This window comes from Megascapheus bottae, chromosome 7, assembly GCF_031878675.1.
Source record: "Megascapheus bottae isolate mThoBot1 chromosome 7, mThoBot2.hap1, whole genome shotgun sequence".
NCBI classification, from domain to species: domain Eukaryota; kingdom Metazoa; phylum Chordata; class Mammalia; order Rodentia; family Geomyidae; genus Megascapheus; species Megascapheus bottae.
The window spans coordinates 35,616,392-35,758,806 of NC_143515.1; the positions used below are offsets into that span (position 1 = coordinate 35,616,392).

Genomic DNA, 142,415 nt, shown 5'->3' on the forward strand with positions numbered 1-142,415 from the left:
TACCTCATCTTTATACTATTTGAATTGTATTCCATGGATGAGCAGTAGTTACTAAATAAAAATACAAAATTAAAATCTCACAAAGCCTCAAATATCAATCTATGAAACAGAATAGTGATGTTACCAGCTTTAATAAACCAAGAGCTTCCTTTGAAAGGGAAAAAGAAAAGCTTGTCAAAAGCTAATGGATGCAAGATTTAGAAATACCATCTCACAAAAGAAATATATACAACTAAAACATTTTAAAAATACCCTCATCCCACGATACTAAATAAATACTAAATATATTTTACCCAATCAGATGGAAGGCTAAAAAATTATTATATGTACTATTTGGATATGTTTGCAAAATTGGAAAGGCTTATATTTTACTGATATACAAATCAAAACCCTTAAAATATATTCATTTATCTCTCTCACTCAGGAAATGCCATTTAAAAACTGAGCCTGAGGAAATGATACGTAAAGTACAAAAATATATATGCAATGACATAGCAGGTGCAAATACCTGAGTTCAAACCCCAGTACTAAAAACAAACAACAAAAAAAGCTGGACATTGTGGTTCATGCCTATAATAAATCCCACTTACTTTGAAGCAGAGAAGATTGAGGTTTGAGGCCACAAGATTACCCCCCCCACTTTTCTTTCATTTGCCAGTCTAACACTCTACCACTTGAGCCATAGCACCACTCTGGCTTTTTCTATGTCTGTGCAATGGAACCTGGTCTTCGCGCATGCTAGGCAAGCACTCTACCACTAGGCCAAACTCCCAGCTCCAGCCATGTTTTTTGCTGGTTACTTTGAGTCTAGCAAGGTTTTCTGCCCAGGCTAGCTTCAAACTGAGATCCTCCAGATTTTAGCCTGAAGAGCAATTAAGATTAAAGGCATGAGCTACCAGTGTCAGGCTTAGAATTACACATTTTCAAATTTAGAACTACTAAAAATTAAGGCACAAGAATTTAAAAAAGGGAGATGGGGGAGAACGATGAAAGGGGTGACATCAGTAATGACGCACTATACTTATAGATTGATATATTGAATGGTAACCCCTTCGTGTAACTACTTGAAGATAATAAAATAGAATTTAAAAAATCAAGGCATATTTTAAAATCTATGTATGAAAAAGAACAGATCAGCCAGGCACAGTGGCTCACACCTGTAATCCTAGCTACCCAGGAGGCTGAGATCTGAGGATCGTGGTTCAAAGCCAGCCTGGGCACTAAATTGGAGACTTTAATTAACCACCAGAAAACCAGAAGTGCACGTGGCTCAAGTGGTAGAGTGCTAGCCTTAAGCTGAAGAGCTCAGGGTCAAGCCTCACAACTGACAAAAAAAAAAAAAAAAAAAAAAGGAAAGAAAAGAAAAATGAACATTTAGGGAGAGTATTTAATCTTATAAAAATATGTATCAAATATAAAATGGGTAGAAATATTACTTTATTGGGAAAACTCACATCCAAATTACTTTGTTTTTAAAAAAGTCCTAACAGTATTCAAAAAGAAAACACATATAGCTTTTATAGGAATAAGGACAAATAGGGGCTGACTGCCCCAAATGATATTTCCTCGGGGGGAAAAAAAGTAACATTTACTTATCTTCTTTTGAGAAAAGTGAAGTGTGAACATCATAAATAAGATTTTTCTTACTTTATAAGAAGAACTGAGATATTGTTTTTGATGTATATTAAATACAGAATCCACAAGATGAGGGGAAAAAATCATTCTTCAACGTTTCAATTCTCATGCAATAAAATCCAAAGGTCTGTTGAATCCACCTTTTCGATTCATGTACTGCCTATGATGAGAGAACAGATATTAATTTTTTTAAAAAATCTGAACTCCTCTTAATAAAAAAAAATGCAACATACTTCAGGGATTAAACTGTCTTTAAAATGTCAAAGTCAAAGCCATGTGTGATGGAACACTTCTATAATCCCAGTACTCAGGAGTTTGAGGCTAGCCTGAGCTGTATAGTGAGACTATCTAGGGCAGAAACAATTCAAGGGTAGTATACATTAAGAGATATTTTCCCCCCTCTGTTATCTCCCTGCCCCTTTCTTCCTTTTTTTCCTTTTGTGGTGTTAGAGATAGAACCAGGGCTTCACATATACCCAAACTCAAATTTTATTTTTAAAACAGGCTCAAGTCTTTGGACTTATTTAAAATCCAAGCTGTGGTGGAAATATCCTTTCAAATTATTTGGGAAAATTATATAGACTTAAGTATATATATAAAGCCGGAAACCGGTGGCTCAAACCTGTAATCCTAACTACTCAAGAGGCTGAGATGTGAGGATCGTGGTTCAAACCCAGCCCAGGCATAAAAGTCCGTGGGACTCATCACTAATTAATCACCAGAAAACTGAAGTGGTGCTAAGGCTCAAGTGGTAGAGCACTAGCCTTGAGAAAGCCCAAGGACAGTGCTCAGGTCCTGAGTTCAAGTCCCAGAACTGAGGGAAAAAAATAACCAACAGAACTGGGCGCCAGTGGCTCACAACTCTAATCCTAGTTACTAAAGAGGCTGAGATCTGAGGATCCAAATTGATTATTATCTTCTATTAGCTATCAAAAAGCCAGAAATGGAACTGTGGTTCAAGTGGTAGAACACTACTAGCCTTGCACAAATAAAAGCTCAGTGAGGCTGCGAGTTTGGCCTAGTAGCTAGAGTGCTTGCTCTGCACACATGGAAGACCCAGGTTTGATTCCTCGGTACCACATAGAAAAGCCAGAAATGGTGATGTGGCCCAAGTGGTAGAGTCAGTGCTCAATCCCTGAGTTTAGTCCCCAGAACTGGCCAAAAATAAAAATAAAAAATTCTAGGCCTAACAAATGTGAATCCCTGAAGCCCTGAGTTCAAAATCAGCCTGGCTTCAGCCTTCCTGGCTCTTGCTTTCTTAATTTACTAAGAATTCAGTGAGGCACCACAACTGAGAAAAAAGAAAAAAAGAAGGGGAAAAAAAATTCAGTGAGACTTCAAGTATGAATTGGTTTATTCCAAACCTATAATAAAAATAACAAAAGACTATTCACAGTTGAAATCTTCACATAATCAATCTAAATAAAGTTAAGATGGGGTCTATTTCAAATCTGTACTTAAATCAAGGGAAACCAAAACTTCCAAGACCAGGTCACACTACTCCTTCACTCACTCATGATACATGGTCTCACTATGTAGCCCAAGACTGGCCTTAAACTCTCAATCCTATGTCTCCAGAATGCTGGAATTATAGTCATGAACCACCATATCTTTTTCTTTTACAACCCATACCTAAAACATTTAAGCCAACTATGTTCTAAAAACTATTTGCTCACACATAAAATGGAAAAGGAGGATAATACTTCATTGAAACAACAAACGGTATGGAGAACTGCTACATTTTTGTAAACAAACATGTTTATTTAAAAAAAACTCTAAATATGAAATTTCATTTAAATTCAAGTATAATGATGAGGGCTATACATACCTATACTTCCTCTTCTGAGACACATTTATGGCATAGGCATTTACAGAACCATCTACCTTCTTCCCCTGGAGAAAACAATACACAGAAAAATAGTAAGGGAACTATAAATGCTTGGATCGTTGAGATGTATCACATGGACAGTTACAAGGCAAGAACCAGTTAAGGAAAGATAGCCCAATGAAGAAGAGCTTTTCAGATCCCATGATCTATTCAAATACTGCAATTGATCATGTTTCTATAGTAATGCATGAGCAATTAACATAATCAAATTCACAAATATTAATGGTACATGTATTACGTACAAAGCATGCTGGGAACTAGAGTAGCAGAGTCTAATTTTCTTGGTCAAAGAATTCTTTGAGGGCCGGGAATTTGGCCTAGTGGTAGAGTGCTTGCCTAGCATGCATGAACATCCAGGTTGATTCCTTGATACCACATACACAGAAAAAAAAGCTGGAAGTGGTGCCCAAGTGGTAGAGCTCTAGCCTTGAGAAAGTCTGAATACATAAAAATTGTGAATATTATCTCCAGAAAAATTCACATTTCCATAAAAATTAATCTTAGCTCATAATATTCTCAAATCATAGATGGAACCATTTTCCATATATCTAGATCTTCTACCTTGCATAAATGACTGATTTTACATTTAAATCAGGAATCAGAATACAGATTAATAAACATTCAAGTTAGGTTGTTATCTCCTGGACTTTCTAATGTGGTACATAACCCCCTTTTAATTCTTTTACAACTTTTGATGCAGCCCCATCTGTTCCTCTTGCCTGATTTACCTTCCCTGCTCCCATGCAAATGTTAAGTATCTAGTCATCACCCATTGTTCAAGAATTAATTCAAAAGACCCCAAGTTGCCAGGTACCAGTGGCTCAGACAGCTACTCAGAATGTGGGAAGTCTGTGAGACTTCTATCTCCAATAAACTACTCTGAAAAAGTTGGTGTGTGCCTCTGTGGCTCAAGTGGCTGAGCGCTAGCCTTGAGTACAAAGAGGCTCAAGGACAGTACTCAGACCCAGAGTTCCAAAATTTAAACCCCAGGACCAGCAATTAAAATAAATAAATAAATAAATAAAGAAAGAAAGAAAGAAAGAAAGAAAGAAAGAAAGAAAGAAAGAAAGAAGTACTTTCTTTTCTTTTCCTTTTTTTTTTTGTGGGTTATAGGGCTTGAACTCTGGGCCTGAGTGCTATCCTTGAGCTCTTCAGCTCAAGGCTACCACACTACCCTTGAGCCAAGCCCCACTTCCTGTTTTCTAGAGATAAACTCAGGTCCTTTTGTGCCCAGGCTGGCTTTGAACTGTGGGCTAGCTTTGAACTGCAATCCTCGATCCTTGGATTTCAACCTCCAGAGTAGCTAGAATTACAGGGCGTGAGCCACTGTACCTAGCAATACCTTGTATTTTCTACAAATAAGAAAATAATTCCAAAAAAAATAAAAATAAAATAAAATAAAAATTCCAGGCCAGAGTGCTTGCCTAGCATGCACTGGGTTCAATTCCTTGATATCACATTCATAGAAATGGTCTGTGGTGCAAGTAGTAGAGCGCTAGCCTTGAGAAAAGACCCCCCCCTCAAAAAAAAAAGTTATGTCTCCTTACTCCTAAACTATACACTGTACTCTACACTACCACATAAGTGACAAAAGTCTTAGAGCAGTGAGATTATCCACCCCACTCCATGAACAGCTTTATAAAGACAGGATCAGGGAAAGTCAACGTTTGTACTAGGGTTTTGAACTGAGGGCCAAATGCTTGCTAAGTAGGTGCTTTACCACTTAATCCACACTTTCAGCCCTTTTCTCCAGTTATTTTTCTAATGTAGCCTCATATTTATGACTATTCAGCTTGGGACTGCTTCCTCAGCAGCTGTGATGACAAGTATACACCCAGTTGTTATTGGTTAAAATTAAATCTGGCTAAATTTTTTCCCAGTCTAGCTTCAAACCTTGATCCTCCTGATGTCTGACTCCCAAGTAGCAAGTATAATGCACCCAGGCCAAAGTGGATTTTGATAATTAAAAACAACAACAAACACAATTTCTACTAATCAAATTAAGTGGAGAAATATAAATTCTAGGAAATAAATTTTCAAAATATATTCTTTATAAGCTGGACGCTGGTGGTTCACACCCATAATCCTAGCTACTCAGGAAGCTGAGATCTGAGGATCGCAGTTCAAAGCCAGCCTGGGCTCTAAAGATTGTGAGACTCTTATCTCTAATTAACCACTAGAAAACTGGAAGTAGTGCTGTGGCTCAAGAGTAAGGTGGTAGCCTTGAGCTGAAGAGCTCAGGAACAGCACCCAAGCCAGAGTTCAAGCCCCACAACTGACCCCCCCCCCAAAAAAAATGTTAAGAGATTATAGCCAAGGGTGGTGGCTCTCGCCTGTAATCCTACTCAGGAGGCTGACATCTGAGGATCAGTTTCAAAGTCAGCCCAGGTTTAAGGGGTAGGACAGTAGGTTTTTTTTTTTTTTTTTGCCAGTTCTATGGCTTGAGCTCAGGGCCTGAGCATTGTCCTTGGGCTTTCTCAAGGCTAGCACTCTACCACTTGAGCCACAGCACCACTTCTGGCTTTTTTTTCTATGTATGTGGGGGTGCTGAGGAATCAAACCCAGGTCTTCATGCATGCTAGGCAAGCACTCTACCACTAGGCCAAACTCCCAGCAGTAGGTTTAAGCTAAAGAGCTCAGGGACAACACCCAGGTCCAGAGTTTAACACAACCAACCAAAAAAAATAATAATAATAGTAATAATAAAACATATATTATTTCCATACAATCTCTTTTCCTTCCATTTCTTCTCTCCATACCCTTCAATCTCTTCCTTATTTCTCTCCATCTTCCTATCTCTCCATTTTCTCCCTTCCTCCATCACAATCTCCTATTCATAATCTCTCCTTCTCCCTCCTAAGTGTCTGTAGTATGATGAAGGCTAGACAGAATTCTCTCCAATCTATCCCCATCACCCTCTGAACTACGAGACATTCTGCAGCTGCCCAATATCATCTTTACCTACCTGGCAGCCGACTTCCCATCCTAGTAGTTCCCTTCCATCCTATTATCACATCACCTAGGCCCCTCAGTCCAATGCCTGGGCAGCACTGACTCCCATATCCCCGGTACCTCTCGACTCCCTTCTCCCATGTCATCTTTCACTTGTATGACTCAGCTGTTCTCCCTACTTCCAATCTAAACTATCTTCCCATCTATCCTCCATACTGTCATCACAGTCTTCTTTCTAAAATATACCCAGAAGCTTGTCATTTGGTTAAAAAAAAAAGTCAGGTAGTGGCTCACGCTTGTAATCCTAGCTACTCAGGAAGCTGAGATCTGAGAATCCAGGTTCGAAGCCAGCCAGGGCACAAAAGGACCTGAGACTCTTATCTCCAATTAACCACTAGAAAATGGGAAGTGGCTCAAGGGTAGGGAGGAAGCCTTGAACTAAAGAGCTCAGGGACAGTGTCCAGGCCCCGAGTTCAAGCCTTATGACTCATTAAAAAAAATTTTTTTTTAAAATCCTTGCTTCTGGGTGACACTAAAGCAGCACTGTACTTATAACCTGACTTATGGAGCTGTAATGTCTTTGTATAATTACTTAATAATAAGTCAACTATTTTAAATCCTTGTTTCTTAGCCCCAAGACTCTGGAAGTTGAGTCAAGAATTAAAGATTTGAGGTCAGCTTGGGTGACATAGCAAGTTTAAGGAAAACCTGGGGAACACAGACCCTGTCTCAAAAATAAATGAATAGAATTCCAGGGCTGGTGGCTCATGTCTGTAATCCTAGCTACTCAGGAGGCTAGGATCTGAGGATTCCTCAAAGCCAGCCTCCTCAGGAAAGAGACTCTTATCTCTAATAAACCTACAAAAAAGGAAAAGAAAAAAAAAAAGCTAAAAGGAGCTTATGTAGTATAACACTAGCCTGGAGCAGAAAACAACTCAGGCCAAGGACCAGGCCCTGAGTTCAAGCCCCAGGACTGGCAATAAATAAAAATTCCCTTGCTTCTTCTCCTCATCTAAATTCCTTAGCATGACTAAGGGGTCAAAAGCCCTGCAAGACTTACTTTCTATACCTCCTTGGTAGCCTCAATCACAGTCGTAGTCACCAGCCTAGAAGCATCCTTCAGTCCATTACCAAATTTGGAATTCCCGCAACATACCATGTTCTCTCAGAACCTAAACAGCACTCTAATCTTACTTTACTTGGTTTATCAACGCATCCTTTTTTTTTTGTCCGCCATGGGACCTGAACTCTGGGCCTGGGCGCTGTCCCTGAGCTCTTCGGCTCAAGACTACCACCCTACCCGTAAGCCACAGTGCCCCTTTCTGGTTCTCTAGAGGTTAACTGGAGACAGTCAGTCTCACAGACTTTTAGTGCCCAGGCTGGCTTTGAACTGCGATCCTCAGATCTCAGCCTCCTGAGTAGCTAGGATTACAGGCAAGAGCATTTAGTGCTCTACCCATCCTTTAAGATCCAACTCATACATTATCCTTTGCAAAGTCTCTGAATTCCAGTGGCAACTCAGCGCTTCCTTTGCTGTGCTCTCAACGTCTCCCCAAAAGTTACTGTCTTATAATCATATAAAATTGTAGCAGTGGGAGAAATTATAATTACATTCTCATTCTCTCTCTCTCTCTCTCTCTCTCTCTCTCTCTCTCTCTCTCTCTCTCTCTCTCTCACACACACACACACACACACACACACACAGGAAAACATGACAGATACAATAGGTAAATATAAATCAAAATGTTTAACTGGTTGCCTGTTTTACTTACTTTTGTGGAGTCAAAAGAAGCAAATCCCATTAACTTCATCATTTCTATCTCTTCCTCAGTTTTTCCCTCTAAGTCTTCTTCTACAAATATAAATGATCAGATTAATAGAAGTTTCACCTTTTCAGCAGAGAAGATATAAAAAGAAATCTAAAGCTGGGCCCTGGTGGCTGATGCCTATAATCCTAGCTACTCAGGAAGCTAAGATCTAAGGATCACAATAAAAAGCCAACTCAGACAGGAAAAGTCTGTGAGATTTTTTTTCCTCCAATTAATTACCAAAAAACCAGAAGTGGAGCTATGGGTCAAAGTGGTAGAGTGTTAGCTAGCCTTGAACCAAAAAAAGTCAGTAAAAGCACCCAGGCCCTGAGTTCAAGCCCCACAACCAATCAAAAAAAGATTCAAGAGAGACTGTGCTCTCTGTGAACCTGAGGTAAGATTAACCTCACAAGATGTGATACTATCTACTTAGTTATGAAGATACTTCCAGATTTTTCTCCAGTGGATATACCACTTGGCAGATATGGCCACTTGTCACTTGTCCCCAATAATGCTAAACTCTTAAGGCAGTTCATGAGAAGGCAACAAGCTCTCTTTCTCTAAGGAGAATTTCTTAAGCAAATCAAAAAGTTCCAAATGATTCTGATCACAAATGCCTGAAGGACTAAAGAGGCAAGAGAAGAATGCAAAAGAAACAAGTGCCACTAAAGAGGATGCCATCTGTGCGATGATTAATCAAGACGATTTACAGCAAAAGGAACTAGAAAAAAAAGTAAAAATGTTTAGCAAAACACTTAACTGTCAGTATTCTGAAGGATTTTTCAAATCTCCATTTGTTTTGTTGAGTACCAACAAAATTATTTGATAATAAAAACCGAATTTTCTCACATTTCTTTACTACTCTTCCTAAATTAGATCAGAAGCACTAGGTAAGCAGCAATTCATCAAGGCACAATTAAAACAAAACCTCAAAACTATATGCAGGGCTGTGATTGTGGCTTAGTGGGAAAGTATCTGCCTAGCACACATGAAGCCCTGGGTTCAATTCCTCAGTACCACAGGCATGAAAACAAAAAACACTATATACAATGAGCTCTATAAAAAGCTTAATAATCAAATGTTAAAAATTATACTTTTTTTTCTTTTTTTGCCAGACCTGGAGCTTGAACTCAGGGCCTGGGCATTGTCCTTGAGCTTTCTCAAGGCTAGCACTCTACCTGAGCCAAAGTACCACTTCTAGCTTTTTCTGTGCATATGGTACCAAGGAATTGAACCTAGAGCTTTGTGCATTGATTTGTGAACACTCTTATAGTAAGCCACATTCCTGGCCCCCCAAAATTATACTTTTATGATTTAATTATGACTTAAAATATCTAAACAATGTAATTTAGCTACTAGCATTACCAGTAATCTGACGTTCTTTACTCTTTGTTTCTTTTGTTTCTTTCTTTTCTTCATCTCTTCTTTCTTTCAGTCGAGAAGGGGAAGGAGATGTGGATCGATGACGTCTTGGGGATCTAATATTTATAAGATGTTAGAAACTCATGTATGTGCTGAGGGGTGGCACACCTTTCTAATTCCAGCATTGGGGAGCTCACATAGGAGATCCCAAGCTGGAAGCCACTTAGGGCTACTTTAGTGCGATACTGTCTCAAAAACATAAACAAGAGGCCAGGAGTTTGGCTGGTGGTAGAGTGCTTGACTAGCATGCACGAAGACCTGGGTTCCATTCCTCAGTACCACATACATAGAAAAAGCCAGAAGTGGCGCTGTGGCTCAAGTGGCAGGGCTCTAGCCTGAAAAAGCCCAAAGACAGTGCTCAGGTCCTGAGTTCAAGCCCCACAACTGGAAAAACAAAAACAAAAAGGCAACTCTATCCATCAGTGCTGATACACATGAGCTCCTGAGAAAAGGCTAAACAAAGGCAGGCTCCAGAGAACCCGCAGTGCTATGCTCATCACAGGTGAGGCCCAGCATCAGTCCACACTCAAACTGGTGAGAAAGCAGTAAAAAGCATGGCTAGAGCTACAATTTTTCCCCCATATATATATATATATATATATATATATATATATATATATATATATATATATATATATTTTTTTTTTTTTATTTTATTTTTTTATTTTTTTTTTTGCCAGTCCTGGGCTTGGGCTCAGGGCCTGAGCACTGTCCTTGGACTTTCTCAAGGCTAGAACTCTACCACCTGACCCTCAGCATCACTTCCAGCTTTTTTTCTATGTATGTGGTACCGAGGAATAGAACCCGGGTCTTCGTGCACGCTAGGCAAGCATTCTACCACTGGGCCAAACTCCCGGCCCCTCCCCCATATATTTTTTATTGTAATTAATAGAAGGGTAACATTACATTCGCCAGATGGAAGGTGCATTACTTCACATACATTGATACCCTTTCTCATGTCTTGGTCCCCATTTAGCTACAACATTTTTTATGAAGCAGAAAAACTTTTAAGAATTAACCTCAATTTCTCCCACAAAAACAACTTATAACCATTGGTGCCTATGGATAATCAATCCATGCAGCTGGGAAAGATAGGGGAAAAGATGGAAGATGCACTGTACTCACAATATGACTTGTTGAACTGAAACTCTTTTGTACAACTAAAAGATAACAATAATTAAAAATTTCTTATAGGAAGAATCCATTTCCAAAGTTGTTCTAAAACTCCCCCTTCCCCCTTATTTTGTCAGTCTTGGAGCTTGAACTTAGGGCCCGGAATAAGTGTCTCATGGACTTTCCTGCCTGGGCTGGCTGTGAACACAATCCTCAAATACTAGCCTCCTGAGTAGCTAAGGATTACAGGTAGCAGCCACTGATGCCCAACCAAAAACTTACTTTTTAATTAAAAAAAAGAACTGTGGGGCCGGGAGTTTGGCCTAGTGGTAGAGTGCTTGCCTAGCATGCATGAAGACCCGGGTTCGATTCCTCGGTACCCCACATACATAGCAAAAAGCTGGAAGTGGTGCTGAGGCTCAAGTGGTAGCCTTGAGAAAGTCCAAGGACAGTGCTCAAGCCCTGAGCTCAAGCCCAGGACTGGCAAAAACAACAACAAAAAAAAGTGTGTGTGTGGGTGGGAGGGATACTGGGCTTTGAACTCAAGCTGTGTCTCCAGTCCTTTTTCACTTTATTTTTCAAATAGGATCTCCAGCTTTTGTCCTGAGGTGACCTCTTACTAAGCCTTTCCTACCTACCCCTCCCTCATAGATGAGATTACAGATGCTTGCAACTACACCTAACTCATTCATCAGGAAGAGGTCTCCAACCAATTTTCCAGCTGGTATTCCTGATCTCAGTTTTAAGAAGAGTTGGGCAGGACATGGTGGCTTGCACCTGTAGTCCTAGCTACTCAGGAGGCTGAGATCTGCGAATGCAGTTCAAAAAGCCAGCCCAGGCACTAAAGACCATGAGACTCTTATCTCCAATTAACCACTAGAAAACGGGAAGTGGCGCAGTAGGGTAGCCTTGAGCTGAAGAGCTCGGGGAGAGTAACCAAGCCCAAAGTTAAAGTCTCCCACAACCAACCAAAAAAAAAAAAAAAAAAAAAGCAGCAATTATAGTTGTGAGCCACTGAATCCAGTCTAAGATCTTCAATGTTTAATTACATACGTCCATAAATTACCAGTAGAAAGCTAAAAACCAACAAAAATTCAAAATATCTATTCTTGCCAAGTACCACACTTGGTTTTTGTTTTTGCTAGTCCTGGGCTTGAGCTCAGAGTATGAGCACTGTCCTTGGGTTTTCTCAAGTCTAGAAGCCTACCACTTGAGCCACAGAGCCACTTCTGCCTTTTTCGATGTATGTAGTACCAAGGAATTGAACTGGAGTCTTCATGCATTCTAGGCAAGCACTCTACCACTAGGCCAAACTCTGGGGCCCCTACCACACTGTTTTTTATCCATTAGTCCTCATTCACAATTCAAGAAAACTATCATGTAGAATATAATTAACTTCTTCCTCAAGGGTAAGATCAGCTTCAGTGGATTATCAAGCAGACCTACTCAGGGAGCTGAGTTTTGAAGACTGCAGCCTCAAAGTCTGCCCAGGTAGAAAAGTTCTGAGACTCTGACCTCCAATAAACCAACAAAGGACCAAAAATGTGGCTCAAGAGCTTGAAACTGCCAGATTTGAAGGAAAAGAGAGACCACAAGCTGTGAGTTCAAGCCCTGTAGTGGAACAGAAAAGAAAAAAAAATTGGGAAAAAAAGTCTCTCCATTTCACAAAACTGTAAATGATCAAGCTCTTTGCCCCCCCCCCCCCCTGCCGCCAGTCCTGGGTTTCAGGTTTCAGCTCAGGGTCTGAGCACTGTCCTTGGACTTTCTCAAGGCTAGCGCTCTACCACTTGAGCCACAGACCGCTTCTGTTTTTTTCTGTGTATGTGGTACCAAGGAATCGAAACCAGGGTTACATGCATACTAGGCAAGCACTCTACCACTGGACCACGTTCCAGGCCCTATGACCAAGCTCTTTGCTCCAGGCCCTATACCCAAGCTCTTTGTAGCTTTGGGGTAAAGCTTCGGTTTCTGTCCTGACCTGGAGCGCCTTCGGTGTGGGGACCTTGAGCGGCTTCTTCTTCTATCTCTCTCCCGAGATCGTGACCTTTCTCGGCGCCGGCGTTCCCTCTCCCGGGATGTGGACCTCGACCGCCGACGTTCTAATAATCCAAACACACACAAATTATAGAGCCAGAGTACCTTGAAAAAAATCTACAGCTGTGCCAACAGAAATAGTGCCAAGGCACTTTGACTCAAGGAAAAATCACAATAGAAAAGTAGTACTCTGCTACTCAGGAGTACTACTGCAATCTGAGGACCTCAGTTTGAAACCAGTCAATGCAGGAAAAGCCTATGCGACTTATGTCCAATTTGCCACCAAAAAAAGAGAAGTGGAGCTGTTGCTCAAATGGTGGAATGCTAGCCTTGGGGGCGTGGGGACCTAGCAACTGAAGCCAAGTCTCTGGCACAGAAAAAATAAATAGTACAAAGAAACAAATAAAGGGCTGGGAGCATGGCCTAGTGATAGAGTGGTCCCCTAGCATACACAAAGCCCTGGATTTGATTCCTCAGTACCACATACACAGAAAAAGCTGGGAGTGGTGCTGTGGTAGAGTGCTAGCCTTGAAAAAGCCCAAGAACAGTGCCCATGTCCTGAGTTCAAGCCCCAGGACTGGCTAATAATTAATAATAACAATAATAAATGAAGTCATAATGAAAAGCAACACAAATTTTGAAGCTTATTCAAACTATTAGCATCGGAACAAGAAGGTAATTATAAAAGGCTACTAAGATGATAGTTTTTTTCATAGGAAATCCAGTATCTGTCTCAGATCCTATTAGCCACACTTGGAGTGTTCTAGAACTCGGCTAAAAAAAAAAAAAAAAAAAAAAGAATACTCACTAGTTGAGGATGACACAAACGAACCAAGGGCAGCACCAAGGTTCTAAGATCTAACGGAAGCCCAGGTTATTCACATTTATAGGGGCACGAAAAGACCCACGGTTCCGCTCTCTGGGCTCAAAATTCTGAATCCCGATTTCAGAAACCGGGCCTGGGTACTTAGCGGCCCCCTATGGGAGGGGCACGAGTTCTCCCGGCAGTGCTTCGAGGTAGGGGCGGTCACCGCTAACGAGCGGGAATTCGATCCCGAGGCTCGACGATGTGCGCGTGGTCGCCTAGAAACTACGAAAAGAACTGAGGTCCCATTCTAAACCCAGCGGCCAGAGCACCGCAGAGACTACGGGGGAGGGTGACGATTCCGGCGGGTAAACAAAAATCAAACCAGCCCTGAAACCAGACGGTGAGGGCTGGCGGCCGGCCCCAGGCCCGCTCCCCCCGCGCTCCCGGCCGGGCACCGAGGAGCCCGCCCCGCCGCTCCCTTGCTGAGGAAAACATGGGGGGCGGGAACGCGCTTCCACCCTCGCCCCACGCCAACGGCCCACGCCTCCGGTCCAGGGGCCGGACTCACCCCTCCGCGGAGAGCGGCTGCGACTGCGACCCATCCGGATTCCCACCGCGCCTCGGAACGCCCCGGAAACGGCGGTGCGACGACTTCCGGGGAAGGCGGGCCCTCAGCCTCAACCGCCGGCTGGAAGGTGTGGTGGTGAATCTTCGGGGTTCCGGCGCCTAAAGGATCCAGGCCGCGCCAGCCGGGAGTCGTCTTGCCGCAGCCGGGTCCTGAGTGTTTGGGCCTCTCAGCCCTGAGACCTTTGTAGGAACCTCGTTGGCCTTTCTGCTCCTCCTTTCCTCTTTCTGCTGTCACTCTACTAAAATGTGCTATTTGACCTGGGTACTGATGGTTCACGCCTTTAATCTTAGCTACTCAGGAGCCTGTGAAATTCCAATTAACTACCAAAAGAGCCAGAAGCTGTAGCTCAAGAGGTAGATCACTAGCCTTGAGAAAGCCCAAGGACAATGCTCAGGCCCCACGTTCAAGCCCCAGGACTGGGTGGGTGTCAGTCATGGTGCTTGAACTCTGGGCCTGGGTGATGTCTCTGAGCTCTCCAGCTCAAGGCTACCCCTTGAGCCACAGCGCCACTTCCGGTTTTCTAGTGGTTAATTGGAAATGAGTCTCACGGTCTTTAGTGCTGGGCTGGCTTTGAACCTTGGTCTCAGCCTCCTGAGTAGCTAGGATTACAAGTGTAAACCACCACACCCTGCTGGGGCTTTTTTCTTATATGGCTACTAATCTGCATTCATGAGCTCTTTATCTCAAGGCCAGCACTCTACCATTTTGAGCCACAGCACCATTGCTGATTTTCTTGTGGTTAATTAGAGAGTTTCATGAACTTTAGTGCCTGGGCTGGCTTTGAACCACAGTCCTTAGATCTCAGCCTCCTAAGTATCGAGGATTACAGGTGTGAGTCACCAGGGCCCAACTTAGTTTTATGTCCTTTAATCAGGTGTGTAGACTCTGTGTTTGTGTGCGCTGGTCTGGGGCTTAAATTCAAGGTCTGGATGTTGTCCTTGAGATATTTTTGCTCAAGGCTAGCACTCTACCACCTGAGCCAAAGCTCCCCTTCTAGCATTTTTGGTGGTTAATTGGAAATGCGACCCACAGGCTTACCTGCCAAAGGCTGGCTTTGAAGTGAGATCCTCTAGAGTAGTTAGAATTACAGGCATGAACCACCAGTGCCTAGCTTATGTGTGCACTTTCTTCTTCACCATAATAAAAACATTTTTTTCTTTTTTTGTCAGTTGTGGGGCACTGTCCTTCGACTTTTCTCAAGTTGCCACAGCACCACTTCCAGCTTTTTTCTATGTATGTGGTGCCAAGGAATCCAACCTAGGTCTGTGTGCATGCTAGGCAAGCACTCTACTACTAGGCCAAACTCCCAGCCCTTCCCTCCCCCGCAAAAACCATTTCTAAGATCTCTGCCTTTTCCAGTCAATTCATGCATCTCTTCTGTGCACCCCACCCTCCAACCCTTGGCAAACTCCAACACTTTCCATACCTATGGTTGCCCCAAGCCGTTTTGGAAATCATGTGCCATGAGAACTTTTAAAATTAACTTTTTTTCCCCTTTTTTTCCCCAGTCCTGGGCTTAAGCTCAGGGCCTGAGCACTGTCCTTGGATTTTTCTCAAGGCTAGAGCTTTACCATTTGAGCCTCAGCACCACTTCCGGCTTTTTGTAAGTATGTGGTACCAAAGAATCGAACCCGGGTCTTTGTGCATGTTAGGCAAGCACTCTACGACTAGGCCAAACTCTCAGCCCCTAAAATTAACTTTTTAAATTCATAATGCCCTCAAGATTATCTAAGGTGCTGTGGGTATTAACCAGTAATACGTATAATAAGGATATTCTACAGTATAAATGTGTAGCAGTTTAACCATTCACACATTGCTTCTTTCCAATATTTTGGTTATTACTATTATAACTACATGCTGTGAATATTTCTATAGTGTTTGTTATGTCCAGTAATGCAACTGTGTCATATGCTAAGGAGATGTACAGTATTATAAAAAAAATTGCCAGGCAGTGAGTTTGGCCTAGTGCTTGCCTAGCATGCATAAAGACCCAGGTTCAATTTCTCGATACCACATACATAGAAAAGCTGGAAATGGTGCTGTGGCTCAAGTGGCAGAGCTCTACCCTTGAGAAAGCCCAACGACAGTGCTCAGGCCTGAGCTAGGATTACAGGTTTGAGCCACCGTGCCCAGCTCTGACTATGGAGTTTTGAGAACGCTATATATTGTTTACAAGCTCTTTGTCAGACATATGATTTGCGAATAGCTTCTCACAGTAGTTCATGTATTTTTTTTTTTTTGCCAGTCCTGGGGCTTGAACTCAGGGCCTGGGCACTGTCCTTGGATACCTTTTGCACAAGGCTAGTGCTCTGCTACCTGAGCCACAGTGTCACTTCTGGCTTTTTCTGAGTATGTGGTACCAAGGAATCAAACTCAGGGCTTCATGCATGCTAGACAAGCATTCTACCACTAGGCTAAGCTCCGGACCCCTTTTCATTATTTTAACATGGTCTTTCACTGAAGTTTGATTTAGCTTTACTTTTCTTATAGGTTGTATTCTTGTGTGTGTGGAGGGTGTGGAGGTAGAAGAGACTGCAAGGCTAAAAGCAAGGGGAGATGTAAAGCAAGGCTAAACTTATAGGCCCTGGCAAAGGTTTACACTGAGGGTTGGTGGGAAAGAATCAAGACATGTTTACTCATAAAAACTTTGGGTAATGTGGAGACTTGATTCATGGGAGAAAATACACAGAAGTTTGGTACAATCAATCAACTGGGTTAGGATCTTACTCTGTTCTGTGCTATTATTGAACACTATAAACTTGTTTAGAATGAAAACGAACATTTCTCACAGTTCTAGAGACCAACATTTGGTGAGGGTCTACTTGTATCATTATGTGGAAGAAGCCATCATAGGACTGAGAAGGAAGGTGCCATTTCTGAAATATCACTAACCCATTCCTGACCTAATTACCTCTCAAAACTATGGCACTGGCTGGGTGCAGTGGCTCATGCCTATAATCCTAGCTACTCAGGAGGCTGAGATCTGGGGATCTCAAGGCCAGTCTGGGCGCTAAAGTTCATGAGACCCTTATCTTCAATGAACTACCAGAAAACCAGAAGAGGTGTTGTGGCCGAAGGGATAGGGTGGTATCCTTGAGCTGAAGAGCTCAGGGACAATGCTCAGGCTCATAACAGACCAAAAAAAAAAAAAAATCAAAACAAAAACTATGGCACTGGGAATTAGGTTTCCAGCAAATGGTCTTTAATGACAGGGGCTTGTATAAGAATGGTGTCAGTAGTAAAGGAGGGAAGTGGTTTGCTTATGATACAGTAGAACTATAAGACTGATTTCTTAATACAGAGCATGAGAGCCTAGTTTAAGGCTAGCATTCTACACTCTACCACTTGATTTATAGCACCATTTTCAACTTTTTCTGTTTATGTAGTACTGAGAAACTGAACCAAGGGCTTCATGAATGCTAGGCAAGCACTCCACCACTAAGTCACATTCCCAGCCCCAGCACTATGCTTTTAGAAGGTACAAAGAGTAAAGAACCTCATATGCTGTGGTAAGAAAAAAACAAAAACAAAAAACTTCCCCATATATGATAGCCAAATATAAGATTAAGAAATGCTGGGGCCAGGAGTTTGGCCTAGTGGTAGAGCATTTGCCTAGCATTCATGAAGATCCAGGTTTGATTCCTTGGTACCATACACATAGAAAAAAACAGAAGTGGTATTGTGGCTCAAGTGATAAGGCTCTAGCCTTGAAAAAGCCCAAGGTCTTGAGTTCAAGCCCTAGGATTGGCAAAAAAAAAAAAAAAATTTGAAAAAAAAAAAGATTAAGAAATGCAGCAGATTAAGAAATATACCACTGGAAGGTGGATATAGTGGTTCACACCTGTAATCCTAGCTACTCAGGAGGCTGAGAACTAAGGATCGAAGTTCAAAGCCAGCCCGGGCACTAAAGATCCTAAAAACTCTAAGACCCTAAAGACTTTTATCTCCAATTAATCACTAGAAAATGGGAAGTGGTATTGTGGCTCAAGGGGTAGGGCTGTATAGTCTTGTGCTGAAGAGCTCAGGAACAACACCCAGGCTCAGGGGTATGGTGGATGCCTTGAGCTGAAGAGCTCTGGGACAGTGCCCAGGCTCAGAGTCCAAGCCCTGACCTGCCAAAAAAAAAAAGAGAAAGGACAGACAGACATTGCTGGGGCCAGGAGTGCAGCCTAGAAGTAGAATGCTTGCCTAGCATGCACAAAGCCCTGGGTTGGATTCCTTGAAACCACATAAAAAAGACCAGAAGTGGTACTGTAGCACAAGGGTAGAGTGCTGGCTTTGAAAAAGTCCAAAGACAGTGCTAAGGCCCTGAGTTCAAGTCCCAGGACTGGCAAAAAAAAATCACTATGCTATGTGTTACAGTCTAAAGGGGAAGATGGAAGCATTTACAAGGTTCCTTTATGTAAACCAAGAAGATGAGTTCTGAAAGGCTATAAATAATTTATGAACATGTTACTGGGAAAGAAAAACTATCAATAAATTTAAAAAGTAAACGTGGTCATGAAAAAATTAGAGAGTAAATGAATACTAAGATAAATCTTGGTTTGTTCATTTTAAGTAGGATATTATTTATTCTTTTTCCAAATGGTCATTTATTATTTGTACAGATACATAAAAATGATTCCCATTTTTGAAAACATACTAAAATATACATCAACCACAGACATATTCATTCTGCCTGACTGGAATGAAAATAAGCATGGCTATTTTCAAAGTAGCATTAAACGTAAGAAGCCAACATATATAACTTATGAGTTACCTTTCATTTTTGACAAAAATAAGCTCTCCGTTTACATTAATGCTTTATTTTCAGCTTCCACATTAGGTCTTCTAGCTTTATATACATTTACTATGAAATTCCTATCAGCATGTATAACACAAAGGCACTCAATCCAGAGGTTATGAAGTCCTGAGCTTAGGTAGGAAACAGAATTCCCAACTAAAGTTTGAACAGAAATAATCCTAAAGATCAGATAACATGAAAATGTTTAAGTGTAGTATCCGGTACACAAATAATTCACAACAGAATAATAAAAGTATACACAATGTTCAAGATAAGACCAAGTAAAGGCAAAGGAAAAATCCTCTGAATCAAATTAATTTTTCCCTCAGTCAACTTTATTTAAAGGTCTACAGCTGATATTTGCTTTTGCTTTTGTTGTTAAATCCTAAGAACGCTGAACTTAAAAAAAAGTGTGAAAATGTTTAAGTTTAAAGAAGTTTCTCATAATAACCTCCCAACCATGGAAAAGTGTTTAATGGCTAAATGAAGCGGTGACTGGAAAGCTACTGCAGGAACTACATCACGGGGAAGTGGAAGGGCAACTTTAAAGGCACCAATGGAAAAGCATTTATAAGGTGAGGAGGTGTTCAAAGAGCTGAGCAAAAGAAAAAGAAACTTACAGATGGCTCAATGAGGCTTACTAACATTAGGCAGGACCACAGTTTAAGCTAAATATCATCTACTGTTACAAAGCAATGTTGAGTTTACTTACAGCAATTTTCTATTGATGCTAAATTAAAAGCAGGAATTGACATCTTTAAAACATACATGGTTTAAAAATGTTTTCTTATGCATAGAAATGTAATGAGGGTAAAAAATCATCTCCATGTTATCTGTACAGTACATAAGGCCTTTGTCAATGTTAGTCACCTTAGGTGTGATATCAGTAGGGCCACTGAATTAAAGCTGGCTTAACAAAAAGTTTTCAAAGTGCTACTGTTTCCAGCTGAGGAGATCCTCAATTTTCTGGATTATCTGGGTGGCGATTATTTTCAGTTCTTTTTTCTGGTGATATATACAAGAAATTACAGCAGATATACAAAGGGAAGACCAGAAGCCTGCTGTCCAAATTCATCACCACTTGTTCCTGTAAGACAGATTTGTTGGTTTAATGACAACTAGATAGCAATATTCTATCAAAAATAAAGAAACCAAGATGGGCATGGTGGCTCATGCCTGTAATCCTAGCTACTCAGGAGGCTGAGATCTGAGAATCAAAGGTTCAAAGCCAGCCCAGGAACAAAAAGACCTGAGACTTTTTTTTTTTTTTTTTTGCCAATCCTGGACCCGAGCTCAGGGCCGGAGCACTGTCCTTAGACTTTTTCAAGGATAGACAGAGCTCTACCACTTGAGCCTCAGCACCACTTCTGGCTTTTTTCTATGTATGTGGTACTAAGGAACTGAACCCTGGTTTTTGTGCATGCTAGACAAGCACTCTACCACTAGGCCAAACTCCCAGCCCCTGAACCTGAAACCCTTATCTCCAATTAACCTCTAGAAAATGGGAAGGGCAGCTTGGCTCAAGGGTAGGGCGAGAGCCTTGAGCTGAAGAGCTCAGGGACAGCGCCCAGGCCGAGTTCAAGCCATATGACCCACCAAAAAATAAAAATAAAAAATAAAATGTTTTTAAAAGAAACTAAGCTATTAAACTGAGTGAACCAAAATAAGTAGTATGGGAGTTTAAGGACCACAGCCTCCATCTCAAATTGCAGCCCACTAGGGGTGGGGCCTTGTCACATCTTTTCCTTGTTGGGAAAAATGGAGACAGAGGGGCTGGAGTGTGGCCCCTTTGTGGTAGAGTGCTTGCCTAGAATGCACAAAACCCTGGGTTCCATTCCTCCATACTACACAGAAAAATCTGGGGACTGGGAGTTTGGCATAGAGTATAGTGCCTATGTAGCATACATAAAGACCCGGGTTTGATTCCTCGGTTACCACATACATAGAAAAAGCTGGAAGTGGTGCTATGGCTCAAGTGGCAGAACTCTAGCCTTGAGAAAGCTCAAAGATAGTGTCCAGGCCCCGGGTTCAAGCCCCAGGACTGAAAAAAAGAATCATTATTATTTGCTTTCATTACCAAACTAAGGAAATGATAACAAAACCAAGAAATAAATACACTATTGGGCACAATATTGCTGAAGGAAGTCAAATGGGCATGTTAGAATGCAGTTTGATCACTAGAAAAATCTATGTATTAGCATGAATTCTACTTAGAATTTACCCTTTTTTTAGGTAAACAACTACTGAATATTTATTTTTAAGTTTTTATTATAAAGGGGATATATCAAGGGGTTAGAGCTGCATTAGTCAGGTAAAAAGTACATTTCTTTTGGATAAAGTCACACCTTCCTTCCCTTGCTCTTTCAGTTTTTCCCTTTCAACCCCACCCATAAGCTGTATAGTTCATTTTCAATATAGTGTGCAGTGAATACAAACTTACTTGTTGAATTTATCTTTAAAGTAGAAAAACATAGGAAGATACTTTCTACTTCCACTTTCTGAGTGCTAAATGAAGGGACGGGTGCCTTTACACATAATTTGGAGCACACTACATAGATCTGTCATCTTAGAAGTCTACTGTGCTAGAGAAAAAAGTGCTCAATACTCAGGAGTTATGCAGTCTGCTATGAATAAACAGGTTCACAGGTTTCTGAAGATGATGTTGGATATAATACAATCATTTCCTGATAGGCAGCTTTCCTCTGCCCCAGATCAAAGTGCTCTTTTGTTTTTGCTGTCCCAATTGTCCATCTGTCTGTCTGTCTGTCTGTCTTTCTTTCCTCCCCTCCCTCCCTCCCCTCCCCTCCCCTTCCTCCCCTCCCCTCCCCTCCCTCCCTCCCTTCCTCTCTCTCCCTCCCTTCCTCTCTCTCTCTCTCTCTTTCTTTTCTTTTCTTTCTCTCTAACAGTCGTGGGGCTTGGACTCTGGGCCTGGGTGATGTCCCTGAGCTCTTCAGATCAAGGCTAGGCCCTACCCCTGGGCCTGGGTACTGTCCCTGAGCTCTTCAGCTCAAGGATACCAACCTATCCTTTGAGCCACAGCTCTACTTTCAATTCTCTAGTAGTGAATTGGAGATAAAGAATCTCCCAGTCTTTAGTATCTGGACTGGCTTTGAACTGCAATCCTCAGATCCAGCTTCCTGAGCAGCTAGCATTACAGGCATGTGTCACTGCGCCCGGTTCCAGTTATGTTTCTAACGGTGCAGTGTCCTCCTCCTCTGAAGTGGGAGACCAGCAATGCCTGCACTGGAGTTGTTTTCAGAGATGGGCTATCTGCTTACACACAGTGGAGCATTGTGCAGATGGGGCCCACCCAAGTTAAGAATCCAAGCACAACATAGTGCAGGGCACTGAATGAATGCTTCATAGTTACTTTCAAAAAGTCCAACAACTTTTCAAAAATTGCATTATTTTAATGTGAATTCTAGCTCAGAATGTTCCTGAGGTTTTATTTATTTATTTTTGTCAGTCCTGGGGCTTGAACTCAGGGCCCGAGCACTGTCCTTAGGCTTTTTCAAGGCTAGAGCTCTACAACTTGAGCCACAGCACAACTTCTAGCCTTTTCTTTTCTTCTTCTTTTTTTTTTTTTTTTTTTTTTGCCAGTCCTGGGCTTGAGCTCAGGGCCTGGGAGTTGTCCCTGAGCTCTTCAGCTCAAAGCTACCACCCTACCTCTTGAGCCACAGCACTACTTTCCATTTTCTAGTGGTTAATTGGAGAGAAGAGTCTCACGGATTTTCAGTGCCCAGGCTGGCTCTGAACCCCGATCTCAGCCTGAGTAGCTAGGATTGCAGGCGTGAGCCACCGCGCCCAGCCCTCCTGAGCACAAATCTTCAGTAAGATAACAGAAGCCTACCTGGTCCTTTTCAAGTGTAAGTATCTGATAGCCCGTTGTTCTACTACAGATTAGTTTTCCACTGCTATCAAAAGAAGCCAACCGCAATCTGAAATTAAAAAGTAAAAAATAAACTCATGATTTGTAAACCCAAATTTCTGATTTTTAACCCAAAATTGATTGCTTTTTTCATTTCAATATTTTTCTTCTTTATATTCCTTCTCTTATCAGACTTTAAAATCCTTTCAAATTGTAAACTAATCCCATTCATATTATTCTGAAGTATAAAATTACTATGTTATGTATATGTAGCATAAAATTTACCATGGCAATTATTTTTGTAATGGTTCTGTGGCATTAAACATAGCTTGTTTTGCCCCTACTACTCATCTCCAAGACATTTTCCCTTCCCAACCCTGGCAACCACCAGTCTATTTTCTGACCCCTTAAATTTGTCTTATTTAGGTTAAATAATAGAGTGGAAGCATATAATATTTATCCTTTTGTAACATGATTACTTAACAGTGTCATTCAAGTTTAGCATATGCTGATAAAACACTTCCTTCCCTTTAAGGTTTTATTACATAGCTAAGAACTGGGATTACAGGCATCATCATACCTGACTTCCCTCCCTCCCTTTCCTTCCTTATTCCCTCCCTACTTTTCTTCCTCTTTCCCTTCCTTTTTGTTTGAATTCAAGACCACAAATTCTTTCTCAGCTTGTTCACTCCTGACTGATGCTTTACCAACGGAGTCATGCCTAAAGCCTGGCTTTTTGTTGGTTAATGAGGCTGGCTTCAAATTGCTATCTACAAGAGCTCTGTTTCCTAGTGGCTAGGATTACAGACATGAGCACCAGTCCCTGGCTCCTAATGGATCCTTTTAAAAAAAATTATTTTTCTTTGGCCAGCCCTGAGCGTAAGCTCAGGGCCTGAGCACTGTCCTTGAGTTTTCTCAAGGCTAGAACCCTACCACTTGAGCCACAGCACCACTTCCAGCCTTTTCTATGCATATGGTACCGAGGAACTGAACCCAGTCTTCGTGCATGCTAGGCAAGCATTCTACCACTAGACTGAACTCCCAGCCCCTTTGTTTTGTTTTAAGGTATAAAATACTCCATTGTACATTTGTTACCATACTTTGGTTATCAGACCTGCAATGGACATAAACAGATTGCTCTGGTTACTGTAGATAATGCTGCTATGAACACAAGTATCTGTTCAAAGAATGTAAACTTATGAGGTCCCAGCACTTAATCATTCTGTATATTATCACTGCTGTATAATCAAGGTTTTATTTTCTATTTTTCCTGTCATGAGAGTGGGGAGGGGAACTCTCCTCCTACCTAAATGCTATGCTCCTTCGAGGCTGTAAACTGACAGATCCACTACATGGCTGATTCAGTGTATTGCGTTTGAAAATGATGTACCGATTTGTATAAGTTACAAGTAGGTCAAAGCCGAAATTAAAACCTGTCCACCGCCAGCAGTACTATAAGACACAAAAGAGAGATTTCACTTTATCACAATTAGCAAGTAAAAAATAAAGTTAAAAACATTTTCCCCTCTAACTCATTCCAAGTATTTCTCTAATACTTTTTGCTAATGCCATTCCCTTAAGGCTTCCCATGCAGGTCACTTAGGCCAGAGAAGCAGCCTTGGAATCCTAATTCCTTAAGTTAGTTACCTGGTATGATACCTCTTTATGGTTTCCACACTACAATTCTACCACAAATATGGCTTCCACTGCAAGTTAAGTAACTTCAGCTTAGGAGCCAGGAGTCAGGATGGATGTAATAACTCACTAAAGTGGTGGCTAATGCCTGTATTCTCATCTACTCAGGAGGCTGAGATCAGGAAAATAATGGTTTAAGGTTAGGCTAGGAAAAAAGTTTGTGAGACTCCACCTTAACAGATGAAGGTGTGTGCAGTGGCACATGACTGCCATTCTAGTTATGAGGGGAAATGTAACCAGAAGGTTCCCAACCTGGGGGGAAAAGTGAGACTCTATCTCAAAAATGACCAAAGCCAAATGAACTAGGGTTATGGCTCAAGTAGTGGTGCTCCACTGCTTATCCAGCAAGCATGAAACCTTGAGTTCAAACCTGAGTAGTTCAAAGCCCTCTAGTTGGGCACCAGTGGCTTTCAGCTACTTGAAAGCTGAAATTGTAAGGACTGGGGTTTATGGAAACCTGGACCTGTATGGGAGACCCTCTCTCAGACCATAGCTCAACCAGGCATTACAGGTGTTTCACACCTGTAATTCTAGCTACTGTGAAAGCTAGCTGGGCAGTAAAGTCCATAATACTCTTATTTTTAGTCAACCACCAAAAAACTGAAAGTGGAGACCTAACTAACTCAAATGATAGAGCACCAGCCTGGAGGGAAAATGCTAAAAGACAGACAGACAGACAGACAGACAGACAGACAGACACACACACACACACCCCAATCCCAGCACTGGCACAAAAGAAAAGTACAAAAAGGAGATATGCCTCAGATATATGAATGCCTGCCTAGTGAGGCAGGCTCTGAGTTTAAACCCCAGTACTGAAGAACAGCATGAAACAAAACTTTTCACTTTAAAGTATCATTGGGTTATTTTAAAATACCATCATGAGGTTCCAAGTTTTCTTTTATATCATTAGCTAAGTAATTTAGAGCATTAGGGATAATATACAGTGATCTAGGGCAGTAAAGATAGGGCTTCAGGGTTTGATTGACAACTTGAATTATGACATTAATTCAATTTACTGTATGCCACGCTTTATTCTAGGCAGTGGAGATCTAGCCCTGGTAGAATTTATATTCTATCACAGGTGACTGTGTGTGGAGGGAGTAGATAACAGTACATATGGAACAGGAGAAGAGAATGTCAAGAAAGAGGAGGATGGCTTGGAGTTGGGAGCTGATGTAAACAGATCCTTAGAGAAATTGAAGAGGTTGGTGAAGGAGCAGAGCAAGAATCATTCTGGGGTAAGTGTCATAGATAAAGTGAAAAGCACAGGTAAAATATAGGAGGATCTTATCAGGAATAGTAAAATACCTACAAAGCTTTAAGGAAGGCAGGCTGCTTTTTTTGGGGGGGGGGCGAGCGGTGAGAGGGGCAGTGGTGACAGTCCTGGTGCTTGAGCTCAGGGCCAGGGCTTTGCCCTGAGCTTTTGTGCTAGCATCTTTACCGTCTGAGCAACAGGCCTACTTCTGGCTTTTTTTGGTGGCTAATTGGATAAGTCTTACAGACCTTCCTATCTGGCTGGCTTTCAATGGCAATCCTCAGATCTCAGCCTCACCAGAGCCCACCAGAGCTGCTCTTTTATTTATTTTGTTTGTTTTTAGAATTTATTAACATTGATTTTTACATCATATTTCAAATGACATGTTTAACAAACAAGTGTTCAAGAAGGGAATCTCTGTATACAATCATTGGCACTTAGTTTTTAGAACATAAAATTAGGCTAAGGGTTTGTATATCATAGATACATATTAATTTATGAAATAAAACATTATGCCTATAGAGTCATAATTTTTTTTTGCCAGTCCTGGGCTTGGGCTGAAGGCCTGAGCACTGTCCTTGGACTTTCTCAAAGCTAGCACTCTACCACTTGAGCCTCAGCACCACTTCCAGCTTTTTTGTATGTATGAGGTACCGAGGAATTGAACCCAGGTCTTTGTACATGCTGGGCAAACACTCTACCACTAGGCCAAACTCCCGGCCCTAGAGTCATAGGGTTTTGTTTTTTGTTTTTTTGCCAGTCCTGGGCTTGAGCTCAGGGCTTGAGCACTGTCCTTGGACTTTCTCAAGGTTAGAGCTCCACCACTTGAGCCTCAGCACCATTTCTGGCTTTTTTCTATGTATGTGGTACCGAGGAATTGAACCCGGGTCTTCGTGCATGTTAGGCAAGCACTCTACCACTAGGCCAAACTCCCGGCCCGAGTCATAGGTTTTTATGTCTATGTAGTTATGTTTATATTTCCAATCTACCATGTCCATAGTATTTTATGTTTTTGTTTTTTTGTTGGTCATGGGACTTGACCTCTGGACCTGGGCGTTGAGTTACAGTGCCACTTCTAGTTTTCTGGTGGTTAATTGGAAGAGTCTCACAGACTTAGTGACTTTAGTGCCCGGCTAGCTTTGAACCATGATCCTTAGATCTCAGCCTCCTGGGTAGCTTTGATTACAGGCATGAGCCACTGAGCCTGACCTAAAGACTTCTTCTGAGAGAAGGTATGAGTCATGCCAATCATGTTTAATGTTATGATATTTAAGATAAACCCATTAACAAGGAGTAGGGTTTAACCATCAGTTTGGCAATAAGAGAAAAAAAGGAAGCTAAACGTATAAACAAGGGATCAATTTTAGGATGGAAAGTAAGAACAACAAAGAGGGGCTTAAAAAATTGTTGGCTGCTGGGCGCAGATGGCTCACACTTGTAATCCTACTCAGAAGGCTATGATCCTAAGGATCACGGTTCAAAGCCAACCCGGGCACAAAAGTCTATGAGACTCTTATCTCCAATCCACCAAAAAACCAGAAGTGGCACTGTGGCTCAAGGAGCAAAGTGCTATTCTTTAGCTACAGAGCTCAGAGACGATGCTCAGGCCCAGCATTCAAGTTCCATGACCAAAAAAAAAAAAAATTGTTGGGAGTCCAGGTTCTAGAGCAGGGATAGGGAATGTCTGGCACATGGGTCATATAAGGTCAATGAAGTCACATAGCACACAATTAACATGTATGTTTTTCATTGGTTGCTCATGTCCGTTTGCCTGTACTGATCATTTTGTATGGCCTTTGGATGATGTTAAAATATCCAAATGGTGTTTGCTAGAAAAAAAAGGTCTCCCATCGCTGTTCTTGGGGGCACAAGAAAGATATAAGAGGAGGAAGGACCTATAAGTAGTTTGTATGAGGAGACCTTTTGAATGTGAGAATAAAATCAGTGGTACAAAAATTGAAGACATTTTGCAGGAGTATTTGGTGCATGGGGTAAGGAGAACATAAGCTCACTGGGGAAGAAGGGCAGGGAACAAACTGAAATCACCAATGCTGACAAGAATAAGGATAAGGAAATGCAGTGGGCTCTGTGCATGACGGCAACAGTACGGCCAGCAGAGGTGTTGCAAAGGCACTTCCTTCAAAGGAGCTGTGGTTCAATGCAAACAGAATAACCTTTAAAAATTAAAGTTCAGGATGGAGTTGAGATAGAATGATAGAGGGGTGACAGTGACCAAGATGCATTATACACAGAAACTGACATGCTGAGAACAGCTCCCCCTTCACCAGGGAAAGTCACTGTCCTTAATTTTAGTATACAGTTCAGGAGAGAAACACAGGAGGCAGTGAGGGAGGAAGGGGGTACTCAAAACTAATTAGGCAGATCAGTCAAATCAACCTATCGATAAGATAACAGATATCGCAGCCAGATAATCTTAAACATCCCAAAGATAATTGTTAATGTAGGTAGCAATTATTTTCTAATGCATTTAAATTAGTATAGTAAGAATCACAATCCATACTTACTTCACCATCTTTGGCGAGCTTTCTACCACATCTCATGCTATTTCCTTCTAGTTCTTCTTTATTAATTTCTTGAGGCCTAAAATAATATGCAAGTCATGAACTTTCATAGGAAAAAGGCAATTAGGAATTGAAAAGGAATGGCAAATTAAAAAGAATAAATATCCTTGCTAACAGATTTTTAAATAATTTCTTTCGATATAAATAAAAATAAAGCGTTGGGCACTGGTGGTTCATGTCTTTAATGTTAGCTACTCAGGAGGCTGAGATCTGAGAATCGTGGTTCAAAACCAGCCTGGGTTTTGGAAGTCCATGAGACTCTTATCTCCAAGCCAGAAGTGGTGCTGTGGCTCAACTGGTTGAGCTCTGGCCTTGAGCTGCAAGAGCTTGGGGACAGCATCCAGGCCCAGAGTTCAAGCCCCACGATGGACAAAAACAAAACAAAAATAAGAAAGTATTGAGTTGCAGTATAGCTAAGGGGTAAAGGGTCTGGCTAAGCATGTACTTAAGCCCTGGGTTCAATATACAGCACTGTAAAAAGAAAAAAAATAAATAAGATGTGAGCCCAGCACGGTGGCTCATGCCTGTAATCCTAGCTACTCAGGAGGCTGAGATCTGAGGATCTGAGATCTGAGGATTGCAGTTCAAAGCCAGCCCATGAGACTCTTATCTCCAATTAACCATTAGAAAACCAGAAGTGGCGCTGTAGCTCTAGGGATAGGGCAGTAGCTTTGAGCTTAAGAACTCAGGGACAGCGCCCAGGCCCAGAGTTCAAGCCCCACAATGGACAAAATAAATAAATAAAATGTGCTGGATGTTGATAGCTCAGGCCTGTAATCCTAATTACTAAGGAGGCTGAGATCTGAGGATTGCAGTCCAAAGCCAGCCTGGGCAGAAAAGTCTCAGTGAGCTTCTTATTTCCAATTAACCCTCTGAAAACTGGAAGTGGAACTGTAGCTCAAAGTGATAAGAGTGATAGTCTTGAGCAGAAGAGCTCAGAGACATTGCCCAGGCTCTGAGTTCAAGCCCTACAATCCCTGTCCCCTGACCTCCTGCAATCCCAAAATAACTTTAGTATTTCAACTGTTTACTTAACTTCTATTATCATTATAACCCAGTCTAACAAGAGCAGAGGAAGAAAACAATCTGAGAATTCTATTTACCAGAAAAATAAAATACTGAAAAAAAAATCTAACTACTACTAAGTAAAAGAGATTAAAATCTCTTATTTCTGTAAGATGTGACTTAGTATCACCTGCCCCTGATGTTGCTTATTTCATATGCAAACCATTTTTCTTTTGGCTTTTTTTGTTGGTTGTGGGGCTTGAGCTCTGGGCATAGGCACTGTCCTTGAGCTCTTCAGCTCAAGGCTACCGTCCTACCCCTAGAGCCACAGTGCCACTTTGGTTTTCTAATGGTTAATTGGAGATAAGAGTCTCAGAGTCTTTAGTGCCCAGGCTGGCTTGGAACTGAGATCCTCAGATCTTAGCTTCCTGAGTAGCAAGGGTTACTGGCGTAAGCCACCAAGTCTGGCTCCAAACCATTTTTCTTATTGTCTAATTCTACAAAGTCAGTATCATATAGGGGGAAAAAATTGTATAATTTTATCTATTATTCTTTGATCAGCTCCTTATTTTTAAAACCTTTTAACCAGGCCAGGTACTGGTGGTTCATACTTGTATTCTGAGCTACTCAGGAGGTTAAGATCTGAGGATGAGCAAAAGAACTCAGGGACGGTGCCATGGCCCAATGTTCAAGCCCTATAACAACCAAACAACCAACCAACCAACCCCTTTATAATCAACTGTGAGAAGCACTTATTTCAAGTTGTAATGATAAATGTCACTATCAGTTTGATCATTCCAAATGATAAGAGCAGCCCACTATGTCCATTCATGCATTCAACTCACATATCAAGCGCGATAAATTGGGAAGAAAATTAAGACAATAAGCAAATATAAACATGTCTGACATCAGGGAGCTCGGGGTGGCAGGACTAGCCATAACTAAGGACTATTATAATGTAGAATAATTCATGATGCTGATGCCTGAAGTAGGCACGACTGTTCTCCCAGAGTGGAAGGAGAACAGCCCTGCTGAGTGGGAGCCTCTGGGGTGGAGGAGGAATGTACGTTCTGTGCAGGGGGAAGGAACACACATAGAAGGAACAGTTGCCTGTTTCTTTCTTTTCATTTACAAAAAGAAGACTAGCTGGGTGTGGTGACTCACCCTTGTAATCTTAGCTACTCAGGAGACTTGAGATCTGAGGATGGAGGTTCAAAGCCAGCCTGGGCACTAAAATCCATGAGACTCATCTCCAAAACAAGGAAGTGGTGCTCAAGGGATAGGGCAGTAGCCTTGAGCTGAAGAGCACAAGGACAGTGGCCAGGCCCAGAGTCCAAACCCCGCGACTCACCAAAAACAAAAAAAAAAAAAAGAAGAAAAACACGATAGAAAACAACAGAGTATCAAACTGAAAAAGAATGCCATCCAGCTGGGACATAAAATGGACAGGTGAGGAGTTAATGCTAAAGGCATCTGGGGTAAACTCTTGATGGTTCCCACTGGCCAGCCTAATAAACTTAAACCTTTCCTGTTGGTAATAGAGAATTCCCAGACTTTTTATTATAAAAAAACTACAATTATACTTTATAAGTGGGGTGCCAGTGGTTCATTCGTGTAATCCTGGCTTCTCAGGAAGCTGACATCCGAGGATCCCAGTTCAAAGCCAACCCAGGGGCTGAAGTCCAAGAAACTCTTATCTCCAATTAATGACCTGAAAACCAGAAGTGGTGCTGTGGCTCAAGTGATAGAGCAGTAGCCTTGAGCTGAAGAACTCAGGGACAGTGCTCAGGCCTAGAGTTCAAGCTCCACCACTGACCCTCCTCCTGCCCCCCTCCCCCTAAAAAAGAGACGTTAATTTTTAATTTTATTTTTTCCCCTAGGAAAAGTCCAGAGAGTAGCCACAGGAGGTAGAAGGTAGTGTTTCTTCAGACTGTCCATTTCAAGGAGCTGTTGTAAAGATCAAATTTAATAAATGGGAAAGCAATTGTCCTGTAAAGTATAATACAGTAAAAGAATGAATTATTAATTTTTTTTGCCAGTCTTAGGGCTTTGAGCATTGTTTTTGAGCTTTGTTTTCTTCCTCAAGGCTAGTGCTCTACCACTTCAGCTACAGAACCACTTCCGGCCTTTCTGTGTATGTGGTACCGAGGAATCAAACCCAGGGCCTCATGCATGCAAGGCAAGCACTCTACCTTTAGGCTATGCTCAGTCCCCCAATTATTTTCTTTTTTTCTTTTTCTTAAAGTCTATTAATATTTTGTTAGGGAGGCATATGCTTGTAGGGAGGAGGGCATCCATAACCAGATGGTTTTATTTTGTTTAAAGAGCTTTCAAAATCTGTTTGATACTTAGAACTTGACAATGCACTATAATATGAAAGTTATCCTTACTTATATAAAAATCATGCTTAAGAAAGTATTATTCTAAGTAATATTTGAATATGTCAAAAGAAAATAAAAATGTAAGAGTAGTTCGTGAAACCAAGTCTATTTTCAATTTGACTAATGAAGCAAGCAAAAATTCAAACATTTTTCATACTAAATGACCAGAATGGTATTTCTAAGACCTGTAATGTTATAAAAATACAAGAAAAAGTTTGATTATATGATCTTTAATAATTTGAAATTTTAATACAATACTGATTTTTCACTATAATGAATGCTTTTAAAAATTACAAAAGCTTCTTGCTGTTTTTCTTTTTTGGACTGTAAATGTAGCTTAGTGGTAGAGAACTTGCCTCGCACGTGTCAGGCCCTAGGTTCCACTTTCTGCCCCAAACTTTTTTGTGTTTCTTTAAACATTAACAATAATATGATGTAATATACTTACCCCACTTCACTATCTTGTTCTGCCCGGAGCATAGCAAGCCACTGCTGTTTATACACAGAAGCCAGCCATTCTAAAATATAAACATTAATTAACAATAAATTGAAATGAAAGAACAAATAATTTAAATAATTGTTGAAACTGTTTTCATTTTAAATGCAAACTTAAAAATAGCAACTTCACAAGTGTGTACCTATAGGAAGCAGAGAATGAGAGAGTGTGGCTCAAGGTCAGTTGGGGATGGGGCGCGAGTTTGGGAGTCTCCATCTCACCTAACAAGGGGCTACCCATGGTGTCATTCCAACTATACAAAGAGCATAAGCAGGAGGATTACAGTCCAGAACAGCCTGGACAAAGACTTGAGACCTATCTGAAAATAAAGCAAAGAAGTTGGATAAGAGGCATAGCTCAAGAGGTAGAGCTCTGGCTAGCAAACATAAGACCCTAAGTTCAAATTCCAGTACCACAGAACAAAACAAAAAACTCAAAACATATAGCTAGTCTGACATAGTGGTATATGTCTGTAAACCCAGTAACTCAGAGGTGAGGAGAGAGGACTACAAATTTAGGACCAGATTGGGTTATACAGCAAGACTTTATCTTGTAAAGACAAAATACACAAAAAACAGGCAGGAACCTTATATTTAACAAATGTATTAAAAATATGGCTTTATGTGAATTACATATATTTAAACTAAGAATTAATCTGGGGTGTCGGTGGCTTCACCTGTAATCCTAGCTACTCAGGAGGCTGAGCTCTGAGGAATGCTATTCCAAGCTAGCCTGGGCAGAAAAGTCTGTGAGACTCTTATCTCTAATCAGAAAAAGTCATAAGTGGGTCCGTGACTTTGGCCTAGTAGTAGAGTGCTTGCCTAGCATGCACAAAGATCCATGTTTGGTTCCTCAGTACCACATACACAGAAAAAGCCAGAAGTGGTACTGTGTCTCACGTGACAGAGCAATAGCCTTGAGGAAAAAGCCCAAGAACAGTGGTCAGGCCCTGAGTTCAGACCCCAGGTCTTGCAAAAAGAAAAAGTCAGAAGTGGTGCTATGGCTCAAGTGGTACAACATTAGCCTTGAGCAAAAGCAGCTAAAGGACAGCACCCAGGCCCTGAGTTCAAGCCACAAGACCAGCGACAGGGGTGGGGATGGGAGGGGGTGCAGAATGGGACAGGACATGAGATTTACATCCCTAGACAAAAGCATAAAAGAATGTGCTGGCATTTAATAATTTTTTCCCACAGCTTATATTAACTTTCATTTGTGAACATCATTCCTAAACTGTATTGTCCATTTTTACCAAAAGTTTTCCCTCCTTCATTAAATTATCTAGAAAGAATTCAGGTTCTGGGCCACTGCCATCTCTTAACAGAAGTGTCAATCTGCAGTCACATAATACAAAGGCCATGGAAAGCTGTGCTCTGTAAGAACAGTAGGAACTAGGAACAGGGAAAGGACGGCTGAATGAAGCTTCAGGATTTACGCAGCAGAAGACTTGGTGATGAAGGCAATTGTGGACGTGACCTATCACGATATGCCATGAAATCAAGCCTTCTGGGGAATTAAAGAGACAGGGGAGACTTGAAAAACTGATAAGAAAATAGGGCTGGGAGTTTGGCCTGGTGGTAGAGTGCTTGCCTAGCATGCACGAACACTCGGTTCAATTCTTAGGTACCACAAATATAGAAAAAATTGGAAGTGGTGATGTGTCTAAAGTGGTAGGGCTCTAGCCTTGAGAAAGCCCAAGGACAGTGCTCAGGCCCTGAGTTCAGTCCCCAGGACTGGCAAAAAAAGGCGGGGGCTTCAAATAGGGCCAGAACAGCAGAAAGGGTAGGAACATGCTGCTGAGATTTCTAGCATAGCCTGATAATTCAAATTTCTGAGACTGATAATTTCTGGGTTGTAGCCAAGGTTGAAGATATTCCCAGGGGTGCAAAAATGAACCTACCTAGAAACCAGATCAAATACCTAGGGGGCAGAGTGGCCAAAGGACTGTTCCTACACATAAATTATGTCACTGGCTGAGGAGGAGGTAGCACTCACACTGAGTATGGAGAATAATTGGGGTTAGGAGAGAAAGGACAGAGGGTCAGCTCTCATACATATTTGCTAAGGACACAGGGTTAGGATGGACAATCTGAAGTCCTGGTCCTGCACCATCAGGATATGACAGTCCTACAGAGATTAGAATCTTAGAGAGATTAGATAGAATCTTCTGGAAGGACTGAATAAATGGAGGGAAGAATGAAAGACCTTGAGATTTTACTGACCCTGATTCAGAGCAAGTAATACGAAGGCATGGGAAGAATGGTATTGAGACAGATCAGAGATGTGAGAGTGGAGGAAGTGTGACCATGAGAATATGGAGGAGAAAAAAAAAACCTTCAATGAGCTGACCTGAAATCAACCTAATTATAAGAAATAATGGAACTCAACTGTGGTAATTTATTTTTTCTCTCCTCTTCTTTCTTCCTTCCTTGCGTCCGTCCGTCCGTCCGTCCGTCCATCCATCCATCCTTCCTTCCTTCCTTCCTTCCATCCTTCCTTCCTTCCTCCCTCCCTCCCTCTTTTCCTCTTCCTTCTTTTTTAATAGTGTTGGGGATCAAACCCAGGATTTTGTGCTTGTTGTCAAATGCTCTATTACTGAGTGGTACATCTAGTCCCCAATTTGCTCCAGATTTAAGATGCAGTCCTACTGACCACATGTATCAATTTTGGTCAATAATGTGAGCTATGTGGCTGTATACAACTGGGTAATTTTTCCTTGTGTTGGGGACAGAAATCTGCAGAGTGGCATATAGTAGGCAAGCACTTCAGTGTGGTTATGGGTTACTAAAGCAAATCTTTTACAGATACCACATAGTTAACTTGGAAAACTAAAAGCAGTTGTTTCAAAAGATTTACATTACAAATATCAAAGATGTACCTGATTCAACATATGTAAGATTTTAAGAAAAATAAAATAAACAAATTAAAGGATGATTAAATTTTTTAAAAAGCATTTACGACTTTTAAATACATCAAGTCTGTTTGTTCATGCCAGTCCTGGGGCTTGAACTCAGGGCTCAGGAGCTGTCCACTTGGGTAAAATTCTACTTTTGAGTTTCTAGTGGTTAACTGAAGATAAAAAGACTCATAGACTTTCTTTAGATTCTTTTTTTTTTTTTTATTTTTTGTGGGTCATGGGGCTTGAACTCGGCCTAGGCACTATCCCTGAGGTCTTCAACCCAAGGTTACTGCCCTACCCTTAAGCCAAGCCCCACTTTCCCATTTTCTAGAGGTTAGTTGGAGATAAGAGTCTCAGGTCCTTTTGTGCCCAGGCTGGCTTTGAACAGCGATCCTCAGATCTCAGCCTCCTGAGTAGCTAGGATTACAGGTATGAGACACCGTGCCTGGCCTCATATACTTTCTTGTCTGGAGCTGGCTTTGAACCAAAATCCTCAGACTCAGCCTTCTTAGTAGCTAGGATTATACGTGTGAGCCACTGGTGCTCAACTAAAAGTCATTTTTTAAAAAGTCTGATCTAGAATCAAAGAACATCTAGTGCTGGGCATGGTAGCATACATCTATAATGTTAGCAATTACGAGGCAGAGAGAGGAGGTTCTAGGGGAATGAAGAGAAAGAAAGGTTGTGGAGGTTGAGGAAGATGCATTCATATTTAATGCATATACTATGAAACTTAAGTGGTACAAACCCCTTTGTACAACTACCTAATGATAATGGTTTTCAGTTGTTTTTTTTTTTTTTTTTTTGCTAGTCCTGGGGCTTGAACTCAGGTCCTGCACACTGTACCTGAGCTTCTTTTTTGCACAAGGCCAGCATTTCAAAAAACAAAGACTGAATCTGTATGGTAAAGTGCTTGCCTAGCGTGCACAAAACCCTGAGTTCCATTGCCAAGCACTGCTGGTAAGCAGGGAAACATTCATACTACAGAATACCATTTAGATATTTAACTGTTTTATGGAGTATTTTAATATATAGGTAAATGTCTACGATATATAACATGAGCACAGAAATGATTCACCTAGCATGATGGCATAAAATGTCCATCTTTTTGAGCACTGTTCTTTTCTATCATATATATCACTATAAGAATCAGTAATCCCAGGGCCGGGAGTTTGGCCTAGTGGTAGAGTGCTTGCCTAGCATGCACGAAGACCTGAGTTCAATTTCTCGGTACCACATACATAGAAAAAAGCCAGAAGTGGTGCTGAGGCTCAAGTGGTAGAGTTCTAGCCTTGAGAAAAATCCAAGGACAGTGCTCAGGCCCTGAGCTTAAGCCCAAGACTGGAAAAAAAAAAAAAATCAGTAATCCTTTATAGGAAGAAGCTCATCATGCCACTTACCTGAAGGTACCAGAGAATCTTGTTCAATAATTCTTGCAGAAGCCAGATCACTAATGATATACTGTAGCCTTAAATGTTTGAACACAGACACAAATGGTTTCCCTTGTTCAGTGTCAAGGAAGGCTGTGCCTTCAAGATCTGTAAGAAATAGTTAAAAATTAAATAGCATTCTTTTCAAATATATTACTCTATTTCTTAATGCTCTATGGCTAGAGATGTACACAGATTATTAGAATGCAAAAAACTAGTTTCAGGGACTTCAAGCATTATATAAGATACAAGAGTCTCAAGGTCTTTAGTGCCAGGCTTGCGCTTTTTTGTGCCAGTCCTGGGGCTTGACCTCGGCCTGAATACTATCCTTGGGCATTCTCAAGGCTAGAGCTCTACCACTAGAGCCATAGCACCACTTCCAGCTTTTTTTCTATGTATGAGGTACCAAGGAATCAAACCCAGGTCTTCGTGCATGTTAGGTAAGCACTCTACCACTAGGCCAAACTCCCAGCCCCTGGTCTGGCTTTGAACCATGATCCCCAGATGTCAGCCTCCTGAGTAGCTAGGATTACCAGCATGCTACTTTTTTTTTTTTTAAATAAACAAAGCCAATTACTAGCTCTTGCTGCCCCAGCTGCTCACTGGGCATCATGTCCCAACTCTGCATTCTGTACTGAAACTGTCCTAACTTCAAGTAAGCAGGCCACGGTGGGCAAATGCCCTTAGAGGAAGAGGTGAAAATCAGGGACTAGATTTTCAGAATGTCAGCTTGTTAGTATACCACTGGGCTATGTATATTAAGACAAGTGTGTATAATGAGATAACATTATTTTGTTTAAAGCAGATGAGCTGACTGATGTTAAGTAAAAATTTGTTTATGGAGGCTCATTACGAATAAAGATAGCCATGTGTGAGTCAAAAAATGACAAGTGAACTAAAAAAATTCATAAACCTTTTGAGTGTCTGTGACTCATGCCTGTAATCCTAGCTACTTAGGCTGACATCTGAGGATCACGGTTTAAAGCCAGTTCAGCAGAAAAGTCTCTGAGACTCTTATCTCTAGTTAATCACCAGAAAACTGGAATTGGTACTGTGGCTCAAAGTGGTAGAACACTAGACTTGAGCGAAAAAGTTTAAGGACAGTGAGTGCCCAGGCCCTGAGGTGATGTACCATGATCCACAAAAAGCAAAAACAAAAAAATAAAAAGTAAAGATTTGTTTTCTTACCCGAGGGCCCCAAAATTTAAAAAAATATTTATTTTAGTAAAGTAAAATAATACATTGTGCACTACACTCCCTTCTATTCAGCTAAGGCTTTGTAACTGTTGATCTTAGCCGGATTGGTCTCCACCAAGAATCTGATGAAAGATATGGAAGCTCTCCTCACAGAAATGCATGCTGTTAGTGCACATACTAAATTCCAGACCTATGTCTGTGTTAGTGACACAAAGGAGCCCGATCACAGGTCCCCATATTAAGCATTATTGCCTGGTATCTAAGAAATGGTTTGTTAGGGAAAACTAAATGATCAAACAAATGACAAATGCAATCACCAAGATCTTTGGTGATAGAAGAAATAATTGTCTGGAGGACCTGATCATAAGGATGGGTTAGGAAGTAATTACTGGTAAAGGCATTTTGCTTCTCTATCCTTAATGTCTCTACTATAAAGCTGAACCCTGAGTTAAATAATTGCTCATGTCATCTCCAGTTCTAAGATTAAACAAGTCAGGACTTGGTTTTAATAAATACCAATTTATAAAAATGACAAAGTATGAACAAAATTTCAAGTCATACCTTTTTTCCACTTAGAAAACCAGACATCTGTTTCTGTCAAAAGCTGTTTCAAAGACCCATTCCAAGAAGGCACCAGTTGAAGAAACATCCACTGTTAAAAAAAATTAAATGAGAAAAAAAATTGTAAGATTTTTATCATTTTGTGGCTATGTTTTTATAATCACTCCCATTTTTTCAGCACAATCTTCTTTTTATTTTACACTTATGCTATAGTACTAGATACTTCTTTAAACAAACATCAAGTTCTTTATGTAATCATAAGAATAAACAAGTCCAGAAATAAAAGATTTTCAAAAAGAAGGGAATCTTAATGTCTGTCTCACAAAAATGTATTCCAATTTCTGTCAGTAATTTCATCCAAAAGCATACATATTTTAAACTGTCTCGAGACTATACTTAATTCAAAATTATTTTAGTCTTTTTGTATTCTTTTTTATTGTAATTAATAGAAGGGTTACATTATATTCGTCAGATAGAAGGTGCATTACTTAACAGTCATTCCTACCCCTTCAACCACTCTCACTTTTAAAGATAATACCTAAAAATCATTTCCGTTTTGCAAGCCACTTTAAGAATGAATTTTTACAAGTTTTAGATTCATCATGACATTAATCAAAGCCCAATACTAACTGACTACATATGGCAGCAAGTAATCTTTATGGTCACAAATATACCTTAGATTACCGTACAAAATATGAAAATTTTGCATAGATTACATTAATAATTCTACTAACAACTCAATCTTACTCATAGTATTTAAGTGTAGTATAAAAGGAAGAAATTAAACAATGGAAAAGGAATGTCTTTGCTTTACTGCCTTTTGAAACATTTCTATGAAGAGTAGTCTAGAGCACAGATGTTTAAATCCTAGATCTGGCACTTAGTAAGATAAATAATCTGATTTCTATGAGTCTTAGTTTCTTCATTTGCAAAAAGAGTGTAATATTTCTATCTCATAGGATATGGAAAAAATTAGTATGTGATGCACGTTTAGTATGGTGCCTGGCACAGAGTAGGGACCAGGAAAATATTAGCATTGATTAGCTTAAAAACAGTTACAACAACAGAACGAATGAATGCCATCAGGGCTCCAAAACAGAAATGGACTCTCTACTATTTCCTTAAAGACTCAACAGCTTGGACCCTAAACTTTCCTGAGGAAAAACTGTAATGGGATCTCAACTCTACTACAAAAACAACCATAATGAAGTATCTCATTTGCAAGTTTCCTCACCATATTAAATGTAGACAAGAGGCTAAAGGGAGTAGTGGACTAGAACTAACACTACCTGGCCTCTGCCTCAAGTGTGCAACTTAGTAATTGTAAGGATTTTACTATTTATAGTAAAAGAGTAGAAGCAGATTTGTTTCTTCAGAGTTGTAAAATAAGATTAGATTAAAACATGCTGAATTTTTTTCAGATGAATGAAGTAAAATATGCCTGAAGTTTAAATAGACTTCTGGAAACAATCTTGTACTTTTATCTAGAAAAATTATGTACAAAAAGTTCATTATAAGTCAGGAACATGGCCTAGCGATAGAGTGCTGGACTAGCATGCACAAAACCCTGGGTTCAATTCCTCAGTACCACATACACAGAAAAAGCCAGAAGTGGTGCTGTGGCTTATGGGTAGAGTGCTAGCCTTGAGAAAGCCCAAGGACAGTGCCCAGGCCCTGAGCTCAAGCCCAGGGCTGGCAGAAAAAAAAAAGTCCACCACAGCACCAGTCATCTAAAGATCAACTCTAAAAAATTCTGAAAAAACATACAAAGCATTTAAACTCCATAAGATGATGCATTTCTGATTATATAAATAACATGTTAATGAAATAATTTTATGAAGAAAATTTCTTTTTGCTTGAACTCTGGGTTTGGATGCTGTCCCTTAGCTCCTTTTTGGTTCAAGGCTAGCACTCTTCCACTTGAGCCACAGTGCTACTTCCAGTGTTTTCTATGATTAACTGGAGATAATGGTGGGACAAAGGGTAAACCAATTCAAGAGTAATACTCACTAGACTATGTTGGATAGGAACTTTACAACTTTGGGAAATTGGGGCAGTGGGTGGGTAGGTGAATATGAAGGGGGGTTAACACTGATAAAAGGAAATGTACTCAATGTTCGACAAGAAATGTACTCACTACCTTAGGTATGTTACTGTAATTTCTCTGTGTATGACCTTACAATAAAATTAAATTTGAAAAAAAGTACTCATTACCTTACTTACATAATCATATATCACCCTCTGTACATCACCTTTACAATAAAATTTATTTATTTATTTTTATTTTACTATTATTATTTTTTTTTTGCCAGTCCTGGGCTTTTGCTCAGGGCCTGAGCACTGTCATTGGACTTTCTCAAGGCTAGAGCTCTACCACTTGAGCCTCAGCACCACTTCTGGCTTTTTTCTATGTATGTGGTACCAAGGAATTGAACCTGGGTCTTCATGCATGCTAGGCAAGCACGCTACCACTAGGCCAAACTCCCGGCCACCTTTACAATAAAATTTAAATTAAAAAATTCTTTTTACAATATGCGTTTTAAAAAAGCCTCATGAACTTTTCCTGCTGGTTTTGAACCACAATCCTCAATCTTAGCCTCTTGGGTAGTTAGGGTTACAGGCATGAGTTACCAGTGCCAGTTGAAATATTTTTTTTTTTTAATTTTATTGTCAGGGTGATGTACAGAGGGTTACTGTTATATTCCTCAGCCTCCTGATACAGGCATGAGTTACCAGCACCCAGCTAAGATAAATCTTCTTAAAATTTTATTTTGTCAGGTTGATATACAGAAGGTTACTGTTACATTTGTCAGGTAGTGGGCACATTACTTCTGGAACATTGATACCCCTTCCCATGTTTTTCTTGTATTCCCCCCCATACACACATCTTGTTTTTCCCTTCCCTTCCCTATTTCAAATAAATAAATAAACATATATATAATATACCAGATACAGAAGTCAGATACTGTAACAATGTGAGATAAATCATAAAGGGAAAAAGAAATATCCTTGAGATAGAGAAGTACAAAGATAAAATCAATCTTATGTCAGGTGTATGAGGTTGAGGCAAGAGGATCTTGAGCTGGAAGCCAGTCTGGTCTACAAAGTCAGTCTCAAAATACGAACCAAACACTTGATTGTTAAACTTGTCATTTAAAATATGATGTAAAAATCAATGTTAATAAATTCTTTAATAAAAAAATTTTTAAAATACAAACCAAAAAAACCCACTCATGAATTACTATGAACACATTTTTAAAAATTGTTTTGGGAGCTGGGAATCTGGCCTAGTGGTAAGAGTGCTTGCCACATATATAGGGGGGAAAAAAGCTGCAAATGGTGCTATGGCTCCAGTGGTAGAGTTCTAGCCTTGAGAAAGCCCAAGAACAGTGCTCAGGCCCTGAGCTCAAGGCCCAGGACTGGCAAAAAAAGAAAGAAAGAAAGAAAGAAAGAAAGAAAGAAAGAAAGAAAGAAAGAAAGAAAGAAAGAAAGAAACAAAGACAGACAGACAGGAAGGAAGGAAGGAAGGAAGGAAGGAAGGAAGGAAGGAAGGAAGGAAGGAAGGAAGGAAAAAAGAAAAGAAAGAAAGAAAATAAAAGAAAGTGCACCATTTTGTTTTTTACTTTCATTACAATGTTTAGTAAATTACACAATGTATCTAAAACTTCATCACATAATGGGATGTATGATATATAATTTTGCTCAATTATCAGCTAAGGTAAATGCTTTCAGCACATTTAAGGTAAGCAAAGCTATTATGTTAGGTAGGTTAAGTATATTAAGTGTATTTTTGACAATATTTTGAGTTGGTAAGGGTTGTACTAGGACAACCCCAGTACAACCCCTTTACCTTTTCTAACATTCCTAATCATCCCTTTACCATTAGCTACTGTTTTGGTTTCTCATAATAATAATAATGTGATAACCTTGAATATGTTATACCTTTTTTAGAGCTGTATATACATCCATCTCCACTTGCATCACAAATAAATTAGATGAACCAATGAGCTGTTTCATGACATTTATACTGAGAAAGATAAAACAGAGAAATGAGCTTATCTTCATATACAAATTAAAAGACTGGTAGACAATTTGAAAATGTAATAGTAAAAATAGGAACAGTATTTTCACAAAACAAAGAATCTTGGCTTGCTATCTATATGAGCCCAACAATGCAGTTACGTGTGCTAATCTAGTAATCCAGTTAAAGTCAGGTTCCATATAAAAAACAAAAACAAGCTGGGTGCTAGTGGCTCATGCCTGTAGTACTAGCTAATCAGGAGGCTGAGATCTAAGGATCATGGTGTTCAAAGCCAGCCCGGGCAGAAAGTTCCTGAGACTCTTCTCTCCAATTAAGCACTCAAAAACCAGAAGTGATAAGAGTGCTAGCCTTGAGTAAGAGAGCTCAGGGACAATGCCTAGGATATGAGTTCAAGCTCCCATGACTGACACCCCCCCCACACACACAAAAAAGACTGTGGAAATTTCCTATAATAGCTGTATCATCAAAGTCATCTTTGCTTTTTTTATTTTTTATTTCTTTGGCCAGTCCTGGAGCTTGAACTCAGGGCCTGGACACTGTCACTGAACTTCTTTTGCTCAAGGCTAGCACTACCACTTGAGCCACAGTGGCACTTCTGGCCTTTTCTGTGCATGTAGTACTGAGGAATTGAACCCAGAGCTTCATGCATGCTAGGCTAATACTCTGCCATTAGGCCACATTGCCAGTCCTTATCTTTATTTTTTGAAGACAAGGTATTCTGACAAAGCCCAGGCTAGCTTCATACTTTGTGATCCTCTTGCCTCAGCCTCTCAAGTGCTGGATTACAGGATGTACCACCACACCTCATTCAGTTATCTTCGATCTCTAGGCTTAAAAGAATTTTTAGTCATAAAATACGATTTTATTATCAAAGAGACTATATTAAGTAATATATATTAGTTTAAATTAACAGCAGAAATGGCATCAATGTTTTTTCTTTTGTCATCATGCTCCCCCACCACTCCTTCCTTTAACTGAAAAGCCAGAAGAGTGTCTGTGTTTTGAAGACCTCATTAAGGTTAACAGTGTACCCCATATGCCAACTCAGTTAGGAAGACATGAGAATGTTTTTTTCTGCCCCAAATGGCCTCAAACCTTGAACTTCCCAAATCTCAGCCTCTTAAAAGAAGCTAATATTATAGTTATGAGTCACTTCTGCCTGACTTGATAAAGGTGATATTCATTCATTCAACAAGGGCTTACTCTATTAGCCTAGTCTATCCTGAAATTTGCTATGCAGTCTAGGCTCCACTCAAACTCAAATCCGCCTACTGCATCTTCTTGAATACTGGGATTAGGAGTGTATGCCCTCATCCCTGGGCTTAAAAATATTAAAGGTTTTAATAAAACTAATTTTGACTTTCTAATAGCTCAGCAGAACTTGAAATTTTTTCTACAGCAATGCATATTTTGTTAAAATAATACATTTTATCAATTATAAAAAGAAATTAAATTTGTATGAAATTTCTTTAGTTCACAGATATGGTTAAGATACCTTTAAGTGACTTGATTACTTTTTGTTTGTTTTGATTTTTTGGTGGGGCTTGCACTCAGGGCGTGAGCATTGTCCCTGAGCTCTTTTTGCCTAAAGCTAGCACTCTACCACTTTGAGCCACAGGGCTACTTCTGGTTTTCTGGTGGTTAATTAGACACACAGACTTTCCTGCCACGGGTGGCTTTGGACCTCCAACGGCAATCCTCAGATCTCAGCCTCATAAGTAACTAGTAGTACAGGATGAGCCACCAGTACCCAGATGTTCTTTGGGGTGTGTGTGTATGTGTACCCAGATGTTCTTTGGGGTGTGTGTGTATGTGTACCCAGATGTTCTTTGTGTGTGTGTGTGGGTGTGCAGCTCGCCATTCCTGGAGCTCACCAGTACCCAGATGTTCTTTGGGTGTGTGTGTGTGTGTGTGTGTGTGTGTGCGCGCGCGCCGCGCGCGCACATGCGCGCGCCGGTCCTGCGCACAAGTCCTGGAGCTCAAACTCATGACCTGGGAACTGTCCCTAAGCTTTTCAAGTCAAAGTTAGCTTTTTAGCTCAAAATTAGTACTCCACATAAGCTGCCACTGCTTCACTTATGGCTTGAACTCAGGGCTTGACCACTGTCCTTGGGCTTTCTGAAGGCTAGAGCTCTACAACTTGAGTCACAAGCACCACTTCTGAATTTTTCTATGTATGTGGTATGGAGGAATTGAACCCAGATCTCTGTGCATGCTAGGCAAGCACTCTACCACTAGGCCAAACTCCTGGCCCTGGCTTAATTACTTTTTAACAAATACTTTTTTGTGTTCTACAAAAACATCTTTCACATTTTAACAAGTAAAAGACAGTATTTAAGGATAATTAAAAAATGATTTAAAATTTAAATACCTCAGTTCTTTGAAAAGGTCAACATTCTGGTGAGTCATCAAATTGTTCAGAAGCCACTCAAGGCACCTACAATGATAAGATATAATTATTATAGTGTGTTATACACTTACAATGTATAGCATCTTATAGTTAAAATCAAAACAGAATATTAATCTTGCTAAGCCATGCTCAAAATTTTTAGCTTAATAATCTATATTTAGTATTGCTTTTGTCAGTAGTTATTAAGGGAATATTCACTTTATATTGAGATAATTTTAAGTAAGACTTCAAGCTGTGTTAAATAGTTTATGAAGGCTCTTACATATTTCTATAATTTTCTTTAAACTAAAAAAATGAATTGTGCAATTCTCAAGAGTGAAAAATATGTCATTGTTGTAATAACAATATCCATTACACCTAGTCTTTAAGGAATGTTAACAGAAAAAATAGTGACTACAGGTTCAATAACCATTTACACTCCACCCACAATCACTTACAGATAACTTGAGTTTACTAGCTAGTTGAAAGAAAAATGAGGCTTTTGAAGTAATACTCTTCCTATTTTTTTTCCCTCAATTCTTTTCTTATTACATTTGCTTAAGAAACCAGAGCAACCAGATTGCCAGAAGTGGGATGGGAAGAAAAACAAGAAAAGTAACTCACTTTTTCTTTACAGAATCTAATCCATAGGTCCCTGCTGATGTGTAATAGCCACATACAGTTTTCACATTAATTGTTTCCTTCATTGTCTCACCACACTGCTGGATTAAACCATCCTGTAAATATAAATAAGCACTGGAAAGGCCCATTTCATGTGGGGAAAATTACTTCTGATATGTGCTTTTACATATTAAAAAGTATTTTTTAAAGGAAGGAAAGAAAACATTAAGTAAAGCAAGCCTCAGTTTTTTTCTAAGTCTGATAAAAAACACTGAAAAAAAATCTAGCAAATATTCAAATAAATTCTTGGAACTGAAAAGTGGAAATGTGAAAAGCAGTAAGGCAGTAAGATGGATATAGGCTCTTTTTTTACTTGCTACTTGTCCTCTGAGGATCTTCCTGAGACTTCTGCAAATTTCTTTACCTGCACTTTATCTTTTTCATCTTTTTTTTTAATTAAAAATTCTCTACATAGCTACCCATGTGATGGCCTAGATAAAAATTAACACAAGGTGTTTACTTAAAGTTTAAAACACCTATCAATTATAAAAGATAATCCCTAAACACTGGTATTAACGTTTAATCTTAAATGTCTGTAGAGGTTTCAAATGAACAGAATTAAATGTATGGAAAGAATATTGTCACTATACATTCAAGTCTCTAAAATATACTCATCATGCAAGTATATTACTAAATTAGAGTTAGTAAATTACAATAAATAAGGCAGAAAGTGTAGAGCAAAACTAAAATTAATAAATAATTTATATACTTATTGGAAATAAGCACTGTAAGGACCAAACTATTTGAAAAGACAAATGATCACAAAGAATAATAAGCAAGCTATTAACTAATTCTTTCAAATAAATCAGTAAATACATATCACATTAAGGAAAATAAAACTAAAATAAAACTGACTCCGCCTGCTTTCTAAACTTACCTGGAAGTTGTATTTTCCTCTTAACATCTAGACTGATATCACATCCAAAGGAGTATTTCTGCTTAATCTATTAAATATCCATCATTTTTTCCTTTCCATGTTTGCTACTTTTTTTTTAAATTTTAGTAAGGATTTGTTTTACTATATCAGCATTAAAGTAGGAAGAAATAGAGACAGACACACATGTTTCCTGCATGAGTTACATTGCCCTCTCCATGTTTATTGGTATTATTACCTTAATGTAAATGTTACCTGGACAACTGCAACAGGTTTTGGTCTCTAAGGTTGTGCTCCCCTTTTCTTCAATCCATCCCTCATCTGTTATTCCTGAAAATTTCTCTCTAAAACATACGTTTGTCTCTTCCCCAATTAAAATGTGGACAGGGACTTTTATTCTTTTTATTTTATTTATTTATTTATTTTGCCAGTCCTGGGCTTGCACTCAGGGCCTGAGCACTGCCCTTGGACTTTCTCAAAGCTAGCACGCTGCCACTTGAGCCACAGCACCATTTCTGGCTTTTTCTATGAATGCGGTACCGAGGAATCAAACCTGGGTCTTTGTGTCTGCTAGGCAAGCACTCTACCAATAGGCTAAACTCCTGGCCCCAGAGAGACTTTTATACCCAAGTTTTTGCCTCTCTCCCTCCAACCATTCTAACATTCTTGCCCCAGTCATGATGCACTCCTTCTAAATTCTTGAATTTTCCATCACTTCACATCTCTAGGTCTTAGTTTGCTCTGTTCCTTCCCTTCTATTCCCATTTTGCAAGATAAACACTTTCAAGAATCTGGGAACATAAATTCCTTGTATGATGCCACCTTGGCATATAGCTGCACTAAATCCTATAAGATATTTACGATATGGGATAGAAAAATAACATTATTTTCCATTTAAGTTTGTGTAACAACCCTTCCTTATCTCTTCCACAAACACTATACCAAATTCCTGGATGGTAGATGAAAAGGTAAATTAAGATGTAGATCCTAAATATGTACAATTTGTATATTAATTTTAAAAAATTTACCTTTTGATCTAATACCTAGTTTGACACTATGCTAGATACATTTTTGTTGAGTGAATGTCACTCTATTAGTAGATTAAAATATATACATAATTATTTAATAATTAAGAAAAAATTGACAGTAGTGTCAGTTTCTTGAATCCATGAACTACATTATCATAATCTGCTTAATAATCAAGGTAAGTAATTTATGGATACCTACAAATGACAGTTAAAATTGAGATGAATAAAATTTTTTCCACATTGTCATCACAATAAGATAGCAATATAGAAATGACTTGCACTCACTTTACATAGTCATCAAACCTCCCTCAGCTGTAATAAATTGATTTTGGCTGAACATTTAAATGACTTATACCATGTGGAACATTTACGTATTTCATTTTTATTTTAAAATTTGTCAAAAGTTTTGTTTGGGAGAGATATGTGAAAACAAAGCTACACTATGATCTTATTTTTGATAATTGGCAACTTACCAACTGCAGCATGGAAGCTGCTGCCAAAATGGCAATGACACGACTGGGCTTTATTAAGACATCATCTCGATACAGCGATCCAAATGCAACCTGTAGTGCTGTGAGCACACATGCACATGTAGAATGGAATAACAAAAGTTATGTATAAGATTATTGCACCAACTCTTTTCACATACAAGCCATTTGTGTAAGTCTGGTTATATATATAAAATAATGAGATGTATCACTAATTAAAATGGAAGGAATGGTTCCTGATCAATGGTGCTAATATAGCAATATTGTAAATTTGTTTATACTATCAAATGTAGCTGCATTCTTCTCCATCTAACTTTGGCATTGATGGTTAGGATTAAGACACTCCTGGCAGAAGCTTTACAAAATACAAGAGCAGACTTGGGATAATCTTGACTCTGCCTCTTTCAGTGCTTAGTCCCTGGAGAGTATGAGACAAACTCTTGATCCCATCTATGCCATGCTTAGGCCCAGATCCTGACAGTTCTCTCCCCATTGCCCTCCTCATCAATGTTCCACATGGCTTGCCCTGTAAACATTCTCAAAAAAGTGCTGGCCAGCCAAGCACCAGTGGCTCATGCCTGTAATTCTAGTGTTCAAAACCAGCCCAAGCATGAAAGTCTGTGAGACTCTTCTCGCCAATTAACCACCAGAAAACAAAACTTGATCCTGTGGCTCAAGTGGTAGAGTGCTAGCCTTGAGCTAAAGAGCTCAGGGACAGCACAATGGCCCAGAGTTCAAGCCACACAACCAATAATAATAATAGTAATAATGTGGTGGGTAGTGGGTATCTCCTTCGAACAGAAACAGTCTGACTATAGACTCAGTAAACTGCTCTGACATCTAACACTAAGTAGGCTTCTACTACTCAACTAAGGAGTTTTACAGTTCTAAGATAATACTGATTATATCATTTGTACCTTTAATGTTCCCAGAAAAGTTATTTTTATTTTAAAATTATTTTTATTTTAGTGCTAGAGATAGAACTTGGGGTCAGTGCATGGCAAGCAAGTGTTCTACCATGCTGACACAGACATGAAGATATATAAACACACTGATAAGGTTCACGTTACTGAGAACAGGGGGTACAGCACTGAGAAAACTGTGATAAAATTATCAACTTCCCCCAAATATAAGACTAGAATATTTAGGAAAGTTAAAAGCGTATATTTTAGCTAGACGTGGAGGTGGGGCTCAAAGCTAAGGGACAGTACCCACCCTGGCCCTGAATTCAAGCCCTAGCACAAAAAACCAAACCACAACAAAAAAAGTTGTTTTATGATTCTTGCAAAATAGTAATTATGGAGTTAGTACCTTCTATATCAATATTCTGGTCAGGAATCTCCAATTCAATACTATTCATGCTGGATTCTTTCCAAGAACCACTGAACATACTAGAAAAGTAGCCAGACTTAAACAAAAAAAAAAAAAATGGCAATGATTAGTACTTTGCTTTCTAAATTATTTTCCCATCTCCAACTCCAAGAAGCTATTCTATTAGAACTAATCTACCACACAATCCAAGATGTATACGAGGAAAAAAACCTAATACTGAAAAATATACGTGTCTCTGTTGTTTCTACCTGAAGACGGCATTAAACAGAATCATGTGGCCTAAACAACAGAAGCATTCTCACCCACATGTTCATAAAGTTGAGATTGTGTGTGTGTGTGTGTGTGTGTGTGTGTGTGAGTCATGGAACTTGAACTCTGGGCCTGGGTATTGTCCCTGAGCTCTTCAAGGCTTCCGCCCTACCCCTTGAGCCACAGCTCCACTTTCAGTTTTCTGATGGTTAATTAGAGATAAGAGTTAGGGCCCAGGCTGGCTTCGAACCTACATCTTCATATCTCAGCCTTCTGAGTAGCTAGGATTACAGGCGAGAGCCACTGTGTCTGGCTCTCGAATATTTTGTTTTTTTTTTTTTTTCTTTCAAAGGTTTCAAAAAGATATAAGCCTATGAAGACCAGGATTCTGATATATTCTCTAAATGACATTAAAGTCAAAATAAACCTGTTAAAAATTAAAGCATTATGATTAAGAAAATCAAGTAAATGACAGCCTGCATATTTATCGGCCTTCTTGTCAACCTAAACAGATTTTCCTGACAGAGTGTCAAGAACTTTATATTCTCACTCACCCTGAACTACCAAAAAAGGGCATTTCCTAGGAGTATATCTTGAATAATCATAAAGTAACAATCTTTACAGATTGTCTCCATTTTATCAACACAAAGCTCCAAAATAAGCAGCTTATCAAAGACAAAGCATTTTAGTGTGTTTTCTAGACCAAACTCCAAACTATCTGCTAACATTATTTATCATCTTTCTACTAAAGACATCTTTCATCAGAGGATTCTTTTTTCCTGTCCTGGGGCTTGAACTCAGAGTCTGGGTACTGTCCTTGGGCTTTCTCAAGGCTAGCACTCTACCACCCGAGTCACAGCACCACCTCCAGCTTTTTCTGTCTATGTGGTTCCGAGAAATTGAACTGAGGGCTTCCTGCAAGCTAGCAAGCACATCCTGGCCCATCATCAGAGGGTTTTTCTTCTCCTGTGATGAAAGATGCATCTTTTGTAAATAGTTTAAGTTTCTTTAAGTAACTATTCTGGTTCATTTAACAGAAAAAAAAATACTTACTTGACATAAATATATTTTGTGTAAGCTCCATTCTTCGCCTAGAGCACAAATCTTAATATCACTGTTTTCACCATTCAAAAATAATGTTTGATAAATATATTTGGATGTACTCTTTAATTTTTTCCTGTAAGAGAAATGTAAAAGTTACATGTATGTACAAAAATGAGTGATTTGAGCTGGGTGCCAGTGGCTCACGCCTATAATCCTAGCTACTGAGGAGTCTGAGATCTGAGGATCATGGTTCAAAGCCAAGTCAGTGAGACTCTTAGCTCCAATTAACCCCCAGAAAACCAGAAGTAGTGCTGTGGCTCAAGTGGAAGAAACTATCCTTGAGCTGAAGAGCGCAGGGACAGCACCCAGGTCTAGATTTCAAGCCCCCAGACTACCACCACCACCACCACCACTAAAAAGAACAACAAAATGAGTGTTTTGGGATAGGATAGTAGAGCACTTGTATAAGGCAGGCTGTGGGGTCAAGCTATAACACCATAAAAACAAGACAAATGCTTTGCTGATTTGGCATATATTTCAAAAATTCTTTTTATTCAGTTTCTATTAGTGTAGAAAATGATGGAATATAGTACACATTTAAGTCTGATGGTGTCTTTAAATGGATGTCTCTGGAGTACTGTAGTTCAGAGAGATAAAGGTTGGTGCATAAGAGCCTTTCTCTCCACACATTTTATATAAACTTTTGATTTTTGAACTAATTACATATTCAATAAATTAGAAAATAAATCAGTGTTGATTTCTGCTTATTTCCCCATTTAGAAACTAGTGCTATTGGAGATCCCAAACAATAGCAATATAATCTGCTATACATTTAGAAAATGGAGAATAGGAATGAAAATTCTCTTACCCAAATAATTATTATAGTTAAGCTTATTTCAGTGGGAACTATTTAAAAACTAGCTTTAAATTATTTTACCTCCACTGAAAAAATAAATGGTTTGCAGTTTTAAATAAAAGGTTTATGAAACTATGATCAAGGAAAAAGCTTCTTAGGAGACTGGAGCAGTGAACTCTGAATATTCCACCTAACTCCACCCAGAGCAGCAACACTTACTAGTACATGTGCAAACATGCTGTTTTCTGCTTAAGACTTAAAGAGAATGTTTTTTTTTAAAGCTGAGGGTTGTACTCTGACTTGTGCTTGTAATATTAGTTATCTGGGTGGCAGAGATCAAAGAACTGCAATTTAAGTTCAGCATAGGCAAAAGTTTGTAAGACCTTTATCTCAATTCAACAAAAGTTAGGCATGGTGGTATGTACTTGGCATCCTAGCCACGTGGGAAGTATAAAGAGGAGGATGGTCCAGGCTGGCCAAGGCATAAATTAGAGACTCTATTTTAAAATAACCTAAAATAAAAAGGGCTAAAGGGTATGGCTAAGGTGGTAAAGAGCCTGCTTAGTAAATGGTAAGGACTTGAGTTCAAACCCTAGTACCACCAAAAAAATAGAAGTTTCAGAATCAATACTCAAGAGCTCAAGATGATCAGTAAGTAAGAAAAAAGGTAGGGCAGCAAGCAGAGTGTGTGATGAGCAAGTATAACAGCATTTATCTAGTAGCTGAGATAGATGAGTAGGAACTGCATATAAGAAACACAAATGAAGGGCCAGGAGTTTGGCCTAGTAGTAGAATGCTTGCCTAGAATGCACAAAGACCCAGGTTCGATTCCTTGGTACCACATACATAGAAAAAAAGTTGGAAATGGTGCTATGGCTCAAGTGGTAGAGCTCTAACCTTGAGGAAGCCCAAGGACTGGCAAAAAAAAAAAAAAAAGGAAAGAAAAAAAGAAAGAAACACAAAAGAAAAAAAGAAGAGTAAGACCCTTTAAAGGTTCTAACAACTTTCTTACTAAGAAAAAAAATTCTTTAAAAAAACAATGGTTTCACCAGGTGCTGGTGGCTCACATCTGTAATCTTAGCTAATCAGGAGGCTGAGATCTGAGGATTGCCGTTCAAAGCCAGCCTAAGCATGAAAGTCTATGAGACTCTTATTCCAATTAACCACCAGAAAATTGGAAGTGGCCCTGTGGCTCAAGTGGTAGAGCGCTAGCCTTGAGCACAAACAGGCTCAAGGGCAGCATCTATGCCTTAAGTTCAAGTCCCAGGATCAGCAAAATAATAATAATAATAATAATAATAATAATAATAATAATAATAATAATGTTTCAGATGTTATTTGGAACAAGTCTATATAGTACCTCTTCCCAGCAAATAATAGCAATGTATAATGTATAATGGTGTATGTCTGTAGTCACTACTACTTGAAAGGCTGAGGCTAGACCACTGGAGCCCTGGAATTCAAGGCAAGCCTATACAACCTAGTGAGACTGATACCAAAAAGAAAACAAGAAGTCAGGCATAGTGGTTCACATCTGTAATCCCAGCTGAGGCAGGAAGACAAGTAGGGGGACTTACAGGGATCTGGAGATTAGAAAATAAAACAGAATGTTATGAGGGGCTCAGCCAGTGATTAGGTTATCTGCAGCAAGTGGAAGGACAAGGTCTCTGGGAAACAAGAGACTACAGCAGCACAGGAAATGGTTTTATTATTATTAAAATTACACATAACATGCTCACCTAGTGGCCTCCCCACCCTCTATGAACACTGCAGATATCTTTTTCCTGGAAAGAACTGGAACCTTTCAGGGAGACCTAAGGTCTTAGTGTTGGTGCACTAGACAGAACAGTCCGCTTTCTGGTATTCAAGTTGTTGTAAGCCTGAGAGCTCCCACTTCTCTTCCCTAAATTAAAGTTCCCAAACTACTGTATATACCATAGTACTAAGGCTAACTCAAGGGTGACATGTGGACAATTTTAAAGGAAATACAGCAACTTTTCAGACAACATGTAATATCACCATTAAGATGCCTGCACCTAATTGAGGTTTTCATTGTAGTAGTTGTTTTGGATCAAGGAGACCATGAAGACACCAAGGGTAAACCAAGAAAGTTTAAGATTCTTTGCTCTAAGCAGGGCGCTGGTGGCTCACGCCTGTAATCCTAGCTACTCAAGAGGCTGAGATCTGAGGATTATTTTTCAAAGGCAGCCCCAGCACAAAAGTTGGCAAGACTCTTATCGCCAATCAACCTCCAGAAAACCCGAAGTAGTGGTGTGGCTCAAGTGGTAGAGCAAGAGCCTCGAGCTGAAGAGCTCAGAGACTGCACTTAAGCCCATATAGGGCCAGGAGCTTGGCCTAGTGGTAGAGTGCTTGCCTAGCATGCATGAAGACCCAGGTTTGGTTCCTTGGACCCTAATACATTGAAAAATCTAGAAGTGGTGCTGTGTCTCAAGTGGTAGAGTTCTAGCCTTGAGAAAGCTCAAGGATATTTCTCAGTTCTTGAATTCAAGCCCCAGGACTGGCAAAACAAAACAAAAAAACAAAGCATACTCCACTCATAGTCAAGTCAGCCTGTCTTCCTACAAAGAAAGAAAGAAAGAAAGAAAGAAAGAAAGAAAGAAAGAAAGAAAGAAAGAAAGAAAGAAAAAGAAATTCACTAGAAACAGATTCAGAAGACAGAAAAAGCAGAATATATGAAGTTGAACTATTTTTCTTTTGTTACCAAGGGAGGACAAAAGGCAGTTAAAAGTTCTTGAGCAAAACAAACAAAAACAATACAAACTCCCCTCATCGTCCAAATAAGATACAAAAGAAACTGCTTGCCTTTAAGAACTAGGATGGGATGTAAGAAATGATTCCACTTAGCCACAAGGCTAGAAAATACTTTCCTTTGAACAAAGATTTGTGACATGAGGTAAAGTTTCTAGTATTAGCTCACTCCCTGACTCCGTGGTGAGTAATCATTACATAGTTATATAGTTCTAGATATAAACTGTTTTAATTCTTAGAGATAGTTTATGGACACAACACTGAAGATATCACTGTGAAACAGTGTGAATTTTAAGCTATGTTAATGTGAAATATAAAAGCAAGACATGCAGTAACAAAAGATATGAGGCAGAAGGTGGGCCTAGAAACTGAAGCTTTTCATGAGGCATTTCTTTTGGTAAGAGAGCCAAGGGACAACCACAGGAAGTGTATCAGTGCAAACACACAAAATTACAAGTCCTAACATTTTCTTTCTCCTTCACCTTTGCAAGATAAGAAATTCAGGCATCTCCCACAATACATACATATTAAATTCTGGTATGCATTTTCTGATGAAGATTTTCTTTAGGGCAGGGAGTTTGGCTTGGCAGTAGTGTGTTTGTCTAGTATACACAAAAACCCAAGTTTGATTCCTCAGTACCACATAACACAGAAAATGCCTGAAGTGGTGCTGTGGCTCAAGTGATAGAGCTCTAGCCTTGAGAAAGCCCAAGGCAGTGCTCAAGCCCCGAGTTCAAACCCCAGGATTGGCAAAAAAAAAAGCGCTTTTCTTTAAAAGGCTCGATTACAAATTTGTTCCTTGGGTATTTTGACTCAGCCCTAGAAGTGGCCACTCTCTATAACTTCTATTCCCATATTTCTATTTATTTTTTTCTTTTGTCTTTCTGACAAAAGGCTAACCTCAAACTTGATCCTTACATCAGCCTGCAAATGCTGAGATTACAGCCTGTGAACGTTGTGAATGTACCACTATGTCTAGCCAACATCAGTAAATATATATATATATATATATATATATATTTAACAGATCTCTTCAGTTTTTTCCCCTTAATAGTTAATTTCCTATTCTATTAATACATTTATATCAAAATTTCTCTACTAAAATCACTGTGTGATTTTCAAATGGGCTCTGGTATATATTTTGATGGTTACATTAAATATGTGTCCTAAACTACTCACCATAAGGTACAGACTGTCACACTGGAATACATACATACATACATATATATATGCATATGTAACTAAAGCCCAGGTACATGCTTTAAATACAGTTCTAAAGACACTGATCAGTGTAAAAAAAATGAAAGATATAAAAAATAGACCATTCAATTATGAAAAGAAAGTGGAAATGCTTATGTTCAGAAATTTAGAGGGATGAACTTTTATATACAAATAAATTTATTGAGTGCATACAAGCTACACACTGTACACTGTGGAATTCCATAAGGTGGTGGTAATACCTCCATTTTACACATGAAGAAGAAAGTAAGGACATTAAGTGGAGAATACAGATATAAACTCAGAATCTGAATACTGAATATTATGCTACATTAAGTTACTGAAGGTGGGTGCTGATGGTCCACACCTGTCATCCTAGCTACATGGGAGGCTGAGATCAGAGGATCCCAGTCCCAGAAAAGTCTTAACAGAATAAGACCTAACAGGCCCATCCAGTGACATGCTCCTGTCATCCCAATTACCATGGAAAGTCGTATTAAACAGGGGAATGAGCCTCCCTCCAGGAGCTGCTGGACTGGGCAGAAAGTGAGACTCTATTTCATAACCAATCAGTGCAAAATAGTGAAGGTATGGATGGCCTCAGTAGTATCAGCAGTTGCTCCCCCACCCCCCAAAAAGTAACTGAAAATATTTACAGTAGCGGTCCACTTTGTAAATATAAGCATTTATACATGAAACCCATTTGGAAAGTTTTAGAAATCAAACTATGAAGTTTGTTTTGGAAATACTAAGGTTTGAACTCACGGCCTTGAAACAGCTAAGCAAGTGCTCTACCACTTGAGCCACTTCACTAGCCTCACAAACTATTAAGTTTTCATCCATGACACTTAAGTGTTAACTCTTGCTGCTGAGCTACAATCTCTAGTGCCTGATTTTTTTTTTACAACACGTAATGCTTGCATAGCAAAAATCAGATTCATTTTTTAAAGTTTCATTTAAAAAATTGCATCAGTGACTCCCCTGACCTTTAAAATGAACACAGCAATCAGCCTTGATGTATACTACATTCTAGTTCACATGCAATTATTTTTTTTCAATACTTCTTCCAAAAAATGCAAGCTGTAGCACTGCCTTACACCCATCCACAGGCGATCTGAAACAGACTTTGAAAAAGACTTTGGACCTCATTAGGAACAAATACACGCTATTGATCAACTTCACCTTCGTGGTTCCGGAGAACTGTGTGCAATGGTTTCCCCTCTGACTGGGTGAGCCAGAAGTAAAGGTGCCCATCTCAGACACAATTTATTGAGGGCAACCGGACGGAAACCCATTTATCCTGCGGTCGGCCGCAAAGAAGGCAAAGGTGTGAGTTAGCAGGCATGACCAGCCCGGTCGATCGTCTCTTCTGGTGGCTTGGCGTCGCAGCCTCCAGGGAGGTTTTACACGAGGCCCCGCAGCGTCCGGTGGTTTACGAGGCGGAGCCCCAGGCGCGCCCCCACGCCCGGACCTGCCCGGACCCGGGCCGGCTCCCCCACCCCCCGGGTTCAAGGGCACGTCTGCATGGAACGAGCTGGGGGAGAAGGGGCGGGGAGGACGCCGCACCCCCCCTTCCACGCACCGGGCCCAACAGGTGCGACGGGTCGCTCAGCCCCGCGCAGCCCCCCCACGCCCACCTACCTCCGAGGGGTGTTGAGGAGCCGCTGCTGCTCGTCGCCCTCTTCCTCCTCCTCGTCGGTCTCCGAGTCGGGGTGACAGTAGCAGAAGGCCCCGCTGCTCCGCTTGCGCTTGCGGCTGCCCGGGCAGTAACAGAAGCCGTGGCCCGCAGGCTCGCCGCCAGGCTCGGGCCTCCGAAGCGAGCCCCCCGCCCCAGGGCCGATCTCCGGCTGGGCTCGGGCTCGCCCGGGGTGGCGCAGCACCCGGCTGCTCAGGGAGCCCATGGGTCGCGGCTCCCCGGGGCCTCAGGGAGCACACTTCAGGGCGCCCAAAGGACGGCGTCCCCCGCCATGGCCTGGCCGCCACCGCCCTCCTCCGCCTCCCGGCCGAGGTGGCTACAAGACCACCTTCTCACGCGCAGCCCCAACCGTTGCAGCGGACGCCGGCGCCTCCATCCTCCGCCCCGCCCGCTGCGTCTGCCGCGCCGCGCGCGGGCTCCACGGAACCTCGCCCCCTGGCTTTCGCAACAAAGCAGCGGGCCGTTGAACGCATGCGCGTGCGGCGAGCCCCTGGAAGGGGCGGGGAAAGACCGACTGCGTGGCCCGTGGAGCATGCGCAGAAGCGCTGCTTGGGCTGGAGGAGGGGGGGTGGGTCTTGCTAGCTCGAGGTCAGGGGCCAACTTAGTTCTAATGGTAATTCACTTGTCCTTGTGTTTTCACGACCTAGGACTCCAAGCCATTCGTTTGTTCCTTTTGTGTAGGGTGGGGGCTGGGTGGGGCGGGAGGTAGCAGGACTTGAACTCAGGGCCTTGTACTCTCACAGGGCTTTTTATGCTTACTGCCCATCTTCTACCACTTGAGTCGTGGCTCTGGCTTTGGCTTTTTGCTGACTAATTGGACTTGAGTCTCTACTGACCTCTATCCTCAGATCTCAGCACCCTGAGTGACTAGGATTACAAACTTGAACGACAGGCCCCCAGGACCTTCATTAAAACTTGAGTCCTGGGTATGGACTGGGCCCTTTGCTAGACACAGGATTGAAATACACTGGGTTTAGGAGTTTCCAGGTGTTGGGTCCTCCTCCTCCCCGCACCTCCCGCAGAGTTGGGGTTGACTTTCTTCAGAGATGTTAAGAGGTATCACCTGTTGGGATGCTTAGGTTTCTTCAGCCTTCCTCTGCTGCAGGAATAAAAAAGGAAACCTTTGGGTTATGGTGAACATTCCTTACACTCTTTTCTTTAGCCATAGTAGCACTCCTCAGCCTGCAGTAGCAGGTCTTCCTTTGGGTTCTGACTCTGACAGCTATCCCCCTGCCCTGGCGCCTTTCTACTTTTTAAGTAAAATGTTATAATGAAGTACGTCAAGTAAAAACATCTGTGGGCCCACTAGTAACTTGAAATTTTATCATAATTGTCTTGATTCATTCTCACTTTCTCAATTTACTGGGGGTGCAATGGATCCTTGGTTCTTAAAATAGTGCAGTAAAAATAGGAAATCCTTTGTATACTCACACTCCGTCTCTTCCTGTCTTCTTTACCAATGATGATCACTGTCGAGAATGGTGTATATCCTTATTCTCATAGATGCTCTTAGAGACATACCCATAAATAATACATTTTCTTTTGCCTCTTAAGTGGAATCATACTATACCTATCATTCTGAACCATTCTCAAAATTATACTTTTGATTAAATCTTTGATTACCTTTTACTGCTTGTTCTTAATGGTGACCTGTTATTATAGCGCAGAAATGAATTTTGTTGGCAAACTAGTCATCAAGCCAGATCCCCAGAAGTGGATTTGGTAAGGTATCAAGTTTATTAGCAATTGTCAAACTGCTCTCTGAATGGGTTGTACCAATGTACCGGCTTACACTTCCATCAGTAGAATACATAGTTTGGGGTTCCCAGGGAACAGGTATCTGTTCCATTCTTTTTTTACCGAAAGATTTTATTAACATTGATTTTTATATCATATTTCAAATGTCATGTTTAACAAACATATTCAAGAAGGTAATCTCTATGATCCATTCTGAGAAATCCCAACCGCTAGCTTGTTGAGGGAGCTTTGGGTGGCTGTGGGAATGTCGAAAACACAGGACGCTTCAGTGATAGAAAACAAGGTATAGATTTCATCAGGGCAATTAACTTTGCACAGACGGGCATGCTGCCACTCTCCCCAGAGCTAAGTGGGCACACAGGTGGGGTGGTCCACTGGCTTTTTTTGTGCCAGTCCTGGGGCTTGAACTCAGGGCCTGAGCACTGTCCTTGGGCTTTTTCCTCAAAGCTAGAACTCTGCCACTTGAGCCACAGCCCCACTTCTGGCTTTTTCTATGTATGTGGTACCAAGGAATTGAACCCAGGTCTTTGTGCATGCTAGGCAAGCACTCTACCACTAGGTCAAACTCCCGGCCCCTTCCACTGGCTTTTTATCCCGAAGGGGTGACACTGTTCCTTCTCCTTGCTGCTAAGGAGTCAGACTCACAGCTCTATTTATAATTGGTTGCCAGGGTGATGGAATAATACAAAGAAGTTAGCACTCCAACCATTCAAAGGTGATCTATCTATCACAGCTGGCTGTGAAGCAGGCTGGGAATGGGGCAGTTGACAGTTATAGTTGGAGGAGTTTGGTAAAGTCCTGGCAAAGTTCCTACTCAAGGGAGGTGGTGTCTGTTCTTTAACTCCTTTGTTAAGGACTCATGCCCTTGACATGGCTGGCTGGTTACAAACAACACAGATGATAGTTACAACTGAAGTCAAGAAGCAAATGATTCTAATACTGGTACCAAGAAATACCAGTACAGAATGGTGACTATTTACAAAGTGGAGATATTTTGGTTTGACAGAAAAGATTGTTTCATTTCTCCTAGGATGAAGAGATTAATGGCTGCCAGGGATCAGCTTCCCTGCTCAGAACATGTCAAAGAATGTGCAGATGTTTCCCTTGAAGCAGATGTGGTCAATCTTGAGAAAGCCAGCATGGGATTGTATTAAATCTTATCTACAAGAACTGAATGCAAGAGCAAATTGATTTCAGTACACAGAGCCTGAAAGCATCACCAAATTTCTAGGGGCTAAAAAGAAGCTACACTGGCCTTGCCAAAGGAAGTCAGAGGAGTGGAACTTTAGCAATGGCATTGACAAGGAAACCAACTAGAATGTCCCCAAGAATCAGCCATAAACATCTGCTGAGATGACACAGGCCTTTTTCTCTACTACGAGAGCAAAACAGTCCTCTCTGTTGCTTTATCCCAAGAAAGTTAGCAGGGCTGAGTAGTCAGGATTATAGGCATGAGCCATAGGTGCACTACTTATATCTACAGCTTTTAAATTTATTTCTGGTGCCAGAGATTGAACGTGGGCACAGCCCTACCACTGAGCTGAATTCTTGAACTCAATATATAATATTTGCGGAGAATAAATTATCATATAATTCCGACAAGTGACGTTGGGTGGATGTAAGCAGTAGATTTACATGCAGCAGTAGGCAAACATAAAACTATAGTTTTCATTTTATTTTTCTGCTGTAATTCCAGATTCCTTCAGAATTAGCATCTTTCATAGTCAATGATGAAATAAATCTCAGAAGTGGAAAAATCAGAGAAAGAATAGACCTCATTTAAAATCATTTTTTATTAAATTTCCCATGTTGTATACAAACCACACTTTTCAATTAAGTCCAATACATTCCCAGAATGATTCTAAGATGGAAAACACAATGTAAATGACCACAAATCAACAAAATTAAAAAAGATTTTTTTTTTTTCTGATTAGTTGTGGGACTTGAACTCTGGCCTGGGCACTGTCCCTGAGCTCTTCAGCTCAAGGCTAGCACTCTACCACTTGAGCCACAGAGCCACTTCCACTTTTCTGGTGGTTAATTACAGCTAAGAGTCTCATGGACTTTAGGGCCAGGAGTTTTGCCTAGCGGTAGAGTGCTTGCCTAGCATGCACGAAGGCCCGGGTTCAATTCCTTGGTACCACATACATAGAAAAAAAAAAAAAAAAGCTGGAAGTGGTGCTGAGGCTTAAGTGGTTGAGGTCTAGCCTTGAGAAAGTCCAAGGACAGTGCTCAGGCCCTGAGCTCAAGCCCAAACTGGCAAAAAAAAAAAAAAAAAAAAAAAAAAAAAAAAGAAAGAAAAAAGAGTCTCATGGACTTTAGTGCCTGGGCTGGCTTTTGAACCATGATCCTTAGATCTCCCTATTCAGATCTCTGTGAATAGGATTATAGCCACTAGCACCCAGAAAAAAAAATTTTTTTAAATTACGTTTAGCACAAAAAATTTAAAACAAGCAATTTGGAGCATTACAGTGTTGCCAGAATTACCCCCATTCAAAGCCTTCCCCTGCCCCACGCACTTTTAAGCTAGCATAAGACATTAACCCTATTATTGTGGAATGTTAGCATTTATGTTTGACAAACACATATGATCTGTATAACTACACTTCAAATTTAATTTGCTTCCATGTGTTGGTGATTTTGGTAGGCTTCAAATGGGAGAAAAATCTCAATACAGAATAAGTTGAAGTCTCTCATGATTAATAAAAGATCAACTAATGCTATAGACAAAAAGAGTTGGTCCTTTCAGTGTGTGTATATGTGAAGGAAAAACCTGGGTGGCTATTTTCTTACTGATTTGGTGATCACAATTTCAAATGAAATTACCAGTCATTTTAAAATTAGAGTTAGGGAAAAAGGGATTGAAAGACAATCTACATTTTAAGGATTTGGGGGGGTTGTTGTTTTTCCAACTAGTAAAATACATAAAACAACACATTCTATCTCTGTGAAGCCCAAGGAATAACCTGGTAAAAACACAGAGCACATTTGAATCTCTAATTTTTAACTCGTCAGATCTTACAAGCTTTGAAATGCAAGTACAGCTTTAAAGCATCAAAATGACTAATTATAGATAATAATAACATAGTCTATACCCTGGAAGGCAGCTGTGGGAGTTATAATTGGAAATAAGCATCCTGAGATAATGCTAATAGCAGTGTAGAAAAATGAAGTTAAAAAAGCAATCCGTGTTGAGAATCCTCCCATCGTGGGATTTTGTTCTAATCATCTCCTCCACAGAGGATAAGCAGTACTTTCCTGTAGTCTCCTGACGTGTCACCCTGGTGGCAAGGGAAGCAAAGCTGCCGTTAGATAAGTGGATTTTCTCCATGGAATACATAGTTTAAAGCCATTTATGTTTTCTTTAAGTTTTACTCTTTTTTTTCCTTCTCTGCTCTTAAAAAATATGCTTTATTACAACAGTAACTTTGTTCAGTGTAGAAATTTAAGGCATAAAAGAACATAAGCTGGGTGCCAGTGACTCTCAATTGTAATTTGACTGTGGTTCGAGGCCAGCCCAGGCAGGAAAATCTATGAGACTCTTATCTCCAATTAACCAGGAAAAAGCTGGAAGCAGAGCTCTGGCTCAAGTGGCAGTGCCCTAACCTTGAATGAAAAAGCAGCACCAGGTTCTGAGTTCAAGCCCCAGTATTTCTACCTACCTATTCACATACATACGTACCTACACACAACACACACACACACACACACACACACACAAACACACACACACACACAAATCACCTACATATAGCTCCTTAGGTTACTGCTATCAACATTTGGTGTGGGCATATCTTTCTGATCTTTTTCCCTAGACATAGAGATACCAATGTGGTGTGGTGGGATGGTAGTATTCTACTGTATCCTGTTTTTTCCAGGGTTGAGATGAAACCCTAGACAGGCAGTCCACCATTGCACCATGCTCCCAGCCCCACATATCTGCTGCTTAATACTGACTGAATACTTACCTCTCTTTTATTAATATTCTTTTACAATATTACATAGTGATCAGAGTATTCCATTAGACATAAGTAAAAAGAATTTGACTAAACACTCTCCTCCATTGTTGAATAGTTACTTCTAATTCTTCACTATAATAAAAACTGTTTCAATATACTTCCTTTAGCTAAACTTTTCTATATTTGCCTCATAATTTACTTCTGAATAAGTTTTAACAAATCACTAAAGATCATGCATTTTAATATGACTTGTAAGACAGTCTTCCAAGAAAATTCTATGATTTCTGTGTGGAAATTTTTATGGTTTAATGACAAATCAAAGCCCTTTCCTTGGGCCAGGAGTTTGGCCTAGTGGTAGAATGCTTGTCTAGCATGCATGAAGACCTAGGTTCTATTCCTCGGTACCACATGCATAGAAAAGCCAGAAGTGGTGCTGTGGCTCAAGTGGCAGGGCACTAGCCTCGAGGAAAAAGCCCCAGGAAAGTGCTCAGGCCCTGAGTTCAAACCTCAGGACAGGCAAAAAAAAAAACAACAAAAAACAAAAAACCCTTTTCTTGCGGATGCGGTGGCTCACGCCTGTAATCCTAGCTACTCAGGAGGCTGAGATCTGAGGACTGCAGTTCAAAGAACGGAGACTCTTTGTCTCCAATTAACCACTAGAAAATAGGAAGTGGGACTGTGGCTCAAGGGGTAGTATGGGAGCCTTGAGACATCCCCTCCATTCCACCCCCAGAATTTAAGTCCATGACCGACCAAAAAAAACAAACTTTTCCCTTATTCTATTGTGTGTGTGAGTGTGTGTGTGTGTGTGTGTGTGTTGACCGACCCCCCAAAAGCCAAACTTTTCCCTTATTCTATTGTGTGTGTGAGTGTGTGTGTGTGTGTGTGTGTGTGTGTTGACCGACCCACCAAAAAAACCAAACTTTTCCCTTATTCTATTGTGTGTGTGAGTGTGTGTGTGTGTGTGTGTGTGTGTGTGTGTGTGTGTGTGTGTGTGCGCGCGCATTCATTGGGCTGGCCAATGATTTCTTTTTTATTTTTGTGCTAGTAGTGGGGTTCAAACTCAAGTCCTCATTTTCTTGCTTAGTTTTTTCAACTCAGTGCTCACACCCTACCATTTCAGCCCTACCTCTCCTTCTGGCTTTTTGCTGTATAAGTGGAGATAAGAGTCACCTAGATTTGTCTTTCTGAGGTGGCATTGAACTGGGATCCTTAGCTCTCAGTGTCATGAGTAACTAGAATTCTAGGTGTGAGCCTTCATTTTACACCCAACCCAATAATTTTTGTTAGTCCTTTACAGACACTAAAATAGATGAAATCTCAGTATATGGAGTTCAACATTTAATAATGTCTATTAAAGTCAGTCAATATATTCTGATGTATGCTTTGACTCATTGATTTGCCAAAGAATAAGGATGTATTAAGGTCTCTTAGTAACATAGTGTTTCCCCAATGTCTGTTTTTGGAGCCCCAGAGTCCCTTAACTAATCCTTGTTATGAATTGTTCCCTGCATCAATATAAAGTGATCTACTGTCTTCTTAAATTATTTTCTTTACAATTAGTGTGATCCCGTCTTGTTTTTTTGGTAGTTATTGAATGTTTTCCCTGGCCTGTTTCTTTAAACTGTTTACATGCTACTATAAAAAGTGTTCCTTAAAAACTACATAAAACTGGGTACAGTAGCTCATGCCTGTAATCCTAGCTACTCAGGAGGCTGAGATCTGAGGATCAAGGTTCAAAGCTAGCCCCGGCACAAAAGGACCTGAGACTCATCTCCAATTAACCTTTAGAAAATGGGAAGTGGGGCTTGGTTCAATGGTAGGGTGGCAGCCTTAAGCTGAAGAGCTCAGGGACAATGTCCAGGCCTAGGGGTACAGAGGTAGCCTTGAGCTGAAGATCTCAGGGACAAAACCCAGGAGTGGTTCAAGCCCCATGACCCACAAACACACACACACACACACACACACACACACACACACACACACACACAAAGTTGGACTTAGTGTTTTTACTTTTTGTTCTACTTTTTGTTATTAAATTATTATATAATGTGGTTATTCTAGTAGACTTTTGTGATCATGAATATTATTAAACTTAGGTTATTTAGCTTAGATTTTTATCTTTTGTCACTTTACTAGTATCTCTTAGTAGAACTTAGGTTTTCTATTATTAACATATGTTCTTGTTCTTTTTGTTTCTTTTCATGACAGTGATTGAATGGGCAATGCCTTATTTTACTCATCCCATAAATAAAGTAAAAATTTTATTTCATAAATAAATAAAAATTATTTCATAAAGAGTATTTAATTCATAAATCAAATCCCGTTGTTATGTTTGTTGTACAGACAACCCTAACTTTTAGAGAAACTGGGTCTTAGGTAACTGGCTTCCAGATAATTATCTGAAATTTGTTTTCTAATAATTTGGGTTTGGGAAAACGATTGTAGCTTCCTGAAGAACAAAGTCAAAGTGATGAGGGAGTTTGAGATGTGAGTCATATCTCATCATTCTCATGCTCTCTGTGGACTCCTGGGTGTTTGGAACAAGTAAAGAATAGCATTCTAGGAAAAGAACAGAACCCAGCCATCTAAGAGAACTAAAATTTCCTCTATTTCCAGCAGATCTCAGTGGGTCCTGAAGGATTTTGAGTTCTGCTACTTCTTCGATTGTTACTAGGTAGACATGGAAATTATGCTCCTAATGTATACATCAAAATGCCATTGCACAGGGCCAGGAGTTTGGCCTAGTGGTAGAGTGCTTGCCTAGCATTCACGAAGACCTGTGTTTGATTCCTCAGTACCACATACATAGAAAAAAGCCTGAGGTGGTGTTGAGGCTCAAGGGGTAGAGCTCTAGCCATGAGAAAGTCCAAGGACAGTGCTTAGGCCCTGAGTTCAAGCCCAAGACTATAAAAATAAAAATGTCATTGCATTAAAATGCAATATCTGGGGTCAACATAAAATAATAACTACTTAAAAGGCAAATAGTTCCAGCTTTATAACCTTGTAAAGGTTTGGAAATATGTATGAAAAGAAGAAGCCTGTAAATTTCTGAAGTAGAAAAAATTTTTTTGCCAGTCCTGGGGCTTGAACTCAGGGCCTGCATGCTGTTCTTGGGCTTTCTTCAAGGTTAGCCCTCTACCACGTGAGCCACAGCACCACTTCCAGCTTTTCTATGTATGTGGTACTGAGGAATCAGACCCTGGTCTTTGTGCATGCTAGGCAAGCACTCTACCACTAGGACAAATTCCCAGCCCAAGAGACCCATTTTTTTAAATTAGGAATGATAAACGCCAAAGAGGAGACCAGAAGTGCCAAGTATTGAGATTAGGTCCCATCCTCTCACGATTGCTTTCCCAGGGTCAAGGTGATGCCGCTAGGCCTACCTTGATGAAGGAGTACAGAGACTTTCCGTAGAGCCTCTTGAAGTTTGCCCGGATGTCCAGCATGTCAATCTCTGCTCGGGAAACCATCACTCTAATGAGGGTGCTGTCATCCGTGCCCAAGCCCTGAGGAAGAAAGTGGGATGTGAGTAGGAAAGCCCAGCTGATTTCCAGATAATGCTCTTCCCCAGGCAAGTGAGGCAAGATAGCGGTGACTTATGGTGTCCTTTGCTCCATGACATTGGAGACCCAAGGTTGTCTTTACTCCTGGCTATGTGATTCAAGGCTTTCTACAACTTACTTTCCTGGCCAGAGAACACTGCTCTCTCTGCCTTTCTAGAGACATACTGTGTTGATCAGTTTGCTCTCATTCATCTACCACGATTATTGCTCATTGTGTAAAAATTGCCTGAAGGTCTAAATATGCCAACTTTAGAATCCCCTTAAAATATAAACATTGAAAAAACACACCCCCTGTCCTACATGTTTCTATAATACTTGGATACTGTATTCTGTCTTGTATTCTTAGTGTCAGCTTTTGTGCCACTTCTAGCGTTCTGGTGGTTAATTGGAGATAAGAGTCTCACAGACTTTCATGCTTGGGCTAGCTTTGAACCATGATCCTCAGCCTCCTGAGTAGCTAGGATTACAAGCATGAGCCACCAGCCCAGCTCAAGGTGGACATTCTTTGAGAGAACTATAGTTTCATCTTCCTTGTACCTTGTATGGTCCCCACCATGGAACCTGCACAGAGTGTAATACAAGGCTCTGAAACAAAACTTTCAGTGTTTGTATCCTTACTCCACAACATCCTTATTGGGAAATTGTGTGCCTCAATTTCCTCATCTGTAAAATAGAATCAGTAATAATGTCTGCCCTGTTGAGCTGTGGTGGGGTTAAACTAAATAATATATTCTAAGCATTGTGATTCATGCTGTGTACCCGATAATGATTAGTTAGTATCAGCAGCACTTGATGAAGTATGTGATTAGTATACTTTGGGGGTTTTACGAGAGGGTGGGCAGGGTTGAGATGGAGTCTCATCAGGAAGTCCAGGCCTGCCTTAACTTGCTTTGTGGTCCAGGTTGACCTTCAACCCATGATCCTCTTGTCTCTGTATCCCAAATGCTGTGATTGCAAGAACATACCACCCACACCTGGCCTGAACTGGATATGTGATGCTGAATATTTCAGGCTGGAAGTCAGATGGGAGTATAAGCAAAACTAAGAAAGTGGATAAGATACATTCCAAAGTCATTCAGATGCCATTTACCTTCATAGATTTATAAAGCCTTTCAGCAAAGTATGCGGGTTTATTCCTCATACACTTTACTGTCAAAAGAAAAACAAAGAAAGATTACAGATATCTAAGAAGCTAAAGAAAAGTGACAGTTGTTCCCCCATTTGTACAGAGCATCAAAAAAATCTCTCAATTGCCAGCCAAACAATGTTTCATGAATATTTTCTTTTTTCTTTTCTTTTTTGTACTGGTCCCGGGCCTTGAACCCTGGGCCTGAGTGCTGTCCCTAAACTCCTTTTTTTGATCAAGGCTAGCACTCTACCATTTGAGCCTCAGCACCCTTTCTCACTTTTTTGGTGATAAATAGGAGACAAAGGTCTCATGGACTTTCTTGCCCAGGCTGGCTTTGAACCATGATTCCTCAGATCTCAGCCTCTTGAGTAGTTAGGATTACCGGTGTGAGCCACCGGCCCCCAGCCATGAACATTTTCTTGTATGGGAAGTTTACTCAATTTATCATCAAGTTCCTGGAGAAGTTAACTAATAAAGGCCATCAAAGCAAAAGGTGACATAGTTTCCAAATGATTATTATGTTTAATGTATAAAATGGCTATTCTAACCTTTCATAGACTTTCAAGATGAAGCTACTATGGTATCATCTCACTGTATAAAGAGATAGAGAAGCTATGTGACACAATAACAATCAGATTTTATGTAATATTTCTGGCTTAAAATTCTGAAGGAGCTGGGCATGGTACCTGCACTTTAATTTCAGCTACTCCCAAGATAAATGGAAAGATTACTTTTTTTTTAGTGCAGAGGAATTGAACTCAGCATCTCCTACTTCACGCAAAAGCACTTTGTCACTTGAGCCACACCTGTAGTCCTTTTGCTTTTAGTTTATTTGCTATTAGTTTATTTTACAAATAGATTCTGGGTGTAGCTGCCCTGGCTAACCTCAAATCATGGTCCTATTACTTCCATTCCTCTTGAGTCTAGGAATTCCAGACCAGCTCAGGCAACTTAGGAAGAATGAGAGAGAAAAGAGAGAAAAGGAAAGAAGGAAGGAAGGAAGGAAGGAAAGAAAGAAGGAAAAAGAGGAGAGAAAGAGAAAAAGAAAGAGAAAGGGAAGAAAGTAAGGGAAGAAATAGAAAAAGAAATAAGCACAAAATAATTCTATAATGTATTATGAATTAAACAATTTTGAAATCTGAAAAAATTCTATATCATGATGAGAAGAAACTGCTAACAAGAAGGAAAGTGGATATTTGCTTCTCTGCTCCTTGTTTCTTGTACATACCTATAGCCAGCAGAGCATCTTCAAAGCTACCAGATGTTTCAGATTTAATACTCTGTTCAATATCCTTTTGTGTTATTCTCTTGTATTCATCAAACACTAAAAACAATAACAAAATGGAATTATTAATAATAAAAAGCAGTAGAACAAACTAAAATTGATAAAAAGAATAGCATCTTTTAAAAGGGACTAATTAGAATTATGCAGGAGAACTGCAGTGGATTGGGCCCAAGGCAGGGAGGAGCCTGGGGAGATTCATGGAGGGCCCGGGCAAGTCCCTTTCCTTATCCTGGACCTTGCTTCCTTACATGCGAAGTGAAGCTGCTTTATGTTCTCATTCCTTCTAATAAGCAGAATGTGTTTTCTGTAATTTTGGCCTAGGCTTTACCTACGTATTCATCTTTCTTATGGCTCATTAAAGCTAAAGCAATTCAGCCTCTTCAAACTGAGTCAGACTTGAGAACAGCCAGTTTCATTTTTTATTAGGCGTTGGCATAATTTTTTTTGCTTTTGCCAATTTCTTTTTAATGTAATGAGTATGTTTTCCTCTCTTGCTGTCTTCTTCTAGAGATTTCTTACAGCAGGTGTATGTTTTGTTTATGTCCTTAGTCACTTTCTTTGTGGGGTATTTCCCCTATCAATCTGATTCTCAGAGGCAGTCAATCATGAGACATCATACTCAACACCAAACACAAAACCAGTGGACTATCTGTTCAGGCAAGACTCATCAGGCCTGCCCTCCTTGGAGTGTGTGTGTGCGCGCGTGTGTGTGTGTGTGTGTGTGTGTAGATAGAATTAAGGGCTTTCCATTCAAGCTCAGCTTATGTGTTTTACCGCTGATGCTATACTATTTGAACCATGCTTCTAATCTAGCATTCTGCTAGTTAAGTGTAGGTAAGAGTCTTGCAAACATTTTGCCCAGGCTGGTTTTGAACCTCTATCTTTAGATCTCAGCCTCCTAAGTAGCTAAGATTACGGGCTGAGTCACCATTGCCCAACTTCCTCCTGGAAGTGTTTTCAATGACGCAGATCATAACAATGTCTGGGATAGCACAACTCCTAGGATGTCACCAGAATAGCCTCTGGCCCCAACCCAGCACATTTTCTCTCAAGTTAGAGTAGTTATATATTTGCTCCAAATCACAGAATCTAATTGACATTCCCTCTTTTTCTCTCTCTCCTTGGGCTTGAACTCAGGGCTGGGCACTGTCCCTGAGCTTCTTTTGCTCAAGGCTGGCACTCTTCTACTTTCAGCTTTTTCTGTTTATGAGGGATTGAACCTAGGGCTTCATGTATGCTAGGCAAGCACTCTACCACGAAGCTACATTCCCAGCCATTATTGACTCTCTAAGCCTCAGTTTTCTTCTCTGCATATTGGGGAGAATAATGATTACTCCTCTGAAGTGTTGCAAAACAGAATGCTTATTATATACACTGCAGCAAAGTGACAGAAAATGTATTAATAGCACCTTAGTTTTCACCAGTATTGCTATTTGGTAAGATGAGAATTGTTTATTATTATTATTACTATTATTATTATTATCACTGGGGTGTGTGTGTGTGTGTGTGCGTGTGCGTGTGGTGTGAGACAGTACTGGGATTTGAACTCAAGGCCAGGCCTCAGGCTTTTGCTTGGATTTTTCACTCAAGACTGTCACTCGATCTCTTGAGCCTCACTTTCACTTCTGGATTTTGTTTTTTTGTTTTTGGATGGTTCATTGGAGATAATGTCATGGTCTTTTCTGCCTGGCAGGCTTCCAATTGTAATCCTCAGATCTCAGCTTTCTGAGTAGATAAGATTGCAGGTGTAAATCGCAGAGTAGCCTTCTAGACTATTCTACTCAAATAGTGCTTAAAATATTTTCTATTAGTGGCTTATAGTCGTTTCAACCATCTATCAATTGATTTGTGCCAGCAAGTGAAAATTCTTACAAATTCATCCTATCAGCTTCTGAGGACCTGCAGTTCTGTGAAAACACCACCAGGGGGAGATTTGAATTGTTGTAATTAACAAGGGAAGGCAATGAAATACTGAACTGAGCCACAAGTCCTGCAACCTGGTGGTAACTCATGATATTATCATGAATAATTGGTCTTGTCTGTTACTGGGGAATACCTTAAATAATCATAACTTCAAAATGTGTTGTACTTTTCAATGACTCTATGTCCTCAACTTAGCAAAGACACCCTTCTTGTAATTCCCACAAGCTTTGTAAATCTCTGTGTGTGATAATAGTATGGTGGCTTTATAAAGTTATAATGTTCATAAAGTTGAGATGGAATTTCCCTATTAGATACTTATTATTGTTCACAAAAATATAATCCTGACAATATATATGCTATGTTCATATAGCATAATTCCCTGGGAGAGGGTAAAAACACATTATCAAGTTTTGAAGTATCAAATACAAATAAGAAACATCACACATAGGAAATAAAATTTGAAATGATCCATTATTCATTGCATGCAGCATAAACTCTAAAGGAAAAACTTACTTTGGTTTCACAGCTTGAGTGTTAAATAGAAATAAACTTCAACTGACATTTCTATTTCATTGCTCTCTTATGTAACTAAAAGAAAATGCAAGTCTTAGGATAGCTTTAGGAAAAATGACTCACTAGGACTCAGTTTCCTGGAAACAGGGGTATCAAACTTTCATGAACACATTAGATATAATCTGCTAGTTATTCTTATTTTCCAGAAATTGGCCTTCATTCACACCATTGGATCCATACATTTCCAAGGTAAAACAGTTCAGTATAGTATAGTTCCTTTTCTGCCCCAATTGAAGGGGAAAAGTTGTTTTTTTTTGTTGTTGTTGTTTTGGGGGTTTTTTTTGTGGGTCATGGGGCTTGAACTCCACCTGGGCATTGTCCCTGAGTTGTTCAGCTCAAGGCTACCACCCTACCCTTGAGCCAAGCCCCACTTCCTGTTTTCTAGAGGTTAATTGGAGATAAGAGTCCCAGGTTCTTTTGTGCCCCGGGATGGCTTTGAACCTTGATCCTCAGATCTCAGCCTCCTGAGTAGCTAGGATTACAGTTATGAGCCACCTTGCACTTTTTCTGTTTTTTAAATGTTTTTTTGGGGAGCCTGGAGGTGATGGCTCATACCTACAATTGTAACTACTCAGGAAGCTGAGATCTGAGGATCATGGTTCAAAATCAACCCTGTGGCAGGAAAGTCTGTGAGACTCTTTTCCCTAATTAACCACCAAAAAGCCAGATGTTGAGCTATACCTCAAGTGGTTGAGTACTAGCTTTGAGTACAAAAGCTTAGGGACAGTGCCCAGGTCCAGAATTCAAGCTCTAGGATCCTTCTCTCTTTCACACACACAAATAGTTCCTCAATGAAATGAAGTAAGTACCTACCATGCAAGAGATGGTTGCGATTTCTGGAACAGAGTATGGTTAGAAATTTCACCTCGTCTGTCCCCCATTTCTTCTCTCCAGCCTCATACAGTTCCTGAAGCCAAAGAAAGCATGAGTTTAAAACACCAAAGGGGGCTGGGAGTGTTGCCTCGTGGTAGTGTGCTTACCTAGCATTCACAAAGCCCTGGTTTCAGTTCCTCAGAAAAAGCAAGAAGTGGCGCTGTGGCTCAAGTGATAGAGCACTAGCCTGGAGCAAAAAGTGTCCAAGGACAGTGCCAGGCCCTGAGTTCAAGCTCCAGGACTGGCAAAAAACAAAAAACAAAAACACCAAAGAGAATGTGTCAGGACACGTACAAGTATTTCCAGCATACCAAATAACCACACAGATTTAATTTTATTTTGTCAGAGAGGAAAATACAACAGAGGGTCCCTCTTATTTTTCAAGTTTACAATGGTGTGAAAGGGATGCATGTTCAGTAGATCACATTTTCCACCTTGAATTTTGATCTTTTGCAGGATGATTCTTTTTTGAAATGGAAGCAGTCAGCTATACAACCAAGGGGTACTCATTACTAAGCTAGGATGTTCAGTCAGGCTCAATGTATTGAATTCATTCTCAAATTTACAATATTTTCAACTTACAATGGGTCTATTAGGACACAATCCCATTGTAAATTAAGGAGTATCACTGTATGTGTGTCTACACATCCTAGTAACTTTTTATTATAAAACTTTAAATATGGGGCCGGGAGTTTGGCCTAGTGGTTAAAGTGCTTGCCTAGCATGCATGAAGACCCGGGTTCAATTCCTCGGTACCACATACATAGAAAAAAGCCGGAAGTGGTGCTGAAGCTCAAGTGGTAGAGCCTTGAGAAAGTCCAAGGACAGTGCTCAGGCCCTGAGCTCAAGCCCAGGACTGGCAAAAAAAAAAAAAAAAAAAAAAAACTTTAACTAATACATTGCTTCAGTTAATGAGGGATGGCAGAAGTGAAACTAGTTTCCAAGGCTAGAGCTTAAACAGTTAGGCCGCTTCCGCTGTTTCTGTGGGAATGCTTGCTTTTGAGTGTCCTCTGTTGGGATCCCAGTGGACATGCTCAGAGAAGCCCCAACTATATACATACTCTTTCCCTTCTAATAGAAACAACAGGCTCTTTTCTACATAAACCATCGTAGCTTTTATCTCATACAATGATGCAAACCAGTCCCTCACTGTGGTCAGATATTGGCTACAAATACAGGGTCTGGGTGGCAATAACAGTCCAATTTGCTTATCAGTAAAGCAGAGATCGCAGTCATAGGGTTATTGTAAGGATTCTTTAATATACTTAATAGAAAGTCTTAGTGTTTGGTGCTTGGTTAGGGTGTACTTTGATGAGCTGTTATTATTAGTGTCTTCTGGCCACAGGATCAGACAATTTCCAGAGGGTTAAGTGCCAGGGAGCCATCACCTCTTGGTGTTAACTTTGCAACACAGAGTATACTCTGGTACACACACACACACACACTCACACACAAAGTCTGGGACCTGCATATGATAATGTCCAGTGCCACAGTCTCTCAAGACTTTGTCAATAAAGATTGTCTGTGGGAATCTTTACTTCATAACATACTCTAGCCTAATATAATCTTTGTTGTTATTGGATCTTTGTTGTTGTTGTTGTTGTTAGTCATGGGACTTCAACTCTGGGCCTGGGCACTGTCCCTGAGTACTTCAACTCAAGGCTAATGCTCTCTTCCTTGAGCCATAGCACTACTTCTGGTTTTGGGGTGGTTAACTGGAGATAAGCATCTCATGGACTTTTGTGCCTGGGCTGGCTTTGAACCTCGATCCTCAGATCTCAGCCTCCTGAATAGCTAGGATTACAAGCATGAGCCACCAGCAACCAGCTAAGCCTAATATAATCTTAAATGAAAAAGACCATTTACTAACTAAAGCCTTTGGAATAAATTAGCTTACAACAGAAATATAGCTCTACTCACCTGGGCATCCTGTCTCATGAGACCATCATCGAGGTAATTCCCGACATCCCTGCCACCCTGATGGCGAGAAGAGGAAAAATAACTCAAGGAGAATAAGAACCTCCACGGAGACTGTGAGGTGCTGCTAAGGCAGAAAACCTGTCAACAGGAACTCAAAAACTTGGAAATGAGACAAAATGTCATAAAGAGTGTTACTTCCAGCATGGGGAGGCAGGATGGAAGTCATCTGAATGCTTTTTGCATAGTTGTGGTCTGTGCCAGAGAACCTTTTCAACACAGCAGGACTGTCACCGTGACTGGTGTTAGGCAGCTGCCTCTGCCAGTGGGAGGGCAGAGAGAGTGACCGCTCTCTCCATCTCCTCTTCCCCTCCCTACTTCTCCCTCACTGCTCAAACTTCCTAGCTGATTCAGACTTCCTATGTTGATCAGTGTCTACTAGGAAGGGGTTAGCACAGAGGTGAGTTAAGAGAATGAGTGACCTGTGGTGTGGCTTGAGAAGCAAGTGTAATACAATATTCAAAGCATACCAATATACGGAGGGGCATGGGAAAACCCGGGAGAAAATACAAGCAGACAAAGAAATAGGCTACTTTCCTTGTGAGACAATACTTATGATTGTGCTGCCTCAATATTTTAGGGTGTATTCCCAGCTCATCGAGGAGATAAATATGGGAGGAAAGGAAAAAAATGGGAAAGACATAAGAGAAACAGGAATAGTTTAAATATCAGATGGGACCAGGGCAGAGAGGGAGCTGGAGACAATCTCCAGTGTTCTGCTTGGAGAATCAGAAGATCACAAGCATTACTAACCCAGGGAGGTCAGGAAGAAGAGTGAGTCCAGGTCTAATAAATGAAAGCGATTCAGAGTGACGGTAGAATACATTCATAAGGAAATGTCTAAAAAGCAGTAAGAGAAACAACTCTCACACTCTGGAGGAAGGAAGTTAGTAATCATATGAAGTCTTTCTCTGCCCCACCCTCGCTAAGACCAGCCATATTTCTCAACCGCATCTCACCTGATCTCTACCACCACCATCACCATCACAATATCTGCTACGCCCCAAACCTCAGCACCCTACTATTCTCCAAATAAAGTACAAACTCCTTCCAGAATCCCAGCCTGTCCCTCCAGACTTGCTTCTAGAATGATCAGCCCCATATTTAGCTCCTTGTTTGCTAAACACACCCCTTGCTTCCCACCTCCTCACTTTATTCTTGCCTTATTTCCTTCCTGAAGTATGAGAATCTGTATCTCTGCCTCTTGGAATTCTAGCCACCCTTCAGGCCTTCTGTGAACCAGCCTGTCTGCTAGGAAGCAGAGATGGCTTTTTTTTTTGGTCATGGGGCTTGAACTCTGGGCCTGGGCAGCTCAAGGGTAGTGCTCTACGACTTTGAGCCAACAGTGCTACTTCCCAATCTGGTGGTTAATTGGAGATAAGTGTCCCATGGATTTCTGTGCCCGGGCTGGTTTTGAACCGCAATTCTCAGATTACAGCCTCCTGAATAACTAGGATTGCAGGTGTGAGCCACTGGCACCCGCCAGAGATGGCTTTGTTTCTGCAGTCTAGGCCTCTCCTGCCTTCTAGTAATGTGTGATCCTGATCTGTTCTCTCGTGATAACACCATCTCTTCAAGCATAAGAACGCCTCCTGAAAGCTGGCACGGTGGCTCACACCTGTAATCCTAGCTACTCAGGAGGCTGAGAACTAAAGACTGAGAGATTCTTATCTCCAATTAACCACTAGAAAACAGGAAGTGGTGCTGTGGCTCAAGCGGTAGGGTGGTAGCCCTGAGCTGAAGAGCTTCAGGGACAGTGCCCAGTCCCAGAGTCCAAGTCCCACAACCAACACACACACACACACACACACACGAACGCCTCTTGATCATCTTCAGTACTTTTAGTGAACTCTGTGATAAGGATGCTTGTGATAACAGACTAGTAAATATTGAATTTAAAATAGGCTAAATGGGCAAACATGATCAGTCTGAGATCTCAATGACAGGTCATTCAAAGAACACCTGGGGACTGTTCATGTTTGTGAGGGGATGAGCTAAGAGGATGAGTGTAGGCTAATATAGGGGATAGAGTAGGTATTCAAAACCAAACATAAGCTGGGCATGGTGGCTCACGCCTGTAATCCTAGCTACTCAGGAGGCCAAGATCTAAGGATCAAGGTTCAAAGCCAGCCCTGGCACAAAAGGACCTGAGACTCTTATCTCCAATTAACCTCTAGAAAAGGGAAGTAGGGCTTGGCTCAAGGGCAGGGCAGTAGCCTTGAGCTGAAGAGCTCAGGGACAGTACCTGCCCTGGTCGAGTTCAAGCCCCATAACCCCTCCACACACACATACAAAAAAACCAACCAAACAAACAAAAAACAGAAAAACAATCTCCCACCAGAAGCAGGTGGCAAAGAAAGCAACTCACCGCAGACAGAGACACCAGAACCCGCTGAAACATGGATGATGTGTCAGAGCGAATGTCATCTTCAAGGCTCCGTCCATATTCTAGCAAGAGAGTATAATTACATCCATCAGAGGAAAGAATCTTTCTCAACACCATGTCTCCCTCACTGGAGTTCTGTCCCTTTAGGAATACCTGCTTACAGACGCAGCTCATCCTGGCCCTTGCAGCTATAAAAAACTTCTCATAAACTAAATTCTAATGAAATGGCCAGGATAAGGGTTTCTTGTGATTGGAGTAGAAATGAGATTCCAGATCATTAAGCTGAGGACTGAAGTCCTCCTTCTTGTTCCTGTTCTCCTGGGCTCTCCTCTGAGAGCCATTAAATGGCCACCATTCACAGAAGGTGGTGACTAGAGCACTGCTTCTCTGGGCTGCTTCTGAGATAGGTTGCTCCAGGCGAGCTCCAATCCTCCACTTTCTGGAGGGCAGAAACTGCATGGAGTGGATGAGGGAGTGGGATGCTGAATGCAGGCTCCTAAAGTCAGAATCTCCTGCTCTGCCTGTGGTATTTTTCTCTATAAAAGTAATACATAGGGACTAGCAAATTTAGGAGAAAACTGAGACTGGCAATGTAATGCAGGGTAGAGCGCTTGCCTACTTCCACTAGGCACTGCTTCTATCTCTAGAATCTTGGGTATGGGAGCAATAGGTGAATATGGCAGAAAATTTAGGGAAAAGTAAGTAAAATGAAAGAGGGAAATCTCCATCATATCCAATCAGCCAAAAATAATAATCAGTGATTTTTTTTGCCAATTCTGGGGCTTGAACTCAGGGCCTGAGACTGTCCTTGGGCTTTCTCAAGGCTATAGCTCTTCCACTTGAGCCACAGCACCATTTATGGCTTTTTCTATGTATGTGGTACCAAGGAATAGAACCCAGGTCTTTGTGCATGTTAGGCAAGCACTCTACCACTAGGCCAAACTCCTGGCCCAATCAGTGATTTTTTTTTTTGGTGAATATCTTTCTTAGTTTTCTTCCATGTACCTGTTCTTTCTTTTCTCTCCCTCTCCCTCCCTCTGTGTTCTTTCTTTCCTTCTTTCTTTCCATCTTTTGTGGCCAGGTTCCTTGGCTCACACCTGTAATTCAAGCTACTTGGAAGGTAGAGGTCAGGAGGATCAGGACGAAGGACAGCCTGGTCAGAAAAGTCTGAAAGGCCTCTACATGTTCATCATCCCAGCAATGACAGGAAGCCTGAAGCAGACAATATGGTCTAGTCATGAGCCTAAGTAAGAAGCAAGACTCTATAACAATAGACATAAATCAGGGCTGCATGTATGGCTTCAAGGTACAGTATCTGAAAAACATAAAGCCCTGAGTTCAAACTCTACTGCCACTAGTAAAGAAAAGAAAAATGGTTCTAGCATATTGTTTTTGACTTGCCTTTTTAAAATATATTTATATGCCACACTATTCTCTGTAATTCGATAATACCTTTTCAATATAAGCTCTAATGGTCCATTGTATGATCCTGCTACATACTGTTTACCCAACCTACTACTATTGCATATTAAAAAAAAAAAAAAAAAACAAAAACAGGGCCGGGAGTTTGGCCTAGTGGTAGAGTTCTTGCCTAACATGCCCGAAGACCCAGGTTCGATTCCTCGGTACCACAAACATAGAAAACTAAAAGCCAGAAGTGGTGCTGAGGCTCAAGTGGTAGAGCTCTAGCCTTGAGAAAGTCCAAGGACAGTGCTCAGGCCCGGAGCTCAAGCCTGGGATTGGCAAACAACAACAACAACAACAACAAATCCCAAGGCATTTATTGTCACCTGATGATAACACAAGGTCATCAGAAGTGTGCATACTACATCTTAACAATAGGGATCATTAAACAATATGAACGGGCATTTTCTTAAGATTCCCAGCAAAGAACACTTTTTAAAAATCAACAAAAAAACAACTGTATAAGATTCTTAATAACTTCTCACTTCACTGATCATTTCTAGCTAGAGACACTTTGTAGTAGAGTAATATTATTTCCTTTTTACTTTTTTTTTTTTTGCCAGTCTTGGCTTGAACTCAGGGCCTGAACATTGTCCTAGAGCTTTCTCAAAGCTAGAGCTCTACCACTTGAGCCACAGCACCGGCTTTTTTTTCTGTGTATGTAGTACCGAGGAATCGAACCTGGGTCTTTGTGCCTGCTAAGCAAGTACTCTACCACTAGGCCAAACTCACGGTCCATATTATCTCCTTTTAACATGATCTGATCCAGTTGTTTCCTTGACTTTGTTTTAGAATGAATTTCTTCTGCATCCTCTAACACAAGGTTCATATATTCATCAAAACCAATGCTACAGCCTTCTATCTGCATATTCACTTGCTTCTAGAGCCACACCTGAGTCAGAGATCTATTTGGTAAATATCTGTAGAGAAGGCTGACGGCCTGCACCATCACCTTCTGCACCTTTTGGCCCTAGTCCCAGTACACCATGGTGGAATCTTACAAAGCCATACACCGACCAGCATGCCACCCTACAGGCAACTTCCAGAACTGAGCTACTATTGTTTGTAGCTAATATAAATAATACTGAATATATACCTTGTGATCAAAACCTTTGTGCATTGTTTGTCCTATTCTCAGGACAAAAAGGCCTGCATTTTTAGAAGGTTCTACATACATACCATCCTCTGGCAACATGTATGCAGAATAAATGGACATCACTCTGTGATGGCTGGAGGGCATAGAAGGTCAGAAATTGGGCCAGACAGAGGGCTAGGAATGTGGCTGAGTGGTAGAGTGCTTGCCTAGTATGCACAAAGCCCTGGGTTCAATTCCTCAGGACCACTTAAACAGAAAAGGCTGAAGTGATGCTGTGATTCAAGTGGTAGAACAATAGCCTTCAGCAAAGAATTTTAGGGACTGTGTCAATACCCTGAGTTCAAACCCCAGGACCAATACACACACACACACACACACACACACACACACACACACACACACACACACACACACACAGAGAGAAGAAGAAGAAGAAGAAGAAGAAGAAGAAGAAGAAGAAGAAGAAGAAGAAGAAGAAGAAGAAGAAGAAGAAGAAAATCTTAAGAAGCCAATATTCACTTGCCTGGACAGGGATCTGCCTCAAAGCAGAGCTTGGCACTAAGGAATTGCCTGCCCCGCCCCCAAGGTGAGCATGTCTAGGAAAAGAGTGTCTGAAGGAGCTAACCACTGGTGCTAGTCTCATTCTCAAATCCCAGCGAAGCCTCAGCCAGGGCCACTGAGGTGGCTACATACGCTGCTGGTAGGTCTGGTTGATAAGTCGGATCTCCTCTGGGGTCCGGGAGGCCAGGATTTCAATCAGGCAACCTTCATCTGTGCCGGCTCCCTAAACATGAGACCAGAGGAAAGGATGGTTATGAGCCAGATAACAAAGTTGCTATACAATTTTTTTTGTTGTATGCACCCATTAGAAAATAAAATAATACAACTAGATTAAACATTTTTTTGTGGGTCATGGAGATTGAACTTGGCCTGGGCATTGTCCCTGAACTCTTCAGCTCAAGACTACCACCCTACCCTCCAGCCAAGCCTCACTTTCCATTTTCTAGAGGTTAATTGGAGGTAAGAGTCTCAGGCTCTTTTGTGCCCAGGCTGGCTTTGAACCTTGATCCTCAGATCTCAGCCTCCTGAGTAGCTAGGATTACAGGCATGAGCCACCACACCCAGCTTAGATTAAACATTTTAAGTAGCATTTCAGACACAGAAAGAATAGTCACAAATTTGGAGTATAGGAAGACAACCTAGTGGTTGTAGCAACAAGATTTGTTAACTTGTATATTTGCCCTGCTCAGATTCAATGTGTTCACTGTAATTATTATCAGTAATAACAAACATTTATATAGACCACTGCTTATTGTGACAAGTTAGGTCCAGGTCAGGGAACCTGACTCTTTCCTTGACCTCTGAATGGTAGAATCACAAGACTTTGTGGCTTTTTTGCTTTCCCAGAGCTTAGCCTAGAGCCTCCACAAGGCAGAGTATGGACATAGCATTTCTGCATTCTATTTTTGGACACTACATGCTAAGTCCCAGCAAGGGCACAGTGGATGGATTGGTTCAAGGGAATCTAGGGCTCTTCTGCCAGTTCTAAGTCTAAAGCCAGACCTGGAGGCCTGAGATGTCAGTCCTAAAGTTCCATTCCACACCTGCAGCTAACATGCCACGTGCCAGTGGTTTATGCCCATAATCCTTACTACTCAGGAGGCTGGGATCTGAGAATCAAGGTTCAAAGGCAGCATGGGAGGAAAGCCTGTGAGACTATCTCCAATAAACTACTCAGGAAAAGCTGGAGGTGGCGCTGTAGCTCAAAGGATAGAGCGCTAGCCTTGAGCAAAAGAGGCTCAATGACAGCATCCAGACTCTGAGTTCAAGCTCTAGGACCAGCAACAACAAGAAGAAGAAGTTTCTAACACAGCAAGAAAGTTTCTGGAACTGCACCAAAATCACAGCTAAATTGCTACTGCTTGTTGAGCCAGGTTTTGTAGACCTGAGGCCCCCAGGCACAGGAAAGAGTAAATGATTTCCAATTTCTAATCATAGGACAGTTTTCAAGTTGTCATAATGAAGGGAAGTGTGATTCCTAGAATTTATCCTTCTGCTCTCAGAAGGGCTTTCCTGAGGTTTCTGGAGACCACACAGCCCTGCTTACAATAAGAGCACTGGGGGAAGAGCACAGACCTTCATGGCTCTCCGGAGCTCCTGCACATCATACAGCAGCGTGGGTGTCATCATGCCTACGATCACCTGCTCAAAGTTACCACTCAGTTCTGACTTCAAGTCATCAATCAGGTCCTGCAACAGAAGCACACAGCTCTGATTAAGTGCTGCGGTAGCTTAAACCAGCCACTGACCAGACACAGTCTGAGATGTTGCTGTCTTTTTTGTTTGTTTTTAAGGGCCTGAGCACTGGCCTTGAGTTTTCTCAAGCTCGGTGCTCTACAATTGAGCCACAAAACCATTTCTGTGTATGTACTACCAAGGAATCGAGCCCAGAGCTTTGTGCATGCTGGGCACGTACTCTACCACTAGGTCACACTCTTGGCCCGATGTCTGAGGTCTTCAAGGCCCTCCAGAGTTCAGGCAAGGTCAAAGCTTTCTTCACAAAAACTCTAAGGCATGATCTTTTCATTATCATCCTCTTGCAAGGGAACATGGGGTTTTAACTGTGTCTATGTCAAAGGGCTATTAAAATGTTCATTACTTTCTTTTTTGTCAGTCATGGGGCTTGTACTCTGGGCCTGGGCGCTGGGCCTGGGCACTGTCCCTGAGCTCTGCAGCTCAAGGCTAATGCTCTACTCCTTAAGCCACAGTCCCACTTCCCATTTTCTAGTGATTAATTGGAAATAAAAGTCTCACATTCTTTAGTGCCTGGGATGGCTTTGAACTGTGATCCTCAGATCTCACCTCCTGAGTAGCTAGGATTACAGGCATGAGCCATTGTGCCCAGCAATATTCCTTACGTCTAACTATAATCTGCACAAGACCAGATTTTCCTTATCTGCCTCAAACACACCACATATTACAACAAACTGAATTCAGAAGCTGTTTGAGAATCCATAGGGGTATTAATTGAAGAGTTTTGCAAATATAAAATGTTCACCTTCTCATTAAATATTGTTTCGAAAATTTCCTCTGTTTTAATTTTTTTTTTTTTGGCTAGTCCTGGGCTTGAGCTCAGGGCCTGAGCACTGTCCTTGGACTTTCTCAAGGCTCTAGCCTACCACTTGAGCCTCAGCACCACTTCTGGCTTTTTACTATGTGGTACCGAGGAATCAAACCCGGGTCTTTGTGCACGCTAGGCAAGCACTCAACCACTAGGCCAAACTCCCGGCCCCTGTTTTAATTTTTAATATGACTAAATATCAATTGTTATCACCACCAGGAACTAAAAGAAATCTCAATTTAAGAGTATAAAGATCTGTGATCATGGGCTGGGAGTTTGGCCTAGTGGTAGAGTACTTGCCTAGTATGCACAAAGACCCCTGTTCAATTCCTTGGTACTACATACATAGAAAAAGCTGGAATTGTGCTGTGGCTCAAGTGGTAGAGCACTACCCTTGAGAAAGCCCAAGGACAGTACTCAGGTCCTGAGTTCAAGCCCCAGGACCGGCAAAAAAAAAAAAATCTGTCAGCCAGGAGCAGTGGCTCACACCTGTAATCCTAGCTACTCAGGAGGCTAAGATATGAAGATTGAGGTTCTAAGCCAACTCAGGTACTGAAGTCCATGAGACTCTTATCTCCAATTACCCACCAGAAAAACAGAAGTGGCAACATGGCTGCAGGGGTAGGGCAGTAGCCTTGAGCTGAAGAGCTCAGGGACAGCACTCAGGCCGAGTCCAAGCCCCACAACCAACCAACCAACCAACCAACCAAACAAACAAACAAACAAAAAACCCAACATTCTAGGTTTACTCCAGTAGAACAAGGCTCTTTTCCACAGAACTAATACATTTCTCCTTTTTTTTGTTTTGTAAGTTGTGGGGTTTGACCTCTGGGCCTGAGCCCAGTCCCTGCGCTCTTTAGCTCAAGGCTAGTGCTCTATCATTTTGAGCCACAGCACCAGTGGGTCTAGTACATGTCAAAAGTGTCAACCATGTAACCCCTAGAAAGAGACATTTAGAGAACTGTGTGCTGGGAAGAGAAAACAACAGCAACAAAAAACCCTGGGGAAAGGGCAGGAGCTCCAAATGCCAAAGTGCAATCTAGAGTTTGTTTTGGCTTTGTTTGGGGTGTGTGTGTGTGTGTGTGTGTGTGTGTGTGTGTGTGTAGTACATGTGCACAGGTGACTTTTGTTGGGCTTTTTTCTGTTGGTGTTGTTTTGTTTGTTTTATTTTCATTTTCTCCTGTGGCTTGGGGAAAGCCACTGGGATCACTCTGCTAGACTTCTAGGAACTAGCTTCCTGTAAGGACTGTTTATGGGAGTTGTCATCAGTCAGCTGGTAGAACAGAAGCACTGAACCTTAGAATTTTATCACTCAAGCCAGGTACCTGTGGTCTATAACCCAAGCTACTGAGGAAAGCCGCTGAGATCTGAGAATGGAGATTTCAAACTAGTTTGGGAAAACAACTCCATGAGACTCTTACCTCCAATGGCCTATCAAAAAGCATAAAGCAGAGATATGCCTGAAGTAGTCGAGCACCAACTAGGAGGAGCAAACAGGCTGAGCAGGAACACAATTCCCTGCATTCAAGCCTCCCTCCTGGCACAAATGAAAGTAATAAATGAATGAATTTTATGACTTAAAAAAATCTGTGATCATAATAACATTTATAGAAACTACATTAAATGCATAGCTTAATAATATATTATCAGGGCCGGGAGTTTGGCCTAGTAGTAGAGTGCCTGCCTAGCATGCATGAAGACCCAGGTTCGATTCCTTGGTACCACATACATAGAAAAAAAAAATGCCAGGAATGGTGCTGTGGCTCAAGCAGTAGAGTTCTAGACTTGAGAAAATCCAAGGACAGTGCAGGTCCTGAACCCAAGCCCAGGACTGGCAAAGAAAAAAATATACATATATATGTGTATATATATATATATATATATCCTGGATATATTCTTAAGTTAATCTTCATCTATGATATTTTTTTTTTGCCAGTCTTGGGGCTGGAACTCAGGGCCTGAGAGCTGTCCTAGGGCTTTCTCAAGGCTAGAGCTCTGTCACTTGAACCACAGCATATTTCTGGCTTTTTCTATGTATATGTGGTACTGAGGAATCTAACACAGGTCTTTGTGCATGCTAGGCAAGCACTCTACCACTAGGCCAAACTCCTGGCCCTATCTATGACATTTTAAACACTTAACATTTGTAAGGATTTCTACATATAGAATATAATTAATTAGTCTGGGTACATGGTCAACTGGTAGAGTGCTTGCCTAGCATGCATGAAACCCTGGGTTGGACTCCTCAGTAACACATAAACAGAATAAGTTGGAAGTGGTGCTGTGGCTCAAGTGGTAAAGTAGTAGAATGCTAGCCTTGAATAAAAGAAGCTCAGGGACAATGCCCAGGCCCTGAGTTCAAGCTCCAGAACTAGAAAAACAAAGCAAAACAAAAAAAGAAGATAATTAATTAATCCTATCACTTGTGTCTGCTTTTGTAGTTGTTTATATAAGGCATCGAATTATATCTTTGTGACAATTCATGATTATTTCTTAAGATTCACTTCTTAAAAAGAAATGTAATTATCTGGACAAAGAGCCAAATTCTAAACATCTGTGTTCATTTTTTTCCTCTTAGACCAGGCCAGGGAGTTTGAAAGTCTTCTTAAAATCATCTGACAATAAGGACCTGAGTTGCTATTAAATCCAGATATCTCCTTCTTATAAACTTCATTCTACCACATTTTATGTTACCCTATTGTGCACATTTTAATGCTAGATGCAAGGATGCAGAGACTTGAATGATGAATGAATGCATAGTTTATTAATGTTGACAATCTTAACACACTATCAACAAGTTAGCTTAGTTCTGAAGGTAAATAACACCCAGAGAAGATTAACTAAGAGGATAAACCAGCTCTAGGTGTGGGTGCTACCACCTCAGAGGCCAGAGGTCAGGACAGAATAAAGGAGGAAAAAAAGAAGAGAGAAAAAGCCTGCTAGTACATTCTCTGCCTTAGCCTCCTAGCTGCCTTGTGAGCTACTCAGCTCCGCCATGTCGAATCTGTCACAAGTTACTAAAATAAGTATTTCCTTCTCTTAAAGTTGTTTTCTCAGGTATTTATTTGGTAACTGTACTGAATAACTAATACAAACGGTGACCCTCATTTGATGCTCAACAAAGAAAGAAATATCTGCTACAGGAGTTTGTATGGAATCGTTTGTGATTAAATCCTAGGAAAGCTTATTTAAAACAAACTAGATGCAGATATTTTAGCCACTTTTGCGAGTGTTCATCTGCAGGGCCAGAGAAGCAATCTGGAAGGTGACCTTGCCTGTTTCTGAGGACAGAGGCTTAGCACACATAATAACCATCGCCCTGCCAATGTCTCGGGGAGAAGAGACCAAATTTGACTTTGAACCTGGGAGTCAACAGCTCCTAAAAATTACTTCTGAACATGTGTAGTAAAAAAAACATGTGTGTAAACTATTTTTGTGTATTTGCTTTTTTCTTCAAGAATGTCTTCAAAAGGAAATCTTTCAAATTTTTCAAGTTTATTTAAGTTCTTTGGCAGTAATGGCATTTGAACTCACAGTCTCATGTTTGCGAGGCAGGTGCTTTTTGCCCTTGAAGTCATACTTCCAAAAGTTCTAAAAAAATATTTTTTATTTTAATTCACAGATAACAGTTGTATATATGTGTGGGGACAGTATGACATTTCAATACATGTATATCATGTGTAAGGATCAGACCTATTACCTGATACATTTTCGTTTCTTCAAACATTCAAAATCTCCTCTATTAGCTTCTTTGAAATAGTCAATGAATTGTTGTTAACATAGTTGTTCCTCCTATTCAACTGCTCCCTTATACTTGGTGAGATCTCCCTTCCCACCCTCCCCTTCTCCCTCCCCGCCCTCCCTTGACACCCTCTTTTCTAGGTTTTGGTAAACACTACATCGAAGAGGCCCTGCTTTCGTGTTGCCTGACCAGTCCCTGGTTGCACACCAGAGCAGGAGAAAGTATTCCTACCCTGCCGATGGTTGTCTTGTAGGTTGTCCTGATTTCCTGGCGCTGGGCAGTGCTGCGGTATGCCAGGACGGAGATAATGGCGTCCTCATTGGTGCCTGGGAGTAAGGAAGACAATGAGCAACTGGGGTTGGAGAGATAAATGAGAAAGTGGCTTCCCCTGTGCACACTGGTTACCCAGACAAATGCTGAGAGTCTGCTAAGAAAAAAAAAAGTCCTGTATCTGGTCATGGTGGTACACATTTGTAAGCTTAGCACTTGGGGGCTAAAGCAAGTAGATCTTGAGTTCCAGGCCAATTGGGGCTACAAAGTAAGAGAGATGCTGTCTCGAAAACAAGAACAAGGAGGAGAAGGGGTAAGGGGGAGGAGGAGGAAGAAGAAGAAGAGAGAAAAGGGAAAGAAAAAAGGGAACAAGTCCCTCTATGTTAGTGGAAAACAGCATTAGTCTCCCATCTGTAAATGTGACTAACCACAGTAATACTGAACTCTTGCTGCTTAAATAAATTTACTTAGCACAAAGCTCAGTTCTTACTAAATATTTAGTAAAGATTGACTGGGACAACTCTTTTTCCCTCCTATTAAAATTCATTTCATGTCATTTGTACTTTTGCCTTTCCCATCTTGGTCATTTTCTCTGAATTTTTGAAACAATTCACACTTGCCTTTAAAAACTGTGTGTGCATGTGTGTGTGTGTACGCACGCCAGTACTAGAACTACACTTGAACTCAGGGTCTGGGCATTTTCCCTTAGCTTTTCCCTTCAAGGCTAGCACTCTACTACTTGAGCCACAGCTTAACTTCTGGTTTTTTTTTCCCTACTTAATTGGAGATAAGAGTATCATAGCCTTTCCTGCTTGGACTGGATTCAGACATTGATTCTCAGACCTCAGACTCCTGATTCACACTTGTTTTGAATTCAAAGATCTGACATTTTGAACAGCTTAAATTGGGTACTCACTGATTTCACTGCATCAAAAAAAATTCTATGTGCTTCATTTTTTGAGCTGCTTTTAAATCTTCAAGAGTTTCTGTAATAGATAATACTAGCAAAACTTCAAGCCAGAATTACAAGTCAGAAATGTCCTAAGCTTTGTTTGCCAGTAGCTTGTAGCAGCTTTTATAAGGGGATTTTATGCTAATTTTTCAGGTGGTCCTACATCTTTGAAACAGCTGGGTATTTATATACACTAGAGGAATGTTTAGTTTCCTCACTGATTATGCTGCGTGGGAACTTATATTGGGTTCCTGCAGAGGCTCTACTGAAACATGGAAAGGAGGAATGATAAGGATATGGAAGTTCATCATAGTTATTCTTTGCAAGATTAGAAACCCAGGAAAATATAAGATATAGGGAGAACGTGTAGAACTTTAAGTTTACATACTTTTGGACCTACTTTCTGATTGTGTAAAAAAAAAATAGCAAGGTGCTGGTGGCTTACACCTGTAATCCTAGCTACATAGGAGGCTGAGATCTAAGGATCATGGTTCAAAGCCAGTCCCATCAGGAAAGTCCCCGAGACTTTTCAAATAACCACCAGAAAACCAGAAGTGGCACCTTGGCAGATAGTGGCAGAACACTAGGCTTGAAGGGGAAAAAAGCTCAGGAATAGCACTTACAACCAATAACAACAAAAGAAAAAGTAATACGACAATAGATACACTCAGTCCTTTGTTTCTTGGTGCTCTCAGCTGAGCATTACCTTTGTTTACCTCCTGCTTATGGAAAAGATACCACCTTTCCTTTAGCTGGCCAAATTTGAATCCCTGAAAATGGCTTTGGTATTTTTCATGCTCCCTCTTCTTCCATATTCAAATTTCCTCCAAATCATGCAAAACCTTGATCTGCAATCTGTTTTGCATGTCCATTCTTTTTAACTCCTTATACCATACTTGTACATACGAGTTTAGGGTCTCAGGGTTTCTTCGTTGACAATTGGAAAAGTCTGCTAACTACAATCCTTACCTTCAAATCAGTCTTCCCAGAGCTCTTGCTAAGTTCATTTTCCTAAACAAAATAAACAACTCACCAAGTCCCTTGTGTATTTACTATAAGGCTGTAGCCCGACATGAGAGACTCTTTAAAAGCTCCTGTTCTGTACTATAAATATCCATGCAAAAAGATCACATGCAGACTAATTCTTGGATATAGTTCTTGAATCTCTGCACTGTGTGTGTTTGTGTGTGCGTGTTTGCAAGTCCTGGGGCTTGAACTCAGGGGGCCTGGATGCTGTCCCTGAGCTTTTTTGATTATGTCCAGCTGCTTGAGCCATAGCTCCACTCCCAGCTTTTAGTAGCTAATTGAATATAAGGGGCCTATGGACTTTCTTGCCTGGGCTGGCTTGCAATCTTCAGATCTGCAGATCTCATCCTCTTGAGTAGCTAGAATTGCCAGCGTGGGCCACCTGTGCCTGACTGAATTCCTGTACTTTACCCCCTGTACTACATTCCGTTCTCCCAACATCACCAGTCTATTGAGTTAGATGTTTCCCTAGTCCCTTGATTCAGCATTGAGATTCGGGCACTTGTGGTTTCCTCATGGTACCTTTGGGCTATCACTTCATGTCTGTGGTTACATAAGTGTTGGGGCCTAGCCTCCATCTCTGAGGCCTGATTCTGGCTCAGCTGCAATTAAAGCGCTTTGTCTAGGCATTCGGTCCTTTGCATACCTCTCTTAAGGCATCTCTGTGTACGTGACTCGATTGAACCCCCCGCAGTTTCGCGGGTCTCGCAGCAGCTCAAGTCTCGCGCGCTTTCCTGCACCTGTCCTGCCCAGTACCTGAAAGCCCACCCAGACCCTTAGTGGCAGCACAGAGGCCCTCTTCCTATTGGCTAGCTTCCCAGTGCCCACCTTCTCCTACCCCAACAGTATATAACTAATTGTCTGACGCAATAAAGGAGGAGAGCATCAGAGAGAACGAGAGATCAGCAGAGATCAGCAGAGAGATCTGATGCGCTTCCATGGTTAACACTGCTTCTGACTCAGCGTGGTTTTTTCTTCCCCGGTGATTGGGGGAGGGCTGGGTCTTCGACACTTACCATCTCGCTCGGCTCCCGGGGGGACTACAGGCTGGCCCTGTTTGTCCCTCCCCGTTCCCGTGTTGCTGCCCCAAGAGGAGCAACACATAAGGAGCTTTCTCTGCACCATCCTTGGGACCTCCCTTTGGTACTTGCCATGTCAGAAAGCTTCCAACCAGCCTACTCCTGCTTTGCAAGTATTTCTCACTAAGGTCACCTTTCTGTGCATGGAATGTCATCTTTCTGTGCATCTATTGTAAGTAGGCCTCAGCTCATCTTCCTTTTACCTAGAATACATTCTCTCTTCAATGTCTATTGAAACTCACCTCCCTACGCCCATCTCAGATTATCCATCTTGGGCCAGGAGTTTTGGCCTAGCAGTAGACTACTTGCCTAGCATGCACAAAGCCCTGGGTTTGATACCTTGGTTATCACTTAAACAGAAAAAGCTGGAAGTGGTACTATGGCTCAAGTGGTAGAGCACTATCCTTGAGAAATCTCAAGGACAGTCCCCAGGCCCTGAGTTCCAGCCCCAGGACTGGCAAAAAAATTATCCATCTTTCAAGAAGTTTTGCCTGATATTTCTGAATGAAATGTGAGCTCCTCTCCTTGAATCCCAAAGGGATCTTATTCATTATCTTGCTAGCATTATCATTTGATGAACCAATCTCAACTCTTTCTGTATAGGCTTTAGCTGTGATGGTAGCATCCATGGATTATTTAACCACCAAGGAAGTAATGTATTACTTTTTTCTGAGCTAAGAATTGAGTCTAGGACTTGCACATGTCAAACAAGAATTCTATCACAGAGCTGTAGTCCCCACCAGCCTCAGGATGAGATCTTTGTCCTCAAGATTTTGAGACACACGTCCAATCTATGGATCTAGTTTTTATAATGTTGATCTTCTCCATCGGCCTATCCAGGTCAGCCACTGAAAAATGGTTGATTGTGTTAAAATGACTCTTACTTAACTTTTTTGCACAAGACTGATGCTCTACTATTTGAACTGCAGCTCCACTTGAAGCCTTTTGCTGGTTAACTAGAGATAAGAGTCTCTCAGATTTATCTGCTCAAGCTGGCTTCAATATTATCCTTAGATCTTAGCCTCCTGAGCATCTAGGATTACAGGTGTGAGCTACCAGTGCCTGGTATTTTCCTGATTCTTGGCTTGAGATTTCTGAATGCTATGTGATCCATAATCACAGCATTCTTGCTAGATATCAATATAGCTAAACTCCTTCTACTCCAGGTTCTCATAAGTACAGTGAGTTTCTGCCAAGGTTTAAAACAAGTAATTCTCTCAAAGACTCCATTTTAATGCCTGACACACAATACAGCTGTGTACGTGTACACAGTGCATCTGCAACCATTGTTAGTGTTATTAATATCAGTATCAGTGAGTCTTGCTGGATAGAAACTGAGAAGTAAGGAATCATGGCAAAGAGTTTCTTTTCTTTTCTTTTCTTTTTTGCCAGTCCTGGGTTTCAGCTCAGAGCCTGAGCACTGTCGTTGGACTTTCTCAAGGCCAGAGCTCTATCACTTGAGCCTCAGCACCACTTCTGGCTTCTTTCTACATATATGGTACTGAGGAATTGAACCCAGGTCTTCATGCATGCTAGGCAAGCACTCTACCACTAGGCCAAACTCCTGGACCCAGGCAAAGAGTTTTTACCCAAATCAAGATTCTAAATAATAGATAAAGAAGCAAGGAACACTTCTCTGGCTAAAAGTCCACTCAGGCAAAGATTCAGAGGCAGGGATTAGGCCAGGGGAGCCTGTAGTGCACCCTAAAGCGTGCTCACCTTTAAGAACATAATTTCAGGGTAGCTCCCTGAAATACACCACTAGTCTTGTACATAAAATTTCTCACTCTGAGTGCTGGTTCTGCTGTGGCAGCTCAGGCCATTACTGTATTCCCAAGCAGAGAAACTTAAAAAGAAGGAGGTGGACTCAAAGTTGGCAGGCCTGAGCTGGAGACCAGGCATTGCCAAATGTGAGCCATGACTCAGTTCAGCTTACTATATGAGTTTGCAAGTTAGAGGGCTTCTTTGGGACTTTGCAAAATGGGGCAAAAAAACCCCACAATATTAATCATTGTTTGCACTAATTCATAGGGGCACTCCATCTGTCCAGTGAAATAATATCTGTGGATGTGCTTTGAAAACCTTATGTTACTACACATGTATCAGCATAATTGAAAAATAACATTCAAAGATTTATATAGTGATTCATAATGTTGCAAGCAATTAGGAAAACCTATAGTAAGTATATTACATTTAAAATAAAGCACTGAGGGGTTGGGGATTTAGCTCAGCGGAAGAGCCCATGCCTGGCAAGTGTAAGGCCCTGAGTTTGGTCCCCAGCTCTGGAAAAAAAATAATTAAAAAAAATAAACAAAGCACTGAAAGCCAGGCATGGTAGCTCATGCCTGTAATCCTAGCTACTCAGGAAGCTGAGATCTGAGGATCACATTTCAAAGCCAGCTTGGGCAATAAAGATCCCAAGACTCTTATCTCCAATTAGCCACTAGAAAACTAGAAGTGGCGCTGTGGCTCAAGGGATAGGGAGGTAGCATGAGCTGAAGAGCTCAGGGACAACGCCCCGGCCCAGAGTCCAAGCCCCAAGAATGACAAAAATAAATAAATAAAATAAAGCACTGAATCACAGAATCAGAGTGCCCTCCATATAGCTTGGATCTGAAATGTCTCCCAGAGGCCCATATGATAAAGACTTGGTCACCAGCTTCATGCGCTAATGGGAAGTGACGGAACCTTGAAGAGGTGAAATCTATTGGGGGAGGGAGAGTGGTGCCTTTAAAGGGACTATTGGGACCCTGACCCCTCTTTTTCTTCATCTCTGACTTCACCTAGAACTCCTACCATGATGTTCTGCCTCTCTATGAGCTGCAAAGTAAGGGATCAACCAATCATGGACTGAAATCTCCCCACATATCAGCCCAAATAAATCTTTCCTCCTTTTAGGCTGAGTTATCTCGGGCATTTTGTGATAGTAGCATAAAGCTGACTAAACTCTTTCAATACTTTTTTTTCAGGACTGGGGATTGAACTTACCACATCTCACATGCTAAGTAAGTACTCTACCACTTTAGCCACACTTCCATTCCCACAAGTTGGAAAAGCCAACTTGTCTCAGAGCACCTTCCTGGGTGACTGATGTATAATGCAGGAGAAGCAGGATGCTTACCAAGTCCTTTCATGGCCTTCCTCAGGACCTGGGCATCTTCAGTGGCATTGAATCCTGAAGCAGCCTTGATGGTACCTCCTTTGGTTGCCTGAGAACATGGAAAACGATGTAATTGACTGACAGCCAGCGTCCCGTTCAGCAATCCTGCAAAATACCTGCCACAGCCCTGACTGCACTCTGGCGCTGGTGACACAAGACTGACCATGAGGAATGAGGCTCTTTGTCCCCCATGGAGTTGATGTTCTGGTTGAGGAGGAGGCAGACAGTAAACAAGTCAATAAAGATTCTACAATTTGCCTGATGGGAAGAAAGACCATGAAACAGACCGAGAAGTCTTTATGACAGGGACCTGCTCCAAAGAGTGACATTTAGGAGAGGTAACCATGAAAAGATGAGGGAATACATAAGCAAAAGGCCCTGAGGCTGGAACTTGCTTGTAAGGAAAAGCCACACAGAGCTCAGTATGGCTCCAGTTAGGAAGAAAGGAGTGGTAAGATTAGTTACACCTTGTCTATTCAAAAGTGTGGCGGGGGGTGGGGGGGAGAGGAGAGAAAGAAAAAGAGAGAGAATACCAAATCTGATCAAGTCACATCCTAGAAGCAAAAACTAGTTTATAATGAACAGAACAGAAAGGGAAATGTGAGACCACATGATCTGGCTTCTTCAACAAATAAGTTGCAAAGGGAATTGAGAGAGAAACAGAGACAAAGACAGAGACAGAGAGACAAAGAGATAGACTATAGTTTAAGAGATTAAAAAAGGCATATTAAAAAACAAAGACATCAATCATGAAGCTTAAACCTTACTTGGATCCTAAATCAAACAAACTAAGAAAAAAAGACATTTATAAGCCATTTAGAAATCTGAACACTGACTTGATATTTTATGATTCTTAACATTCCCAGCATGGTGGCTGATGGGAATCTGCTTTGTTCTCATAACTCCATGCTGCTCCCATGACCCAGGCCCACTGACCAGCCTGGGAGCCTCTCCTGGAAAACCTCACACCTGGCCTTATCTAAAATGCCAGTTGGGCCTTATCTGGAAGAGCAGAAACACTGGTGCCAGGAGGATGCCCTACCATAAACTCGTCAAACAGGACTGTTTACACTGGAAACCCCCAAACTAGACAGTTTCTGGCAAATTAACCCCCAGCAGCATAGACCAAAGAATTTCCAGAAAAGAGTCTCATCTTAGAATGCATAAAAACCTAACCTCCCACTCCTAGCTCCCCATTTCTCCAACCCTGTCCAGTGTTCCGTGGAACCCTCTGCAGGCATGATTAAAGCCTGTTCTGATCTTCTGAGGTCTCCACCTTCTCTTATTCATCCACTTGATCTTTCCTAATACTCATGACTCAGTTTCCTAACAGTCACCGGCTACTTTATTGAAAGGTTTACTCATACAGTTGAAATAGCTTACAAGGAAATGAGCAGATATTTGAAATCTGCTCTGAAACAACACAGATAGGAAGAAGATAAAGAAGAACTAAAATCAACTATGAGTTAATAAAGGTGTCCTCATAATATTGTTTACGTTTGCAGAAACTTAGTTTCTATAATATAAGTATATAGAGCTTCCCCATTCCCCATCCCTGGAACCCTTCCAAGGTGGGCAAGGAGTTTATTTTTACTCTAAGTGCAGAAGTTAACCATCACAGGTGTTCAGTGAAGAGATGGTGTGTGGGATCTGATTTGCATGTGAAAGTGCTCACTCTTGCTGCTAGGAGAGTTGAGGGTCTTAAGTCAAGACTATAGGTGGGAAGTGACGCTAGGCCAGAGTGAAATAGCTAAGACAGAATCTGTTAGACTTGGCATCCATTTTTTTGCCAGCCCTTGGGACTGAACTCAGGGCCTGAGCACTGTGTTTGGGTTTTCTCATGGCTAGGGCTCTACCACTTGAACCATAGCACCAATTTTGGCTTTTTCTATGAATGTGGTACAGAGGGCCTTTGTGCATGCTAGGCAAATACTCTACTTGCCTAGGTCAAACTCCCAGTCCTTGGCATCCATTTTTGAGCAAAGGCAACAGAACTTGCTGGAAGGATGATGTGGGAGATAAGCGAAGAGTCCAGTACAACTCTACATCTGAGCAGCAAAGTACCAAGTGGTATTTATCCAGATGGGGAAAAAAGGGAGAGACTACTGGATTTGGGGTAGCAGTGAAGGTTGGGAATTAGACATTCTACTTTCAAAATATGAACTTTGAGATGCCCATTCAACATCCATAAGGGGTTGTCAGAGGACAATTGGCTATAGGAGATTCCTGATGTCAAGTTTAAAGTAATAATGCATTTAGGGTGAACCAGCATTTGGATAGCATTCGAGGAGATAATTCATAAAGAAAGAATGAGAAGGACAGAGATCCTAGGACATGCCTGACTTCCTTCTGGACATTGCAGGTCTAAGCAGATAGAGTCCATCAGGGATAACAGAGGAGCTGATCTGGAGGTGAACGGAAGTGCAGGACACTGAGCTGTCTAGAGGCTGAGGATGGAGCTACAGTGAGAAGCTTCCTGGGTAGAAGCTACAGTGGGAGAGACCCAAAGTTGACTTTTGACTTTAACACTTTCTAGTTACATATGGCCTAGGAGAAATTTCATTTTCCCCACCTGTATATTGGAAATATTTATGTCAACTCACAGGGTTGTTGTATTAACGTAACATGGTAAAAAGAAAATCATTTAGCAGAGAATGGAGGAGAAAATAAATACGAAAAAGAAAACAGCAACTAGATGGCTGACATGGTCACCATCATCATTTAAATATGACTTCAGCCACATTACTGTAATAAATACAATAAAAAATATTTATATTCTGCCAATAACCTCAAAGGCTGTTCATTTCACTCTATGTAACCCAAACCTCTTTAAAAATATTTCAGAAATAATAAAAATGAATGGCTTTGTAAACATGTGATCATCCCTGGAGAAGATCACAAGTTCAAGACCAGCCTGGGGTATATAGTAAGAGTATCCAAAAATCAAAACCAAAATAAACACACAAAAACATGTGGCCTTCTAGAGATTTTTTTTTTTTTTGGTCTGTCATGAGACTTGAACTCTGGGGTCTAGGTATTGTCCCTGAGCTCTTCAGTTCAAGGCTACAGCCCCATCCCTTGAGCTACCACTTCCGGTTTTCTGGTAGTTAATTGGAGATAAGAGACTCATGGACTTTAGTGCCAAGGCTGACTTTGAACCTTGATCCTCAGATCTCAGCTAGGGTTACAGGCATGAGCCACTGTGCCCAAACCAAAATAAAGAGGACTAAAACCTCCATAGTAATTTTAGTATGGTACCAGAGTAAATAATTTTTATTTAATGTAAAGGTGTTAGTATAAACATGGGAGAAAGTGATAGAGTGAATACAAAGCTTTCCTTTCTTTCTTTCTTTCTTTCTTTCTTTCTTTCTTTCTTTCTTTCTTTCTGTCTGTCTGTCTGTCTGTCTGTCTGTCTGTCTTTTTTGTAGTACTGGGATTTGGAACTCAAAGTTGTATGTTTGGTAGGCAGATACTTTGCCATTTGAGCTATACCCTCAGTTCTTTTTGTTATTCAGATAGGGTCTTATTTTTTTATTTTTTATTTTGCCAGTTCTAGGCCTTAACTCAGGGCCTGAACACTATCCTTGGGCTTTCTTAAAGCTCTACTACTTGAGCCACAGTACCTCTTCTGGCTTTTTTCTATGTATGTAGTACCGAAGAATTGAACCCGGGTCTTCATGCATGCTAGTTGAGCACTCTACCACTAGGCCAAACTCCTGGCCCTAGGGTCTCATTTCTTTTTTGGTCCAGGCTGGTCTCAGATCATGATCCTTCTATTTACATTCTCTGCATAAGGGTGGGTGATAGACACACAGTATCACATCTAGCTTATTGGTTGAGATACTAACTTCTTATCTTTTGACTGGGTTTGAACCTCTATCCACCAGATCTCTGCCCCCTGAATACCTAGTTTACAATCCAGAGTCACTATCCTGGCCTTCGAAATATAATCTTTATATCCTATTCCATTTATAATTTTATTCTAAGCATTTTCTTATACTAAGTAGGGGAACAGAACAGAACAGAACACAAAACACTTAGGTTTTAAAAATCAGTAGATGTCTAATATAAAAATGGGAAATATGTATGTATTTCAGTGTTGTGGCTGAATCATGTGATTTTTTTTCTTCTTCTAAAAATGTCCTTTATCAGTCCAGGAGTTTGGCCTAGTGGTAGAGTGCTTACCTAGCATGCATGAAGACTCGGGTTCAATTCCTTGGAACTACATACATAGAAAAACCCAGAAGTGATGCTATGGCTCAAGTGGTAAAGCTCTAGCCTTGAGAAAACCCAAGGACAGCGCTCAGGCCCTGAGCTCAAGCCCAGGACTGATAAAAAATGAAAAATGTCCTCTATCTGTCCAGTAAAATGACAGTCATGATGGATAGGGGAAAGATGAAGGCAACTGACATGATTCTTCATAGCCCACTGCAAGATTCCTGGCTACTGTCTGCACTGCAGGAATGTAACATACTTGTGGAAAGGTAAGAACAGTGTTCCACTAATTCTGAGCCCTCAAAACTAGTGTGTATCCCTACTAGTACATCTAACATAAAGAAAGGATACCAAGAACATTTCTGGATAAATATTCATCAGCCTACAGAGAATCAAGCAACAAGAAATGGATGATTTGCTGAGTGCGGATAGGCTCACGCCTGTAATCCTAGCTACTGAGGAGGCAGAGATCAGGGGGAACAGCCTTGAGAAAACATCAAAGAGACTTCATCTCAATCGAAAGTTGGGTGTATGTTATACAGCTGCAGTCCCAGCTACTCCAGAAGCATAAATAAAAGGATCCCAGTCCAGCCTGATCATTACTGTGAGACCCTATGTTAAAAATAACTGAAGCAAAAAAGGGCTATGAGTGACTTGACTCATAGTCACATTGTTAGGTAGACCCTCTGCCTAGCAATATTGGCCCTGAGTTCAACCTTTAGTATCATTAAATATATATATATATATTATATATATATATATTCATTCTTATGTGTTCTTTTATCCATCTTTTTTTCAATTTTTTTTTTTTTTGCCAGTCCTGGGGCTTGACCTCAGGGCCTGAGCACGTCCTTGGATTTTCTCAAGGCTAGAGCTCTACCACTTGAGCCTCAACACCACTTCTGGCTTTTTTTTTTCTATGCATGTGGTACTGACAAATCAAACCTGGGGTCTCCAGGCATGTTAGGCAAGCACTGTACCACTAGGTCAAACTACCAGTCCCTCTTTTTTTTTTTTAACATTGCCTTTTTTTCATTTATTTTTTATTGTGATTAATAGAAGGGTTACATTATAAAAGGTGCATAACTTCACAAACCTACCAGCCCCTCTTATCCATCTTTTTAAAGGAATTCAGCTAGAGCTTCTATTATTTTTTCCAGTAGAGCCAGGGTTGGAATAACCCATTATCAGGCACCTTCCTTAGGCAGAAGGCCAGCAGATGGCTAGCCTTAGCAGAGCCATGTTCATAGCCAAAAGGCTCAACTTCCTCCAGTATTGAACTGAAGTCTCAAAGGGATCTGATTCCAGGCCTGTCTCAAAGATCAGATAACCAAACCTCACAGGATCAGATCACAGTTGAAAGCAGGAGATAAGCAGTGAACACATATTGTTAGGAATCAACTCTCAGGGCACCTGAAATGATGGGCCTACACCAACCTTGGCTGATCACGGTAAAACATGGTTTTTATTTGCCCAAGTGTTGTAAAATGAACACAAGAGAAAACTATAACCTGTTTCTATATTATTAGGATGTTAACAGGATTCTGTCTTTGAGTTAATTTTCAGGGTCAAGTTATTTATTTATCATCTCCAAAATAATGAATAACTAAATGATGTTAAAAAAAAAAAAGAAAAAGAAAAAAAGAAACTCTCTTTTCATATCATGTCCCCTCCCCGTAACTAAGCAAACAACACTTTGTTTAAACCTGTCCCAGAGTTCACCTTCTGTACCTGGCGGAGGCTGGCACCAGGTTGGGGGTGGGATGGCGTGAGGCACTCCAAACTTACCATGGCCATGGTTAAGATCGGAGCCAGTCACCTGACAGAAGCTTCTCTGTGGAAAAAGCAGAGGGGAAATGGCTGTGATGAAGGGAGTAATACCAAAATCATTACGCTGTTATTTACACAGGATTAAGCCAAACGGAAATGACACATATCTTCACCTGAAGGGAGTTATATATTAGGCAGAGAGTCCAGAGGTCAGGCTAATCATTAAATAGAAACTGTTAGAACAGTCACGTTTATTATGCCAACAAAATACTTGGTTGCTCTTCTGTTTGGAGACACATAGTATAAAAACAACTCCTGTTGTTTCAACAGGTACTTAAACTGCATTGCTGAAAAGCACTGACATGTTACCTGGACCCAGGAATTAATTTAAAGCAAGAGAGAAGATTTGCATCCCTGGCTCCATTTTGTGTCCATCTTTTCTTGAAATTTTCTTTCTACAGTTACTTTGTCATGGGCTCTAGGAAGCTCAGGACTTATTGATAACACATTAAGAAGCAGGCATGGGAAATACTGCCCCATGGAAAGAAACAGCAAGGAACTACAAGACCACCTGTCAGGCAATGGTGACTTGTTTGTCCTCACAGACAAAGACAGAGATATTTTCTAGATCTCCTCTTAAGAAAACAAGGACTAAAGCCAGGCTTTAGCTACTCAAGAGACTGAGAACTGAAGATCATAGTTCAAAGCCAGCCCGAGCAAGAAAGTTCACGAGACAATCACACACACACACACTCACACATACACAGAAAGAAAGAAAAAGAAAAAGCTCACGGACAGCACCTAGGCCCTAAGTTTAAGCTCCAGGACCAGCACAAGAAAAAGCAAACATGTACCACAACACACCTGTGACCAGAGATACACCATTATTATCTATAACCTACTCTCTCTATTGCCAATTCTTTGTCTTTTTTTTTTTTTTGCCAGTCCTGAGGCCTGAACTCAAAGCCTGAGCACTGTCCTTGGCTTTCTCAAGGCTAGAGCTCTACCACTTGAACCACAGCATCACTTCCAGCTTTTTCTATATATGAGGTACTGAGGAATCAAACCCAGGTCTTTGTGCATGCTAGGCAGGCACTCTACCACTAGGCCAAACTCCCGGTCCCTCTTTGTCTTTTTTAACCTAAAGCTCAGGTCCATATCCAGAAGATGGCTGCAGATGGCTGACATCTTTCTGTAGCAGCCTGTGTCACATGGTATTGCCCTTCTTTGCCCTTTACCATATTTCTTTATTTGGTGTACTGGAGTGAGTGGTCAGACCTAACATGGTCTAGTTTCATCAGTCTAATCAACACTAGAATCTGGTCATTTCACAATGGCTACTTTTACTGCTGCCATCTCAGGATCATTCTGCCGCCTCCTCCTCCTCCTCCTCCTCCTCCTCCTCCTTCTCCTCCTCCTCCTCCTCCTCTTCCTCCTCTTTCTGTCAGTTGTAGGGCTTGAACTCTGGGCCTGGGTTCTGTGCTCAACTCTTCAGCTCTTGAGCTGAAGTGCTCTAGCATTTGCACCACTTCTGGGTTTCTGGTGTTTAATTGGAAATCTCATGGACTTTTTGCGTGGGCTGGCTTTGAACTGCTCTCCTCAGATCTCCGCCTCCTGAGTAGCCAGGGTTACAGGTGGGACTTACTCTTTCACTGCAGCCTTATGCATTCAGTTTTTGTCCTCCACTTCCAGCACTTCCTCCCTATGAAAAGAATTTTTCAGAGCACAAGAAAAAAAAGTTTTGCTTACAGATTAGGAACTTGTTGGAATTCTGACAACATACTGGGCAAGTCCCTGAAGAGCAGGACACCTGCCTCTCTTCCATATCTAAGTCATATGGATAAGACATCATTTCTAAGCATTTAGTTAGATCCTTGACACTCAAATGTCCTAGAACCGGAAGTTTGAGTATCTCGGGTGTTTGTTAAAAATGCAGAATCACATATCCAAACTGTCTTTGATTTGTTGGGTTTCTGGGTCTTTATTAAGAAATTTTCAGCCTGCGCCAAGGAGGCCTAGTGTATCTCCTATTCCTTTTTGTAAAGTTTTCAGTGTATCTGCTTTTACCTCGAGGTCTTTGATCCATTTGGAGTTAATCCTAGTGCATAGAAGGATCCAACTTTAGTTTTCTGCAGGTGCTTAACCACTTCTGCCAGTACCCCTTGTTGAAAAGTCTGTCTTCCATTCTATTTTTTTGGCTCCCTTATCAAAGATTAGGTGGCCATAGGTCTGTGGGTTGATTTCTGGATCTTCAGTTCTATTCCACTCATCCTCAGTCCTGTTCTTGTGCCAGTACCAAGCTATTTTGGTTACTATAGCTCTCTAATAGAGTCTAAAGTTTGGTATTGAAGTTCCTCTTGTGCTGTTCTTTCTGCTATATGGGATTATGGGATCTTTTATTATTCCATATGAAATTTTGGATTGCCTCTTCTATTTCTTTAAAGAATGACATTGGGATATTGATGGGTATTGCACTGAATTTGTAGACAGCCCTTGGCATGATTGCCACTTTCACGATGTTAATTCTTCCAATCCAGGAGCAAGGGAGGTTTTTCCATTTCCTCAGTTCTGCTACAATTTCCTTTTTCAGGATTTTAAAGTTTTCATCATAAAGGTCCTTTGCATTCTTAGTTAATTTCTAAGTACTTTATTTTTTTTGAGGCTATTGGAAAAGGACTTGCTTTCCTGATTGTTGCCTCAATCCTCTCATTGTTAGCATATAGGAAGGTAGTTGATTTTTGAGGGTTAATTTTATATCCCGCTACCTTGCCCAAGTGGAGTCTACAGGGTTCTTTAAATACAGAATCATATCATCTGCAAAAAGGGAAAGTTTCACTTCCTCTTTCCCTATTTGGATCCCCTTTAGGCTTGCTTCTTGCCTTATTGCTCTAGCTAGGAATTCTAATACTACGTTAAAGAGGAATGGAGAGAATGGGAATCCTTGTCTTGTTCCTGATTTTAGAGGAAATGGCTTTAGCTTTTCACCATTAAATATAATGCTAGCTGTGGGTTTGTCATACACAGCCTTTGTTATACTGAGGAATGTTCCATGGATTCCTAGTTTCTCCAGAGCTTTTAGCATAAAGGAGTGTTGGATCTTATCAAATGCCTTTTCTGCATCTATTGAAACAATCATGTGATTCTTGTCCTTTCCCCTATTGATGTGATGAATTATATTAATTGGCTTGTGTATGTTGAACCAGCTTTGCATCCCAGTGATGAATCCTGTTTGATCATAATGTATAATTTTTTTGATGAGTTGTTGAAGATGGTTGGCCAGTATTTTGTTGAGCAGTTTTGCATCAATATTCATCAAAGAGATGGGTCTATATTTCTCTTTCTTTGATGAATCTCTGTCTGGTTTTGGAATAAGGATTATCGTGGCTTTGTAGAATGAATTTGGCAAAGAGCCTTTGTTTTCAATTTCATTGAAGAGCCAAAGGACATAACTAGCAAACTAAGTAGAAAGCCCATAGAGTGGGAGAAGATCTTCACTAACCATGCAACAGACAAAGGCCTCATATCTAAAATATGTCAACAGCTCAAAAAACTGAATCACTCCAAAACTAATCTCCAAAGAAACAACCATCCCATTATATGAAGGGCCAAAGGCATAAAGAGAGTCTTCTCTGAAGAAGAAATAAGAATGGCCTATAGACACATGAAGAAATGCTCAACATCTCTGGCCATAAAAGAAATGCAAATCAAAACAACTCTGAGATTCCACCTCACTCTAGGTAGAATGGCCAGGATCAAGAAAACTAATAACAACAGATGCTGGAGGGGATGTGTACAGGAGGGATCACTACTACACTGTTGGTGGGAGTGTAAACTCTTTCAACCACTATGGAAAGCAGTATGGCAGTTCCTCAAAAGACTAAACATAGAGTTCCCCTATGACCCAGCAATTCCACTATTTGGCATTTACCCAATCATCCAGAAACAAGGACATACTAAATCTGCTAGCACAACAATGTTCATTGTAGCATTATTTACCATAGCGAAGATATGGAACCAACCTAAATGCCTCTTAGTTGATGATTGGATCAACAAGATGTGGTATTTATACACAATGGAATTCTATGATGCCATCAGAAAGAATGACATTGCCCCATTTGTAAAGAAACGGAAAGACTTAGAAAAAATCATATTAAGTGAAGTAAGCCAGACTCAAAGGAACACAGGCTCAATGGTTTCCTTCATTTGTCATTATTAGTATGAACATTGGACTCTCCTAGCAGAGGTTTACAATAGGGCAAAACCTAGATACATAAGGCCATATAGGATGAGGCTAAATGAAAAGACCTCCAAGATATAGAAACAAGAGCCATATAAGGTGTGACTGTTGTTCTTAATGTACTGTTATTTCTGATCTCTTTTGTTGTCCCTTGGCTATCTCATATTCTTACAGCATCTTATCTTGTTATCTGATATACTGTATATATGTTTAATTGTTTATTTGAAATAGGATAGGGAAGGGGGGAAACCAAGATGAGGGAAGGGGGTGGGGGAGGGAAATGGAGACAAAAACATGAGAAGGGGTAGCAATGAGTGTTAAGTAATGCACCTTCTATCTGGTGAATATAACGTAACCCTTGTATTAATTACAATAAAAATTTAAAAATAAATGTGACTTTGGCCAATTCAAAAATGCAGAATCAGGCCAGGCATAGTGGTTTATGACTATAATCCCAGCACGCAAAAGGCTGAGGAAGAGGATTGCAAGTTTGAGACTAGCCCAGGCAATGTAGCAATGGTTTGCCTCGAAAACAAAAAACAAACCACCACCAATAATAACAATAAAATCAGACCCTCAGCCTTACTGCTAGAATCCTCATTTTAACAAGATTTTTGAAACGTTGGTTTGCCAGTACTTTGAACATCAGCACAGACAACAGGGCTAAGGGCCACTTCTCAATGATCGTTAAGTCCTGTCAGGTCATGTGCCATGTTATCACAAGGTGAAGAGGGAGGTGAGCGTCACGCAAGTGCCTGAAAACCCAAGCCTCGTGCTTAGGAACGGGAAAGGGATCAGCTCAGGTGTTTTGTTTTTTTTAATCACTTAAATTTTGTTTAGTCATGCTCCCTTTACATCTTCTAGCTTTCCTCAGGCCTTGCTCTATTCTTTCTGGTTTTCACCATTCACTGGGAACTGATCTCAAAGTACACAGGGGTTCAGCCCCTTTCTAGGAGACAGGCCTCGGTTCTGAGGTACTTGTTGGAACAAAGTCAGAGCTGGGCCCAGAGATCAGGCTGGGAAATGGGAGGAACTGACTGGCAAGGAAGGGCTTTGTTTCCCCCGTGAGGAGTATAGCTTTATACTGCAGGTAATGAGAAAATAGTGGTAAGCCCTGCTACTTGCGAGAAATTATATGGTAGCAGAAATGCTTTAGAAAGCCACTAAACGGTAGGACAGGAGGAGTTGGAGAGACTAGAGTGAATGTCAAAGTGTAAAGAAGGCTTGAGGGATGACTACAGAAAGAGTCAGGGAGAGGGAACAGGTGGCTAGCGTGTGGCATATGGAATATAACATTCTTGAGGACTTTACTGGCTGCCGTGACTCATTGACTATATAAAGATATTCATTCAATTACCAAATATTCATAGCACAACTGTATATTCCAGGTACTGCCCTAGTAGATAGAACACAGTATAGAGATAGAACAAAGAACCAGTCTTCAGAAGCTTATGGTCAATCAAGAGAGGGTTGAAAGGTAAGCCAGTATATACATAAGATCATTTTATATACTACTAAGAATGTATAACAGGAAAATGCTACACACAAGGCCTGCAAACTGTATTAGTTCATAGGTCAAATTCTGTCTCTGTAGCCTATATGCTAAGCCCAATTTTCACCTTTTAAAATAGTTAACAGAAAAGACAAAAGATGGATATATCATTATATAAAAAGACATAAAATTTTAAGTTCAGTGCTGGTGTTTGTCCTAATGCTGCCTCTGTACACTTTAAGTCTGGTTTAAAGGTTTCTCTATAGACAATATTTTGTAACCTGATATGCAACTTACTACAACCTACTCCTTTAACAAGTAGCCACACTTCCACCAATCAGAAGCAGCCAACTGTTCAAGTCACCTTCAAATAGATAAAAGCTATAACCCATCCGGCTATCTCTTGAACCCCACTTCCTGGGTTCCGTCTGTCTGGCACTCCCTTCCTTTTCTCTCATTATAAATAAAACACCTGCTTGTGTTGTAGGAGCAGATATTCTAAGCTAATTTTTTTAATCTAGGCTGCATCTGGTTCTGGAATCATAAAGCCAGTTAAGATCTGCAAAAGGAGATTTAGTGAAATTTTGTTTCTTAATAGTTTCCATAAATAGAGATCTATATTGATACATAGCTACCTCTGTTTACTTATGTATTGTCTGGGACTGCTTTTATGTTTACAAGAGCAGAAATGAATAACTGTGACCAAAACCATAGTATCCACAAAGATGAACATATTTACTTTACAGAAAACCTTTGTCAGCCTCTAACATGGAGGTTGCTGATGACAGGGGGAGTTTGGACAGGAGATGACCTAGAAGGCATCTCACCCAGGATCAGTGAAGTTCTGAATGGATGGAAGGGTCTTGTCACTCATAGTTTTGGAGGAAAAGAACTCTTTTTAGATTGAGGGGACAGTAGATACAAGAATCCTGAGGTAAAAATAAGTTTCTAGTGATTAAGAACAAAAGCTTCCCAAACAAGGGCAAGAGAGTACCACAGAGTAAAGATATAGTAGGTCAATGTGATGTTATGACTTATAATGAGAAATAACATTTGGTTTAAATCCTGTTGGCACAGAACCTCTATAATTTTTGGAATTCCTAATTTTCTTTACCCATTAAGGGTGAACGGCGTATCTGGGTTACTCACAATCAGCCCCTCTCAACCCCACCTGGTTGTGTTTAAGAATGACCTTTGTAAAGCCCCATAGTAACTACAGAATGAGGGACTCATTTACAGGGTAACCAACTCCTTGATTAGAGGACTGAAACTCTCACTTCCCCACCTCAGGGAGGAGGAAAATGCCAGAGATTAGCTTACTCACCCACAGCCAACGCTTCCATCAAGCATAATAAAGCATCCATAAAACCCCAAAAAGGTGGGTGGGAGAAGAGCATGGGACTTCTATGTCCCCTGCCACATACCTGTCCTACACACTTCATCCACCTGCCTATTCTGGATTTAAGCTTTTTATGATACACTCATGAGTAAGTAAACTCTTTTCCTGAGTTCTGGGGGCCATCACAGCAGACCATTAAATGAGAGTCCTCAGTCTATAGCCTGTCATATACATAACATGGCCTTGACACCTTAAGTGGAACAGTCTTGTGGAACAACCTAAACCTGGGAGATATGACACGAATTACAAGTAGATTGTCTCATAACAGGACATCTACTTGGTGTCCCCTGAGAATTGGAGAATCACTTGGTGTGGCAGTTTCATCTGCTGGCTGAAGCTCAGATCACCATGCTCCAAAGTTGGCACGTTGACCTGTTAGGGACCTTGAACGAAAGGAAAATGGAAGGTCTCTCCAGCAGCCTTGAAAGCAAGGTCAACCAGACTTTGCCTGCCTCCTGTCTCTTGTCCCTTACATTGACTGTCCCCAAATCAGTTACTGAAACTAGAATTCCTCTTCTCTAAAGGGATGTTGTAGACTCTCTTTGCAAAGTAAGCTATAATGCCTGGAAATAATACTCTAACCTTTCCCTGAGTTTCTGTGTAGGAGAGAGCCATAAAAGAATTCTCCTACCTACCTTGTCTGACGGTAGGTCATAAGTCACTCATTCAAGAGGTCCTGCCCCACACTCAGGTGGAAGGAATGTTACTCAGAGAAGACTTTGGACAGGTCTAGTGAGCTTTCCTCCTTCAGACTACTATGTCGTATCTTTTCCTCCAGTCACATTACATATAGTTGTTCATTCTTTATCAAAAAAAAGAAATTTTGGGGCCAGGAGCATGGCCTAGAGGTAGAGTGCTTGCCTAACATGCACAAAGACCAGGGTTCAATTCCTTGGTGGCACATACTTAGAAAAGGCTAGAAGTCGGGGCCGGGAGTTTGGCCTAATGGTTAAAGTGCTTGCCTAGCATGCATGAACACCCGGGTTCGATTCCTCGGTACCACATACATAGAAAAAAAGCCGGAAGTGGTGCTGAGGCTCAAGTGGTAGAGCTCTAGCCTTGAGAAAGTCCAAGGACAGTGCTCAGGCCCTGAGCTCAAGCCCAGGACTGGCAAAAAAAGAAAAAAGAAAAGGCTAGCAGTGGTGCTGTGGCTCAAGGGATAGAGTGCTAGCCTTGAGAAATCCCAAGAACAGTGCTCAGGCCCTGAGTTTAAGCTCCAGGAGTGGAAAAAAAAAAGAATTTTTATTAGGTATTCACTGGAGATCTTTATTCTGAAGTTGCTCATATCACCCAAATCTCTGATCGAATGACTTTATTTTGCTTTCCTTTTGTTAACCTGTCTCTTTTGTTATAAGAGTTGGCTCGACATGTTCATCACTGCACTATTCACAATGGTCAAGCAATGGAAACAACGCAGATACCCCACTACAGATGAATGGACATAAAAACTGTGGCACAATGGAATTCTACAGAGCCAACACACGAGATAAAATAATGCCATTTGCTGGGAAGTGGATGGAACTAAAGCAAATCATGTTGAGTGAGGTAAGCCAAGACCAAAGGAACAAAAGGCCCATTGTGTCCTTGATATGTGGATATTAGATCCAAACAATACAAGGGCACTGACTCAGTACTCAGGTAATCAAAAGTCACTGACATGAACTTGGAGATATAAATGTATCTATATAGACATATAAGTCTATTATGGGATATATAGTTTATAGACATATTGATGATACATTATATCGATTGATATGTGTCTACGACATACAAAGACTCAGCTTAATTTTAATTATGTTCTTAAATTTATGTGTCAGTAATTGCATATAGAGATTCCCTTCTTGAAAACTTGTTTGTTAAATATGACATGTGAAATATGATATAAAAATCAGTATTAATGGAATCTTTTAATAAAAAAGGAAATGTACACATTACCTGACTTGTGTTGTTGTAATCCCGCTGTACATCGCCTTTCCAATAAAAATTTTTAAGAGTTGGCTATGGACTTTATGATAGGCAGAGAAAGGCATGCCACTTTGCCACCCCTCCGTAGTGCCAGATGTACAGTATAAAGATTATAGTCATCCCTCAGTGTTAGAACAAGAGAGGTGGCACACTTTTTAAAAAGCTACAAATTTTGTACAAGGGAGTTACAATTTAATGTGTCCATTTATATGTACACGTATCTTAATCAGCTTTATCCTCCTTCTACTTATTTCTTTCTCCACCAGTCACATTGTTTCCCACTTCCTTCTTCACATATGTACATTGAGTGTTATGACCCATTGTTCCCTGTTCTATTCAATGCCACTCTCCTATTAACACCCTCCTCTCCCATTCAAAACATGTTCAGGGATGTAGAACTTGGCTAAAAGTGGTAGAGCACTAACCTTGAGCAGAAAGAGCTCAGGGACAGCACCCAGGCCCTGAGTTCAAGCCCAACAACTGAAGTGTGCACATGTGTACACACACGCACACGCGCGCACACACACACACACACAAACACATTCATTTTGCCAGGTGCAGGTGGCTTAGGCCTGTAATCTTAGTTACTCAGGAGGTTGAGGTCTGAGAATCATGGTTCAAAACCAGCCCAGGCGGGAAAGTTCATGAGACTCTTTTCTCCAATAAACTACTCTTTACCGATTTTTTGTTCTGATCCCATGGTTGTCAAGCATTTGGCTTCCCAAGAAGACCTGTCTAGAAATACTTGAGACATGAATATTTGCATGTAAGCACTAACCTAATTTCTAAAACAAAATAACTGTATTAGCTGAGTGAAGGTGTGTGTGTGTGGACATGCATGTAGCTGTGCCTGTGGACTGGAATCTCCTCTTCTAAGTATGCACCAACTGGACATTCACTTGCAATGGATGCTCTTGTTGAGACTCTGTATAATTTAGCAGGCTCCATCCAGATTCCTGACATTGACTCCTCTGAAGACAGACAACTCTAGCCAGCGCACCTGGCTCATGCCTGTAACCCTAGCTTCTCAGAGGCTCAGATTTGAGGACTGCTGTAACAAGCCAGTCTTACCTCCAATTTACCAGGATGAAGCTGGAAAGGGAACTGGTGGTAGAGTTCTAGCTTGGAGCAAAGCTAGGGGACAGCACCCAGGCCCTAAAACCAAGCCCCAGTTCTCTCTCCCTCCTCTCTCCCCCTCCCTTTTTCTCTCCCTCCCTTCCCCCTCTCTCTTACATACACACCACACACACACACACACACACACACACTCCCCCCCCTCGAAGCCTATTCACGGGCTTGCTGTCTATAGCACATTCTCATACTGACACATCTCTCTTTTCTGGAAGATCACATGTGTGTTAGTCAGTCACTATTTTTCTTTGGGACAAGGTTTCATTTTACATCCCACGAAGATGACAAATTTAAACTTCAGGCCCATGGATTTGTAGAGGGCGTGATTGGGCCCCACCCAAATGAAGGCTTTCAAAACTGCCTATGAAATGGGAAAATAAAAGCAACTTTTTTCTTCTTGAAACTCCTTCTAAAGAAAAGGGAAGTTTTACTGCAGTGATGAGATTGAGTCAAGGGCATAAGTTTTCTTTAATTTTTATCCAAAGGCATGAATAAGCACAAATTTGGAGCTTTGTGTTAGATCGAATTTGTGGGAGGGGATTACTGATTAGACTGAACTTCCTAGACTAAGTCCATAAACACAGACTAGAGTGGAGTCTCTCCTGCTCAATGTCATCCCATCCAGTGTGTGTCTATCACCAGGCTATGAAGGAAGGTTCAGAATAGGTGGATCACCGCCTAGGCATGCACTGGGGGATGAAGTGAGACCCTCTCTCAAAAATAACCAGCACATCAGTGGTAGAGTGCCTGCCTAGCATGCACAAAGACTGGGGTTTGATTCCTTGGTACCACATACATAGCAAAAGGCAGAGGTGGTGCTGTGACTCAAGTGGTAGAGCTCTAGCCTTGAAAAAGCCCAAGGACAGTGCTCAAGCCCTGAGTTCAAGCCCAGGACTGGCAAAAAAACAAGAACAAAACCAGAACAAAAAGGACTGGAAGTGTGGCTCAGTGATAGAACACTGTCTATGGGTGAGTTTTGGCCCTAGTAGTCTCTCCAAAAATAAAAGTATAAAGGCAGATAACAATTCCAGGCTGGGTAATGGTGGCTCATACCTATAATCTAGCTGCTCCAAAGGCTGAGATCTGAAAATTGTAGTTCAAAAGCAGCCCATGTAGGAAAGTCCATGAGACTCTTACCTCCAATTATGATTAGACAACAAGAACCGGCGCTGTGGTTCAAAGTGGTAGAGCACTAGCCTTGAGCAAAAGACCTCAGGGACAGCACCCAAGTCCAGAGTTCAAACCCCAAGACAGACAAAAAAATTCCAGAAGCTTTCAGAATAATACTGGACTAAAAACTTCAACTTGTCACATTTCTCATTGAGCTAAATGCTTTCTTGTACTTCATATGTTATCATGGTGGATGCAAAAAAATGCAGAACAACTCAAAAAACACTCCTAGGGTCATACTTTAACCACACATGTCCTGTCCCAGTCAAAAGTGACAGCCAGTGGCCATTTTAAAAGAGTGGCCTTTCTGGTGGAAGAAGAGTGTGACACTTCTCTGTGACAATGTCCCATTGAGCAGCCACATGACCAGTGATGAGCCACCTCCAGCTGAGAGGGTATAAAGATTCCAATCTGGCACACTCTGTGTTCTGCCTTAGAACATAACAAGGTCCAGAATCCCCTGACAGTTGGGAAGGTCAGAGCTGACCCAACCACAATATAAAAGTGGAGCCTAGCTGGGTGTGGTATACATTCTTGTATTTCTGGCATTAGGAAGGCTAAGGCAGGAGGATCATAAGCTTAACTTAGCCAATGTTAAACAGTGAGTTGTGGCCTAAAACCAGTGGGCAGGGCAGCTGCTTTAGACATGCCTTGGGTCAGTCTGAATCTAAGGTCAGAGGGGCTGGGAGTTTGACCTAGTGGTAAGAGTGCTTGCCTAGCATGCATGAAGACTTTGGATTCGATTCTCTAGTACCACATACACAGAAAAAAGCCAGAAATGGTGCTGTGGCTCAAGTGGTAGAGCTCCAGCTGTCCAAGGACAGTGCTCAGGCCCTGAGCTCAAGCCCAGGACTGGCAAAATATATATATCAGAGCAGGTGGGATGTCTTCAGCCCTCTGACTGCACTCATGAGTGTAGGAAAGCTGTCTGGTACACACCCGAGGACAGCCAGCAATGCAGGAGACAGCTCTTCTGAATTTTGTTGGGCACAGAAAGCATTCAAAGCCTAAGGTGAGGGTGACATAGCTATGACATGATTTCCAAGCTGCTTCTGTTATTACGGGCAGGGTCTCTCCATACTTCAAACACAACTCTTCTCTTAATCACTCAGTATTAATTTCCCTGACATTGGATCAAACTGTTAAGCAAACGACAGTAAGAGCCGGGTACCAGTGGCTCACATGTGTAGTCTTAGCTACTCAGCGATCAGAGGATCACAGTTTAAAGCCAGACTGAGCAGACACATATGAATGACTCTTATCTCCAACTAGCCACCAAAAAGCCAGAAGACGAGTTGTGGTTTAAATGGAAGGACATTAGCCTTGAGTGCTAAGGGACAACACCTAAGCCCTGAGTTGAAACCTAGGATCTACACCAATAAAAATGAAAGAGAGAGAGGAGAGAGGAGAGAGGAAGAAGAGGGAGAAGGAGAAGGAGAAGGAGGAGGAGAGGAAGAGGAAGAGGAAGAGGAAGGAGAAGGAGAAGGAGGAGAAGAAAAAGAAGAAGAAGAAGAAGAAGAAGAAGAAGGAGGAGGAGGAGGAGGAGGAGGAGGAGGAGGAGGAGGAGGAGAAGAAGAAGAAGAAGAAGAAGAAGAAGAAGAAGAAGAAGAAGAAGAAGAAGAAGAAGAAGAAGAAGCAGCAGAAGCAGCAGCAGCAGCAGCGCAGTTCCAAGGTTAAAGTATAATTACACAAAGAACTCAGGAGTAGAGATGGGGAAGAGTGTTGGTTTCTCTAAAGATTACTGGGCGAGGGTGGCTTATGCCTATAATTCTAGCTACTCAGGAGGCTGAGATATGAACATAGCCGTTCAAAGCCATTGGGGCAAGAAAGTCCATGAGACTCTTATCTCCAATGAACCCCTAAAAAGCTATAATGGCAGTGCAGCTCCAAGTGGTAGAGTACTAGCCTTGATTTAAAAAGCTCAGGGACAGTGACCAGGCCCTGAGTTCAAGATCAACAACAACAAAAAGTTTAACGAGGTCAAGTACAGGAGGGAAGGGCTTTGCAGTGAGCCAGCTCTGTGGTCAAGCTTCCAGGCTGAGTAAAACCAGTATGTTTGTGGGAACACAAACCTTATGCAGCCAATCCTTTGCTTTCTGGCTGGAGAGCCACACCATTACTGGTTTGCCAAAGAGGAAAGAACACACTCTTTCCAGACAAACAGGAAAAGCAGCCTAGGTTTCCTCAGCAAGATAGCAGACAGCAAACACACTTCTCTTCAGTGTCTTCTTTATTCTAAGGCCCAGATACTATCTCTGGGCAATCTAGTCCCAACTCTGTGGGCAATTGCTCCTCTCCTGAGCCACGGCAGGCTTCTGCTCCACTCCTGAACAGGGAAGGCTTCTGTTCCCAAATCTTTCCAGAACTCAAGCTGACTTTGGCAGGAAACTCTCTCTGTGTCTCTCTCTGTCTCTGTCTCTCTCTCTCTCTGACACACACACACACACAAACTAGATTTAAAATTATTTTACGATGGATTTCTGAGTCACACAGGGAACTTGCTATATTTGATGAATCCCACTCCCCCAATTTCTTGTCCAAAGAAAAGGAAAATTCTTGGGACAAACTCAAATGAGAGAGAGTCACAGTATGTACATTATTATTATTTTTTTTTTTGCCAGTCCTGGGGCTTGCACTCAGGGCCTGAGCATTGTCCTTGGACTTTCTCAAGGCTAGCATTCTGCCACTTGAGCCACAGCACCACTTCCGGCTTTTTCTATATGTGGTACCGAGGAACTGAACCCGGGTTTTTGTGCATGCTAGGCAAGCACTCTACCACTAGGCCAAACTCCTGGCCCTTGTAAATTAATTTTGTGTTCTACTATTCCACTTCATTTTTCCTCCTCTGTACGATCACCATATTTACCATTTTATAGAATTCACACTTTCCTGACATATTAGTGTATTGTATGTTACTCAAATGTGCCTGTTATGGTTACTTTTTTTTATATCATGAGTTCAATCTTTATAATTAGCTTTGTAGATTTCTTCCTGGGATATATGATAATTTTGAATATTTCCAATTACCCCATTAACTCACAAGGAAGGCAAAGCCCAGCCAACTATAAACTTGCCTCCTGGCTTGTGTTATTTATAATTTAATGTGTAGGTATGAAATTAAACCTCTTATTTGCCTCTTAAAAATAACAGTAACACTGACTCTTTTTCCTTACTTTTTCTTTCTTTGTGAATTAGTGTATATTTCTTGCTCAGTTTTAGGATCTTGGTGCTTTAATACCATATTTATATAAATTATTAATATATTATAAATAATACCCATTTTATATCTAAAATCAATTACTCTACTTTTACTTTCTTTTCTTTTTTTTTGGTTTGTCATGGGGCTTGAACTCTGGGCCTTGGCACTGTCCCTGAACTCTTCGGCTCAAGACTACTACTCTACCATGTTGAGTCACAGCACCACTTCTGTTTTTTCCGGTGGTTCATTGGAGATAAGAGTCTCACAGACTTTCGTGCCCAGACTGGCTTTGAACCATGATCATCTATGATCTCAGCCTCCTGAGTAGCTAGGATTATAGGCAATAGCCAACAGTGCCCAGCTCTACAGTACAGTAAAAATTTGGAGAAAAAGTTTAATCATCTTTTAGTTTGTATTTCTTTCATTACCTTAATAGTTTAAGATGTCTCTTTTATTGTCATAAAATATTGATAGTGGTTAAGCTAGATGATGAATAGATACACTAGAGGTTTTTTTGCTATTCTCTCACTTAAAAATATACTGGAAAATGTCAGTAATAATTTTTTAAACCTCTCTGCCATTGCTAGAATGCTCATTCTGTTTTCATTAGTTTTTCTCCCACCCCTTTCATTTTTCAGTTGAAGAAATTGGCCAGTGAAGTTAACTTGCCCACTATATGAGTCATTTCATTCCCCTCCCAGCCAGCTAAACCTAGCCACAACCTCTTCTTTTCTTAGACACAGCAAAAGTACTCGAAGGCAGAGCTATTAGGAAAGGTCTAGAATTAAATGAGGGCAAACTGGGAACCTGGTATGGTGGCACAATTTGTAATTCCAGAACTCAGGAGGTTGAGGCAGGAGGAGTGTGAGTCAGAAGTCAGCCTGGCCTAATACATAATGAGACTCTGTCTCAAATTATAAAAACAAAGTTGGGCACAGATGGCTAATGCCTATAACCCTAACTAGATCTCAGGAGACTGAGATCTGAGGAATGGGGTTCAAAGCAAGCTTTGGCAGGAAAATCCATGAAACTCCTATCTTCAAATAATCACAGAAAAATCCAGAAGTGGGGGGTGGGGTGGGGCGGGAGTTTAGCCTAGTGCTAGAGTGCTTGCCTAGCACGCTCAAAGACTCAGATTTGATTCCTCGGTACCACATACATAAAAAAAAAGCCGAAAGTGGTGCTGAGGCTCAAGTGGTAGAGCTCTAGCCTTGAGAAAGACCAAGGACAGTGCTCAAACCCTGAGCTCACCCCAAGACTGGCAGAAAAGAAAAAAAAAGAAAAAGAAAAATCCAGAAGTGTAGTTATGGGTCAAGTGGTAAAACACTAAGTCTTAAACAAGAGGTGCTCAGGGATAGTACCCTGGCCCAGAATTCAAGCCCCAGAACCAACACAAAAAATAAAATTAAAAAAGATAATATAATCTTACATCAAATATAAGGGAGTGGGAGAAAGTTAGATTAATGAAGGGAGAACAAAAACAAAACTGTCAATAGAGTTCTCTGAAACTATTGTAAAGATTCACCAATCCTAACAGATCTGATCTATTTTATAGTATGCATGGAACTCCAATTTAAATTCTCTTTCTGCCTGAGTGTTGGTGCAGGCTATAATGAGTGTTATACAGGCAGGGAATCCAGAACACAGAGTTCCTGTCTCTACTCTGCCCTTTAGATTTAACCTATATCTGTCAGCGGGCTTATTCTGGCATGCAGCTAGCATGGCAAAGGCCATTTCCCAGTATTTCTTTGGGGGTTAGCAGTAATGTCAACTTCCATTATACCTTCCTTCCTCAAGAGAACATTTTTTTCAGTAACCCTAGCAACACAGGAGGCTGAGATCTGAGGATGGTCGTTCTAAGCTAGCCTGGGAAAGCAAATCCATGAGACTCTCATCTCCAATAAACTACTCAAAAAAGCCAGAAGTGGTAAAGCACTAGCCTTGAGCACAAAGAGAATCAAGGACAGCACCCAGGTCCTGAGTTCAAGCCCCAGAATAGGCAAAAAATAAAATAAATAAAGGTGAGTTCTAATCCAAGGAAAAACAATAACTGGCCCAAAGGATGCTCATTACAATTGCCCTCAGTGGCTCAGGAGTGACCAGTAACCCACTTCCAGCCAGTGAGAAATAAGGCCACAGCTGCTAAAAGTCTTCTGGGAAAGACATTTCCCCACATTAAAAAGACAGCATCAGCCTGGCAAGGTGGCTCATGCCTGTAATCCTAGCTACTCAGAAGGCTGAGATCTGAGGATCAAGATTCAAAGCCAGCCCGGGCACAAAAGGACCTGAGACTCTCATCTCCAATTAACTTCTAGAAAACAGGTAGTGGGGCTTGGCTCAAGGGTAGTGTGGTAGCCTTGAGCTAAGAGCACAGGGACAATGCCTAAGCCTAGGGGTAGGGCGATAGCCTTGAGTTGAAGAGCTCAGGGACAGCACCTAAGCTGAGTTCAAGTCCTATGCCCCACCACATACACAAAGACAGTATCAGTTTGCTAAGCTCTCCTTTCTTATGGCCTTGGATGTGGGTAGGATGTGGTGTCCATAGGTAACAGCTTCTCATTAATATGGACTGAACATACTACGCATGGTATCTGGAGAAAATTCTCTAAGTGAGCAAACATCTCCTAGACAGCATTTAGAATACAGACTGGGGAGGGCTCTGAACTGGAGCTTAACAGAGTAGAGCCCAGAGAAGTTATTTAATCAAGTTTGAATAAGCCCCCTGGGTATCCTACTCACTCTGAGTCTTATGAGGTGACCCTCTTGGGCAATCATATACCTTCTTCAAATATTTATTTTGCTTTTGTCCTGTACTAAGCATTGTGAGAGAAACAAAGCTGGAGGGGATGTGATACTGCTTTCAAAGAGCATGTAACCCAGTAAGAGAAACAGCAGGTGGAGAGCTAATCCAGACACTCAGCAGCATGTTAGCTTAAGCTGAGTTATGCAGTAGATGAAGACAAAGTCCCCTGAGAAATTAAAGAGTTTTCCTTTGACCAATCAGAGGCTTCAACATGGAATTTTCCACACAGAAACAAGCTTCAGTTTATGACTATGAATAGTAAGACTTTCTTAGAAAAACAGTTCTCAGTCTGGAGTTGGGCTGCAGCTCTAAGACACCATGGAGAGAAGAGAGGGACAATTTGCTCAGGGCAAGCATTCTGGGTCTGAACTGATACTTCCAAGCCATGGGAAATCATCCCCTCATTGAATTCCTCATTAGTGAGCACCTACTGCGTCTTGACACAGTGCTAGGCTAGGTCAGAGGAAAGGGCCTTCAAGGTCCTTGTCCTCAGATTTTTCACAAGGCGGGAGAGAAGGAGACAGGCATGAGATGAGATCCAGTGGGGTGATGGTGAATCATGAAATAGTGGTGAGTGCACAGAGGGCCGTGATATAGTCTAGGTCAACTAGAAAAGGAGACTATGTCCCAGAAATATGTTGGCGACTTAGCAGGGTTTGGGGGTAGAAACTCATGTTTCTTCAAAATTGAATTTTTGCCTTGATTTCCTTCTTGCTACCCTGCTAGCATCTCCATTTTATCCAAATCATTTATTACACAATGTATTATACAATTGTGTCAGATACTGGAACATACATAAAAAAAGGAGGAATTTACAATCCAAGGAAGAAGTTCTTACGAGTATGAGCTCTGCTTACAAGGATCTGCCCCAACTCCCACAGGCCCACAGAAGGACTTGGGAGACTGTCCCCAGGGGCCCTTCTGCTCTCTGAGCATGTGCCACAGCACTGCTGTCTCAGCCCTATGTCTGTGTAGATATAAACCCTTTCCCTCTTTCTCCCCTCAAGCCAAAGGCTCTCCCTCTACAAAGCTTCTGTGACCACCAGAATGTACCTGTTACTCCATGCAAGTTGGTATGTCCTACACCAAATCACTTTAATTATAGAGTTCTGTGATCATTCTTAAAAGCTAAAATCCCATATATTTCTCAAAATGGCCTAGAACTTTTGGGCTCAAATGACATCTGGCCTGAGGCTCATAAGTTGCTGGGACTATAGGGAAACACCACTGTTCCCAGCTCGGTTCTATGATCTTTGAATTGCTTATTTGTTTATCTCTCTAAGGATGCAGTTCTTGTATGTTCATCATTGAATTTTTGTGTCTGCTACATTATATAATAAATAAAACTTTGTCCATTTGGCTCCTGCCAAATTGATCTGGAATCAGATCCTTGTACAGCATTAAAAATACACTACTGCAGAAGTTGACACTACATGGAGTCCAAAAATCACCTTTTCTAGTTTCACAGAGAGGAAAATTACTCCTCCTGAAACTAGTAGCAGCCTTGCAAACAGTAATCCTGACTGCACTAACACATCTTAGTTTCAGTCACATTCAACCACAATGAATGAAAATCTTTAGTTGCAGCTAAAAATCTAGAAGTGTTGGGTATATTGTTCTAGAGGTTCTATTATTCTTAACTATTCTAAGACTCAGTTGACTTTGGGGGAGAAAGAATCTATTGTTAACTAAGAAAAGAGATATGGGTAGTATAGCACAGAACCATCATTTCTGGGTATCAGATTTATGCCTATAATCCTAGCTACTCGGGAGGCTGAGTGTCAGAGGATATACAATTTGACGCCAGCCCAAGCAGGAAAAGGCTGTAGAGCTCAGATGCTACAATGCCAGATGAGTCAGCAAGCCAAGCAAACAGAAGAGCTGAGTTCAAAACTCAGTGCAAGCAAAATAAAACAAATAAAAAAAATGATTCTAGAGAATGAGAACATTTTGGTATTGACTTCATTACATAGAATTTTAACATTTAGCATCTCACCTGGAGTTTTACCCTTAGTGCCAGATCTATGATCCTTTGGGAAGCTCTACTGTTTCTAATCTATTTTTTATTCAATGCACCAAGTATTCATATATGAAGTGTTTATAAAGCACAGTTTCTCAAAGCAAGGTCCTGAGTCTTGGGCAGCTGTTACATATGTGGATGCTGGATGCCAATCTGAATCTGAATGTGGGGACTGACCTGGAGAACACCAAGGCACACCATTCATAAGCCAACACTTAGGATGCTGAGGTGGAAGTTTGAAGCTAACTAAGGCAACACAGAACCTCTGTCCAAAAAAAGGGAAAAAAGAAAAGAATGTAGAGAGTGGGATGAGAATCTACATATCTACATACCATACATGCTTCCTGAGGAATAAGATTTCTTTTCTTTTCTATGTTCTGTTCTTTTCTTTCTTACTTTTCTTTCTTTCTTTCCTTCTTTCTTTGCTTGCTTGCTTGCTTGCTTGCTTTTCTGCCAGTCCTGGAGCTTGAACTCAGGGCTTGAGCCCTGTCCTTGAGTTTTCTCAAGGCTAGCACTCTACCACTTGAGCCATTGCACCACTTCTGGCTTTTTCTATGTATGTGGTACCGAGGAATCAAATCCAGGTCTTCATGCATGCAAGGTAAGCATTCTACCATGAGGCCAGGAATGATATTTCTTGAAGTCAGAGAAATGAGGCTTTAGAAACCTTTTGCAGCTTTATTAGAAAAGGGTTGCTGACTCTCCACCTAGATACTTCTGGCGAGAGTTTTGCCAACTTCAAGACCATCAAACTTATGGACTTCCAAAGCCACCTGTTCAGATTTAGCCAGAGCCAAATATCCAGTAACCTCCTGCCAATCAGACACAGGCTTATGTCTGCAATTCTAGCTACTCAGGAGTCTAATCTGAGGATCCCAGTTTGGAGACAGTTTGGAAAGCCAGACGTGGCACTGTGGCTCAACATGGTAGAGCACTAGCCTTGAGCAGAAAAGCTCAGGGAACAGCATCCAAACCCACAACTGAAAGAAAAACAAAACAAAACCTTCTACCCATCAATGCCCAACACCACAAAGAGTGAGTTTATTCCCTCGTCCACATGCCAAATTCCTCTAGAAATAAGGGACACTAACCCCTACCCCCTACCCCATATTCCCTTTCTAGTAGAAGCAGTTCTAGCTCTTTCAATTCAGCTTCACATGGTATCTTGACAAGCAGGAACTCAAAAGAAAGAAAAAAATGTTGGTTCACAACATTTAGCTAATAAACTACAATACTGAAAATCCAAATCACTTAAATCACTGTTGTGAGACAGCAAGAAGAGAATAGGACAGGTTTTGGTACCTGCAACAAGATTTAAGCCTCAGTTCACAAGCAGTCTAATCTTGACCAAGGACCATGACTTGGAGCTGAGAGATTCTCCTGTGTTGGGAGTTCACAAAACATCTTAGACTAGAGAGAAGATTAAATGAATGAACACAGGATGACAATTAGTTAGAGTTGCTCTAGGAAAGACAGTGCAGTTTCTTCCCAAACTGTTCCACAAGTGGCTTTAAAACTTCAGTTGATTATGAATCCTAAGGGCAAGTTTTTCTTTAAGGTTTTTGTTTGTTTTTAGTTCCAGTATGGGGTTTTAACTCAGTGTGTCACACTCTTGCTTGGCTCTTTTACTCTAGGAATGTACTTTATCACTTTCTTTCTTTTTTTTTTCTGGTTAATTGGAGATAAGAGTCTCGTGGACTTTCTTGGCTAACCTGGCTTCCAGCCATCATCCTCAGAGCTCAGCCTCCTGAGGAGCTAGGATTAGAGGCATGAGCCCCAGCATTCAGCAATTTTAATCTTAAGAATACTTTTGATCCTGGGGCCAGAAGTTTGGCCTAGCGGTAGAGTGCTTGCCAAGCATGCACGAAGACCCAGGTTCGATTCCTCGGTACCACATACATAGAAAAAAGCTGGAAGAGGTGCTGAGGCTCAAGTGGTAGAGCTCTAGCCTTGAGAAAGTCCAAGGACAGGGCTCAGGCCCTGAGCTAAAACCCAGGACTGGCAAAAGAAAAAAAAAAGAATACTTTTGATCCTTAAATATTTGGGCAAAATTGACACCTAAGGAAAACCCACCCTGGTGTACAGTGTCATGTACTCTCTGGCACATTGTTTACCTTCCTCAGAGCCTAACCTACACCTCCAATCTCCCTTGGAGAAAAGCAAGCTTAGTCTGAAAGTCCATAAAGCAAGATTGGGAAATAGAGTAACTAGACATTTTTTTTAAACTGGGAATTGGTGGTGGCTAATGCCTATAATTGTGCCACTCAACAGACTGAGATCTGGGATGACAGTTCAAAGCCCAGGCAGGAAAGTCTGTGAGACTTTTAGCTCCAAACAACCACCAGAAAACCAGATGTGGCACTGTGGTACCAAGTGGAAGAGTACCACCCTTGTGCAAAAGAGCTCAGGGACAGCATCTAGGCCCTGAGTTCAAGCTCCACTACCAACCAAAACAAAACAAACAAATTTTGAAAACCATGCCATAGGACATGACTCTAGGATAACCAGAAGGCTTGCCTATTAAGTGCTGAGGGGTGGATAGCCCAGCTTTGCACCTTACTCTAAATTGCTTTCAGAGAAAAACTGTCCCTAACCAAATGCACCTAGGTCTAGGCAGAAATTCATACATGTCCTTAATCCAATAGGTGGGGGGGGGGAAGGTGTAGGTGTGTAGGTGTGTGGACTAACCCAAATAAGCAGAAACCTGGCCTGATCTGGCTTTGGGCACATCGAAGCTCTGGGACATCAGTCACTCTCAAATGGCTATGTTTTATTTTTCTCAATTTCAGTCCTCTTCATTCCCCAGTCCTATGCTGGAGTATGAACTCAGATGTTCTATCACTCCAGCCACTTTGGGGCTGAAACTTTGCTAGTTATTTTGGAGATGGAGTCTCCTGCGTTTTTCTGCCTGGGCAGGCCTTTAACTCTATAGATAGCCTGGCCTCACCTCTTACCTTGCCAATGAATTCTTGGAGGCCTAGAGTGTTGAAAGAGCAAGTGGAAAAAGAAGGTGAGTGGGTGTGGTGGCTCACTTCTGTAATCTTAGCTACTACAGAGTTTGAGATTCCACACCCATCCTTCTGTGAGTGGAGAGGACAGATGCCCAGTTTTCATAAAAAATCTGTGAGTCACCTAGGACTGACCCACCGCATGAAAGTGGGCAAACTGTTAAAAAGCCATCCTCTTTGATCTCCAAGTCTCCAGCTGTTCAAAGCCAAGAGGAAAGAGGAGCTGTGCCACCCGCAGCCCCACCTCATGGACGCATAGTAATAACTCTCCTGTGTGTGCCAGGCCCTGGGCCCTGATCAGATACAGGAGGAGAAAAGTAAGATAGTAGGGGGAAAAAAAATCCCTGTCTCTGTCCGTTTGTCTGTCTCCCATTCACAGTGGTATTTCCATAAACGCACATAGTGTAGTTCAATCAAATCCACCCTCCTGTGACTTTCTTTCCTCTCCCTCCCTTCATTCTTCTACGTGCATACCTGGATCACAGAAGTTAATAAAAGGCAAGAAAGATTTTCTTTAAGCATGTTAAACGTCAGAAGCGTTAGCTGCCAAGACGAGGGGCGGCGGTGTTCGCCTGGCACCCGCGTGCGGGGTCGGTGGCCTCGGCCCGCCCCGGGAGCGCGCAGCGGCGGGGGCCCCGCTCCCCGCCCCGGGATTCCCGGGCCCCCGGAGGGCCACGCCCCGGCCGGGGCCCGGCTCGCGGTCCCCCTTACCTCCGGCGCCGAGTCGGGGCTGCGGTCGTCCTCAGCGCCGGCGACCCCACCCCGGGCGTACTTATCCCGGCGGGCCCGCCCCCCTTCGGGGTGGAGACTGAGCCGAGTTCCTGGTTGTCCCTCGGCCCACGGGACCGACCGGAAAGTCCTCCGGGGCCCCGCGCTCCCACCTAGTCCCAGCCCGCGCCCTGGCCCGGGTCGCACGCCCCGCACGGTGGGCCCTCGGGTCTCGGAGTCCAGGGGTCCCCACACGGTCCCCGCCCCCGGCCTGGGGCGCTCCGGGCCCGGCCCAGCTCCGCTCTGAGCTCCAGCCTCCTCCCTCCACCTGGCCGGGAAACCCGCACTCCAGAAACTTCCCAGCCGCCCCGCAGCTCCCGCCCCTCCGGCTGCCACCCTTTGGGGAGTCGGATCTGGAAGCCCCCCATCTTTCTCTTTTGACCCGTGGTCTAGAACCACGAGCGGAGGTTTAGGCGCACGGGGTACTGGCGCCGTAGGTGCTCAGCGATCGCGCCAGCGCGGAAGCGGTTCCATCTACGGGGTTGTGCTGACCCAGGCCAGGCCAGACCACAGGCCGAGGGCAGGACGGGGGAAGCGGCCTAGCGAGTGGGAGAAAGCTGACTCCCGCGCCGGGAGAAGGGCCGGCAGGACGAGGGATGGTGCGGGATTTCCCTGGACGCGGAGCCTGCGGGCCCGGGGCGCCGGGAAGAGGGGAGACTGGAGCCCAGGACCCCGGTGCGCCCGCGCGGGCCGCCGCCCGGCCTCCACCCTGCGCAGCTCCCCTTAGCACCGGGAGAAGCTGCTCCAGAGGGCGGAAGAGGAGCTCCGGGGCAGGGGTGCAGACACAGTCCGGGCGCCCTGGCTCTCTCATCCTGCCCGACAAACTCTCTCACGACTTGGTGACCATCTTAGCACCGTTTCATTAAAACGGTGAATTTGAACATATTCCTCCGTTCCAGTGGCATCAAGGTCACTTTGTGTCGTCGGGAACGGGAAGCATGGAAGGAAGGAAAGCAGGACGGATGGAAAGAAAAAAAGAAAGAAGACATTGAATAGGATAATTAATACCACAATATATACCAGCTAATTACTACAGTTAAACATTTCTAGCTTTTCTCAACTATAGAGTATAGCAAATATTTATTATAGAAACACTACTGTCAGTTACCACTCTAAATGGCTTACATGTATAACATTGGATAGTTCATTCCTACCAGAGCTCGGAATTCAACATTTGCATACTTGTCTATAAACATTACTACTTACGGTATAAATTATTTACAAATTCAATGGAACTGCATTAAACTTCCTATGGCAGATTGCATTTTTCAGAATTGATTGCTCGTAATACATTGAACGTATTCCAAAAGCCTGTGTCCCTCCATTAAGAGATGGAATTTATGAACTGGGACCTTGTGGCTTGTGCCTATGATCCCAGCTACTTGGAAGGCTGACACAGGAGAATCACAGTTGAAGGTCAGCCAGGCAGAAAAATCTTCAAGACTCCATCTCAGCAAAAAGAACGAGATAAGTGAATGACAGTAAGAGTACTAAGTTCAAGCCTTAGTACCAGCACACACACACACACACACACGGAGGATGGGTTTAAAATACAGCTTCCATCTGGTCTGTCACTGATTACTTGCGCCTTTGGAGCACAGAAATCCAGCTGCCTGGTCCAGTGCAGAAGTGATTCCTGGGCAGATGGAAGAGACACTGGGGTGTGCATAGGTTGTGCTAGTCCCAATAGTTTGAACTTTCCAATTCTAGTGCTCAAAATGGGAATCAGAAAGCCTTTAAAATGACTCCATAATCCTCCCTGTTTTACCATAGCCAGGTGAGGCCCTCAGTGAGGCCCCCTGAGCTGGGCCCAGCCAGCCACTAGAGCCACCAGAGAACCCCTATTGGATTGGAAAAGTGACTCTATGGTGAATAGTTCTGCAGTGTATGTAAGGGCCTGGCTTTGCACCCCAGCACTGCGGGCAGGCAGGCAGGGAGGTGGGTAGATAGATAGATAGATAGATAGATAGATAGATAGATAGATAGATAGATAGGTAGGTAGATAGATAGACAAGACAGATCGTAGGTAGGTAGGTGAGCAGCCAGGCAGACAGACAGAACTATTGTTTCATACCATGAAAGATAGACTATTTCTTTTGGAGCAACGGAAAACAGAAAGCTTCCATTTAAAAGTGGGATTTTAGCCTAGAGTTTTGCTTCTGTCCCCCTAAAAATAATTTTTAGTGCACATCTGTACAATATTTCTGACATACTTATGGAAATTTTTAATTTAATGTTATTGTCAAGGTGATATACAGAGGAGTTACAGTTCCATACATAAGATGAATGCATTTCTTGGTTAACCTTGTTACCCCTTCTCATTTTTCTCCCACTTTCTCTCACCCCTAACTCTACCCAAAATATTTTATAGTTTAGTAAAAATGATTGTGTATCTGAAATTTAAGCTTAAGTAAATATCCTGTATTTTATGTACAGGTTCCTTAGAGTCATTAAAATGACACAGGATATCAAAAAGAGACGTTTTTTCAACCTGAGTGATAAGCCTCTTCCTTGACCCTGGAGATAACAATTCCAGAACCATGATAAGGACTTACCCAGATTGGCCACTAGTCAGAAAGGAGATGAGGCCAGATGCCAGGTGACCAGAGACTTTGCAAAGCAATGGGAAGACATCTTGCAAGGATGACATTCTTTGCCAGATGCCTTCCTTTCAGGCTGTTGGAAGGTAACCAAATCTGCAGCCTGAGATTTGAGAAGATTCTAGCAGCAGCTATATAGTCAGGCAGAGAGCCAGAAAGAATTATCTCATCTGTTTGGGAACAAATGCAAAATATAGATATAATTTTCAACCTTCAAGGATGAATAAGCAAAAAAAAAACCCAACAAAACCTTTTCCTCTAGATTTTCTAGAACAAGCTAAGCACTGGTAGCTCACTCTTGTAATTCTAGCTACTCTGAAGACTGAGACCTGAGGTTCAGGTTTTGAAGCCAGCTCAGGCAGGAAAGGGAAAGTCTTATCTCCAATTAACCACCAAAAAACCAGATGAGGAGCTGTGGTTCAAGTAGTAAAGCACCATACTTGAGCAAAAAAGTTTATAGATAGTGCCAATACTCTGAGTTCAAGCCCTAGGATTGGCACACACACAAAAAATCTAGAACATAGAAAATACAACATATAAGAGGTAGGAGAGCCGTGTGTGTGTGTGTGTGTGTGTGTGTGTGTGTGTGTGTGTGTGTGTGTGTGCGCGTGTACTGATCTTGAGGTTTAAATTCAAGACCAGGGCTGTGCCCTAAACTTCTTTGTTCAGCGTTAGTGCTCTTCCACTGGTGCCACAGATCCAAAACCACTTTTCTCTTTTCTAAAGTTTTACAATATGGAGGGCCAGGAGTGTGGCCTAGTGGTAGAGTGCTTGCTTGGCGTGCATGAAGCCCTGGGTTCTATTCCTTGGTACACACACACAGAAAAAGCCAGAGTGGTGCTATGGCTCCAGTGGTAGAGCACTAGCTTTGAGAAAGCTCACGGACAATGTCCAGGCTTTGAGTTCAAGCCCCAGGACTGGCAAAAAAAAGTAAATTCTATATAGCCTCTGTTATGTCTTACATAGATAAAATTACATAGGACTAAACTGAATATTATTCATAAGGTAGAGTTGATACTTATGGACTAGACTCCATATTCTACTCAGTCATTTACTAAACAGCTACAAAACCTGGCAAAATAATTATTTGCAAAAAAAAAGAAAAAAAAGCTTCATTAAATTCCAAAATAAGACTGGGGGTGTAGCTTGGTGGTAGAGTACCTACCCAGCACATACAAGGCTCTGGGTTTGAGCCACTTCACCATGGAAAAAATTAAAAATAAGATAAATGAAAAGGAATTTGAATCCCAACTTCATTCTTTATTAGTTTGTATCCTTAAGAAAGCCATTGAGTTTTTCTGTAGAAAAGGGATCATGATAATGTCTCTTATATGAACTGTGTTTCCAGGATTAAATAATGTGTAAGATTTGGGGGGGGGGGAGTTTTTAAATATTCTAAACCTTGTGTTAATGATAATTCCTGGGTTAATGTTTTCTTTTGGGGCTCAAACTCAGAGCCTCAAGATCTCCTTTAGCATTTTTGCTCAAGGCTGGTGTTCTGTAGCTTGAGCCACACATCTACTTTTTGCTTTTGGCTGGTTCATTAGAGAAAAGATCTTATGGCTTTTCTAGCTGGGCTGTCTTCAAACTATATTCTCAGATCTTGGCTTTTTGATTAAAGTTTATAGGCATAAGAATCTTTCCAGTGTTAACTCTTTTTAAAAATTTTATTTTAAAATCATAGTTAAATAATTGAATAATAAAACTTTTAGCCAACCACTTTCATCCAGAATCAATAGCATTTGTTCCCACCTAAGTGTAGAGATGCCATGTTTAGTAAACTATATCTAAAGGAAACTAGAGCAGGCTGGGAATGTGGCTTAGTGCTTGCCTAACATGCATAAGGCCCTGGGTTCAATTTCTCAGTACCACATAAACAAAAGAACAATAAAGGAAAATAGATAATCCTTTCAGATTTGTCATCGTCCTTTAAGATACTTCTCCTTAATCTGTTAGAATTACTAATATCAAAGAAAAACTTGATGTCAAACCAATTAACGTTCCTCTTAACTCTTGAAGAATATATTTAGGAATGAGACTGCTTACATCACTCCTGGTTGGCATTCTTAGGTCTGTTTACCCTGAAGAACCAATTCTTTTCTGAACTCAGACTTTTCCTCCTATCATCATGGATTATGGAGTATTTTCTGGACTTCAGATAAAGGTCAGTAGTAGAGTACTTGCCAAGCTTGCACAAAGCCTTGTGTTTAATCCCTTGTACAAGTATGATGTGCATTGACTACACACACACACACACACACACACACACACACACACACACACACACACACCTATTTTGTAGTTTCCACTATCTCTTCTGAATGTAGTAGAAACTTTGTTCTCGGTCATTTAATCTTTCTTGATTTAGTCTTGATTGATTTAGTCTTGTTTGTTTTTAACTGTAGGTATGAATTTGAGACACGCCTTAGGCTTGATCTCACAGTACATTGATTCTATTTTCGGTTGTCTATTCTATTCAGACCATCTGGTAAATGTTTTCTAAAAGCAGCTTAAAAAAATCAAAGCTGCACATATTTGAAAGAGGCAAAACGTTTGATGAGTCCTGTTGAAAGAAACTCAGCTCTCTTGCTTCCTGGTTACCTAAGACCCAACATCATGAACACAGTAACTCCTCACACCGGGAAGCTCAAGACAACCAAGACTCCTTCAGAGAAAACACATGATCGTCCATGTACTTCATCCTGGGAAGGCAAGAGGGTTTAAACAGGTGCAGTGGATGCCGGGAGTTTGGCCTACTGGTAGAGTACTTGCACAAGGACCCGGTTCCATTCCTTAGTACCACATACACACAAAAAGCTGGAAGTGGTACAGCTCTAACCTTGAGAAAGCCCAAGGACCATGGTCAGGCTCTGAGTTAAGGCCCCCGGACTGGCAAAAAAAGAAAACGAAAAGAAATGCAAGCACCTTGGCTTAAGTCTGTATTCCTAGATACTTGGGAGGCAAAACGATCTGCAGATCAGGGTTTGAAGCCATCCTGGGAAACAAGTGTCCAAGGACAGTGCCAGGCCCTGAGTTCAAGCCCCAGGACTGCCAGAAACAAAACAAAAAACATAAAAGGGTTGGTAGAAAGGCTCAAGTGAAGCCTCAAAAGAAGGAAAGAGAGAGTGAAAGAGAGAGGCATGGCCTCCTCTTGAACTCAGGGCCTGGGCACTGTCCCTGAGTTTCTTTTGCTCAGGTTAGCACTCTTCCATGTGAGCCACAGAGACACTTCTTTTTCTGCTTATATGATACTGAGGAATTGAACCCAGAGCTTCATGCATGCTAGACAAGCACTCTACCACTGAGCCGCATTCCTAACCCATATGTTTTCTAAAATATCTATACAACATTTGCAAAACTAACACTGTAAAAAGAAAACCCATCCCAACTGTCCTTGAGGGGAAGGACTGTGAGGGATGGATGGGGATCTGGGTCTGTTTACGACAGGCCCCTCCACCGCCCACCCAGGCCTCTCCACCGCCCACCGCCCTTCCTTTCGGGAGCAGCCCTTACTCCTCAAACATGAACCAGCAGGTCCTGATTCCTCCATGGAGAGATGGATGGATGGCACCACAGTGGTGCCACAGACTCCTCACCAAACTTTAGTACACCCTCGAAGCTAATGGATGGCCACCCACAGTCAGCTCGACCTGTGCTTGTTGCTGTAGGAACCTTCCTGCAACTCCACATTGTAGGATCTCAGAACTTCCTGTTTACCTGATGGACAGGTCATGAACAATACTGGAACCCCCACTCCCTAATACTGACCCCCAGACAGCAGAAATCCCCAGGCCTGCCAGGTCATTCATTGTCCATCAATATCCTACAGGAAATGTATTTGCTATCACACACCCCTCCTGCTGGTACTCCTGCCGGAACCCAAGGTGCTTTACACACTGAGCTAAGTGCTTTGCCATTGAGCCCTCTACAGAAAATATACATGGCTGGTGGCTTACACCTGCAATCCCAGCTACTCAGGAAGCTGAGATCTGAGGATTGTGGTTCGAAGCCAGCCCTGGCAGGAAAGGCTGTGAGACGCCTATCTCTAATTAACCAGCAAAAGTCAAAAGTGGAGATATGGTTCAAGTGGCAGAGTGTCAGCCTTGAGAGAAAAGTTAAGTAAGAGTGCAAGGCCCTGAGTACAAGCTCAATATACATACATACATACATGCATGCATACATACATACATACATACATACATACATACATACATGTATGTGTGTGGGGGCTGTGTGTGTGTAAAGAGGAGTAGTAGAATTTCCTATATTTTTGCTTTTTTTGCCTTTAAAGAGCAATGTCTGACACTACCACCACACTACACCCCCTACCCTATAAAAAGAAAATACAACAACACCTATTTTGATTATTGCTACAGCTCAACCAAAGAGAAATCTTATTTGACCATAGGGAGAGCAATTATTTGCATCAGGCAAATAGCTCAGCATAGTTTCATAATCAAATAACGCATTTGCAAATTGCTATCCTCAGGGAAGTAGTGCAGTGCCTCTCACCCGACCCAGAGGCTTGGCAGCAGACAAGAGTGGCATTTTTAAGCTATCCTCCCCAGGGCCTCAAGCGTGGGAAGTGACCCCACACTGAGCCTCATCCCAGCCCTTGGTGGAGGCTGAATCTTATAAACAGATGCTCTGCGTTTCTAGCCAGTGGCTTTTCCTGCGGCTGGTCCCATAGTTCATACACACAAGTCTTTTCAAGTCAAACCAGCATTATGGAAATGAGCTCTGATCACAGGGACAAGCAGGCACACATTTGTTTTCACAAATAGTCCAGGTGGATGGGGTCTGTCCAGAAATGCCAGCAGCCCAGGGAGTTATCATCAAAGCGTAGCAGCTCCAGTTATCATATGAATCCATCTGTGTTTGTGTGTGTGTGTTGGTATTGAGCTTGAACTCAGGACCTAAGCATTGTCCCTTAGCTTTTTTGCTCAGCACTAGTGCTCTATGCACTTGAATCACAGCTCCACTTCCAACATTTTGCTGCTTAATTGGAGATCAAAAATCCATGAGCCACCGATCGGTGCCCAGTTAAATCATCTCTCAAGTATTTGTTTTTGTAGAGGAGCTTTCATCTGGAGCTGAGGCTTGAGTTTGCCAAGTTTGGGCAACTTGGAGTAGACCTGGCAAAATGGAAAAAAAAAAAAAGAATAAAACAAGAGAAAACAAAAATACCAGAAGTCTGAGAATGTGAGCAAGCAAGAGGGAGAAGGAACTAGCTACACTGGATTTATCTAACAGAGACCCAAGCATTGCAGCTATCCAGGATCCCAAGGAGAAGAGAACTAGGACTCAGTCTCCAGGGAATAAGGGGCTGAGTGGGCTTGAACCAAACACTCTATTGATAATTCCCTTCTGCATCCTGGTAGAACCAAGGAGTTCTATGGGTGACTGAAACTAAGCTATGGCTCCTAGGGCCATAACATCTCAGGGCCAGCACCTCAAATCTATCTACTTGAAAGGCAGACTTGGGAAACCTTTCATGGAAAGATAGTGTTTCTCTTGACACCACAGGATAGGGGAAATAAATGCCCAACTTTTGTGGTACTCTGTTCCTTTCCTCCGCTGATAATCAGCCTTCAGAGTGGAGCCACCACAACCATTGCTAAGCAACAGAGCTTACTGCCGCTGCCGTGCAGATTATCTTGTTTCTGTAGACTCAGGCAGCAAAGACCACAAGCCCAGACAGATTTGAACAGTTACATACACAGCTCCACAGATAGATCGTGCTTTCAGTTCATGTGGATTCGTGGGATGGCGCAAAGGCAGGCCCGTGGAAAGTGAGCATACATGACTTAGGACACTGGAGCTAAGATCCCCTGATCATCAGAGGGAACTAGAAAATGTGCTGCCCTCTCAGGTTCTACTACTTCATCAGGAACCTCTTATTCAGGGAGGGATGGAGGAAGCCTCGGGCTTGCTCACTGAGAATATCTTCAGAGAATCCCTCTTCATTATTTCACAGGGATCTGTGATGCAAACATCTTTGAGAAAAACTTTCAATGGATTTTTTTGGGGGGAAGATCTCCAGAAGCACAGAATCCATGGAGACTCAAACCCTCCACATTGATAGGGTCTTATTACAAGCCTCTGAAAATGACAAGTTTGATTCACAGACCAGGAAGAAAGAAGAATTCTTATATGGAAAATTTTAATGTTATATTGAAGCATCTTGAGTATGGCACGATTAATGTGGTGTGTGTGTGTGTGTGTGTGTGTGTGTGTGTGTGTGTGTGTGCGTGTGTGTGCGTGTGTGTGTCTGTGTCTGTATATGTGTCTGTGTATCTCTGTGTGTGCATGCACACATGTGTGAAAGAGCTTGAAGTCAGGGTTTGACGCTGACCTTAAGCTTCTTTTGTTCAAGGCTAGCACTCTACCATTAGAGCCAGACTTATACTTGTGGCTTTTTGATAGTTAATTGGAGATAAGAATCTCAAGGACTTTTCCTACCTGGGTTGGCTGCAAATTGTGACCCACAGACCTTAGCCTTCTGAGTAGCTAGGATTATAGGCAGGAGCCACCAGTACCTGGCCCATGACATTTGGGATTGGATAATTCTTTCTGGTGGAGAATGTCCTGACTTTGTAGGATGTTAGCAGTTTCCTGGCTTTTAACTAGATGTCAGCATCACTAACTCCCATTGTTCAGAAACATCTCTAGACCTTGCCACACACGTGTCCTGGGGAGCAGAGTCGTCTCCCATCGAGAACTCTGCTCTGTAGTATTCTCTTCCTCAACAATCACGTGTTAAAAATAGATTGTTAGAGCAGGTGTAGTGTAATCCACTTATGAGGCAGAGGCAGAAGTATTGTGAATTCAATAGCTAGCCTGAGCTACCTACCTAGTGAGACTCTCTCAGAAATAGTCAAGTATCAAATGCTCAGGAATAAATTAGTGTGGAATATGCAGACAGCCATACTGCAAACTATAAAGCGTTCCTAACTGGAAGATTCGATATTACAAATATGTAACATATCCAAACTGATTTGTAAACAAACACAATACAATCCAAATTATTACATCATGTGTTCATGGCCCAGAGGTGGTGACTGACAAGCTGGCCTTAAAATTTTGACCTAAGTGCAAAAGCATCTCAATGACTGAGTCTTTGTAAAATAAATAAATAAAAATAAATCATCAAAGCTGAAGCTTAGCATTAGTGGCTCCCATCTGTAATCCTAGCCTCTCAGGAGTCTGAGATCTGAGTATCTATGTTTGAAAGCCAGCCTGGACCGGAAAGTCCATGAGACCCTAATTAACCACCCAAAAGCCTGAAGTAGAGCAGTGGTTCAAATGGTAGAGTGCAGGCCTTGAGTGAAAAAGCTCAGAGACAGCACCTAGGCCCTGAGTTCAAGCCACAGTATCAGTGAGCACACACACACACACACACACACACACACACACAGAAAAGTAAAGTGCAAGACCCAAAATTGAAGAAGGTTAGATGTATATATTAAGAAAGGCCTAATAAAAGGAGTACAGAAAGAATCTTGTAAATTAAAAATGTGGGTGAACTAAGGTATAACTCAGAGCACTAGTAAGCTCAAGGCCCCAAGTTCTGTGCACTACACACCCAACCAAACACATGAACAAAAAATTAAACTGTAGAGCAAAGCACAATGAGAAGCAGATATTTGTGTTTTCTCATTGTCTTTATGAACTGTGGTGGAGACAGCCCTTTAAACCAACTGATCAACATTAGCATCAGTATTGACAAAATATCACTGCCATGTTTCTTCTGATAAGATGCAGTAAGAAGGATTCCATATCACTTCTTGGAAAGATGTGTAATGTGTATTTACTTTTTTTTTTTTTTTGCCAGTTCTGGGGCTTGAACTCAGGGCCTGGACATTGTCCTTGGACACTTTTGCTCAAGGCTAGCGCTCTGCCACTTGAGCACAGTGCCTTTTTGGGCTTTTTTCTGGGTATGTGGTACTGAGAAATTGAACCTAGGGCTTCATGCATGCTAGGCAAGCACCCTACCATTAGGCTATGCTCCAGCCCACTGAATGCTTTTTGTTAAAGTCCCATTATTCCAAAATGCCAAGTGAATGAGAAAAGATAAATCTTTTTCAAGTGCCGATGCAAATAGTCTGAAGAAAATTGGCAAAAGACTTGAGTATGCATTTATGAAAGAAGATGAAAACATAACATAAAACTAGAGAAACTGATATGCGAAAGAATAAAACCAAAATACCCAACGTTGTGAATCATCAGCGGAATGCAAATGAGAGCACACGGCAGAATGTGGCAAGTGAATTGGACTAGTTACATCCAATATGGACGTGGAAGAAATGTGTTCCTACCCAGCTGCTGGGAGTGTCCACAGGTTCAGCTATACTGGGAAACAGTTTGGCAGCATCCACTGAAGATGACTCCTCTAATTCAGCAAAATGTCTGGCTCGTTCATCTAGCTCGGTGTAATGGCACACACCTGTACCGTCCATACTCAGTGAGAGCAAAGCAGGACAGCGGGCAGTTCATTGTCATTGTGAACCACATAGAAAGACCCTGTGTCAAAAAATACTTTTTCCACCCTGCACTGGTGGCTCATGCCTAAAATCCTAGCTAATCAGGAGGCTGAGATCTGAGGATCAAGGGTCCAAGCCAGTCTGGGCAGAAAAGTCTATGAGACTCTTATTTCCAATTAGAAACTGGAAAGGTTCTTTCCACTAGGAAACTGGAAGTGGCTCAAAGTGGGAGAGCACTAGCCTTGAGCAAAAGAGCTCAGCCACAATGTCCAGGCCCTGAGTTCAAGTCCCATGACTGAAAAAAAAATTCCCAGAAATGTTAGAGCAGAATTATTTGTAATAGCCAATGACTGGGGGAAAACAAACAAATTATGTGCCCATTAAGCAAGGCATGGTATACATGCTGGTAGCCCTAGCTGAAATAGGAGGATCACTTGAACACAAGAGCCTAATGAGTTCAAGGCCAACTAGGCAACACTGTGAGATCCTGTCTCCTCAAGCAAAAAAGATCATAGAAGGGCTGGGAGCGTGGCCTAGTGATAGAGTGCTTGCCTAGCATTCACAAAGACCTGGGTACCACATGTACAGAAAAAACCGGAAGTGGTGCTATGGCTTAAATGTTATAGTACTAGCCTTGAGAAAGCCCAAGGACAGTACTCAGTCCTGAGTTCAAGCCCCAGGATTGGCAAAAAAAAAAATCATGGAAGCATGTTTTGTTTGTTTGGGCTTCATGTTTGCCAGGCAAGCACTCTACCACTAAGCTATATTCCCAGCCCCTTGGCCTAACTTTGAATTGTGGTCCTTGGATCTCAGCCTCCTGAGTAGCTAGGATTACAGGCAAGAACCATCTGGTCTGGGTTTTGAAGCCTTATTTTTAATAGCCAGTTACTGGAAACAAAGTATATGTCCATTAGTAATAGAATAAAGTGTGGTATCCTTATATGTTAGGTAACTTCACAGCAAGAGCCATATCAAGCTCTAAGCACACAACACTGTACATTTTTTTAAAATTATTTGAAATTTGGTTCTTTTATTTTTATTTTATTATTTGCCAGTCCTGGGCTTGAGCTCAGGGCCTGAGCACTGTCCTTGGACTTTCTCAAGCATAGAGCTCTACCACTTGAGCCTCAGCACCACTTCTGGCTTTTTTTTTTTTTTTTTTTAATGTATGTGGTACTGAGGAATCCAACCCGGGTCTTCATGCATGCTAGGCAAACACTCTACCACTAGGCCAATCTCCCTGCCCCCAATATACATGTTTTTAACCAAACAACATGGTGGATGATGGCAGCCAGGCAGGAAGTAGTATCTGATGTGTAATTTTTTAAAGTATGCTTTAAAAAGTAAGCAAAGAGAGGGTTTATGCGGTTTCAGTACTCTGTTACTTCAGCTGGGTGCTTTCTGAGCTGAGTACTTTTCTGTGCATGTGCTTGCCGTCCATGAACAGTTTCCGTTCAAGGTGGGCGTGGGGGTGCATACCCCTCATCTTCCTCTTAGGTGGGGACAATAAGCATGTTGTATTCAACACCAGCCTAGGGAGACTTGGCCTCAAAAACGTCAACACTAACACTTCACTTTAAATAGGGAACTGCATTTGAAGGCTGAAAAGTGACCCTAATTCTGATCTAAGAATGTTTCTATGGGCTCTTCAGGAAGAATTCTTTTCAAAGTCAGTCCGGGGTCTTACAGCAGCGTTTTGATCATTGTGTTAGGTACAGCACAACTGCAACACAGATAAAGAACGTCATGAAAGGGTATCAATGTGTGGGAATTAAAGCACCATTTATCTGGCAAATATCATGTAACCCTTCTATTAATTACAATAAAAAATATATAAAAAAAGAACGTCATGAAACCATGAAGCACAACTAAGTGTACTTTTGAGCTGTGTGCATTAGCGCCTGTGCAAGAAATTTGTATTACTAAATATAATGACCTGCTTCATAAGAAGCCATTTTTTTCTTATCCTTACCTGATTTTTTGGGTTTACAGGCAAAATGCAAAATGTGAATTTGAGTAAGTAATTGCTGTATTCGGTCTCTTCCACATCGTGCTGTTCTCAAGGCCATACACTGCATTCCTGTTTCACCAACTCCTCTGGGCCTTGAGACTCCAGGTGGTAGGAAGAGACTTTGAAGATGGATAAAATAAGGTCCCAGCATGATGGAAATGTTATATGCCCTAATCAGGAGTGTAGAGACACTTAGGATGGTTGTATACATTTATTAACACTTAAAAATCTATGACTTAAGTTATTGCCTCAATTTAAAAAAAATTAAAAAGAATGCTAAAATGACTGGTGGCCCTCTGTTGTCTGGAGTGAGGATTCATTAAAGTGACAGCCCTCATGTTAACTAGAAAGCTTCCCTGTGTTTCTCAGAGAGGAGTGACACAGAGTTGACACTCCCCAGGTCGACAGAGAGGGATGACCTGGAAAGGAGGGAATCCTGTGTGAGCAGAGTAAGTGCTGTGAAACGCGGTAACATTTTGTAAAATTGTATTGGAGATGGCCACGGTTTCCAAATCTTCATAGGAAGGTGAGATCATCAACACTGCAACTACAGGGTCTCAGCATTCTGGCTTTCCCCTGGAGACTGCAGGGAAGTATTCCCAGCGCCTGGGAGATGCTGCCATCTAGTGGTGGAAAAGATAACCACAGGCTTGAAAGCCACAAAGAAAGAACACACCATATTGGCCTTGTTTCAAAACTCAGGTCCCATGGCAGAATCTTCCAAATGTGAATTGCCAGTGATGGGTTAGTTACTCACACCAAAAGACAGAATTCTTGTGAAAGATGCTTTGAAACAAAAGGGAATCGAAGGAGATCCATTAAAGTCAACTTTCTCATGCATTTATGTCAATAAGAAAAAACATTCAGGTGGGTAGATAAAGCTTCAGGACATACACAAAACAGGTTGTATTTCAGCTTCTCTTCCCAAAGCTATCAGGAACTTCTGTGCAGTGGCAAACCTGCACAACATATGCTAACAGCCCGATGAAGTCACATTACCTTCTCCTCGTACTGTTGTCCACAGCACACTCTGACTCCCAAGAGTCAGGGCCCATAGCTGATACGTCTCATGTATAAATATGTCTAAGCTACTTTGGCAGTTCATTTACATGTAGACTTTGGGTATATTTTTTCTTTTTCTCTTTCTTTCTTTCTTTTCTTTTCTTGAACTCTAGGCCTGAGTGCTCTCCCTGAGCTCTTCAGCTCAAGGCTACCACCCTACCCCTTCAGCAACAGCCCCACTTCCCATTTTTTAGTGATTAACTGGAGATAAGAGTCTCATATTCTTTAGTGCCAGGCTGGCTTTGAACCTCAATCCTCAGATCTCAGCCTCCTGAGTAGCTAGGATTATAGGTGTGAGACACTGCACCTGATGGACTTCAGATATGTGTTTCAATAGGACATATATACATATATATGCATTCTTTCTTTTGTAGGGAGTGCTGGGTTTGAATTCAGGGCCAGGAGTTGAAGGCCAGCTTGGGGAGCATAGCAAGGCCCCATCTCAAACTAACAAACAAATCAGACAAGCACCTGAGTTACAACCCTGGCCCTACTTTTGGCTTTCTATTAAGGTCTATGTGTTGAAGAAAGGAAAGTTGGCTGCATGGTTCAAGTGATAGAACACTCATCTAACAAGTGTGAAGCCGTGAATTCAAACTGCAATACTGCCATACACATACATACACACACACACACACACACACACACATACACACACACACACATACACACACACACACAAATGGAAGAAAATAACTGTTTTGATTACTCTGGATTGTTCAAATTGCAATATAGAAATTAATTTAACAGGGCTGGGAGTTTGGCCTACTGGTAGAGTGCTTGCTTAGCATTCACAAAGACCTAGGTTTGATTTTGCAGTACCATATACATAGAAAAAAAGCCAGAAGTGGTGCTGAGGCTCAAGGGGTAGAGTTCTGGCCTTGAGAAAGTCCAAGGACAGTGCTCAGGCCCTGAGTTCAAGCCCAGGACTGGCAAAGAAATTAATTACCAGACAAATAAATACTCCTTCCACCACCCCCTTCAGCTCTTCTCAGAAAACAAAACAAAACAAAATCCTTTCTTGTGTCCTTAGAGTCAGTTTTCAGTAACAATGTCCATTCTCACTAATGATTTGTCAGCAAAAGAAAGTGTAAGCTAGACTGCAAATAGAATTGAATGGAAGGCAAAAGATTTTGATTTGAGTGTTAAGTGACTTCTGGGTGGTCTCTTCACCCTTTGACATGGAGATAATCATATCAGACTTGCCAAGTACCTCACACAGCCATGTGAAGAGCGGATGAAAGTATATGATCAGGCGCAGAAATGAAAGAATGGGGAAACAAATGCAGCAGTGGCACTCACTAGACATCATGTTGAAGGTGAACTGTACAACTTGTGGATGGGGATGGGAAGAAAAAACGGAGAGAGTGAAGGAAGGAGTGGCATTGTCCAGAAATCAGTGTATTCATTACCTGACATATGTAACGGTAACCCCTCTGTAGAATACCAAAATTTCTAATACAAAGTTTTAAAATGTATGATTTATGCTTTCTAGATTGCAAAGTGACTCACAGATGTACATATCAGTATTCATGTATGTAGCAAGCTCATATTCCTATTGTATATCTGGCCTTTGCTAAACCTGGGGATATAAAATGAAGAAGATGAGGCTGGGCTTGGCAACTCATGCCTGTAATCCAACCAATTAATGCTCAGGAGGCTAAAGCCATCCTGGGCTATGTAGTGAGGCTCTGTAAAAGAAGGAGGAGGAAGGGAAGGAGGAGGAGAAAAGAATCATAGGTCTGTGTCTACCAAAAGCATTAACTAGTGATTAAAGAAGAATTTATAGATTTATACCTCAAATAACTAAAACCAAAGACTCAAATACATGTTTAGCTGCCAGTACTCCTGGCATCATTATTCACTGCAGCCAAAAGGTAGACTGAACTCAAGGGTCTGTAAGACGTTTTTTCTTCCCTTTATATTCGACCTTGGATTTGTCCAATTCCATGCTTTTTCATGAAAAGCAACGTGTTGATGTTTTCCTATAGATTCATTACAACACTCCAGTCTTTTTTGTTTGTCTGCTTTTCCCTTTGATTTCTTTTGAGATGGGGCCTTGCAATGTCACCCATTCTGTCCTTCAACTCCTGGGCTCAAGCTGAGGAGTTGTCTTCCAACTTTCCGTCCTCTAGTCAAGGTTCCACACTGCAAGCTCCCTGCCGCCTGGTTGCCTTTGGCTTTCGGCACTCTGAACTTGAGTATCCATGGACAAACTGTAGTCTGAATCTTCAGTCCACTGGACATGTTCAGGTAGAGAAGCCTGCAGAACAGCTGGAGCGGGGCCCTGCTGGAGCTGCAGGAGGAGCCGAGGGGATGGAAATTGGTGGCCCAAACTAGTTCTATCCTCAAGAGATATCCATTTCCTTGGGGGCCCAGAATGCAAATAAATAGTATTGCTTGTCTCTTTCTTCCCAGGCCCAAAGGCTAGAGTGCATGTGTGTGTGTGTGTGTGTGTGTGTGTGTGTGTGTGTGTGTGTGTGTGTGTGTCTGTGTCTGTGTCTGTGTGTGTGTGTGTCTGTGTGTGTCTGTGTGTTTCTAGGATGCCTGGCTACTCTGAAAGGAACATATTTCCTACTCGAATGACAGAATGTGACAGTAGCACTATGAATTGATTTTGCTCAATATTCCAATAATCACTGGCCACTTACTGGAGGTTTCACATATAACAAACAGAGAACTTGAAATCAATTGGTGAAGACTGGGGAAAAAAGCCAAAGATAAGAAAACCTTTCTAAAAGAAAGAAAGAATTTAAAAGAAAGAAAGAAAATCATAGCCAGGCACAGTGGCTCATACCTGTAATCCTGGTTACACAGGAGGCTTAAATCTGAGGATCAGGGTTCAAAGCCAGCCTGGGCACAAAAAGACCTGAAACTATTATCTCCAATGAACCTCTACAAAACAGGAAGTGGGGCTTGGCTCAAGGGTAGAGTGGTAGCCTTGATCTGAAGAGCTCAGGGACAGTGTCCAGGCTGAGTTCAAGCCCCAAGACCCAAAAAAGAAAAAAAAACTACCAACACAAAATCTTAGTGCTGGAGACAGCTCATATCTCATGTGCAGAAGCCCTGGGCTACATTCCCAGCACCACCCAAAAGAAGAATGCAAGCCCACCTGTGGGCCTCATACCTGTAATCCCAGCTGCTCAGGTAGCTGAGATCTCGAGGATCAATTATCTGACTCATGTCCAAAATAGTCAGCAAAAAGCAGGATAGGAGGCATGGCTCCAGTGGTACCATACCAAACATGAGCAAGAAAGCTGAGCAACAAAACAGCCAGGTGTAGGGCCCTGGGTTCAAGCCTCAGTACTGCCAAAAAATAGAAAGCTATTTGGGAAAAAAAACGGTGTGGACTAGATAGTTCCTATTTGGAATAAGCTTTATGAAGAGAATCTTCAGGGACAGGCTGAAGCCACTCAGCTGTGGTAGACAGGACTGGGGAAAGAGGAAGGAAGTGGTGCAGATAAAGGAAACAGCAGATAGGAATCCCTGAAGGTAAAAGAAAGCATGGTAGTTTCTGACAGTGCAATGCTACATACAGCAGTTCTGTCTAAACACTTCCCAAACATAGCTGGAACATGTCTCATTGAGAAAGTTGAATATAATTTAGTTCCTGGCAGATGCATTATATCTCTCCCAAGAATCTCTTAAAAGACTGTCCAGAGGATAGGGTGACATTTACACTGCAAATTCTCATCCACTAGCAGCCTCTGAGGCCGTCTCAGATGAGACCTTCAGGGAGGTGATCTGCCCACCAGCTCCAGCCCTTAGATGTGGGTGGGTGGGGCGAACCCTGCTTCTGTTATATAGATAGCAAGCAAGGTTCTCCTGAGGTCACACAGCAAGAGCTTGATATTTGAAGAACAGGATGGACTGATGAATTCTGTCTCCCCTCAGAGGGGTCTTCTGATGAGCAAGGTCTCTAGACACCAAATAGCCAAGAGACTTTCCAAGCCAAACATATGCTATGAACATACTACATTATATCCAACACAGCTAGATACACTGCCCTGTGGTTCCCAGGACAGCCAGATTTTTCCCCACTAAAATAACTTCATTTTGCCCAGAAAACTCCTGTTAGAATGAGAGGGGAAGGGACTGCATAGGTTGAATAGGTTTCTTAGCTTGCTGTCACCTGGTATGAAGCCATACCACCTAGAAGAAGCGCTAGAGGGATATGGGCAGCTGCCACAGCCCAACAGTCTAGATGGGAAACCAATCCAGGGCTTCAGCATCACCCAGGAATCCTGGTGCTGGAGGAGCTGCTGAAGGATTGTCACAAGGAGCAAGAGAAGAATATGGATGAGGGAGGTCCTTCAAGGTACCTAGCCTACAGCACATTTTGTTTTTCCTAGGACTGGCCAATACCTCACCATCAAGATCATTCCACTAGCCTCACCTTCTTTCTTCATAGAACTCTATGGGAAAACAACCGTCAGCATTTATAGTTCTCAGTTCCTCAATGGTGTTCTCAATCCCATTAGTGGTGACGGACCTGGAGCAGAATGAGGAATCAGGTCACTAGCACAGTATCATTACACACACATAATGACCTTTCCATTCATGATGGATGATATAGGGGATGGTGGTCCCATAAAGTGAGACTGAAGCTGAAAAGTTCCTGTCACCCAGTGACCAGATCACCAATGTGACACCTACTGACATGTTCATGGTGATGCTGGCAGTGATAATACAATTATGGAGACCTATAATACAATTATGACACTGACAAGACAGAGATACCTGATCATGATGATACATGGCTATTTTATTCACTTATTTATTTGTTCTAGGATACTTTTGTTGTCAGTCATGGGATTTGAACTCTGGGTGCTATCCCTGAGTCACAGGGCATTTCCTGTTCTGGTGGTTATTTGGAGATAAGAGTCCTATGGACTTGTTGTGCGTGGGCTGGCTTTGAACTTTGATCCTCAGATCTGAGCCTCCTGAGTAGCTAGGATCACAGGTATGAGCCACTGTGCTTGGCTACAATTATTTATTTCATGTTTTTATTTTTGCCAGTCCTGGGGCTTGAACTCAGGGCCTGAGCACTGTCCTTGGACTTTTCTCAAGGCTAGTGCTCTACCACTTGAGCCACAGCACGAGCTTTTTTCTATGTATGTGGTACTGAGGAATTGAACCCGGGCCTTTGTGCATGCTAGGCAAGCACTCTACACTAGGCCAAACTCCCAGCCCCGCAAGCTCTCCATTTCTGAGCTATGCTCCCAGCTCTTTGCATTTCTTCTGCACAGACACAAAGTTTATGGTGAAGTTGTGGCTATTGTGCCAGCAGCCATCGCAGACATTTCACTTTACTAAGTCTCTCGATTTTATCATCTCCTCGCATGCTTGATTTAATCTTCTGCCCTGGTGTTTGCCGTGGTTCCCACTGCCTGCAAAGTGCATTGCTTATGTTGCTGGGAAGAGGCCGTGTTGAATAACTGACCTGGAAATGAAACTCGAAGAAAATCCACAGGTGTTTCTCACTAGTCTAGAGGACCCAGTCATCACAGCTGTGGGTTTAGCTGGAGAACAGGGTGATGTCAACTTTTAAAGTATTTCCCTTATCAAAGGTGAAACTGAAGTTGTAGGCCACAGGCCCAAATTCCAAACAGGAGTTCCTGCAGGTGGGGATGCATTCTTCTCCCAGTTGAGCCTTCAGATAAGATGTCAGCCCTGGCCACTGGCTTGACTCCAGCCTAGGAAAAATCTTGCGCCATTCACCCCAGTCTACCAAATTAGGAGACAGATAATGGAAAAGCCCAGAGAAAGGTGTATGACTAAATGGCACAGGCACACTCTGGCTCTGAAAGCATTGAACTTATTCTCTAGAACACAGGCCAGAGCTTTATGTTTAAACAGAAAGAATTTGTACAGGGAGATATACACAGTTAACCAGTACCAACCACATAGGTGTGGCCTGGTTGATGATTCCCTCAGCCCTGGCTTTGGGAGGGTTCTGGAACAGGACAAGCTATTTATTATTGCTGTCCTCACTGTGGGAGAGTAATCTTGGCCAGCATAAGCAAGTCTTTGTTACCTAGTGGGTGGTCTGTCCTGAGAAGGCTCTGCTGTTTCTTTTCTTAGGAACAGTTTCCCTGTCTCACCTTATAAAAATGTTATCAGTCCTGCCCTTAGATTTCAAGGTAGCTGCAAGGTGAATGGTCCAGAGCCATCCATGCAGAGGCTGAGATGTCCAACTTTTCTCCGGCTTTTAATTTGTAGGTCAAAATAAGAAGTCAGTGCTGTTCAGTAAAAGTAGCTCTTCAGTATCTATTCTTTTTTTTTTTTTTTTTTTGCCAGTCCTGGGCTTGAGCTCAGGGCCTGAGCACTGTCCTTGGACTTTCTCAAGGCTAGAGTTCTACCACTTGAGCCTCAGCACCACTTCTGGCTTCTATGTATGTGGTACCGAGGAATTGAACCCGGGTCTTCATACATGCTAGGCAAGCACTTTAACCACTAGGCCAAACTCCCGGCCCCTTCAGTATCTATTCTAAAGGCATCCAGTATCAGATACAGGAAGAACTAGGTTGAAGATCAGACACAGAAGTGTATCTTTTTCTGCACCATGATAATCACAGTTAAAGCAAAAGTATGTGATGCTGGAAAGATAAGGGAGGTTGAATATTGTGGAAATAAA

General features: G+C 41.6%; 3 protein-coding genes and 1 non-coding gene across 4 annotated transcripts; all 4 read right to left on the minus strand.

Annotated features, from left to right (window-relative positions):
* Positions 1–1,415: 1,415 nt before the first annotated feature.
* On the minus strand, positions 1,416–14,321 carry Snrnp27 (small nuclear ribonucleoprotein U4/U6.U5 subunit 27). The gene is made up of 6 exons (XM_090336752.1): positions 14,229–14,321; positions 12,797–12,917; positions 9,649–9,761; positions 8,248–8,327; positions 3,464–3,528; positions 1,416–1,795 (listed from the first exon to the last, which is right to left on the minus strand). The coding sequence occupies exons 1-6, from the start codon at positions 14,260–14,262 to the stop codon at positions 1,741–1,743; spliced, it is 468 nt and encodes a 155-aa protein (XP_090192878.1). The 5' UTR covers positions 14,263–14,321; the 3' UTR covers positions 1,416–1,740.
* Positions 14,322–18,837: 4,516 nt separating this feature from the next.
* Gmcl1 (germ cell-less 1, spermatogenesis associated) lies at positions 18,838–57,554 on the minus strand. The gene is made up of 14 exons (XM_090336753.1): positions 57,052–57,554; positions 50,577–50,700; positions 49,254–49,350; positions 47,928–48,025; positions 45,496–45,608; positions 44,854–44,919; positions 42,383–42,467; positions 38,441–38,531; positions 36,653–36,790; positions 32,309–32,378; positions 28,418–28,493; positions 24,246–24,391; positions 22,922–23,009; positions 18,838–20,158 (listed from the first exon to the last, which is right to left on the minus strand). Exons 1-14 carry the CDS (start codon positions 57,309–57,311, stop codon positions 20,030–20,032), a joined length of 1,581 nt encoding a protein of 526 aa, XP_090192879.1. The 5' UTR covers positions 57,312–57,554; the 3' UTR covers positions 18,838–20,029.
* A 3,085-nt stretch (positions 57,555–60,639) lies between these two features.
* On the minus strand, positions 60,640–121,654 carry Anxa4 (annexin A4). The gene is made up of 13 exons (XM_090336754.1): positions 121,566–121,654; positions 98,449–98,494; positions 92,407–92,494; positions 86,190–86,284; positions 81,232–81,345; positions 79,789–79,879; positions 76,518–76,597; positions 74,093–74,149; positions 72,113–72,206; positions 68,747–68,842; positions 67,480–67,538; positions 66,210–66,332; positions 60,640–62,145 (listed from the first exon to the last, which is right to left on the minus strand). The coding sequence occupies exons 2-13, from the start codon at positions 98,455–98,457 to the stop codon at positions 62,086–62,088; spliced, it is 966 nt and encodes a 321-aa protein (XP_090192880.1). The 5' UTR covers positions 98,458–98,494; positions 121,566–121,654; the 3' UTR covers positions 60,640–62,085.
* On the minus strand, positions 103,363–103,462 carry LOC150060626 (small nucleolar RNA U13). Its single transcript, XR_016536325.1, has one exon. It is a non-coding gene; the product is annotated as a small nucleolar RNA U13 (small nucleolar RNA).
* Positions 121,655–142,415: the final 20,761 nt, after the last annotated feature.

What these genes read in the sequence shown, in the direction of transcription:
- Gmcl1 (XM_090336753.1), bottom strand. Translation starts at nt 57,311, where the DNA reads ATGGGCTCCCTGAGCAGCCGGGTGCTGCGCCACCCCGGGCGAGCCCGA. An exon ending in CGAAGGAGCATAGCATTTAG is followed by an intron (nt 23,010 to 24,245) that starts GTAGGAGGAGAG and finishes TTTTAATTTCAG; the next exon opens with ATTGCGGTTGGCTTCTTTTG. An exon ending in TTACACTTGAAAAGGACCAG is followed by an intron (nt 20,159 to 22,921) that starts GTAGGCTTCTGT and finishes TCTGTCTTACAG; the next exon opens with GAACAAGTGGTGATGAATTT.
- Anxa4 (XM_090336754.1), bottom strand. An exon ending in AGCTCCGGAGAGCCATGAAG is followed by an intron (nt 79,880 to 81,231) that starts GTCTGTGCTCTT and finishes TCTCATGTTTAG; the next exon opens with GGAGCCGGCACAGATGAAGG. An exon ending in AGATGCTCTGCTGGCTATAG is followed by an intron (nt 67,539 to 68,746) that starts GTATGTACAAGA and finishes TTCTTTTGACAG; the next exon opens with TAAAGTGTATGAGGAATAAA.
- Snrnp27 (XM_090336752.1), bottom strand. Translation starts at nt 14,262, where the DNA reads ATGGGTCGCAGTCGCAGCCGCTCTCCGCGGAGGG. An exon ending in CCACACCGAAGGCGCTCCAG is followed by an intron (nt 9,762 to 12,796) that starts GTCAGGACAGAA and finishes TATAAATATTAG; the next exon opens with ATCCCCAAGACGTCATCGAT. An exon ending in CTTCTTTTGACTCCACAAAA is followed by an intron (nt 3,529 to 8,247) that starts GTAAGTAAAACA and finishes TGTTTTCTCCAG; the next exon opens with GGGAAGAAGGTAGATGGTTC.